The sequence below is a fragment of the Amblyomma maculatum genome, chromosome 2 (genome assembly GCF_055883805.1).
Source record: "Amblyomma maculatum isolate TAMU_Amacu chromosome 2, ASM5588380v1, whole genome shotgun sequence".
In the NCBI taxonomy this organism is placed as follows: domain Eukaryota; kingdom Metazoa; phylum Arthropoda; class Arachnida; order Ixodida; family Ixodidae; genus Amblyomma; species Amblyomma maculatum.
In genome coordinates, this window is record NC_139345.1 from 222,947,206 (window position 1) to 223,091,384 (window position 144,179).

At 47.7% G+C, this 144,179-nt stretch overlaps 1 protein-coding gene across 1 annotated transcript; it reads left to right on the top strand.

Moving 5' to 3' along the window:
- The first annotated feature begins 8,672 nt into the window (after positions 1–8,672).
- Positions 8,673–117,700, top strand: LOC146201351 (uncharacterized). Its single transcript, XM_084595789.1, has 4 exons — positions 8,673–8,831; positions 38,701–38,939; positions 116,339–116,505; positions 117,549–117,700. Exons 1-4 carry the CDS (start codon positions 8,792–8,794, stop codon positions 117,637–117,639), a joined length of 537 nt encoding a protein of 178 aa, XP_084451915.1. The 5' UTR covers positions 8,673–8,791; the 3' UTR covers positions 117,640–117,700.
- The last annotated feature ends 26,479 nt before the right edge of the window (positions 117,701–144,179 follow it).

Sequence of the window (144,179 nt, forward strand, 5' to 3'; positions counted from 1 at the left end):
ATAATAATAATAATAATAATAATAATAATAATAATAATGTTTATTGCCACTTTGTAGATGATACAATATGGTTCAGGCTCGTCAAAGCCAACAAGAGTCTTGAGGGACTGGGCCCTGCAGTTACGGCCAAGACTACAAAAAAAGGCAATAGATATAGCAACGCTTCTAGTTACACCCAAGCGAGAGCAAAAAAAAAAAGGTGGAAAAAAACAGGTTAACAGCATGAGTATTGAAAAATTCAACTCTAAACACAGAGTAGACGTCAATATAAAAAATGAATTAGCCAATATATTTTTAAGCCTAATTTCACTCTGACAAAAGAATACAAAGATCAACAGAGGGCTTTCAGATGCATATTTAGGTTACGCATAGAACTGGGGAATACTGCGCTACTTGATAGACAGAGACAAGTGAAAGACGACCCACGAATGCAGTATTCCCCAGTATGATCAACCAACTGGCCCCCGTGTTTGCATTGTACGCATAGAAATTACCGCAAAAATTTCCTCCGGTAACTCAATAAAGATTTCGGTACATAAGCACAGCGCCTTGCTTTCCCGTATCTAGGTGCACTCCGTGGTATATAATAATGTAATGTTTTCCTTAACTTCCGTTCAGGAGTATTAATAATTAAAAAGTCAGAATTCCAAAAATGCCGGTGAACAAGTGTGCACAACAAGAGAATGAATTGACGGAAGGCCTAGGAACTGAAAGACGTCCGTGCCGGATGGTATGTGACAATTGTACGCAATGCTCTTCAACATGTTTTTTTAATATACTATCAATACGACAATGCCAGCGTGAAGGACATGGCCCAAATGTAGTTATGCCGTATCTGAGAACACTGTACGCGAGTGCATGAATTATAGTTTTTTTTTACTGACATCGGCGCCAAAGACTTCATATTGAAGAGTAACCATGTAACTTTCTGTAGCTTAGCACTCAGATATGCCAAATGGTCATGCCAAGGTAAGCTGCTGTCAAAAACAACACTGAGATATTTTATCGAGTTAAGATATTCTATTGGCTTACAACAACAGAGGAGGGAATCATGATCATGCAAGCTTGTCTATAAGTCGTGTCTTTAAAGGATGTCTGAAACATATTGTTACTGAGCGGTATTCGCTGGCCGTGCTGACGAAAAAGAAGTGTGACTGACTCCCAGAAGAAGACGCAGACGAGGGCTGTGCTGTGCTAGTGCTGTGCTGGGATCATCCTCAGTGGTATAGACAACTGTAGTACTGTGAATATCTCCCGTAACATCTCTTGGTGGAGGTGAATCTTTCGATCCCCATCACAAGCTGGATCTCCGCAGCGGCCGACGAATCGTTACCACCACTATGACTACTGACGCCGCTACATCTGCTGCCGCCGCACCTGCTGTCGTCATGGCCCATCCCCGTGACCCCGGAACCTTCTGTGGGACCGACGACGTTGATGTCGACGACTGGCTGGCCCTGTACGAACGAGTCAGCAAGCACAACAGGTGGGATCCCACACTTATGCTCGCTAATATCATCTTTTACCTGACTGGGACAGCGCGGGTGTGATTTGAGACCTATGAAGAGGACCTCACATCGTGGGACATCTGTAAGCAGAAACTCCACGACCTCTTCGGAAAGCCCATTGGCCGCCACCTTGCCGCCAAAAAGGCGCTCGCTTCTCGCGCGCAAACGTCTACTGAGTCTTACATCACTTATATACAGGACGTCCTATCCCTGTGCCGCAAAGTCGACCACGCCATGCCAGAGGAGGATAAAGTCGGCCACATAGTAAAAGGCATTGCCGATGATGCTTTCAACCTCCTTTTATGTAGGGATTGTTCCACCGTGGACTCTGTACTACAAGTGTGCCGACGTTTCGAACAAGCTAAACAGAGGCGCATATCTCATCGTTTCGACCGGCTACCGAACACGGCTGCCAACTCTTCCTGTGTCGATCTTCCGCCTCCTCGACCGCCAACTAATGACACTACTTTGACCCGCATCGTCCGCCAAGAGCTCGAGGCAATGACTCCTGCAGCTTCACTCTCGCATACCCCCGACAACACCTTGGCTACAATATCCCTCATTCAGGCTGTTGTTCGCCAAGAGGTGGCCAATATGGGTCTCCCTTCTACCTGCCGCACCGACACCGTGGATTCAGGACCTGCCCCTCCAGTGATTGCAGCTGCCTCACCCACCGCCGGTTTCTTGCCCCGATATCGGTACCGCAATCCGAATGAATGGCGTACCCATGACAATCGTCCCATCTGCTTTACTTGCTCCCGCGTTGGCCACATTTCCCGTCACTGCCGCAGCCGTTGGTATACGCCATCTCGTCAATTCACCTACGTCGACCGCCGCGGAGACTATGCCCCTCGCTACAACCCACCTCGCCCCGACCAGACCACTGTTGACCCCGTTGTCCCTGCTCGTGCTGCCAACCGTTCACCATCCCCGCAGACCCGACGCTCCCGTTCTCCTCTTCCTCGCCGCCGTTTGTCCCCGTCCTATTCCAGCCACATACCGGAAAACTAGCCAATGCAGCTCCCGGAGGTGACGCTGCATTTGTGACCCGGACTGAAAAACCTCTGCTGACCCCTGCCCTACAAAATAATCTCATCGACGTCCTTGTGGATGGTGTTCCCGTTTCTGCTCTCATTGATACCGGCGCCCAACTGTCCGTTCTCAGCTCCTCATTTCGCCGTCGCCTCAAAAAAGTTCTTACTCCAGCCGTCTCACCCACAGTTCGCGTCGCCAATGGAAGCCCTGCCGCCGTGGTTGGCATGTGCACAGCACGAGTTACCATTGGTGGTCGTCATGCTCCAGTGTGGTTCACCGTCCTCCAAGAATGCCCCCACGACGTTATCCTTGGCATTGACTTTTTAACAGCCCACTCTGCCCTCATTGACTGCTCTACCGGCCTACTTCGCTTGGACCTTCCGCTCTGCTCTGAAGACCCCTCCTGCTCACCCCGCCTTCGATCAGCACAGTTCTGCCGCCTTCCTCCTGAAGCTGCCGTCTACATCCCTATGTCACCATTCCCACCCGTCCCAGACGGCGACTATCTCGCGTGTCCCATTACTGATGTCATCTTGCAGCGGCACGTCACCCTTCCTCATCTGATTGTGCTTATCTCCCAGAACCGTGCCACTCTCCCGGTCTTTAACTTCAGCTTATCAACTCAAGTTCTGCCCGAGGGAATTTCACTAGCAGAGCTGTCGCCGATGACCGATTGTGCCATTTCAGCTCTGACTACAGATAATCCAAATGCCGTCCCTACAACCCCTCCCTCGTCCTCGTCCTCTACATCGCGCCCTGATCCTGTTAAAAGCATGATTGCAGCTGATCTCCAGCCTGAATTCGCCGCAGAGTTAAAACAGCTTTTGCTCACCTACAGTGACCTTTTTGACTTCGGTACCCGCCCATTGGGTCAAACCACAGTTGTCAGTCACCGCATTGACACCGGTGACGCCAGTCCTATTCACAGGCGGCCCTATCGTGTTTCGCTTGCCGAGCGACGCGTCATCCAAACAGAGGTCGACAAAATGTTGGCGAACGACATAATTGAGCCTTCCAGTAGCCCCTGGGCATCCCCTGTTGTGTTGGTCAAAAAGAAAGATAACAGTTGGAGATTCTGCGTTGACTATCGTCATTTAAATAAGATAACCAGAAAAGATGTGTATCCGCTTCCGCGTATTGACGACGCTCTTGATACTTTGCACGGAGCCAGCTACTTTTCGTCCATCGACCTTCGTTCCGGCTACTGGCAGATCTCTGTCGACGAGAGAGACCGTGAAAAAACAGCGTTCATCACCCCTGACGGCCTTTATCAATTCAAAGTCATGCCTTTTGGCCTTTGCAATGCCCCAGCAACCTTCGAACGCATGATGGACTCTTTGCTCCGAGGCTTCAAGTGGACCACTTGTTTGTGTTATCTTGACGATGTAATAGTTTTCTCGTCTACATTTGAAAGCCATCTCCGTCGCCTTTCTACAATCCTAGCGCTTTTTCGCCGCGCGGGACTGCAACTAAACTCCAAAAAGTGCAGCTTTGGTCACCGACAAATCAAAGTCCTTGGTCACTTGGTTAATGCTGCCGGCGTTCAGCCTGACCCCGACAAGATTCGTGCCGTCAAAAATTTTCCCACTCCACGTTCATCCAGCGATGTTCGAAGCTTTATTGGCCTATGTTCGTATTTCCGACGATTCGTCCCGAATTTCGCCGCGCTAGCTCGTCCTCTCATCAATCTCCTAAAGAAAGACGTTTCATTCTCCTGGGGACCTGAACAAGTTGCAGCTTTCTCGGAACTTATTGCTGCTCTAACAACTCCACCCGTCTTGGCCCATTTCAACCCATCTGCCAATACTGAACTCCGCACCGACGCAAGTGGCCATGGCATTGGAGCTATACTTGCCCAGCGACAACACGGCCGCACAAGGGTGATTGCGTATGCCAGCCGCCTCTTATCTACGTCCGAACAAAATTACTCTATCACAGAGCGAGAGTGCCTGGCACTTGTTTGGGCTATTACAAAATTCCGGCCTTATTTGTTTGGCCGGCATTTTACTGTTATAACAGACCATCATGCCTTGTGTTGGCTTTCCTCCCTCAAAGATCCTACAGGCCGTTTGGGGCGCTGGGCGCTTCGATTACAAGAGTATACATTTTCCGTCGTGTACAAGTCCGGCCGGCTTCACCAAGATGCAGACTGCTTGTCTCGTCATCCCGTCGACTCCCCAAGTCCTACCGACTCTGACGATGACGCATGTGTCTTGTCTGTGTCGGCCTTTTCTAACATTGCCGACGAACAACACTTGGATCCTTTGCTCCATTCCATTATCCTCCGTCTGACCTGCGGCCGACCTGACCCATCTCTTGCCTTATAAGTACTTCACGAGAACACCCTATACCGACGCAATATGCGACCAGACGGCGCAGACCTTTTGCTCGTCGTTCCTCAACATCTGCGTTCCACCATCCTTGACCAGTTTCATGATGCTCCAACGGCTGGCCACCTGGGTGTCTCTCGCACATACGACAGCCTGCGCCGACGCTTCTACTGGCCAGGGCTCTACCGCTCCGTCCAGCAATACATTGCCGCATGTGAATTGTGTCAGCGTCGAAAGAAGCCCACAATTTTGCCTTCGGGCCATTTGCAGCCGATCCCCATACCCACTGACCCGTTTTCCCGTGTAGGTGTTGATCTTCTTGGGCCCTTTCCAGTTTCCGCCTCAGGGAACAAATGGATCGCCGTCGCCACCGATTATGCCACGCGGTATGCTATTACCAGAGCCATCCCGACCAGCTGCGCCACAGACGTCGCTGACTTCCTCCTAGAAAACGTGATTCTACATCATGGTGCACCTCGTGAACTACTAACTGACCGTGGCCGTTGCTTTCTGTCGCGAGTGGTTGACGAAATTCTCCGTTCGTGCTCCGTCCGCCACAAATTCACCACAGCCTATCACCCCCAGACCAACGGCCTCACGGAACGCCTAAACCGTACCCTCACAGACATGCTGTCCATGTATGTGTCTGACGACCACCGGGATTGGGACGTTCATCTACCCTTTGTGACATTTGCCTACAATTCATCTGTCCATTCTACCGCTGGATACTGCCCGTTACTGCCCTTCGACACCTCACTACCCGCGGCAGACACCACCAGTGCTTACGCCAGTGATGCCGTAGCCCGCGCTCATGATGCCCGCCGGATAGCTCACGCCAGGCTCTCTGCATCCCAAGACTCTCAAAAGTTTCGGTACGACAGTCGCCACAGTGATGTCCACTACACTCCTGGATCACTCGTATTGCTGTGGCTCCCGTGCCGTCGAGTGGGCTTATGTGAAAAACTTTTGCCCCGTTACACAGGCCCTTACCGAGTTGTGCGCCCCGTGACAGACGTCACATACGAAGTTGAATCTGTGCCTCCGAAATCGTCGTCCAGAGCGCCATCCTCTGAAATAGTGCATGTGTCCCGCCTGAAGCCCTATCATGCACGTTCTGTTTCACAAACTTAGAACGCTTCGGGACTGTGCTTTTCCCGAGGGGGGTAGTGTTACTGAGCGGTACTCGCTGGCCGTGCTGACGAAAAAGAAGTGTGACTGACTCCCAGAAGAAGACGCAGACGAGGGCTGTGCTGTGCTAGTGCTGTGCTGGGATCATCCTCAGTGGTGTAGACAACTGTAGTACTGTGAATATCTCCCGTAACAATATTATTTTCATTTTGTTTATGTTCACCAAGATTCCATTATCGGAAAACCATTTCATGACAAAATTGATGTTTTCCTGCAACACATTCACCGCCGTCTCGTAGTTTATATGCTTCATGAGCAGAACTGTGTCATCAGCGTACTGAAAAATCAAGCACTTGGATGTTACTGAGCTCAGATCATTTGGTTTGGTTTGGTAAAACTTTATTTCCCACAGTAGCGGTCCTGGAGGACACTCGGCTAGGCGCCAGGTGTAGAGGGCAGCTCCCACGTCGGCACAGAGAGCCCGAAGCTCTCCGCCGCCGCGCGGGCCTCCTGGACAGCCCGAAGCTGATCATGTAGGGAAGCACTTTTTAAAACTTTGTCCCAACGTTCCTTGTTCTTGGCGTAGGCGTCGCTCGGTGCACAACCACACAGCATATGGTTCAAGTCTACACGATCACTGCACCGTTCACACACATGTTGTCCGTCGTAGTCTGGGTCGATGTGCTTCATGCGCCAGGGGTTGGGGTACGATTTCGTTTGGAGCAAGCGTAACGTGACTGATTGGCTGCGGGTTAATTTCTTATCCGGGAGGGGAAATGCTCGTCTGCCTAGATAAATGTGCTTAGTGAGCTCGTTGTACGTGAATAATTGATCTCTGTACTCGATATGTGGAGTAGCAGGGGAAACCGGAGGGACGCGGTCGATGAGTCCTCGCGCCGCGTCGTGTGCGATCTCATTGAGATTCTGCAGGTCGCCCCCTAAGTTGCCCATGTGTGCCGGGAACCATACGATGGAGTGATCGGTGATGTTACTTCCGCCTAAGATCCGTAGCGTCGTCTTGTCTATCCCGCCCTTGGCGAAAGCTCGAGTGGCTGCTCTAGAGTCGCTGTATACAGTTGTGAAGTCTGAGTCTTTTAGAGTTAGTGCTATCGCTGCTTGTTCAGCTACCTCTGGCTTCTTGGTGTAAAGTGTGAGTGAGTTGCGCGTACGCCCGTGTCCGTCGACTACTGCTACCGAGTAGGCATGCTTTCCCGGTATGTACGCTGCATCCACGAAAGCTGTCTGGTCGGGGAACTGTGCCGCGTCCGCAGCGAGGGCTTTGGCGCGAGCGAGCCTTCTTCCTTGATTGTGGATCGGGTGAACGTTTCTTGGGAAGGGGGACACTTTGATTGCTTCTCGCACGACTTTAGGTAACTGCAGGACGTTGTCCTTTTCTACTATGGTGTTCAGGCCGAGCTTAACGAGAATCTCTCTGTCCGATTTGGTGCTTGATAGGCGTGCAATCTGTGCCGTGTGCTGTGCCTCGATGATTTCGGCAATAGTATTGTGCACTCCTAGCTGTAAGAGTAGTTCAGTGGAGGCACTATCGGGGAGCCCCAACGCTGTCTTGAAAGCTCGGCGTATGTGTACTTCAAGCCTTCTCTGATGTTCCTTTTTCCAGTTGAGCATTGCAGCCACGTATGTGATGTGACAGAGTACAAAAGCATGGACCATTTGAATAGCGTTGTCCTCGCTCAGTCTCCTGTGCCTATTCATGATGCGCCGAAACATCCGGATCGCGTTTGCAATCTTGATCGGGATGCTGTCAAGCATCGCCCAGTTGGACCCGTTGCTTTGGATGATTAATTCTAGAATTCGTATTTTATCGACCGTGGGTATGAGATTTCCATCCCTGTCGTGTATCTCTATGCATGGTGTGTGGTGTCGGCGCCAGTCGTTGGAGGGGCGCCCTGGTCTTGAAGGGTGGTAGATGAGTAGCTCGGATTTTCTAGAAGAGCAGCGAAGTCCCATTGGGGCAAAATGGGCCTCGGTAACCGTGATGGCTTCTTGCATGCGCGCTTCGAATTCCGCATCGCTGCCACCAGTGGATCCCTGTGGTACACCCGCTTTTACAGGGAGCTTTCCACTGTGCTCCATTTGGCTGTTAATTCTGACCACTTGTGAACGTCCGCATAAGAAATTCTTTAGAACAGCATAAAAAGGACCTCAAAAACCCAGGTACAGTTTTTCTAATAAAATAGTATGATTAACCGTATCAAAGGCTTTCTTAACGTCTAGGAAAAGAGCACAGCTAAACGTGTTTTCATCGAAAGCAGCGTACAACTCATCAGCCAATTCCTCAAGCAATAATGTAGTACCTCTTTCCTTAATGAACCCATATTGACGATTTGAAATGACATCGAATTTGTCTAAGAAGGAAGTCATACATACAAATAGGAATTTCTCTAGTATCTGCGATAAAATCGGCAGGATAGAAATTGATCTGTAGTTCTCGATAGCATTCTTTTTTCCTCCCTTGAACAGCAGTTTTACGATAGCAGTTTTCAAATCTTCAGGTTGTGGGGCTCCGCAGCACCTTTAGGTGTTTTAAATCGCGCGCGCGTCTTTCTATTTGTATTGTGTTTGCACGGGCAGCGCGAGTGCGCATGAGCAAGCAGATAATCTTGGGGGGCGTGATGTTAGCGGCGACAGACGAGGGTAGATAAGCGCGTCGGAAGCGAGGCGCGTGGCTTTTTTGCCCCGGCGGAGAAGCCGGCGCGGGGCAACCGGCGAGCGTCATGGGCCAGCAGGGTGTGCATGGACGACTGAAAGAAGATCGCCGACACGAAGATGGAAGCAGTGCCTGCAGGAACAGCCTCGGCGTATTCCTGTGAGTTGCTGTCCCGCGAGGAGCAATCTTGCCCCATTGCTCGTTTTATTCGCTCCGCAGTGTGTTTTGTTTCGCCGCGGTAAGGCCCTGACATTCTTCCCGCTTTCCGTTGGTGTTCTATTGTCGCGCGCATGAACAGCCTGTTCTCAGCGCGGTAGCGCCTTATGTTTCTTTGTTTCGCTTTTTTTTTTTTGTTTATCCGGAATAAACCGGTGTTTAAGAGACTGAATTTGTCACTCGTCGGGCGAGACTATGGCTCGCGGACCCGTTTTTTGAAGGCGAGGCCGTCATCTGGCGCCCAACTGGGGGCAAACCAAAGCTCGAGCAAAAATCACGTTGGGCGCCAGATGAAGGCCTCGCCTTCAAAAAACGGGTCCGCGAGCCATGGTCAGCGTTTTCCAAAAATCCGTTAATAAAAAAAAAGCAGTATGTCCGAAAGAGCGTGAAAATTCCGCTGTATCAGTGCAGCCGATATACCATCTATTCCGGCGGGCTTGTTTTGTAGGAAGCTAAACGCTAGCCCGGCAAGATCCTCCTCAGATAGCCTTGGAAGATACGCGGAAGCTGGTGAATTTTTTAGTGTACAAATAAGGCTTTGCCGTGTTGCTGCCATTTCGGCCGCTAGCGTAAAATACTTATTGAAATCGTCACCTTTAGACACAGGTTCGTCTACCAAAACGTCCGAACAAGACAGGTTCCCATCGTTTCCCCGAAGGTGTTCAATCAGAGACCACATTTTTGCAGGATTTTTATAGGATCGTTGGAACTTCTGCTGAAAGTACTGCCGTCGTGTGGATCGAATAAGTGTTACAACCCTGTTCCTGACGGTTCTGTATTCAGAACGAAGGTCATTGTTATTAGGAGCACGTTTAGAGCATTTCCAAAGCCAATCTCGATTTGCGATTGCCCGCATGATTTCAGAGTTTACCCAGTTGTGATTCCGCCTTTTTTTACGCACTAATTTCCGAGTACACGTTTCCTTTAGCTGGTCAAGTTTATTACACAACTTTGTGTAAACTAACTGCACCGGTTCGCCTTCAGTTAAGACTGCCCAGCAAAAGGACCCTATCAGCTTATTCAATCTTCTTTCATCTGTAATTGTGACCCAAACAAATTTGTAGTGTTCTTTATTTCCTTTAGCCCTTGCTAGCCAAAACAACATCCTGTTGACCTTTGTCAAATTTTCATTCCGGATTCATTCATTCCGGATCAGAAAGGCTCTAGAGCTTGTCCCTCGCTGCGAACCAGCGTTCACGAATAGCAACAGAAGAGAATTGCACCAAGATAGAAGGCGATGATTTCTTGCTTGGGAGACTGAGGACAGCCACCACTTCCCCATTACCAGGCTTTTGCAGTTCTAGTTTCTCGGCCAGCTCGTCAAGGAACTTAATCAGATTTTCACCTCTCTCCATTTCCAAGCCATGAATTTCCATGTTAGCGTTCCTGCTATGCTGCTCAGAGTCGTTAATCCCTTTCTGCAGTCGCTGAATCAGATTCCTGAGCGAGCACCTTTTCCTGCAGTTGGCATATTTCTTCATTACGAGCCGAGGCTTCTTCCTTATCAGCTCTGAGTTGTTCGGCCACTGCGTCATACGTGGCAGAAAGGAAGCTTACCGATTCTTCCACATCATGAACCGTTGTACAAAGCTTAGTGAATTCTGCTTTTAGCAGAAGCAAAGAATCAACTTTTGCATGAAGCTCTGGCATGCATTCGACATTTCGTTTAATGTATTTAATCTCTGTCATAAGTGCTGCAAGTAAGTCAGAGCTGTCCGCTGATTGTGTCAGCTGCTGCGAATTTGAGGCACTGCGTTTTTTGCTAGTACGGCAGGTTTTGCACACCCAAACGTCTCTTTTTTTGCGGGCCCATCGTACTGAACGTATTTGGAGTGATACCTGAGCAGTTCTATCCCAAATGATACATGCATCTCATGAAACGGCCGTCATCCGGCGATGTATTCTGACACTCCTCGCTCTCAACGCAGCAAAGTTCAGAAATAACGCTCAGTAGTCAGTGGCATGAAAAAAGAAATTAACAAAGGAACCGAAAAACACTACCTCTTAAAAACACATGGGTGTCAGCGTTCGTTAGGCGGTGGGTGCGCTCACCGGACGAAGCAGTTGCAGTTACCGAAGTCCCGCCGCAGCACCGATACCGCTGCCAACTTGTGCAAGCTCCCTACTGAATGAAGCCAGCTAATAATAATAATAATAATAATAATAATAATAATAATAATAATAATAATAATAATAATAATAATAATAATAATAATAATAATAATAATAATAATAATAATAATAATAAATTTATTGCAACAACACATTGGGATACATACAGACTCGGGCCTGTCAAAGCCAAGAGGAGGCTTGCAGGACTAGGCCCGGCAAAGTCGGAAGCGGAAAGTAAAGGCAATAAAATATCAGGGTAAGTACACACACACACACACACACACACACACACACACACACACACACACACACACACACACACACACACACACACACACGCGCGCGCACGCGCGCACTGAAATACAGATACTAAGGAAGACAGTGTATAAAAGAGGAAAAAAAATAAAAAATACAAAATTGGGACTTGCAAGTTTCCTGCGTCATTTACAATTAAAATTTCACAGATTTGAGCATTTGTTTTACGGTGGCTTTAGAAGTAGCGGACAACACCTGATCAGGAAGCATATTGAATATTGTTGGGACATAAACACATCGTCTTGCTTTGCCGTGTCTGGTTGCGTATCTGGTAACCGTGTAGTGTTGACCGTGTAGTGTTCTGGCAGAAACTGCTGTCGTCTTGAAAGCAGAATTCCAAAAGTGCCGAATAATAACAGTTTGCTTATATAAACTTTCAAAGGACGGAAGACCAAGAAAATTAAACAAGTTTACTTGAGGGGGAAAGGACTGTTCACAGGCGGTACTTTTCAACATGTATTTTAGAAGAGCGTCTACCCGATCATGCCACCTTTGCGAAGAGTGTGCAAACACTGTGATGCCATATCTTAAAACACTGTATGCAAGTGCATGCATGATTGTCTCTTTTACCGATAAAGGAAGGAAAGATTTAACTGTAAACAGTAACCATGCCGTTCTACGTAATCTGGCACAAGCGTAAGCCATGTGGCTATGCCATGAGAGGTCGCTATCAAAGTAAATCCCTAGATATTTTATACAATCAACATTTTCAACTGGAGTACAATGCAGTCTTTATTATTATGGGAGTGCAAAAAAAAAACGATTCACTCAGAACAGTTGTCTTCAATAGGTTTCTAAAACAGACCAATTTTGTTTTTTGTTGGTTTACCAAAAGACCATTCATGAAAAATAAGTTCATTGCGATACAGATATTTCCTTGCAGTAATTAGCAACAGCACTTTTGTAGAAAATATAACCGTATCGTCGGCGTGCTGAAAGACCAAGGCATTTGTTACTGCTGACGCGAAGTCATTGATAAATAAATTGAAAAGCAATGGTGATAGGATAGACCCTTGAGGAACCCCAGCCACCATGCATCTGACGGCTGCTAACGGCTGTGGTGGAATCAAGGCCTACTACTTGAGAGCGATCTTCTAAATAACTTCTCAATAGGTCATGAAATGGTCCCCTAAATCCAAGCACGTATAATTTTTGCAACAAAATTTTATGATTTACTGTGTCAAATGCCTTGGCGATATCTAGAAACAAGCCACATGCAAATCGATTGTGATCAAAAGTTGTATACAATTCATCTGCAAATTCTTCGAGAAGTGAAAGCGTTCCACGACCTTCCATGAAACCGAACTCTCGGTCAGATAGAATAGAAAATTTTTTCACCAATGATGTCATGCACTCTAGAATAAATTTTTCTAAACTGGGACAGTACTGGCAAAACGGATTATTGGTCAATAATTCTCAAGGTTCCTTCTCATGCCGCCTTTGTGTATTGGTCTCACAATCGCTGTTTTTAACATGTTGGGTATTGCGGCAGTCTCTAAGAATAAAAATAAGGATATTCTCAAGATTTGCATAATTTCTCTGAAGTAGAGACGCTGCAATGCCATCAAGACCAGGTGGTCTGTTACGTTTGAAGCTAAAGAATATGCGCGCCAGGTCCGACAGTTTCGGTAGAAAGGCGGATATGGAACGTGTCAACGAACACCTATCTTGTGGCAAGGATGAATTGGGCTGAGATACACACGCGAAGTGCTTGTTGAACAACTCAGCTGTTTGTTGGGGAGTACCTGAAACAATGTCACTAACAGATGATTGATTTCTATTAACGCCCCTTAAATTGCTAATCAGTGACCAGGCTTTGGCGGGGTTTCTGGCAGCTAGTTTAAATTGCTCACGGTAATACTGCCGTTTAGCGGAACGAATAAGCGCAACAGCTCTATTTCTTGTGGCTCTGTAGTCGATGCGCAGTTTACGATTTTTAGGGGCGCGTTTACACCGCTTCCAAAACCAATCCCTGTACAAATTTGCCTTCATAATTCCTGCGTTAAACCAGCTATGATTAAGTCTTTGGTTTTTGCGGATGACCCGCTTCGAAGCTTGTTCAATCATTTTTAATTGTTGGCCTAATAAAGAATAAACTAAATCGGGGGGATTAGACCTACATAATGCTGACCAGTCAAAGTTCCAAATTAGATTGCCTAATTTGCGTTGATCGACTATAGTCACGCTCAAGTTATTTAGAGCGGCGTTTGAAGGTGACGGCCCCAGAGTCTTGCCATTAGTACGGTCAAGGAATCGGCAAACAATAAGTAATGATCGGCTGGACATTGAGTAATGACCGCTTGGTGCACGTATGTCTGTGATCTAGACAAGACTGCACTAACCTACCGCCAAGCACTTCCTCGCGAGATGGTGCGATGATAAGATTGTCTATGCCGCAAGCTGAAAGAATGGCTTGCTTCCGCCATGGAATGGCTAGGTAATCTACCGCAACCGTTTTTGTGGGACATAATGTATCAATGTCCATGTCACCTGCTATGCAAAATTGATCTATTGTACTATTCTGCTGTAAGATCTTTTCCAATTCCAGTAGGAAACGGCTGATAGTGTTTGATGGTGGTCGGTAAATTGCCAGCAACGATAAGGACGTTAGCTTGGAGCAAAGTTCCAACGCTAGGAATTCTGCATGTGCAAATGATATATCTATCCTATATACATCAAACATGTCTCGGGCAAAAACAGCAATTCCACCTCCTCTGCGTGACGAGCGAGTTACGAACGTTGGTCGATAAGAGTAAACAAATCTAGGCAAGAATCTGGAACATTGATTTCTGGTAGCACAAATGTATCTAGAACACCAATGGCCCCTTCTGCGATTGTTCTGAACTCGTCCCATAATTTACGCAAACTACGGATATTCACATCAATCAGAGTAAATTCTGTGTCGGAGTTCGGCCCAAAGCTCTTTTTGAACGATTCAAAATCCGGAAACTGAGGGTAACTGATGGAGCGCTATTCATTTTATTTGTAATAAGTCTGATTCACACGTCACACGTATAAGAGGAGCCTTTTCCTCTTTCCTGGCAAAGATTTTGCCTCCTCTAACCCAAACAAATTTAAACTGCTTTTGTTTTCCTGCCTTCCTGGCCTTCCAGAACAAGTAACGGTTCATTTTTGTTAAGTTGTCACTGAAATAAATATTTGGCAGCAATTCTGCTTTATGCAGTTCTCGGAGCTTGCTTCGAGCGCTAAACCACCTCTCTCTAGGTGCTAAGCTAGAGAAGCGTACCAAGATGATAGGAATGCTGCCTTCCGTGGCAGGAAGGCGATTACTGCGACAATTTTGTCAGTTGAACAGTTTTTCCGCCACGTTCTGTAACTTGTCAAGTAGATTTTCATACGGGGTGCCTGGCATTTCATATATCTCAAGATTAGCTTTTCGGCTGTATTGCTCTGCATCATTTTGTTCTTTGAGCATACTGTGCACTCTGTTCGTCTACAATCTCCTGCAAGGCCTGCATTCCTTTTCCCGAGCGCATTCTGATTCCTGGCTGGCTAGTTTTCAACTGCTCTTTCAATGTGTCGTATTCTTTCGATAAGAAAGCCACCGATTCTTCCAGGTCTCCTACAGTTTTCGCAGGTTAAGGATTTCTTCTTTTAGGAGTAGCAAAAAGTCTACCTTAACCACTAGTGCTGGCAGCGCTTCAACATTTCTTTTTATTTCTTTAATCTCATCTTTCAAGAATGATAATGCTTCCGCGCTTTCGTTCGCGCCTTCAGTATCAAGCTGCGATTAATTACCACCGCGCTTTTTTGCAGTCCTGCAAGTTTTACATATCCATGCATGGCGTTTGGACTGGCCCATTGTGGTAAAAGTATTGGGTGCTATTCCCGAGTAGCCCTGCCCTAGGTGATATGAGCGCTAGCAATCAGAACACGTCATTATACGCCCATCTGTTGGTAGGTCTTTTTGACAGGCTATGCAATTATTCGTCATGTCACGGCAAATTAGAACAAGTGAGCAGTCGGCGGCAAAATGAGAAAAAAAAAGAAATGACAAAAGTGAACTGACGAACTACCTGTGAAATGTACAAGGAATCAGTGATGTGCCCAGCGCATCGCCGCCGACTGCAGAAGAGTCCGGGAAGGCGGTTCCTTTTATCTTGAAACGCTGATTCAGTGTTGCTTGAGGTGGTCTGGGCTGAATCCTCAATAGAGAGTTTACAGAAGTAAGTCTGGCAACCATGAGCGGCACGCTGATCCCGCCCTGGCAGCCATATTTTGATTGCTCCATCCGTTCACTTTGGTCGTAGCTTTGGTTCCCTTCGTGTCCGTCCGTCAGCACGCGCCGTCTGTCCGCGCTTTTCACGTTGTAACCTAGTGTGCTGTGCTTGGACCTCTCTTCTGTCCCTGGCGGTGTCTGTTAGCGACGCCAAGAAGCGTATTTTGACAGCCGAGGCGTAGCGGGGCCCACCGGCCGCGCTGCCGAGCGCAGTTACAAACTCCTCGACGAGTCGTGCATGGGCGCCTCGTCGATCCGCTGCGCGGATCGACGAGGCTCGCAAAGTCAGACAGGCCGGAAATCCGGACTCGCCATGGGACTGCAGTGATCTCTGAGAAGTGAACTTCATCAGTGACAGTGAACCTTTACGTCTTTCGACACGCTGGCTTAAAGCGTTTCGCACTTGAAACAAGGCTTTTCTGAGTTCTCGCGTGTGCAGGACACGACTCGTTTTCAGTTTTGAACCCCGTGAAACACGGTACCTCGAACCACCTTTGCAGGCTGAAGTGTTCGAAACTATTTTGCCCCAGAAGGAGCGCAGCGGGGTTTGCGGAGCCTCTTCCAAGCGCACACTCCTGTGAGAGCCGGGCGCCAGGCCGGGGGACGCTTGTACCCATTTTTACCGGTGGGTGTCCGGCGGCGGGTTTCGAACGAACCACCTCCCGCAGCCGAGACGGACGCCCTAACCACTAGGCCACGACTGCGGTACTGTACCCTATCCAGGTACAGTATCCATAGTTTTGTAATGTGCAGAAGTTTTATTTTTTTTTGTCTGTGTGCCTTTGCTATTTACTTGAACGACTATGAGAGCCAATCGCGAGTTTGTTTGCATGGTTTGTGCATCACCGTCGCTCAGCCCACTGGTAGATACTTGTTGGTGCAATGAGCGAGGATGCAATTTACTTTGAGATGAAAGAAGCGCGTGTAATTTGACGTAAGTTGGAATGAAGCTTAGCACTTTCTTGCCTATGCCATCGACGCAGTAGTTGGCACGGGTCTCGGAATTATTCGAGGGCTGCGTAAAAAAAAAAAAGAAAGAAAAGGTGTCATGGTAATTTCTGCTTCCAGTGAGTGAAGATTGATTGGTGTGCGATAGGCGATGATGAGTTAATAAATATTTTGTAATTAATTGATCAATTGAGGAAAAAAGCAACGAAAGAAAGTAAAAATGGAAAATTGAGGGTTTAAAGGTGTCAAAATGCTCAGAATGAAAAACCAGTAACTGGTGATGCTAAGGAAGAAAATTTAGATTGTGTAATTATTTGAAATAATTGGAGAATGTGTTCAAAGGTGTCAAATTGCTCAGAATGGAAAGGCGATTGTTGCTGACCCTGAGTATTGGTGTATAAAAATATAAAACATAAAATAAAATAACAATAAAGAAACAAATCATAGTGTAAGAAAGAAGATGATACAGCGCCGACACTAACGACGATCAAGACGCCGATCAGCTGGCGCGCGCACTGAGAGCTCGGACTGTCTTGTTCGAACGAGATTGTGCTTCGCTCTACAATCGTCTTGTGTCACCGGTCGCCGTCTCCAGTCCTTCGAATAACCCCCAATAAACCCCTCTTCGATAGAAATATAAAATAAACAAAAGCTAAAAATTTAAAACGTGAAGAAAGAAAACATCGTGTGTGTGTGTGTGTGTGTGTGTGTGTGTGTGTGTGTGTGTGTGTGTGTGTGTGTGTGTGTGTGTGTGTGTGTGTGTGTGTGTGTGTGTGTGTGTGTGTGTGTGTGTGTGTGTGTGTGTGTGTGTGTGTGTGTGTGTGTGTGTGTGTGTGTGTGTGTGTGTGTGTGTGTGTGTGTGTGTGTGTGTGTGTGTGTGTGTGTGTGTGTGTGTGTGTGTGTGTGTGTGTGTGTGTGTGTGTGTGTGTGTGTGTGTGTGTGTGTGTGTGTGTGTGTGTGTGTGTGTGTGTGTGTGTGTGTGAGAGAGACGCTATCGCGTCTTACCCTTAACGGCGGAGCTTAAGTGTACCCCTAATTTTTTATAACAGTATTATATAATATAAATCTGACTTTATGAAGACAGTCAGTGGCACCAAGCACAGACACTTTGCGGTAATATGAGTTGACTTTTCAAATTTCTTTTCGTTTCAGCCGAGGTCCTCAGAGTTCCTCGAAGCTTCCCTTGACAGCGCTTTCATAGGAGGCTTCAAATGTCTGACAGAGGGAATAAACAAGAAATAAGCATATTTACAAAATCAACTGATTTCAGTTGGCTGTCAATTATCGAACCATCGAGTGACTCGACAAAACACACAAAAGTGAAGCGCACGCTTCGTTATTTTATCGGCCGCGCTGGCAGGTATGAAGGCACAGAATGCTAACCTGAGCTGCGCGCTTTGGACGCGGACCAGACTTCGCATGCATTATTACGTGATTACATCTTTCGAAACGGGCAGGACGTGAACATATTTCAACAATAACCTTTTCCTGCTTTACTAGTCGCCGCGGGTTTGGCAGCCGCTTTTGCAGCGTGAAACACTCACCTCGTGCGCACTAGACAGCTCTCTGCACCAAGCAATACAATTTCGTACTACTGTGAAAAGTAATTTCGGTAATCATGCCCTTGTCGTAAATCAAATACACAATGGTAAATGCAACCTACGTACAAAAGGTTTCAAAGAACGTATTTGAACTATAGCGTTCGTTATACATGCCTTGCTCCTTCTCCTCTGTTCTCCATCGAAGCATAAGCTTATCCTTCAAGTTAACAAGGCTCCATAGCACGCAAAACAACCTTGCTGTTTTAGGTGATAGTACATTCTGTGAGCTAGCTCCCAGTCAGAGGGACGTGCAATAATGCTTTACATTATGCAAGGGATGCAAGTGCAAGCCGATTAGGATTGCAAACGAGCGGTCGCATATACACGCGTGTATACCTTGTTTCCGTGCGCGGCTACGACGGTGCGCTTGCTGCAGAAGGGTACGCATATTGGCATCATTCCGAATAGCGCTTGAGGCTAGAAGCGACTGCTGTGATGTTAAAAAATGAAACAATCGCTTGTTATCATTCCAATGCACCTTGCGGTGCAAGCACGGGTTCCACGAAGGAGCACGTTGACAGCGTACTAGATAGGAGGCGTGGGCGGAGTGAACAAAACATGGCCGCTACGCACAGTTTCTGTCTCTTTCACTAGATGGCGCTAACTTTTGTAAAGCCTTTAAATTCGTAAATATATAATGGTATCCATCCGAAAGTTGGTGCATGCGCAGTCGCTGTTCCTGAGGCTCTGGGGTTTAGAGATGCCAGTGGCCGGGTGAATAAACCGGCGGTGGAAGCTAGCAAAGATTGGTGGCTTAAAAGCAGAGAAGTGACATAATGTTAGTAATGTAGAAACAAAAATTTAATAAATAGATGAAGGTATAGTTAACCAATCTAAAACAATAATTAAGATAAAGGGAGAAAAATGAGCATGATAGCTACTGCTACCACCCCGTTTCAAAGGGGACGCTCCTATATTCCATCCATCCATGATTCATCATCTTCTATTGGCGACAGCTAGTAGCTTGTATTCCTGGGAATCTTACACTGTCCGTAGAGGTGGATGTAGCAGGCTGAGTCTATTCAGGTCATGGCAATAATCAATCTTTAATCAAGCAATCAATCAATCAATCTTTATTTATTGAGCGCAGGACAAACCATGTGGTCTTCGTGCTGCAGCAAAAAAGAAATGACAATGCACACACAAGTTTTACACACACACAGATAGAACACAAAGGAAGAAACAAATAACACATCAGATGAAACTGAGACGAAAAGTGTCACGGAAAGAAAGAAATTAATGAGTATCTTATATACAGAGTCAGAGAATTGCAGAGCACATCACCAAAAAAAAAAGCAATAGATAGATAGAAAAAAGCATATAACTGACATTGATTATAGTAAATAGAAATATACATACAATAAACAATCATTCCCGGCACAACAAGTGCTTGGTACTTAAAACACCAGCTAGAAATACATGGGAATACATTTAAAATATAAAATTGAACGCGGGACAGTAAGATTCGAAAATAAAGTTTAAAGTTAAAATATAAATAAGAAACGGACAAAAAGCAGTACAAGCTACTTTAAACAACACTGAACAGGAGAAAAAGCAAAACGTGAAGTAAATTAAATACAATACTTATGCTAGAAAGGAAAAGTTATATGTGATAAATACAGTTCAGAGTACAAATCTACGAACGTCCAATATAAATGAAGAGAGCGAGTTTTGGAAGATGTCAAGGTGAAGAAAAAAAGAGTTAAACAACATCTGCATTCGGTCCAGAGGGGAATGGGAATGAAGAAACGGAGAAACTTGAAACGGTCTGAATTCCCTCATGCTCTTCCGCGGAACGCGCAGGAGAATGTACTCTAAGAGCTTGAGCAACTCTAGAAGTTGAGCAAGAAAAGCGAAATCAACATATCCGTAAAAAAATTTTGCTGTACTCTGTCAACCTTGTTCCAGTTCGATTTACAAGTGTAACTCCAAACAACCGACGCGTACTCCAAAAGCCACAAGCATATGTGCAGGGTTATCAGGTACGCGTGCTTATGTATAGCATAAGCTTGACTGTTTACACGTGCCGCATTCTTGCGTATCATGATCTGTAATCAGTGCGGTTCTGTTATAAAACCAAGCACACCTATCAATAAAGGGGCAGTCCTTTGGCCTCCAGCCGCCGGCTACGTTCCGTTATTACAGTGGCGACGAGGATGGGATAGTTGCTGCACGATGGCAGCCAGGCCACCCGAGTTCGACGACACGACTAGTAGCTGGGGCACTTACCGTGTTCGTATGGAGGCCTTTTTTGAGGGCCACAGCATCACAGATCCAGGAAAACAGCGTGCGCTTCTGGTGTCGGCACTGAGTGACAACGTGGTGCGCGTGCTTCAAGGCCAGTGCCAGACGGAATCGGTGAACAGTCTGAGCTACGAGGCCGTCGTACAGCTCCTGGACAATCACTTTGATCCCCAAGCCAATGAGATAGCAGCTAGCTACGCTTTCTGTATGCGGAACCAAGCGGACGGCGAAAGGGTACGGGACTACATCACCGACCTGAGGCGTCTCGCCAAGGATTGCAGTTTTGATAAGTTTTTGGATCGCATGTTGCGGGATCGGATTGTCTGCGGAATCCGTGACGAACAAGCTCGACGGCATATGTTATCGCAAAAGAAGCTGAGCCTGGCAGAGGCAGAAGCTTTTGCTCTAGCCGCGGAAACCGCCGAGGCGAATGTCCGGGTGATGCAAGAAAGGAGCTTTAATGACAACGAGGCGGCTGCCAACGTCGTACGGAAGCACAGCCGGTATCCGCAGAAATCCGGACGCAAGCAAGGATCCACGACCGAGTCCTCGCAATGCGGGAGATGTGGCTCGAACCATGCTTCAGAAGTGTGTAGACACAAGAAAGCGACGTGTCACAAGTGCGGCAGGAAAGGACACCTAGCACGGATGTGCTCCAGTGGTCGCGCTAACCCTTCAGGAACATACGCGGTGAAGGAGGCAGACGGCAGCGACGGCAGTGAAGAAGATATGCTCTACGCTTTGGTGGCTCACAGCTACAGTACTAACGAGGCCGTACGGCCATTCGAAAGGGATTTCATCTGGGAAGGTCGGAACCTGCGCATGCTCGTGCATACAGGGTCTACTGTCAGCGTCATTCCAAGGAAGGTATTCGAGAACCACCGCGACTTTTGGCCGACACTGGAGAAGACTGCACTGCGCCTATCGTGCTTCCTGGGGCCGCTTCCGGTCCTTGGCCGAGTGGCCATGAAAGTCGAATGCGGTAAAACGCAAGTTGACAGCTCGCTCTTGGTTGTGGATTGCGACGGGCCTTTGTTGTGCGGCCGGAACACCATCCAAGCCTTCCAGAATGCGGGCATGGCACTACTGGAAGAATGTGCGCCGCAGAAAGTACATCTGGTTCAGGGTGACGCAGCGACAGTCGAACTTTCGGCGGAATTTCCGGAAATTTTCGAGGATAGTTTGGGTCGTTGTAAGGGGCCGCCCGTGAAACTACACAACAAAGAGGCCGCGGTACCACGCTTTCTCAAGGCTCGACCAGTGCCCTACGCGCTTCGGGAAAAGGTATCGGCAGAAATTGACCGCATGGTACAGGAAGGAGTGCTTTCACCAGTGAGAGTTTCCGAGTGGGCTACGCCTGTCGTGCCCGTAGTAAAACGGAACGGTGAAATTAGACTCTGCGGTGACTTCAAACTAACCGTGAATCAGGCGACATATTTGGAACAGTACCCATTACCAAAAATCGAGGACATCTTCGCATCTCTGTACGGAGGGGAGGTGTTCACCACTCTGGATTTACGGCACGCATATAATCAACTTCCACTGGACGACGAGGCACGAAAAATGGCCGTGTTAAACACCCACAAAGGGTTGTTTGCATACAACCGCCTCGCTTTCGGCATCGCATCGGCTCCAGCTTTGTTCCAGCGTCGCCTCGAGTCCGTTCTACAAGGCATCCCTCGCGTCAAGGTGTACTTAGATGACATCATCATTGCCGAAAAACAGAACGACAACTCAACTCTTCGGCAAGTCTTCGGGCGGCTGCGCGATAATGGGCTCAAGCTGAACCGTGACAAATGCAGGTTCCGCGAGAAGGAAGTTTCGTTCTTGGGCCACAAGATTGATGCAACTGGACTACACCCCCCTGAGAATATGGAAGCCGTCACAGCCGCACCCAGACCGGAGACGGTGAGCCAGCTTAAATCCTTCTTGGGATTGATCACATATTACGCCAAGTTTTTGCCCAACCTTGCCACTACGCTGGTTCCCCTCTATAGGCTGTTGACTAAAGGAGCGCGATGGCAATGGGGATGCGAGCATGAGGAAGCATTCAGCAAAGCAGGCTATGGCAAAAGCACAGCTTCTCGTACACTACGACCCCGAAAAGCCGTTGCGGCTTGAATGCGACGCTTCGCCAGTGGGGGTCGGCGCTGTGTTGTCACACCGAATTGGAAACCGGGACTATCCCATATCGTTCCGTTCAAGAGCACTGACACCTGCGGAGCGGAATTATTCGCAACTGGAGAAAGAAGCGCTGGCTTTGGTTTTCGGCGTTACCAAGTTTCGAGATTATTTGTTGGCGAAACATTTTACTCTGGTGACGGATCACAAGCCACTGACAGGTCTGTTCCACCCGGAAAAGCCGATTCCGCAAATGGCAGCAGGAAGAATTCAGCGGTGGGCGTTGTTACTGGCGGCTTACCATTATGATCTGGAGTATCGGCCAGGACAGCTAAATGCTAACGCAGACGCTCTCAGTCGCCTTCCACTGCCGTGCATGGAAGACCGAGGAGGGCAAGAACCCATGGAATACAGAGAGCCTCAATTCCACCGCCCTTTCCGCTCAACAGCTAGTGGACCTAAGCGGCTCGGACGATACGCTTCATCAGATCAGGTGGTGGATCGCACATGGCTGGCCACGGTATTTATCAGCAGCACAGCAACACCTGATGCCATACTTTTCTCGCCGCAACGAGCTCGCGGCCAGTCACGACCTGATTTACTGGGGTCATCGAGTAGTGTTGCCGGAGGCGGCGCGACAAAGCATGCTAAAGGAACTGCACGACAGTCACCCCGGTATCAGTGCCATGAAGCGCACGGCTCGGGCGTTGTTTTGGTACCCTGGGTTAGATAGGGACATCGAAGTGTTGGTTCGAAGTTGCCCGCAATGTATACAATGCTGGCCCATGCCGGCTGCGGAAGTTCCCAGTCCCTGGCCGGTGAGCAACAAGCCCTGGTACAGGGTTCATATGGACTTTGCGGGCCCCATCAAGGGCTACCAAATTTTTGTGCTGGTTGATGCTGAGACAAAGTGGATTGAAGCCATACCTTTGAAAACGACCCCAGCGGAGGTCACCGTTCAAGTACTTCGAGGTATTTTCGCACGCTTTGGCTTGCCATTCTGTGTGGTATCGGATAATGGACCACAATTTTCTAGCTCCGCCATGTCCAGTTTCTTGCAGGAAAACCAAGTGAAACACATAAGAACCGCCCCATACCATCCCCAGTCAAATGGGTTGGCGGAACGGGCCGTGCGAACAATAAAGGAAGGTCTTCGGAAGAATCCAACAGGTACACTGCAAGAACGACTAATCAAGTTTTTCGTTATAGAACGACACCTTTGGAAGGAGGAAAATCGCCAGCGGAACGGCTGTTGGCCTTCCGTCCCCGAACCCGGCTGACAGCTTCTATCACGGATACCAATGTGATAAGACATGACGGTTCGAGCGAAGCGGTTCCAGCAGCAGCAGAAGTACCGACCCGGTTTCAACCTGGCAGGCATGTATGGTCGCGCCAGTTTCAGTCTGCCCGGAGATGGATGCCGGCAACCGTAGTGTCCACGACGGGAGCACGCATGGTGACACTGGAAACACCTGAGGGACAGCAACGACGCCACGTAGACCAACTCCGGCCACGACTAGTCACAGGTTCATCACCTAACAAGCAGAGCCATGACCGGACCAACGATGGAGCTCAGCGTAGTTCCGGGAAGGCAGAAAACTCGCCAAGGTACGGAGGCACCGGAAGTCAGCTCTCAAGCCGAAGACCAACAACCACCACGTCGTTCGACTCGCCTGCGGAAGCCCCCAGATCGTCTTACGTACTCCAGCTTAGGGGGAGGGGATGCAGTGTTATCAGGTACGCGTGCTGATGTATAGCATAAGCTTGACTGTTTACACGTGCCGCATTCTTGCGCATCATGATCTGTAATCAGTGCGGTTCTGTTATAAAACCAAGCACACCTATCAATAAAGGGGCAGTCCTTTGGCCTCCAGCCGCCGGCTACGTTCCATTATTTCAATATGGACAGGTACAGCTTTAGTAATGGATGTGGACTACGGAACTCTCTCGAAAGTCTGCAGACGAATCCGAGTGTCCGCATAGCCCGCTGAGCAATGCGTTTAGTATGAGAGGAGAAGTTGAGGGTGCGGTCAAAAAGTACACCAAGGTCATTAATTTCATCAACGCTGTCCAACAGCACAGAATTCACAGAATAATGGGAGAGAAAGCTGTGCGTTTTACGAGTAAATGAGACAACCCTAGTTTTGGAAGAATTGAGGGTAAGTCGATTATTCGCCCACCAATCAGAAAAAGCAGATATGTCCGATTGCAACAACATGCAATCTTGAAAAGAATGTATGACCTTGAATATTTTTATATCATCAGCATAAAGAAGAAACGACGAGTTATTGATGACGGAGGAAACGTCATTAATAAAAACAGAAATAAGAAGCGGGCCTAATACAAAACCTTGAGGAACTCCGCTGGTTGCAGGATAAACGAAGGAAATCGGTCCATTGACACTTACAAAGCAGGAGCGATCAAGGAGATAGTTGCGTAGGAGGGCTACGATAGAGCCAAAATAGAAGCCTGGGCGAGTTGGTATGTATACATTCAGAAATGAAATCTGCCAAAATAGAAGCCTGGGCGAGTTGGTATGTATACATTCACTTACATTTCGTTTCGTTCTCTCGTCCCTGTCCTTTTGCGCTGTTTTAGAATGTCTACGATAGAGGCTTAGACACCAGAGAGGTGAAGCTTTTCAAGTAGTAATGAGTGAGTAACAACGTCGAAAGCTTTTCATTTCATTTCATTTATTGAAGCCTTAAAGGCCCGAGGGCATTACATAAGGCGGGGGCAACAACAATGTACGACAGCATACCAACACCAGTTCAAGAAATAAAACTAAGAAAGAAAACGAAAGAAATCACAGTACACAGTGTCAACCTGACCTCTCTGAAGGACTGCTGCAGAGGGTCATAAACGTGACTAGGTTGGTTTAAGTAGAGCGACCCGATATGAACCCATGTTGATTCGGTATGATGACATGTTTGAGATTGAAGGAAAGTATATTATGCAAAGCTAATTCGAAAAGCTTAGAGGTGGCACATAGAAGAGAAATCGGACGATAATTAGAAACATGAGATTTGTTTCCTAACTTGAAGACAGGGAACACGCGTGCTATTTTCCACACACGAGGAAAATCAGCATTTTTCAAACAGTTATTAAATATAGTAGTCATTAGTGGTAAAAAAATACACCTGAAGGCTTTTATTATTGCGGCTGGAATACCATGAGGTCCAGAAGACAAAGATTGTCTCAGCCGCTTAAGACTCGCGGTTATTAACTTCTCGTCAAAGAGAAATGAATTATAAGGTGCACCAGATGGGAGGCATACGGAATCGCAGTGTGGAGGTTTGTATACGGAGGAAAAATATTGGGCAAAACTGTCGGCAACATCCCAAATTTCCGACCCATGAGAGTCAACTAAGCTGATACTGAAATCCGATTTAATGGAACGCTTGCGAACGTACCGCCAGAACTGACTAGGACGATTAGTAGCACTCCTCTTTAAAGACTCAAAATAAGAGTCATGGTCCCGCTTGTATAAGCGTTTGCAAAGACAACGCAAGCGGCGAAACTCAACCGTCCAATTGTGAAACCCGGGGTGTTTCGCTTTACTATGGGCCCGTTCTTTAAGCTTTAACGCCGTTCTCAGTTCTCTGGAAAACCAGAAAGGAAACTTCCTACGAGTAGGAGTATGCAGAGGTGTGTACTGATGCATACCATCAAGAACATATTTCAGTGAAGCGACTCACTTGTCCGTCGGCATCACTAATGTCATTTAAAAGGGACCAGTTGACAGAAGAGCAGAAATTGAAGAGACCGACATAGTAACCACGTGCATACGCAAAACAGGGTGAATTCCCCGCCCGATCTGAATTAGTAGAGGGTGAGGCAGAGACAGAAATAGTCACAAGAAGTGGAGGGTGAAATTGGTCACAGCGAGTAAGTGGAATGTCGGAACTTGAGACTCAAACACTTTCTAAATTTGATAGACAGATATCGAAAATATTACGACAGCAGTTTTCAATCAGATTGGGTTGCTGCAAAGTGAATGTAGCAAGTAGCATGCTACATTTACTTAATATATAATGATTATTGTGAGAACAAGTAAATGAGTTCCAGATGATACCTGGAGTATCAAAATCGCCTAAAATGAGAAGTTTGTGTTTGCTATGACGATTGTTAGAACTGATGCTTGGGCGAGTTGGTATGCCATGACGAGTTATAATATGTTCAACTGAGAGCAGAACATCATCATAGACTCGAGGAGGAAGACTCAGAGGAATGTAGAAAGCTCCAAGTAAATTTTTTCATGTCGATTTAAAGTGAGCTCAAGCCAGACACATTCAACAACAGTTTCCAGATCGTAACGTCGAACACACTCCAGAGAACCGTCATAGCAATGAGCACTCCCCTCCTCTTTGTTTGGGTCCTGTTTCAGGGCGGTCGCTTCTAAAAACAGAGTAATTATTAGGAAAGAAATCACTGGAAGGGATATCGCTTGACAGCCAGGTTTCGGTAACTACAACAGCAGTGTAACAACTGGCCAAAACGCTAGAAAAGAATTCAGATCCCTTAGTCCGAAGACCTCGGGCGTTTTGATAACAGATGTCCAAATTAGGAGCCACTGCAATTTAGCGTTAGCTCGGAGGAATGCAGCATGTAGTCGTGAAGTTCCCACGAAAGTCCTTGTAAATTCAGCCCATCGGCCACATGGAACGCTCGACAAGTTTACTGTAGGATTCTTCATCAACTTCAATATGGAAGGACGAGTAGGAGTTGTACCTTGTTTTCAGCTGCCGGCTGGAAATGGGGGGTAATATTCACTGATTTTAGATGGTTGATAAGGTCTACCGATGTTGTTTCGGGACTGAGCTTAGAGACGAAAATAGTCTTTGGACGCGTCTTTTGGTAATTGGCAACGTTCAGGACAGATGAGCTCGATGCGCCAGTGATGGCTCGACTTCGGTGCTTCTTCATCGCACTATGTGGGTTAACCGCACGGGGAGGAGCAGAGGCAGAAGATGAACAGGTAATATCGCCGGGAGTCATCCCTCGGTGAAGAGCGGCGGAGTAGTCCACAGACGGGTGCTCCTCACGGGTAGGATTGCCCACGGAAACGACGAGAGGACGCTCGACGAGAGGACGCTCACACTGCGAAGCAGCGCGCCGCACAAGCTCCTGGCGTAGGCCGCGAACATCGGCACGTAAAGAGGCAATGACCTCGGCTTGTTGTACGAAAGCCCGCGAGTTCTCCCCACGAAGGCGCTCGTTCTCCTCCCGTAGCTGGGCAACCTCATCGCTCAGAAAAGAATCCCTCAAGCGCGTCGAGGAGGAGAGCCCGTAGCGAGGCAAACTCACCGCCATGTTCGCCGGTCGCGGTTGAAGGGGGAAAACCGGTCGGGTGGCTGGACAGGAGCGGGGCGATGGGAGAAAGGAACGTAGCTGCCGGCGCACCACCGTCGCTAAGCCTAGCACCGTCAGACGACGACGACGCACAAAAATTGCACACGAAAGGCCGAGAGCCGGACTTGAAGAGTTGCAGCTCATCATCTGCCTAAGTGACGCACTTGGTGTGAACACGTTTCGCACAGTCGGCACAGCGTAAAAACTGCTGCTGGTTTTGTGGTAATTAAGAATTAAAAACATCCCATGATGCAACATAAAGGGGAACAGATCCCCCCAGGAAAGATATTGGTAGCTTATTTTAATGTTGCAAACAAGTTTAATTCCCTCAGTGCTGAGGTAACTGAAGCAACGAGTACGGCAGGCTTTAAATGCGGTCTTATTCATTTCCGCTATATGTCGCCAGGTAACGCTGCTCAGAGGACCCAACTAGGGTGCCTCGATACCCGCTACATCGAGGCACCCTAGACAGAACGGAATCACGCCCTACTGAGTGTGAATCAGTACGGATTTGTCAGTGGGTCAGGAACACAGGTGCTATTGGAAAATCGATTTACGGCACCAGAGCCTGGAGAACAATGAGGTGGCATTTGGGCTTTTTTTGGACGTAAAAAACTTTCAACTCAGTAAATTATCAAATTTTAAACTCCAAACTGTACTCATATGGATTTAGGGGTCCTTTTTTTGTCACTAATTAAAAACTATCTTCAAAATCGCTCACAAGTAGTCGTGTTTGGGCCTATCTGCAGTGACGCGATAAGTTCGTTGTGCGGTGGCCCGCAAGGGTCTATTTTATCTCTTTTGTTGTTCAACTTGTACGTGAAAGATATATGTGACCACGTGAAAGCATCCACCGTATTCCTTTACGCTGATGACAATTTACTAGTATCAAACAACCCTGAGTTTTCATGCGCCCTGGCTAACCTTCAGGAGGACGCTATTAAAGTTAGTGATTTGTTTGCCTCAAACTTAATACAAATAAATAGCACCAAATCCAGAGTTTTCTGTTTTCGTAACCTGCACAAAAATGACCAAGTGTAGGTTCCATATATTTACACCCCTCATATTTCTCTTTGTGTTCCTGTCAACCTGACATGGTAGACTCAGTTGACCCACATTTGTAAAAAACTTTCAAGTGTTGCATGTTTGTTCTTTAATTTGAAAACAATGATGCCTTTTTCTATTAGAAAATTAATCACTCAGACTCTATCGTATGGTGTTTTAAGATACGGTATGTGTTGTCTTTTTTAACTGCTCTTTCACATGGAATGCCGAGTTAGTAGGATTCTGAAAAACATCGCTACAAGCGTCCTTTACATGCCACAGGAGAATTTGCCCAGCAGTGTCTATAGAACAGCTGGTTTGCCCTCTTTTGACAATCTTTTTAAACAAATTTAGTACTGAAATATTTTTGGAGTAGTGCATACGGGCACATAAACACAAAACCGGTACCGTTGAGACATGTTCCTCGTTATCTTAGACCGAGAGTGCGCACTCACTACGGTAAAGCAACAAGACGCTATTATGTTCCAGCTAACTTTAATGAGCTACCGGACGATATATTTTCTTTGACCACCCGCAAAACACTGAGAGTTGCTGTTCAAGCGTTAGAGAACCCTTAATATGTATTGACGTTATCAGTGCAGTTTTGATAATATTGTTACGTGGCGGCAAGCGATGACAACAGAGAACAGAGAGAACATGCTCGATGGTTGCGAGATGACGTTTAATGAATCTGTGTGCGGGCCTAGCGCTCCTGCCCTCTTCTTCCTCATTCGTCCGTAACATGACACGGGGCCACCGAGCCATCGTCCCGCTCGTAGACGAGGAAGTTTACCGATGATGATTCCATGGCATGATGATGGGCGTGTCTGGATGCTTGAAGAAGAAGAGGAAGAAGGAAGAATAGAACGGCTTGCCGGTATGTTGTCTGATGTGTGGGTGATCCGCTTCCCCTGGAGCTGTCAACCATCCGTCACCAGAGTCCATGGAGCTTGGACGGGGGTTGCGTGTCCATCGGTTCCTTCGTCTCGGTTCTGGTGTGTCTTCAGGTCCGGGCTGGGGGCTGGGCGGCGGTAGTTATTGACGACGGAACAGTCCTAAAGATATTTAGATATTTGGACGACTTTTTAGTGAGACGTGATGTTGGCTAGTCGGTTCATGGTTATAACAAAACAGAACTGCGCGAAGGAAACGGGACAAGAAGGCACGAATACCCACACACAAAGCGATAACCTTTGTGATAACCTTTATAAGCATTCTGCTTTCGCTAAATAAAGTCAATTGGAAGTCTGCGCTTTGTGTGTGTGTATTCGTGCCTTCTTGTCCCGTTTCCTCCGCGCAGTTCAGTTTTGTTATGACTTTTTAGTAATTTTGAATAGACACGACACAGGTGGTTATCAAGAAGTCGCTATTGAAAATTTAAAAGAGGTTCCGGCAACATGGCAAAGGCCTATCTTTACGCGCTAGTTGCCGAAACAAAGTAGCCTTCGGTTTCTAGACCTCAACATCAAGTTCGGAGACAGGTGTTTTTGACGATGCGGCGGTGTGCGCGCGGGTTTCTTTTCGCCTTTCATGCCCTTGACGCAGACATTCCTGTTGTCCCTTCATTTTTGTTTTCCACGCTTATTGTTGGTCATATGCTATAACTCCATACGTGGTTGTTTCTATCGTTTTTGAAGGTTTCGGTCTTTTTCATGGTTTCGAATTTTATGCCTTTGACGCCGACTTTGCTCTAATTGCACATCTTGGTTCACTTTTTTTCCACCTTTCCTGTTGGTCATCATGTATCATTCCTCATTCGGTTGATAATTATTTTTTCAGATTTTGATGGTTTTGACTGAGTCAGGCTTTGCTGGGTCAGGCTTGCTATAGCGAAGGGGAAAAAATTGTCTGATCTTTTTCTCCCTGATGACCTCGCTATTTATTGATTAGATGATTGTTATCGTCTTTCTTCTTTTGTTGATCTGATGTATTGCGTCAGCTGTTGCTCCTCGAGCATGCGATAGATGTGTGATTTGCATGTGAGATACTGCCTGGTTGGCTACGAAAAGACAGGTTTGAGGCGAAATAAAATTCAGTTGCGCCAGTACTGTCGTTTGTGTGCCTTCTTTGTCGTCGTCCGTCGCGCCGTATTATTTTTTATTCGGAATGTACCAACTAGCCCAAACAAGAGTTCTGCCTTGTGGAGAAGTGGGATTGTGATAAATTAGCACAACTCATATGTACAAAAAATTTATAAGCAAAAGAGTCAAAATGGTTGGAAAGGTAGGAGGACTGGTGGAATAGTGAAATTAAGCAGGTAATCGAGCGCAGACGGCTGGCTTCCAGGTAATGTAGAGGAGCTAAAAAACGCAGCTATCTCAAGACGAAATAGAGAAAGGGAATCCTTCCTATCTGCAAAAGAAACTGAATGTGCAGGATACTGCTGTAGAGTAAAGTAAAACTGCACACTGATAGCTGGATGACCGAAGTGAGCGACTCAACCAAAAAGGGCGGCAAAGAAGTTCTGGGGCCATATAAGCTGTCTGGGTGAGGGAAACCATAGGGAGCAGGGACAAATTTAGGACGCCGAAGAAAAATGATGATGACGCCACAGGATATAATAAAACAGTCACTGCCGAATCATTTAGGCACGATTAGGTTGCAATCTCTCCGAATGAGGAAACAGTATTAGACAGCATAAAGAATGGCAGCTTACAATGGACAAATCTTAACTGGATGAAGGCGGATTCCGATATTCCTGTGTGTACAGCCATGTGGATGGACGAAATTCTAATCAACCTAATTAATAAGCTTGGTGCAAAAAGCAAGGGCCGTTGTTCAAAGGCATTGAAAACAGTCATAACAAATAAAGAAATTCCGGACAGCTGGCGACTGAGAAAGATAAATTTGATCTGTAAAAAAAAGGAGAAAAAAACTACATTAAATTATTTAGACTAATCACAATAACTTCAGTTACGTACAGGGTGGCGATTCAGGAAGCGAAACCAAACATGCAGGCATGGATAGAAAGTAATAATGTTCTGGGCGAACTGCAGAACGGGTTCAGGAGTGGTAAGCGCCTAGATTATAGCATTTTCGTAATACCCAATGCATAGAAACAGCCAGGGCGGAAAACAGACCGCCTTTCTGGACAAAAAGCCGACAGCCTAAACAAGGAACATCTGTACAACGCACTCAAACTTGAAGGCATCGGTAAAGAAGTAATTTATTTACTAAAGGAAATATAAAGTGTCGAGGTATGCAAAAGACTGAGGCAAGGATGCCCGCTGTCATCCCTGCTCATGATGCATATGAAGAATATTAAAAAAACGTCGGCAAGAAAGCAACCTCGCTTTTAATCTCTCGTATAAGCTAAGTGCAACGAACGTACAACAAACGCTTCCATGAATAATGAATGCGGACGACATTGTTTTATTAGCCAATAACCAAGAATTGCAAGCATTGGTTAATATATTGAATGCGAAGGAGATGTAGTCGGCATTACCTTCAGTGCACCTAAGTCAGGTCTGATGGTATTCAACGATTTCAGTGATAAAAAGCTAACAGAACAAAAGTGAGATAACAAGATCGGCACTATGATAAACGAAGTACAGGTATACAAGGAAAAGCGTGAACAGGCCACCAAGGCGAAGAGTCAAAGAGATAATGAAGCACAGGGGTAGAACAGATATGAAACACTTAAAGCTATTTGGATAGGAATACTGGTACCACGGCGTACCTTCGTGAATGCGGTTTTGCGCTTAGGGGCAGAAGTGCAGTTGAGATTACAAATAAATCAAAGATTTGTGGGAGGATTAGCACTTGAGCCCAAGGCAAACTACAAACGAAGCACTAAAGGAGACATGAACTGGGCTTTTTTCGAGGCACGAAAGGCTCAGAGCTCTATATTGTGCAAAAAGGCCGCAGGAAAATTGACGACAAGAGGTGAGAAACTAAAGTATTTATATACTTCCGAAAGGGAAATGACTCACAGAGGCGGAAAGGATCGCAAAACTAACCAGTAAGAATGTAGAAGGCAAGACGAAGAATTAAAGAACATTAACCGAAGCAGGGGTGCAACGGTGGCGTAGCGGTAGAACATCCGCCTCGCATGCAAGAGGACCGGGGCTCTAATAATAAAAAAAAAATATCCGCGTGCCGATGGAATTGCATAAACAGGTTTCGGGTGCGACCTGATGCCAGTGAACACCTCCGGCAACGCACTCCCTCACCAGAACAGGAGTTGGCCACCCTGGTGCAGTAATGGGCCGCAACCTCCTATGATAAGCTCCATAAAACCCCGGCCCTCAGTCACCAGCGGCTGCGGAACAACTGACCACGGCGGCGGTCAGACCTGTGACGCAGCAGGGGGTGCTAAGAAAACCTGGCTCCGCTGGACAGGCCGCCATTGGAAACTGACCCTTGCAACGTTTAATGCTAGAACCCTAGCTAGTGAAGCTAGTTTAGCAGTGCTGTTAGAGGAACTAGAGGGCATGAAATGGGATGTCATAGGGCTTAGTGAGGTTAGGAGGTCGAATGAGGCATATACTGTACTGAAGGATGGGCATGTACTGTGTTATCGAGGTTTACCAGAGAGGCGACAACTAGGAGTAGGTTTCCTGGTCAATAAGTACATAGCGGGTAATATCGATGAATTCTATAGTATTAATGAGAGGGTTGCAGGCATCGTAATTAGGCTTAATAAGCGGTATAAACTGAAGGTTGTACAGGCCTATGCACCTACATTTAGTCATGATGACCAGGCAGTTGAAAGCTTCTATGAAGATGTAGAATCGGCAATGCGAAATGTAAAGATGCAGTATACTGTACTAATGGGCGACTTCAATGCAAAGGTATACGGAAAAAGCAGGCAGGAGACCAGGCAGTAGGTGACTATGGCATCGGTTCTAGGAATAACAGGGGGGAGTTACTAGTTGAGTTTGCAGAGCGCAATAACTTAAGAATTAGGAATACCTTCTTTAGCAAACGGAAGAACCGGAAATGAACATGGAAAAGTCCTAATGGGGAGACTAAAATTGAAATTGATTTCATACTGTGTTCGACCCCCGCCATTATGCAAGATGTAGCGGTAATCGGGAAAGTGCGATGCAGTGACAACAGGATGGTGAGGTCCCGAATTAGCCTAAATCTGAAGAAGGAACGCAACAGATTAGTAAGAAAGAAACCCATCAACCAATTAGCGGTGAAGGGGAGGGCAGAAGAGTTCAAGATCTCGCTACAGAATAGGTTTTCAGCTCTAACTGAGGATGGCGACATTACCCTAGAGGCAATGAACAATAATTTCAGAGATATCATTACTGAGTGCGCTGTAGACGTAGGCGGTAGAATAGGTAGAGTGGATACCGGTAAGCTGTCTAAGGATGCGAAAGATTTGATTAAGAAGCGCTAGAGTATGAAAGCTTCCAATCCAACAGACAAGATAGAATTGGCCGAGATATCAAAGCTTATCAATAAGCGCAAGGTGGCCAATATAAGAAAGTATAACATGGAGAAAATTGAGCATGCTGTAAAGAACGGTTGATGCCTTAAAGCGGTGAAAAAGAAATTAGAAATTGAAAGAAAAACCACATGTATGCGATAAGTGATAAGGCGGGCAACGTCATCACGAATATGGACAAGATAGTCAAAGTAGCCGAGGAGTTCTATACAGATCTCTACAGTAGCCAAAGTAGTCAGGACCGTAATGAGAATGGCGGTAGGGAAAAACGAAGGATGAGGTCAACAAAGCATTAAAAACTAGGAAAAGGGGGAAATCAGCTGGAGAGGATCAGATAACTACAGATTTGTTAAATAACGAAGGGGATATCGTGTTAGAAAGACTGGCCCCCTGTATACGCAGTGCCTGGGGTCCTCGACGGTACCGGAATCATGGAAGAATGCAAACATTATCCTCATTGATAAGAAAGGGGACTCTAAGGACCTTAAATATTACAGACCAATCAGCCTACTGTCTATTACGTATAAGGTATTTACTAAGGTAATCGCTAATAGAATCAGGACAACCTTAGACTGCAATCAAGCAAGGGATCAAGCAGGTTTTCGGAAACGATACTCTACTATCGATCATATCCATACCATCAATCAGGTGATAGAACAATGCTCGGAATATAACCAGCCCTTATACATAGCTTTCATTGATAACGAAAAAGCATTTTACTCAGTTGAAACCTCGGTGGTGATGCAGGCATTACGAAATCAGGGGGTAGATGAGCCGTACGAGAAAGTGCTGTAAGATATCTATAGTGGCTGCACAGCAACCATAGTTCTGCATAAAGAAAGTAACAAAATTCCCATAATGAAAGGTGTTAGGCAAAGAGACACAATCTCCTCATTACTATTCACAGCTTGCTTAGAGGAAGTGTTCAGAGACTTGGAATGGGAGAAGTTAGGGATAGGGGTAGATGGAGAATACCTCCGTAATCTGCGATTTGCTGATGACATTGCCTTGCTAAGCAACTCGGGAGATGACCTGCAGATAATAATTGAAGACCTAGACAGGAAACGTAGAAAGGCAGGCTTGAAAATCAATTTGAAGAAGACTAAGTACTCGAAGTAGTAGGCGAATATGTCTACTTAGGACAGGTAGTAACCGCAGATCCGGACCATGAAAAGGAAATAACAAGAAGAATAAGATTGGGATGGAGCGCATTTGGCAAGCACTCACAGATTATGACTAGCAGCATACCGGTATCGCTAAACAGGTAAGTGTACAACAGTTGCATCTTACCTCTACTCACCTATGGGGCTAAAACGTGGAGGCTAACCAAGGGAGTTCTACTTAAGTTGAGGACAACCCAAGAGGGCTATGGAACGAAAAATGGTAGGGGTAACATTAAGAGATAGAAAGCGTGCAGAGTGGGTAAGAGAAATAACTCAAGTTTCTGACATTCTAGTAGAAATTAAGAAGACGAAATGGGCATGGGCAGGACATGTAGCGCGAAGAGAGGATAACCGATGGTCGCTTAGGGTAACAAACTGGATGACCAGGGACGGAAAGCGTAGCAGGGGGCGGCAGAAAGTTAGGTGGACGGATGAGGTTAAGAAATTCGCAGGGGTCAAGTGGATGCAGCTAGCACAGAACCGGGTTAAGTGGAGAAATATGGGAGAGGCCTTCGCCCTTCAGTGGGTTTAGTCAGGCATGATGATGATGATGATGATGGTGATGGTGATGATGATGATGATGATGATGATGATGAATACATTTTATACCGCCCTGCATCATCAGACATGCTTTTTCTCATAGGAGACTGGAATGTTAAGGCGGGGAGTGAAGAAATATCCTGAATTACAGGCAAGTTCGGTCTTGGTGAGCCAAGTGAAGCTGGCAGAGTCTAGTAGAGTTTTGTCAAAAAACAACCTGACCATAGCGAATACTCGTTTTCAACAGCACACGAGGCGCCTGTACACATGGACTTCACCGGCTGGTCTGTACAGGAATCAGATTGATTATATCCTTTGCCGGCAGAGATGGAGAAGCGCTATACAAGCCGCAAAAACAAGGCCTGGGGCTGATTGTGGCACCGATCATCAGCTTCTTGTTGCCAAATTTAATCTTCGATTGCAGAAAAGGAAGAAAACTAGAAGGCCTTCCAGGTATGATTTGGATCAAATTCCATCAGAATATGCTGTGGAAGTAACGAATCGATTTCAAGAATTAGATCTAGAAGACAGAGAGCCTGAAGAGATGTGGACTGGTGTTCGTGATATAATACAAGAAGTTGCTACTAAGGTAGTTCCAAAGCAAAAGAGATGCAAGAAAGCAAACTGTTTATGTTAAGAGGCTTTGCAAATAACTGAGGAACGGTGATGACAAATGTTCTGGGGGAAAGAGAAAGATACAAGGTTCTCAATACGTATTTTCAGAAAATAGCAAGGAGAGATAAGAATATGCTTCCTGAACATACAGTGCCAAGCAGTTGAGGACAACAGCCAATTGAGGAACACAAGAGCTCTGTATAAGAATCTCAAAGCTATCAAAGGAAGCTTCTGTGCTAAGCTGGGCGTGATAAAGGACAAACAAGGAAGGGACCTCACTGAAGCCTCAGAGATAAAGAAGAGGTGGCAGGAATACACAGAACTGCACAAGAAGGACCCGGATGTGCAATCCCAACACAGGACGGTTGTGATTACTGATCTCGAGCCGGGCATCCTGAAGAGTGAAGTTGAATGGACCTTAGCCAGCCTTGCAAATAACAAAGCTAGCGGAATTGATGGCATTCCAGCTGAGCTGCACCAAAACCTCAGCTATGACACTGCTAACGTTCTGTATACATTATGTCAGCAAATTGGGACAACCCTGCAGTGGCCACAGGATTGCAGAAGGTCAGTTTTTATCCCCATTCCAAAGAAATAGTGCCAAAGATTGTTCCAACTACCGCGCGATCGCGCTTATTTCGCATGCAAGCAAGGTGATGTTGAAAATCCTCCAAGGTAGACTGCAGCAGTATGCGGTTCGGGAGCTTCCGGACGTGCAAGCTGGGTTTCGCAAGGGCAGAGGAACTAGAGACCAAATTGCCAACCTTCGCTGGATCATGGAAAAAGCAAGAGAGTTCCAGAAACCCATCTACTTCTGCTTTATTGATTATCGGAAGCATTTGACTGCGTAGATCACAGCAGATTGTGGCAAGCTCTCCAAAAGATTGGAGTTCCAATTCACCCCATCTGTCTCCTCAGGAACCTGCATGAAGGGCAAGAGGCCACAGTCAGAACTGGGCATGGTCTTACTGATTGGTTTCCGATTGAGAAAGGAGTGAAGCAAGGCTGCATACTGTCGCCCTGCCTATTTAACCTATATGCAGAGTGCATCATGAGGAAGGCCGGTCTGGAGGAGTCTTCAGCTGGAGTGAAGATTGCTGGAAAACGTATCAACAACCATAGATATGCGGATGATACCACTTTAATGGCAGAAAGTGAAGTGGAACTCAAGAGACTTCTGATGCGCGTGCAAGAAGAGAGTGAGAAGTTTGGACTTAAACTGAACATTAAAAAGACAAAGATAATGGCGTCTTGCCCTATCAAGTTCTGGAGTATCAAGGGACAAGAAGTGGAAGCTGTGACAAATTTTCTCTTCTTGGGAGTCCAAGATTACCCCGGAAGGAGACTGCAGCCATGAAATTAGGAGACGCCTGCTTCTGGGAAAGAGACCCATGGCTAGCCTCGACCGCCTAGTAAAGACCGCCAATCAAGATCCGTATAACTCGTGCTACGGTCTTTCCAGTTGTGATGTATGGATGCGTAAGTTGGACTGTGAAGAAGGCTGACTGCCGAAGGATTGACGCGTTTGAATTGTGGTGCTGGCAGAGACTCTTGATAGTTCCTTGGACAGCCAGAAGATCAAATCAGTCGATATTGTCGACAATAAACCCTGACTGCTCATTGGAGTGTCAAATTCTAAAGTTAAAGCTCAGCTACTTCGGTCATCTGAGGAGTCGCTGGAGAAAGATTTGATGTTGGGAAAGGTTGAGGGTCACCGGAGAAGAGGTAGGCAGCGAACGCGATGGTTAGATGGCATCCTCGACGCGCTGCAGATGAATTTGTGATGTTAGAAAGAAAGTGAGAGATCGGAAAGCATGGCGTGATATGGTCCATAGGGTCACGAAGAGTCGGACACGACTGAACGACTGAACTGAACTTATAGAAAGGAAGGTGAGAGTAAGGTAAGAGAGCAGAGTGTATTCCTAACAAACGGGGTACTGATATGAATCGGGCGTGTAACTCTGAAGGAGAGCTAACCGACGATAGTATTTAGGGTAACTCACTGGATTCCGAGGGGAGGCAGGGGGATGAGATTGCGAGATTTCGGTGGCTGTAATTGATAAAGGAAATTGGGAGAGGGATACCTTTGTCGGTATTTATGAAGGCGGGCGTTTCGCAGCTGTGTCTTCTGAGGTGGCCGGCTCACCCTGGGCAACTTCCTCAGCGATGTTCCCCGAGGCGGTGGCTGCCGAGCCCGAGGCGCGCGTCTTCTCCAGCCTGCTGCGCGTGTTCGAGGCGGCCGAGTGGGACAAGGTCTTCGTCAAGATGGCGCGCGTTGTTGTCAACTACTTCACCGACATGGCCTTCAAGGTGCTCTTCGGATCCACCGGCAGTCGGCGAGTGGACGCTGACAATCAGGTGAGCGAGCCCCACAATGACCTAGGGTGACTTCCCGTTTCCCTCCTGCCAATAGAACTTGCCCTGTCTGCGTCATTTTAGGAACAAATACGGCCGGCGCTGGAGTCCGGGAAGCGATCAGTGCCGGGTAAAGCTTCACGGACAATCAGCGTGATTAATGTGAAGGGCAGTGCGTCAGCATGCAAGCTCCGATTTCGCGAGCTCTTGAAGTTGAAGAATTAATCTGAACGCACTATGACAGTTTATCTGTAAGTCACTTCTTCCGTATTAATAGTAATATTGCTTATGTAAAGTAGCTTATACAAATGCAGGGCTGCCGTAGCTGTAGATGGCTTGAGTGGCAGCATCCAGCAGCAGCTAACAGACCTGAAATACACCATCGCACACAGAGGCACAACAGAAATGGGAAAACATTATTAGTTCCTGAAGTGAAAAAAAAAGCGACATGCCACCAGGAAAGGTTTCAATTTATTACGAGTGTTATTACGTGGTTTCTTTAGTTATATGGTTTTAGACTTCTAGCACAGAATACGTCCGAAAGCACTTGCCATGTTTGGTACGGCACGATGGGCAGTTAAGCCTGGTTAGATGGGAAAAAAACGTTAAGCTGTGTTGCTAAGCCATGCTATAGACTCGCATAGATAACCTAGTTCACAGAGTAGGAGACGACACTATGGTGTCGAGGGTATATTGGAGGGAAGCGCGCCAGATGGCCACCGGTGGCGGTGGGGGAAAAGGCCTGTGTGTACCAGGCAACCTTGTCTATTTATTTCTTTCTTTCTTTCTTTCTTTCTTTCTTTCTTTCTTTCTTTCTTTCTTTCTTTCTTTCTTTCTTTCTTTCTTTCTTTCTTTCTTGCACACTGTCTAAGAGGGCATCGAGGTTAAAGGTGACAGAGAACCTGAGAAGGGCGCTGACCCCCTTAAAGAATTTACGCAGGAAAAACTGCCGACGTTGTAGAATGTTCTGCCCAGCAGTAAATGAGTGGTGTCAACCTATAAAAGGTGACGTAATCATGTGTTCGAAATAATAATTAGGCGAATACGATAATTAGATAATAATTCTAGGCAAAACACACAAACTCGTGTCCGCAGCAGTTGGGAGTAATTGAGAAGTCGTAGAGGTTAATTAGCGCTGTCAATTGATAGAGGGTGACGTAATGTGTGCGGAAATGTTTAGACCAATAAGTGAATTAGGTAAATAATTAGAGGCAGAAAATGAAACAGTAAGGCGAAAATGGTCTCATTAGCAAATGCCTTGGCGCCACATTTGAATGTATCAAATACTAAAACAGTTAATTAAATATATAAATTAAGGTGACGTCAAGGATGTGACGTCAGGCAACCTCAAGTCGGGCCAAAAAAGGGCATACGAAGGGATTGGAGCGCAATTTTAAAGTTCCAAAAAGAAAGTACGTAATTAGCGCTGTCAATTAGGGTGACGACAAGGATGTGACATCATGCAACCGGAAGTAGAGTCGGAAAAGGGCATAGGAAGGGATTGAAGTGCAATATTAAAGTACCAAAGAGTAAAATGAATAAACAAGAAGCGAATTAACGTGGCGCAGATGATATAACGTCACGCCAAATGAAGTAGAGCCGATGAAGGGAAAATGAAGCACTACTACCACCTCAAGCCGTTATTTTGAAAAGGAAGGGATTAGCGCGAAATTTGCAAAGTCGCGTCCGCAGCAGTTGTGAGTAATTGAGAAGTCGTAGAAGTTAATGAGTGGTGTCAATCGATAGAGGGTGATGTAAAGTGGGCGAAAAAATAATTAAGCCAATAGGTTAATCAGGTAATTCATTCAGTTCAGTTCAGTCGTTCAGTAGTGTCCGACTCTTCGGAACCCATATCCGGACCATATCACGCAACGCTTTCCGGTCTCTCACAATCTTCTTAACATCACATAACTTCATCTGCAGTGCCTCGAGGATGCCATCTAACCACCGAGTTCGCTGCCTAACCCTTCTCCGGTGACCCTCAACCTTTCCCAACATCAAATCTTTCTCCAGCGACTCCTCTCTTCTCATCAGATGACCAAAGTAGCTGAGTTTAACTTTAGAATTTTACCCTCCGATGAGCAGTCAGGGCTTATGGTCGACAATATCGACTGATTTAATCTTCTGGCAGTAAAAGGAACTCTCCGCCAGCACCACAATTCAAACGCGTCAATTCTTCAATGGTCAGCCTTCTTCACAGTCCAACTTTCGCATCAATACATCCCAACTGGAAAGACCAAAGCACGTGTTATACGGATCTTGGTTGGCAGTCTAATGTCTCTGCTCTTTACTAGGCGGTCAAGCTAGCCATGGCTCTTTCCCAGAAGCAGGCGTCTCTTAATTTCATGGCTACAGTCTCCTTCCGGGCTAATCTTGGACTCCCAAGAAGAGAAACTATCACAGCTTCCACTTCTTGCCCTTTGATGCTCCAAGATTTAATAGGGCAAGATGCCATGATCTTTGTCTTTTTAATGTTCAGTTTAAGCCCAAACTTCTCACTTTCTTCTTTCACGCACATCAGAAGTCTTTTGAGTTCCACTTCACTTTTTGCCATTAAAGTGGTATCATCCGCATATCTAAGGTTGTTGATACGTTTTCCAGCAATCTTCACTCCAGCTGAAGACTCGTCCAGGCTGGCCTTCATCATGATGCACTCAGCATGTAGTTTAAATAGGCAGGGCGACAGTATGCAGCCTTGTCTCACTCCTTTCTCAATCGGAAACCAATGAATAAGACCATGCCCAGTTCTGACTGTGACCTCTTGCCCTTCATACAAGTTCCTGAGGAGACAGATAATGTGAATTGGACCTCCTATCTCTAGGAGAGCTTGCCACAATATGCTGTGATCTACGCAGTCAAACGCATTCGCATAATCAATAAAGCAGAAGTAGATAGGTTTCTGAAACTCTCTTGCTTTTTCCATGATCCAGCAAAGGTTGGCAATCTGGTCTCTAGTTCCTCTGTCTTTGCGAAATCCAACTTGCACGTCCGGAGGCTCCCGATCCACATACTGCTGCAGCCTACCTTGGAGGATTTTCGACATCACCTTGCTAGCATGCGAAATAAGGGTGATCGTGCGGTAGTTAGAACAATCTTTGGCTCTGCCTTTCTTTGGAAAGGGGATGTAAACTGACCTCCTCCAATCCTGTGGCCACTGCAGGGTTGTCCAAATTTGATGACATAATGTATACAGAACGTTACCAGCGTCATGGTTGAGGCTTTGAAGCATGCAATCAAGGAATGCCATCAATTCCGCTAGCTTTGTTCTTAGCAAGGCTGGCTAAGGCCCATTCAACTTTACTCTTCAGGATGCCCGGCTCGAGATCAGTAATCACATCCGGGTCCTTCTTGTACAGGTCTTCTGTGTATTCCTGCCACCTCTTCTTTATCTCTGAGGCTTCAGTGAGGTCCCTGCCTCGTTTGTCCTTTATCACGCCCAGCTTACCACAGAAGCTACCTTTTATATCTTTGATTGCCTTATACAGAGCTCTTGCGTTCCTCAATTGGCTGTTGTCCTCAACTGCTTGGCACGTTATGTTCAGGACGGCATTCTTATCTCTCCTTGCTATTTTCTGAAAATCCGCATTGAGTACCTTGTATCTTTCTCTTTCCCCCATAACTTTTGCCATCCTCGTTTCCTCAGCTCTTCAGATAACCAGTTGGCTTTCTCGCATTTCTTTTGCTTTGGAGCTACCTTAGCAGCAACTTCGTGTATTATATCACGAACACCAGTCCACATCTCTTCAGGCGCTCTGTCTTCTAGATCTAATTCTTGAAATCGATTCCTCACTTCCACAGCATATTCTGACGGAATTTGATCCAGGTCATACCTGAAAGGCCTTCTAGTTTTCTCCGCTTTCCTCAATCGAAGCCTAAATATGGCAACAAAAAGCTGATGATCGGTGCCACAATCGGCCCCAGGCCTTGCTTTTTGTGTTTCTATATCGCTTCTCCATCTCTGCCCGTAAAGAATATAATCAGTCTAATTCCTGTACAGACCGTCCGATAAAGTGCATGTGTACAGGCGCCTCTCGTGCTGTTGAAAATCAGTATTCGCTTTGGTGAGGTTGTTTTCTTGACAAAACTCTACTAGCCTCTGCCCAGCTTCATTTGGCTCACCAAAACCGAACTTGCCTGTAATTCCGGATATTTCTTCACTCCCCACTTTAGCATTCCAGTATCCAATGAGAAAAAGGACGTCTGATGATGGAGTGCGGTCTAAAAGGTATTGCAGGTCAGCATAAAATCTGTCAACGTCAGCGTCTTCCGCAGTAGTGGTTGGTGCATCAACTTGAAAAACTTTTATGTTGAAAGGGTGACCTTGGATCCGAAGCGAAATCATTTAGTCGTTTTTGGGATTGTACCCTAGCACTGCTTTGCCCATTCTTCTGCCAACTATGAGAGCGACCCCATTCCTTCTCCTGGATTCGTGCCCACAATAAAAGACATAATGGTCCTTGGAATTTAATTCTCCCATTCCGGTCCACTTGTGCTCGCTGATGCCCAAGATATCAATGTTCAATCTGTCCATTTCTCTCTTGACGACATCCAGTTTACCTTGCGTCATAGATCTTAAATTCCATGTTGCTATGTGATATATCTCCTTGCAACATCGGACTTTCCAGTCGCTTCCCGACACGTCCACAACTGAGCGTCCTTTTGGCTTTAGCCCAGCCGCTTCATTCGTCCTGGAGGTACTAGGAATCGCCCTTTGTTCATCCCCAGTAACATGTGGGACGCCTTCCAACCTGGGGGGCTCATCTTCCGGCGCCCTGTCATTAATGCTATTGTGACTATCCATATGGTTTTCTTGGCAGGAAATACTGGATTGGGTTGCCATTACCTTCCCCAGTGAATCACATTTTGTCAGAACTCTCTGCCGTGACCTGTCTACCTTGGGTGGCCCTACACAGCAGAGCTCACGACTTCATCGAATTTCGCAAGCCCCTCCGCCACCACAAGGCAGTGATCCATGAAGGGGAATTAATTAGAGGCAAGAAATGAAAACGTAAAGGCGAACGTAGTCTTATTAGCGAATGGCTTAGCGCCACATTTGAATGCATCAAGTATAAAAGAGGAATTAAATCAGTCAATTAGGGTGATATTAAAGATCTGCCGTCACACAACCTGAAGTCAAGCCAAAAAAGGCCATAGGAAGGGATTGGCGCACAATTTGAAAGTACCAGCGACTAAAGTAGTTAACTAAGGCAGTCAATTAGGGTTACTTCAAGGATGTGACATCACGCAAACGGAAGCAGAGCGAAAAAAAGGCTTAGGAAGGGATTGGAGCGCAATTGAATGTACCGAAGTACCGAAGACTAAAATGAGTAAACAAGAAGTGAAATAATGTGACGTCACGCAACCGGAAGTAGAGCCGAAAAGGGCATAGGAGGTATTGGCGCGCAATTTGAATGTAGCAAAGACTAAAATGAATAAACAAGAAATGAATTAATGTAACGCAGAGGATGTGATGTCAGGAAACTAAGTAGAGCCGAAAAGGGCATAGGAAGGAATTGGCGCGCAATTTAAACCTACCAAAGTGTAAAATGGGTAAACAAGACGATAATTAACTAACTATAGAAGCAACCAGAAGTAATCAACAACAGCATCCGTACTTTCGCATTACCCCAGTGCAGATTCTGCACTGCTCTTTAGTGTTCACTGCTGCGTATAGACCAACACCGTGTTTACAAACAAAGGGGGCGCTCGCGGCACCGCAGCCGACTGGGGGTGAAAAATAGGGTTAGCATCCATAGGAATACATGGAATCGAAATATTCCAAAGCAGTTTTCTCATTTCACAGGGCACCTGTGATGTTGTTATTCGGTACAAAGCAACTATGAATATCCTAGAACCGATCTTCAAAATATTAAATCTCATTACCGAGGCGAAGTATTTTTAAAATACCGCGAAACATGTTGGGGTGCGAGTTGGGAGGTTGACCCGTAGAAATACATGACAACACAACTTACCGGAACATTTTTCTCATTTCGCAGAGCATCAGAAGTGGTGGCCGGTCGTTAAACGTTGACCAGCGCTTTGAAGAAGTGCGTGATAAAGTATGGTGCGTCATTACGGAGGCAGTCTACTTGTAAAACTCCACGAATAACCTGTCTTATGAATCCAGACACCGCCAAAAGGCAAGCTGGGTGTAGCGAATCGCGCAGTTTTGCTTACAGTCTGATATGCTGCCGCTTAGGGTAAATAAGCTTGATAATACTGTCGTTCCAGTGATACGTGCTAGACAGAATTACATTTAAAAAGCAGTTGTCAAGCGCCATACGACAATATGAGCCGAATGAGATTCGCGCATTGCAGCAGACGACAGCGTAGCTGGTGCTGGAGCTCCGGAGCGTCTGCTAGCGACAGCGGGTGGTGCGCGGTCAGTTTATCGTACTGTGAGCAGTCCCGCAAGTCGTCAGACTTGCATCACTTGCGAGAGAATGTCTTGTGTCATGCAACATGACGTCGGGGCATGTCGGGGCGTCGTACAAGACATTAACCAAAAAAATGAGAAGGGTTCAACGCTGCTGAACCGAGCAAAATGTTGCGGTAAGTTGTGTTTACATGTATTGCTATGGGTCGCCCTCTCAACTCGCACCCCGATAAGTTTCGCGGGGTTTTAAAAATACTTCGCCTCGGTAATGAGATTTCACACTTCCACGATCTATTCCAGGGCGTTCATGGTTGCTCTGTACCGAATAACGATATCACAGATGACCCGTGAAATCAGAAAACGGCTTTAGAACATTTCGCTTCCATGTATTCCTATGGGCGCTAAACCTATTTTTCACCCCCAGTCGGACCACGCTGGCGTTAGAAGAGCTATAGTGCCTAGAATATACTGGCTAGTGTGCTGAGCGCGCGCCCCGCGCTATGCGAGAGGGTGGCTCCTTCCGTGATGCCTGCCCGCTACTGTCAATAGAGGGCGCTGCTCGTCGGGAGGGTGCCACAGTCGCAGCTGCGCTGGCTGCGCAGACTGGTCGCCGCTTGTTTTGACGTGTGTTGCAGCTTTCCAGGTGCTTCTTCAGTGACTGTTTTGTAGCTTTGCTACTTTTGTGCGTGTCTTGTGGCTTCTCTGTCAGTGGGCGTGAAGTTTCGAGAATTGTTTCGGAAGTTCGCGAAACAAATGCCAGTGGCGCAGGACGATGTCAAAAGCAAAGCGGCAGTGCGAGGAAACGAAGTGTTTTGTGCCGCTTTGTCGGAGTGGTTACAAGTCTAGTAAAGAGCGTGTCTCGATGTTTACTGCTCCAACCGACCCTGTGCGGCTCGCGGATTGGGAAAGGAAAATCAAGAGAGGGGACAGAAAGTTGACGCCGTTAGCTGTGGTGTGCGAAAAACACTTTGAAGACATCTGCATCGAGCGCTCGTTCAAGGTAACAGTCAACGGTGTTGTTAATGAGATTCTCCGAGAGAAACCCCGTCTAAAGCCCGATGCTGTCCCGACTGTTTTTGAGAACTACACTCCACACATTGTGCTCAAGACGGCGCGAAAAAGGAAGGAAAGAAACATATGCGAGCAGCAACCAGCTCGTAAACGCCATAAGCGGGACGCAGGGACTGGACCCGGCGATTCGGGCTCGGAAATCAACGAGGGCTCCTGTTTTCTCGAAGCTGGCTTTCAAGACTGCAACGACTCCTCCGGCTCCAGTGAAGCGAGCATTGTGGGTGAACAGAGTGGCAGCCAGGCTACACTGCAGACACCTAACCACCACGGAGGCCGTCATCCGTTTGAGGACATTCTCATTCCGGCTACATGGATGCGGATACCTTCCGTGGATGACAGCCTAGCTTATGCTTGCTGCGAAGCACAAGCAAATAATTTTTCAAATTTGTTCATGGTAAGAGTGGTCAGCTTTGGAAAGCCTTCAGCTGATCAAGGCCCGGTCGTGGCCACTGTTTATTTGAGAGGCCGAGAGGATGGCAAGAAAGCTGTCAGGACACGGAATGAGGCGGAATCTGATTGGAGATGTAATATGAAATACCTGTGTGGTGGCTGCGGTATGAAGCCTACCTCAACAAAGTATGCTTCATACCGGGAAATGTATTTTGCCGAGAGGTGCCTCCTCACAACTGAGTCCAGAGGAGAATCTTGCGCGCAATGCAAATATCAACGCAAGCTTGCCCAATACCAAATGCGCAGAACAAAGAAAAAAAGTGCGTGCAATGAAAAGAAAAAGTCTAAGAACATCATTCGCAATTTGGCCAGAACAAGGCTTACCAGTGCACAGGCACAAATTTCCCAAATGAAAGAACGAAACGAAGCACTAAGTGAACGGGAATTTGAGAAAAGAATCCAGGCACTCCCATCGCAAGCAGCAGCTGGCTGTGAAGAACTGTTTTCTTGCTGCTAATGATAATGGCGGGCTCATTTACCCAAGTCAAGCCTTATCAAGTGCTGTAAAGCTCATGGAAGATAGCTTTACATCATTTTTCAGCAAGAAGAAGTTGCATATGGAAAGCTTACTTGAGTTGGCCAGCCTTTTACATTCCCTAACGTTTCCAACTCTTGGGTGCCCCGAGCATCAGAAGCAGACACTGTCAGGTGTGCTAAAGTTTTATGTTCTGTTGAGATTTAGATTCTTTGGCAAGGGACTTAACAAGGAACGAGACGGACAGCGAGAGCGACTGAAACTGTTGAAGTTGCGCCACTGCAATTGAACGCACTTTTCGTAGCTTCTGTTCACCAAAAAGCATTGCCTTCCACTCGCATTGTCACCTTTGATTAAACATGCTGCCTTCGTTCTATTAAACTGAATCTGTGTTTCGTGACTTGTATTCTTTGAGTTTGAATTCCTCCAAACGCGAAAGCTCTCATGTGCGTTTACCGGGTTAGCGTGTGGCTCATGTACCGATTGAGCTTTCAAGTTTGAGCAATCTGCACAAAGCAATTCGATATTAACATTAGCATGTTAAAACGTTACATCAATCCTAAGCTCCTGAAAGAGCTCTAAAACAAAGTATTAAACGTGAGCCAAAGCAACGCGCAGCTCCCTTACGAACTCTCAGCAGCGCGGCGCAATGTGCGCGAGAAACCGGCTCGCACCCTCTCGCACCACAGCGCCCCTATGCGGCCGCCGCCGGCAGGCATCAAATCTGGTGCCACCGCGCCGCCCGCGCTCAGCACACTAGTCAGTATATTCTAGGTACTATAGAAGAGCCACTGCATCGTGCTTACGTCACAGATCGGTTTTGGTATTTAGTGACTGTAGTCGTGGATTAAATGTGATCTTTACGTTCCGCGGTTGAGAGTAACCCGATCTAGCCGTAGTTCTCGACAAGGAGGTTGTGGTGGTTGTCTCACACAATGCAACGCAGTTTATCGCACCTACGTTTTGGTGGAACGCAGGCTACTCTTCATCCTTTTAGCGAAAGAAGCCATGAATTTCTCAGAGCGTTGTGAAGTATTATATGGAGATCGACGAGTTTCAGCATTGTTTATTTCTTTAGACGTCGGGCTTGTAAGAATAACAAACGTAGCCGTACGTGAAAGTATTGGGTCGAACAGCTTGCTTCTCGCTGGTTGTTTGGAGATATCGTATGTGGGGTTCAACATCTCAAAGCGACTCGGGCTACGGACGCCGCCATTGTAGAAAGCTCCGAATAGTTAAGACCCCCTGAGGATCTTCAACGTGCACTGACATCGCAAGAACACAGGCGCCCTCTCGGCCGTACCGGAAACGGCTTGGCATAATCCCGTTATTGAGCCAGTGTTTATACTGTTGCATCGAAATGTTAAATGCTTCCTAACCGGCGCATTATTTCTAATGTTCGTTCGTGCTCAGCAAATTATTTCCAGTCAAGTTTTCAGAAGCATAAATGAGCAAGTAAAAAAGAAAGTGGCATTTTGCTCGCACTTTATATAACAGTAACATGGAGATGACTGACGTCCGTATTTCTTTGCAGAGAACCTTGTTTATAACCACCCAAATAACATGGAAGAGCGCAGAGAAAAAAATTAAAGAGCACTGCCGAATCTGCATTGGAGCAATGCGAAAGCACGGACGCTGCTGTTGGTTGCTTCTAGCTGCTTAATTCATTTCTTGCTTACCCATTTTATTCTTCGGTACTTTCAAATTGCGCACCAATTCCTTCCTATGCCCTTTTTCGGCTCTACTTCCGGTTGCGTGACGTGAAAGCAGTAAAAAAGAAGTTCGGCATAGGCAGAAATGAGATGTATGCACAGAGGGACAACACGGACAATATGATTACTAACATGGAGAAAATAAGCAAAGTAGCCGAGTTCTATGCGGACCTCTACAGTAGCCATAGTAGTCAGAACTAGAATGAAATTGGCTGTAATAAAAAGCGATAAGACGTTCCGCCAGTTACGTAGGTCGAGGTTGAGAAAGCCTAGAAGCTACGAAAAGAGGAAAATCACCAGGGGAGGACGGAGAGGATATCGTGCGAGAAAAACTGGCCACCCAGTAAACGCAATGCCTGATGGCATCGAAAGTACCGCAATAATGGAACAACGCTAACATTATCTTAATTCTTAAGAAAGGGGGCGATAAGGACTTGAGAAATTTTAGACCAATCAGCTTACTATCAGTTACGTCAATAGGATCAGAACAACCTTAGACCTTAATCAAAGGATGAAGCAGGATTTCGGAAAGGGTACTCCTACCATTGCGCCTTGTTTGTGCCTGTGTGTTTCCTTACGTCCCGTCTTTTTAGCGCAGTTTTACTCGTTCAATTAATATGAACCAACTAGCCCTTCAGAGTGTATTACTTGAAGGCCTCGCCTTCAAAAAACGGGTCCGCGAGCCATGGTCTCGCCCGACGAGTGACAAATCCAGTCTCTTAAAAACACCGGTTTATTCCGGATAAACAAAAAAGCAAAACAGAGAAACATAAGACGCTACTGCGCTAAGAACAGGCTGTTCACGCGCGCGACAATAGAACACCAACGAAAAGCGGGAAGAATGGCAGGGCCTTACCGCGGTGAAACAAAACACACTGCGAAGCGAATAAAACGAGCAATGGGGCCAAAGCGCTAACGGCGACACAAGAAAGATTGCTCCTCGCGGCACAGCAACTCACAGAAATACGCCTAGGCTGTTCCTGCAGGCACTGCTTCCATCTTCGCGTCGGCGATCTTTCGGTCGTCCGTGCACACCCTGCTGGCCCATGACGCTCGCCGGTTGCCCCCGCGCCGGCCTTTCCGCTGGGCGAAAAAAGCCCCGCGCCTCGCTTCTGCACGCGCTTATCTACCCTCGTCTGTCGCCGCTAACATCACGCCCCCCAAGATTATCTGCTTGCTCATGCGCACTCGCGCTGCCCGTGCAAACACAATACAAATAGAAAGACGCGCGCGCGGTTTAAAACACCTAAAGGGGCTGCGGAGCCCCACACTCCCCCCCTCCCAAGACGGGACACCTCCCGATGTTTCTAAGAACGAAACAAAGAAGGGCACTGGGAGGAGTACAAAAACAATGCTGGTTCTGACGAGCTGCCCGCTTGAAGGAATCCGCTGGACTGGTGGCACTCATCAGACGATGGTCCAGGTGGTTCACATCTGGTAGACCCGAGTGCCGTTACGTACTTTCTGGCCGCTCGTAGTACTTTCTCAGGTCGGCGACGTTGACTGGTCCGATCTCCCGGCCACCCTGCACATGACGAAGCATGTAAGCCAGTCGCGACAGGCGCTTTATTACTACAAAAGGACCAGTCCATCGAGGAGCGAGAGAGGCGGCAAATCCTTTTGTGGCATCACTTAGCGGGTGCGAGCGGCGGAGTACTTTATCCCCAACGTCGAACTGCAAAGGACGTCTGCACTTGTTGTACTGGCCGCAGTGCTCCAGGCGGGCGAGGTCCAAGTTCTCCCTGGCCTCCTTTAGAGTTCCAGCGAGACGACTGGAGAGATCCTGGGTGAACCTGGAATAACTGCGAGCCTGTAAATCAGAGTCATGGGTAAGGGCATGTTCAATGGGAAATCGAAGCTCACGGCCAAGAAGAATAGCTGCCGGCGTAAACCAAGTCGACCGGTTTACTGTGGTTTTTGTGGCGAAAGCCATCTCCTGCACTCGGAAAGCCCAGTCTTTGTGACGTTCCGTGAAAGCCACGAGCATGTTTTTCAGGTTTCTGTTGACCTGCTCTCTGATGTTTTCCTGAGGATGGTAGGGCGTAGTCTTTCTGTGCTGCACGCCAAGAGCTTCGCAGGTGTCAGCAAATACCCTGCCCGTGAAATACGTCGCATTATCAGTGATTAGCTGCGCCAGGAAGCCGAACCGAGTGAATGAGTCTAGGAGTTTATCCCAGACTACTTTTGAGTCCAGTTTACGCAGCGGGTGTAATTCAACCCACTTAAAAAAATGATCAGTCACCACTAGCAAGCAGCGATTTCCTTTCACAGATCTAGGATAAGAGCCCATTACGTCGCAGGCAACAATCTCCCACGGGTAACGGCTCTCCACAGGTTGCAAGAAGCCCGGTGGTTTACCTCCCCTTGCCTTCGCTGCCTGGCATGTAAGACAAGTACGGACGTATGCCACGACATCCTTTCTCATGCGGGGCCAAGTCACGATGCGACCTAACTTTTCATATATTTTCTTGTCATCGCTGTGGCCTGCAAGGCATGTGTCGTGAAAATACTCTAAAAAGAGCTAGCGGAGGCTCTTTGGTACGATAACACGAAATGGGGACTCACCACCATCTGTGTCGGCAGCGGGTATATACCTCAGGAGAAGTCCATCCTCTGCTTCCAGGTAGCAGTCATAGCTGCCGGTAGGCGCTGTGCTTCCTACAGGGTTGGCGCTGTCCAGGCCCTTTCGTATTTGGATGCACTGAGGATCGCTTAGCTGAGCTTGGAGCAGCTGTTGACGGGAAACCAGCGTTCCCCAGGCATCAGCGGCTTCTGCGATCACCAGGACTTGCGGTGCTTGCTCGCCATCTGCAGGTAACGGAGCTCGGGACAGGGCGTCGGCTGCCTTGTTGAAGGTGCCTTTCTTGTACTCCACCCTGTAATTATATTTCTGAAGAGCGAGCGCCCAGCGGGCTAGACGGCCGGCTGGGTTTTGCAGCTTTGACAACCAAGACAGTGCCTGATGATCGGTCTGAATTGTAAACTCAGCCCCATCCAAATACATGTCAAACTTTTTTAGCGCAAATACAATTGCCAAGCACTCTTTCTCTGTTACCTTGTAGTTTCGTTCCGGCGATGAGAGAGTGCGACTTGCAAATGCCAAGGGGCAAAGCTTCCCTTCGTGATCCTGAAGTAAAACAGCACCTATTCCATAATCACTCGCATCAGTCTGCACTGTAAAGAGCCGGTTTAGGTCCGGGAGCCGCAGACGAGCAGTATCGGCGATAGCTGTTGACAGCGCCCGAAACGATTCCTGCTCCGTGTCTGTCCAGGACCAACGGGCGCCTTTTCGGAGAAGCTGATGAAGGGGTCTTGCCAGGTCCGCACAGTTTGGAATAAAGTGGCGGTAGAAACTGACCATGCCCAAGAATCGCTGCAGGCTCTTGACGTTTGTTGGTGATGGCAGCTGCAACATGGCCTGCAGTTTCTCCTCGTCAGGCCGGACTGTGCCCTGTTCAACAATGAAACCAAGCAGGTTGATTCTGCGTGAAACCAACTGCACTTTGCGGGGATTAATGGTGATGTCTGCGTCCTTCATTCGTTGCAGAACAGTGGTTAAATGGATCAGATGCTCATCTAGGCTTTCTGAAAACACCACGACGTCGTTCATGTATGCCATTGCATAGTTGAATTTCGTGTCTCCGAACACTATATCTATCACGCGCTGAAAGGTAGCAGGCGAATTGCATAAACCGAAAGGCAGTCGAACAAACTCGAATAAGCCCCGATGGCAAGTGAATGCAGTTTTTTCAATGTCACTCTGGTGAATCGGTATCTGCAGAAAACCCCTGCTACAGTCTAGAGTAGTGAAGAATTTTGCTGATCCAAGCGTATACATAACAGAGTCGACTGACGGAAAAGGGTACGAATCTCTGACTGTTACAGCGTTTAGCCGCTGATAGTCGACACATAAGCGTCCTGTGCCGTCTTTCTTAGGCGCAAGAGCAACGGGAAAAGCACAAGGGCTCTTTGAGGGTCTTATTGCCCCGGTACCCACCATTTCATCCAGAGTGGCATCCAGGAGTCCTCGCTTGTGGACGCTCAACGGCCTGGGGTTGAAACGAATCAGGCGGGAGCTGCCGGTGTCAATCCTGTGCGTCAGCACGTTAGCTTTCCCAGGAGCCTCCGTGAACATGGTAGCGAAGGGCTCAAGTGTCGCCTGAATTCTGGATCTTTCCATTTGTGACCCTGTGAAAGACTGCAGGACAGTGAGAACACCACTTTCTGCCACTCCGACTGAGGGGGGATTTGCGACCAGAAGATTTGAGTGACGCTCTGTTATCTTTGTAATGAACTTGAGTGGTTCTGCATTAATGCCGTATCGGCAGCTGCCTGAATGTAGGTCGACAAGGATTCCTGCCTTCGAGATGAAGTTACGGCCCAAAATTACCGGACAAGAGAGTCCGCGAAGATGCAGAAAGCGCTGCCTTATTTTGGGACCATTCAGGGTAACTGTCAGACGTGCCGCAGAGGTTACCGAGGCTATCTGTGGCGATGCCATCTGAAGCTGTGTGGTCACGTCTCGTAACTGGAAATGCCTTGCATCGCATGCTCGCTTGACCTCATCGCCAAAAACAGAAACAGTGGAACCTGTGTCCAGTAGAGCGGGCACCTGCATCCCCGCTATTTTGACAGCCACCAACGGTGCATTATCAGGGCGGGCATCCTGGAGGCGGAAAGTGGACGGCAAATCGCTTACCGTTTAGTCCTTGATGTCCTGGGGTCGTGATTCACGTTCCAATGGGCCGCCAGTCACCTCTGGTGCCGGGGCTGTCTGGGCCAGAGGAGACGACTTCTTTCCTCGTCCCTTACGTCGCTTCGGCTGACATCTGCAACAGCCCCATACCCTGGCCGCCGGGTGATGAGATGACCAAAACACCAGGCTCTATGTTGGCCAGGCTCCTTCGCCCGCATTGTAGCAGGCAGCAGCCAGAAGAGGCCCGGTCCGGCCTGCCACCCCTTGTTCTCGGCCAGTCACCAGAGGATGTCCGGTCTGGCCTGCCACCCCTTGCTCAGTCACCGGAGGAGGCCCGGTCCGGCCTGCCACCCCTTGCTCAGTCACCGGAGGAGGCCCGGTCCGGCCTTCCACCCCTTGCTCTCGGTCGGTCACCGGAGGAGGCCTGGTCCGGCCTGCCACCCCTTGCTTTCGGTCAGTCATCGGAGGAGCCCGGTCCGGCCTGCCACCCCTTCCTCTCGGCCAGTCACCGGAGGGGGCCCGGTCCGGCCTGCTACCCCTTGCTCTCGGCCAGTCACCGGAGGAGGCCCTGTCCGACCTGCCACTCCCTGCAGTCGGTCAGTCAGCGGAGGAGGCCCGGTCCAGCCTGCCATCCCCTGCAGTCGGTCAGTCACTGGAGGAGGCCCGGTCCGGCCTGCCACCCCCTGCAGTCGGCCAGTCACTGGAGGAGGCCCGGTCCGGCCTGCCACCCTGCAGTCGGCCAGTCACTGGAGGAGGCCCAGTCCGGCCTGCCACCCCCTGCAGTCGGTCAGGCAGCGGAGGAGGCCCAGTCCGGCCTGCCACCCCCTGCAGACGGCCAGTCACCGGAGGAGGCGCACCAGGGATTGCGACCTCGTGGAAGTCGCCTGCCCCCATACGGCAGCTGGGGGTTATCACGCTGCGGGCTGCCAATGATCCGAGCCATGCACAGGACGGCTCGAGGCAGGTCTTCGCTGGGGGAGGTGGCTTGTAGTTGAGCTCCGCCAGAAAAGATGCCTCGATGCAAGAGGCCTCCCTGGCCATGTCCTCGAAGTCCATGAACTGGCGGCGCCGGATGTATGGCTGGTACCTCGGATGGCACCGATGTATGGCATGAACCACCTTCTCTGGTTCCGGAGCTCCAGGATCTGCCCGCTCGTGCAGCTCTTGAAAACTGCGCAAAAACTCGAGCAAACCCTCGTGTTCGCCTTGCGTCCTGGCACCAAGCTCATCCTTGATGCGTATGCCGTAGTCAGGCGGCAAAAACTCTTCCCGAAAACGCTGTACAAAGTCTGTTTTGTTGTGAATGGCCGCTGTCTACGCCTCCTGGTTGCTGCGGAACCTGCTAAAGCTACAGGAATCACACGTGTGACCAGAGCACTGTCCGAAATTGCCATTGCCATCTGATAGTCATCAAGATCATAACGAAAATCGCAAACAGATTTCTTGTCGGCGTATCCTTCAAACCTCGGCACGGGCAAATTTAGCTGCAGATTGTTATCGTGATACAAGGGAGTGGGCGTTAACGAAACTGGCTCGCTTCCCATCCCTTCTCTAAATCGGGCCTTTGACGCAAGTAGCTGGGACAGTAGGCCAATAATTCCGCTTTGAAAATCCGACGGTTCACTTTTCTGGTCTCCTAATTGCTCTTGCATAGAACCCGCATGGTTGGGGGGTAGAAATGCATCTTTCAACTGGGCGCTTGCGCCAGGTAAGTTGAGATTATCCGCCATAGCTACGCATTGAAACGTGGAATGTTCTCACTAAGGTTGCGACACTCGCGGGGCAAACCAAAGCTCGAGCAAAAATCACGTCGGGCGCCAGATGAAGGCCTCGCCTTCAAAAAACGGGTCCGCGAGCCATGGTCTCGCCCGACGAGAGACAAATCCAGTCTCTTAAAAACACCGGTTTATTCCGATTAAACAAAAAAAGCAAAACAGAGAAACATAAGACGCTACTGCGCTAAGAACAGGCTGTTCACGCGCGCGACAATAGAACACCAACGGAAAGAGGGAAGAATGGCAGGGCCTTACCGCGGCGAAACAAAACACACTGCGGAGCGAATAAAACGAGCAATGGGGCCAAAGCGCTAACGGCGACACAAGAAAGATTGCTCCTCGCGGCACAGCAACTCACAGAAATACGCCTAGGCTGTTCCTGCAGGCACTGCTTCCATCTTCGCGTCGGCGATCTTCTTTCGGTCGTCCGTGCACACCCTGCTGGCCCATGACGCTCGCCGGTTGCCCCCGCGCCGGCCTTTACGCCGGGCGAAAAAAGCCCCGCACCTCGCTTCTGCATGCGCTTATCTACCCTCGTGTGTCGCCACTAACATCACGCCCCCCAAGATTATCTGCTTGCTCATGCGCACTCGCGCTGCCCGTGCAAACACAATGCAAATAGAAAGACGCGCGCGTGGATTAAAACACCTAAAGGGGCTGCGGAGCCCCACATACTCTACCATCGATCGCATCCACACTATAAACTAGGTGATAGAAAGTTACCAGCCTCTATACATAGCATTCATTGGCTGCGAGAAAGCCTTTAATTCGATCGAAATCTCAGCGGTCATGCGGGCATTGCGAGGTCAGGGTGTAGGTGAGCAATATGTGAAAATACTGGACCATAGTTATACTGGCTGCGCTGCAACCAAAGTTCTGCATAAGGAAAGTTATACAATTTCAATTAAGAAAGGTGTTGGGCAAGGAGATACGATCTCCCCAGTGCAATTTTCAGCTTGCTTAGAGAGTATAAAAAGGCATGGAATGGGAACAGTTAGGACTCAGGATCTATGGAGTATATCTGAGTAATTGGAGCTGATGGCATTGCCTTCTTAACTGGCTCATGGGACTAAACCCAAAGAATGATAAATGATCTCAGACAGGAGAAACAGAAATGTAAGCCTAAAGATTAATATGCAGAAGGCTAAGGTAAAGCTGAACTGCCTGGGAAAGGTACAGCAGTTTAAAATAGGTAGCGAAATGCTGCATGTGGTTAGCGAATATGTCTACTTAGGACAGGTAGTGACCGCCGATCCGTACAACGAAAGGGAAATAACTGAGAGAATAAGGTTGGGATAGAGCGCAATTGGAAGGTACTCAAACATTATGTCTAGCAACGTACCAGTGCCACTCAGGAAGAAAGTGTATAGTAGTTGGATTCTACCGGTACTGACCTATGGGGCTGAAACATGCAGGTGAACGAAAAGGGGTCTACATAAGTTGAGGACAACGCAGAGGGCCATGGAACGGAAAATGATAGGCGTATCGTTAAGAGATAGGAAGCGTACAGAGTGGGTTAGAGAAATAACTCAAGTTACTGAAATGCTAGTCGAAATTAAGAAGAAATGGGCATGGTCAGGACATGTAGTGAGAAGAAAGGATAACCGATGCTCTCTAAGAGTAACCAATTGTATTCCAAGAGAAGGTAAGCGTAGCAGGGGCGCCATAAAATTAGGTGGGTTGATGAGATTATGAAATTCGGAGGGGTCAAGTGCAAGTAGTTGATGCAGGGCTTGTTGGTTCATTCTACAAAATTTTGACGGCGCAAAAGGCACACACACGAAATGACAGAAAAAAACGGACCGTAAGAAAGGTTGGCAGTTGGCACACTTTCTGTTTCTTTCTGTCGTTTCCTGTGTGTGTGTGCCTTTTGCGCCTTTGATGTTTTGTCAAGTGGAAGCCGTTAGCTCAGGACCGGGTTAGTTGGAAGAAAATGGGAGAGGTCTTCGCCTTGCAGTAGATATAGTCTTGCTGATGATGATAACTGCAGAAAATGTAGTATTTAAGAATTGAAGAAGCATTTTGTTTTTATGCTTCGCATGTTCGTAAGTATGGCGGAAAATTGTTTATTATTTCACTTGAATTTCTGATTAAAAGGATGGCAGCCATAATACTGGCACACATTTTTATTAAACATGTTTCTGAAGTGCTTCTAACAGATGCGATGCGCCACTCTTCTGGGGTTATCTTTCCAAAGTCAGCAATTTTAGCAATCCTGACAGCCTCAGAGCTTTCATCTTTTCTGGCAAGGATGTTTCCTCCAGCGCACCCCACGTACTTCCATGGTGCACATTTTTCTTGGCAATTGCATCTCCCAGACGTCTCTTTTCGTAGTGCTCAAGTGCTCATTTACATACAGCGGACAAGATTCTCCTTCGTAGTCAAGATCTTCGGTAGTTGTCCGCTGTGTTTTTGTTTTCCATTTTTGCAGCGCAGCATTTTGCTTGGTACGCTGCACGAATCGAACCACTAGTTGTTTTCTCTTCTGAGTTGTATACATGGAAGCGGTGACAGATATCGGCGTCAGTGTCAGCGACTGGCTCGCCCAAGGACACAAACTTTTTGACGACATCCATGGCATCCCATTGTGTAGGGACGCCTTTGATTCCTAGGTTTTTAGAGCTCCTGATGTTGCTCCAGTTCTTCGACATTCTTGCTTAATCTGCGGTTCAAACCTGTGAGTTCTTGGTTTCTTGCCAGAAACCCTTGAACCTCATTTCGCAGTTCATTCAGCTGTTTCCTGATATGTCGTACACCATCGCATGCATCGCTGCAAAATTTCACGCTTTCTTTCAAAGCCCTGAGGTGAGCGTGGAGCTCTCGCTTGAAATCATAGGTGTTACCGCTATTATCTTCAGAGTATGCATGCGTCAGATAACTGGAACGATGGCCGAGACTAAAGAGGAGGTAGCTGTCTTTTCTGCACGAGTGGGCCATTTCAAAGAATTGTTCCCTGTGCATGGCAGCTGAACGGAGGCTGTAGCTGGCAGTCGTTCTTCTTAAGTAGGCTGGTGTGGAAGAGCTGTCACTGTCCACAGTATCCATGCGTCAGATAACCACTGGAACGATCGCGCAGATTGATGAAGAGGTGGCCGTCTTTTCTGCACGAGTGGGCCATTTGAAAGAATTGATCCGTTGTAGAGACTAGTATAACAGGAAAGACCAGGTCATTGTTCCCTCTGCACTGCAGCTGAACGGAGGCTGTAGCTGGCAGTAGTTCTTCTTAAGAAGGCTATGGTGGAAACGTTGTCATGTCCAGAGTATGTATGCGTGAGATAACCACTGGAACGATCGCCGAGATTGATGAAGAGGCAGGTGTCTTTTCTGTACGAGTAGGCCATTTGAAAGAATTGATCCGTTGCAGAGACTGTAGTATAAAATGAAAGACTAGGTCATTGTTCCCTGTGCATGGCAGCTGAACGGAGGCTGTAGCTGGCAGTCGCTCTTCTTAAGTAGGCTGGGATGGAAGAGCTGTCACTGTCCAGAGTATCCATGCGTCAGATAACCACTGGAACGATCGCCGAGATTGATGAAGAGGTAGCCGTCTTTTCTGCACGAGTGGGCCATTTGAAAGAATTGATTCGTTGCAGAGACTAGTATAACAGGAAAAACAAGGTCATTGTTCCCTCTGCACTGCAGCTGAACGGAGGCTGTAGCTGGCAGTCGTTCTTCTTAAGTAGGCTGGGGTGGAAACGTTGTCATTTCCAGAGAATGTATGCGTAAGATAACCACTGGAACGATCGCCGAGATTGATGAAGAGGCAGGTGTCTTTTCTGCACGAGTGGGCCTTTTGAAAGAATTGATCCATTGCAGAGACTGAAGTATAAAATGAAAGACTAGGTAATTGTTCCCTGTGCATGGCAGCTGAACGGAGGTTGTAGCTGGCAGTCGTTCTTCTTAAGTAGGCTGGGGTGGAAACGTTGTCATCTCCAGAGTATGTATGCGTAAGATAACCACTGGAGCGATCGCCGAGATTGATGAAGAGGCAGGTGTCTTTTCTGCACGAGTGGGCCTTTTGAAAGAATTGATCCATTGCAGAGACTGTAGTATAAAATGAAAGACTAGGTCATTGTTCTCTGTGCATGGCAGCTGAACGGAGGCTGTAGCTGGCAGTCGTTCTTCTTAAGTAGGCTGGGGTGGAAACGTTGTCATCTCCAGAGTATGTATGCGTAAGATAACCACTGGAGCGATCGCCGAGATTGATGAAGAGGCAGGCGTCTTTTCTGCACGAGTGGGCCTTTTGAAAGAATTGATCCATTGCAGAGACTGAAGTCTAATATGAAAGACTAGGTCATTGTTCCCTGTGCATGGCAGCTGAACGGAGGCTGTAGCTGGCAGTCGTTCTTCTTAAGTAGGCTGGGGTGGAAACGTTGTCATCTCCAGAGTATGTATGCGTAAGATAACCACTGGAGCGATCGCCGAGATTGATGAAGAGGCAGGCGTCTTTTCTGCACGAGTGGGCCTTATGAAAGAATTGATCCATTGCAGAGACTGTAGTATAAAATGAAAGACTAGGTCATTGTTCCCTGTGCATGGCAGCTGAACGAAGGCTGTAGCTGGCAGTCGTTCTTCTTAAGTAGGCTGGGGTGGAAATGTTGTCATCTCCAGAGTATGTATGCGTAAGATAACCACTGGAACGATCACCGAGATTGATGACGAGGCAGGCGTCTTTTCTGCACGAGTGGGCCTTTTGAAAGAATTGATCCATTGCAGAGACTGTAGTATAAAATGAAAGACTAGGTCATTGTTCCCTGTGCATGGCAGCTGAACGGAGGCTGTAGCTGGCAGTCGTTCTTCTTAAGTAGGCTGGGGTGGAAACGTTGTCATCTCCAGAGTATGTATGCGTAAGATAGATAACCACTGGAACGATCGCCGAGATTGATGAAGAGGCAGGTGTCTTTTCCGCACGAGTGGGCCTTTTGAAAGAATTGATCCATTGCAGAGACTGTAGTATAAAATGAAAGACTAGGTTATTGTTCCCTGTGCATGGCAGCTGAACGGAGGCTGTAGCTGGCAGTCGTTCTTCTTAAGTAGGCTGGGGTGGAAACGTTGTCATCTCCAGAGTATGTATGCGTAAGATAACCACTGGAACGATCGCCGAGATTGATGAAGAGGCAGCCGTCTTTTCTGCAAGAGTGGGCCTTTTGAAAGAATTGATCCATTGCAGAGACTGTAGTATAAAATGAAAGACTAGGTCATTGTTCCCTGTGCATGGCAGCTGAACGGAGGCTGTAGCTGGCAGTCGTTCTTCTTAAGTAGGCTGGGATGGAAATGCTGTCACTGTCCAGAGTATCCATGCGTCAGATAACCACTGGAACGATCGCCGAGATTGATGAAGAGGCAGGTGTCTTTTCTGCACGAGTGGGCCTTTTGAAAGAATTGATCCATTGCAGAGACTGTAGTATAAAATGAAAGACTAGGTCATTGTTCCCTGTGCATGGCAGCTGAACGGAGGCTGTAGCTGGCAGTCGTTCTTCTTAAGTAGGCTGGGGTGGAAACGTTGTCATCTCCAGAGTATGTATGCGTAAGATAACCACTGGAACGATCGCCGAGATTGATGAAGAGGCAGGCGTCTTTTCTGCACGAGTGGGCCTTTTGAAAGAATTGATCCATTGCAGAGACTGTAGTATAAAATGAAAGGCTAGGTCATTGTTCCCTGTGCATGGCAGCTGAACGGAGGCTGTAACTCGCAGTCGTTCTTCTTAAGTAGGCTGGGGTGGAAACGTTGTCATCTCCAGAGTTTGTATGCGTAAGATAACCACTGGAACGATCGCCGAGATTGATGAAGAGGCAGGTGTCTTTTCTGCACGAGTGGGCCATTTGAAAGAATTGATCCATTGCAGAGACTAGTATAAAATGAAAGACTAGGTCATTGTTCCCTGTGCATGGCAGCTGAACGGAGGCTGTAGCTAGCAGTCGTTCTTCTTAAGTAGGCTGGGGTGGAAACGTCATCTCCAGAGTATGTATGCGTAAGATAACCACTGGAACGATCGCCGAGATTGATGAAGAGGCAGGTGTCTTTTCTGCACGAGTGGGCCTTTTGAAAGAATTGATCCATCGCAGAGACTGTAGTATAAAATGAAAGACTAGGTCATTGTTCGATGTGCATGGCAGCTGAACGGAGGCTGTAGCTGGCAGTCGTTCTTCTTAAGTAGGCTGGGGTGGAAACGTTGTCATCTCCAGAGTTTGTATGCGTAAGATAACCACTGGAACGATCGCCTTGATTGATGAAGAGGCAGGCGTCTTTTCTGCAGGAGTGGGCCTTTTGAAAGAATTGATCCATTGCAGAGACTGTAGTATAAAATGAAAGACTAGGTCATTGTTCCCTGTGCATGGCAGCTGAACGGAGGCTGTAGCTGGCAGTCGTTCTTCTTACGTAGGCTGGGGTGGAAACGTTGTCATCTCCAGAGTATGTATGCGTAAGATAACCACTGGAACGATCGCCGAGATTGATGAAGAGGCAGGCGTCTTTTCTGCACGAGTGGGCCTTTTGAAAGAATTGATCCATTGCAGAGACTGAAGTATAAAATGAAAGACTAGGTCATTGTTCCCTGTGCATGGCAGCTGAACGGAGGCTGTAGCTGGCAGTCGTTCTTCTTAAGTAGGCTGGGGTGGAAACGTTGTCATCTCCAGAGTATGTATGCGTAAGATAACCACTGGAACGATCGCCGAGATTGATGAAGAGGCAGGCGTCTTTTCTGCACGAGTGGGCCTTTTGAAAGAATTGATCCATTGCAGAGACTGTAGTATAAAATGAAAGACTAGGTCATTGTTCCCTGTGCATGGCAGCTGAACGGAGGCTGTAGCTGGCAGTCGTTCTTCTTAAGTAGGCTGGGGTGGAAACGTTGTCATCTCCAGAGTATGTATGCGTAAGATAACCACTGGAGCGATCGCTGAGATTGATGAAGAGGCAGGCGTCTTTTCTGCACGAGTGGGCCTTTTGAAAGAATTGATCCATTGCAGAGACTGTAGTATAAAATGAAAGACTAGGTCATTGTTCCCTGTGCATGGCAGCTGAACGGAGGCTGTACCTGGCAGTCGTTCTTCTTAAGTAGGCTGGGGTGGAAACGTTGTCATCTCCAGAGTATGTATGCGTAAGATAACCACTGGAACGATCGCCGAGATTGATGAAGAGGCAGGCGTCTTTTCTGCACGAGTGCGCCTTTTGAAAGAATTGATCCATTGCAGAGACTGTAGTATAAAATGAAAGACTAGGTCATTGTTCCCTGTGCATGGCAGCTGAACGAAGGCTGTAGCTGGCAGTCGTTCTTCTTAAGTAGGCTGGGGTGGAAATGTTGTCATCTCCAGAGTATGTATGCGTAAGATAACCACTGGAACGATCGCCGAGATTGATGACGGGGCAGGCGTCTTTTCTGCACGAGTGGGCCTTTTGAAAGAATTGATCCATTGCAGAGACTAGTATAAAATGAAAGACTAGGTCACTGTTCCCTGTGCATGGCAGCTGAACGGAGGCTGTAGCTGGCAGTCGTTCTTCTTAAGTAGGCTGGGGTGGAAACGTTGTCATCTCCAGAGTATGTATGCGTAAGATAACCACTGGAACGATCTCCGAGATTGATGAAGAGGCAGCCGTCTTTTCTGCAAGAGTGGGCCTTTTGAAAGAAATGATCCATTGCAGAGACTGTAGTAAAAAATGAAAGACTAGGTCATTGTTCCCTCTGCATGGCAGCTGAACGGAGGCTGTAGCTGGCAGTCGTTCTTCTTAAGTGGGCTGGGGTGGAAACGTTGTCATCTCCAGAGTATGTATGCGTAAGATAACCACTGGAACGATCGCCGAGATTGATGAAGAGGCAGGCATCTTTTCTGCACGAGTCGGCCTTTTGAAAGAATTGATCCATTGCAGAGACTGTAGTATAAAATGAAAGACTAGGTCATTGTTCCCTGTGCATGGCAGCTGAACGAAGGCTGTAGCTGGCAGTCGTTCTTCTTAAGTAGGCTGGGGTGGAAATGTTGTCATCTCCAGAGTATGTATGCGTAAGATAACCACTGGAGCGATCGCCGAGATTGATGAAGAGGCAGGCGCCTTTTCTGCACGAGTGGGCCTTTTGAAAGAATTGATCCATTCCAGAGACTGTAGTATAAAATGAAAGACTAGGTCATTGTTCCCTGTGCATGGCAGCTGAACGGAGGCTGTAGCTGGCAGTCGTTCTTCTTAAGTAGGCTGGGGTGGAAACGTTGTCATCTCCAGAGTATGTATGCGTAAGATAACCACTGGAACGATCGCCGAGATTGATGAAGAGGCAGGCGTCTTTTCTGCACGAGTGGGCCTTTTGAAAGAATTGATCCATTGCAGAGACTGTAGTATAAAATGAAAGACTAGGTCATTGTTCCCTGTGCATGGCAGCTGAACGAAGGCTGTAGCTGGCAGTCGTTCTTCTTAAGTAGGCTGGGATGGAAATGTTGTCATCTCCAGAGTATGTATGCGTGAGATAACCACTGGAACGATCGCCGAGATTGATGAAGAGGCAGGCGTCTTTTCTGCACGAGTGGGCCTTTTGAAAGAATTGATCCATTGCAGAGACTGTAATATAAAATGAAAGACTAGGTCATTGTTCCCTGTGCATGGCAGCTGAACGGAGGCTGTAGCTGCCAGTCGTTCTTCTTAAGTAGGCTGGGGTGGAAACGTTGTCATCTCCAGAGTATGTATGCGTAAGATAACCACTGGAACGATCGCCGAGATTGATGAAGAGGCAGGCGTCTTTTCTGCACGAGTGGGCCTTTTGAAAGAATTGATCCATTGCAGAGACTGTAGTATAAAATGAAAGACTAGGTCATTGTTCCCTGTGCATGGCAGCTGAACGGAGGCTGTAGCTGGCAGTCGTTCTTCTTAAGTAGTCTGGGGTGGAAATGTTGTCATCTCCAGAGTATGTATGCGTAAGATAACCACTGGAGCGATCGCCGAGATTGATGAAGAGGCAGGCGCCTTTTCTGCACGAGTGGGCCTTTTGAAAGAATTGATCCATTCCAGAGACTGTAGTATAAAATGAAAGACTAGGTCATTGTTCCCTGTGCATGGCAGCTGAACGGAGGCTGTAGCTGGCAGTCGTTCTTCTTAAGTAGGCTGGGGTGGAAACGTTGTCATCTCCAGAGTATGTATGCGTAAGATAACCACTGGAACGATCGCCGAGATTGATGAAGAGGCAGGTGTCTTTTCTGCACGAGTGGGCCTTTTGAAAGAATTGATCCATTGCAGAGACTGCAGTATAAAATGAGACTAGGTTATTGTTCCCTGTGCATGGCAGCTGAACGGAGGCTGTAGCTGGCAGTCGTTCTTCTTAAGTAGGCTGGGGTGGAAACGTTGTCATCTCCAGAGTATGTATGCGTAAGATAACCACTGGAACGATCGCCGAGATTGATGAAGAGGCAGCCGTCTTTTCTGCAAGAGTGGGCCTTTTGAAAGAATTGATTCATTGCAGAGACTGTAGTATAAAATGAAAGACTAGGTCATTGTTCCCTGTGCATGGCAGCTGAACGGAGGCTGTAGCTGGCAGTCGTTCTTCTTAAGTAGGCTGGGATGGAAATGCTGTCACTGTCCAGAGTATCCATGCGTCAGATAACCACTGGAACGATCGCCGAGATTGATAAAGAGGCAGGTGTCTTTTCTGCACGAGTGGGCCTTTTGAAAGAATTGATCCATTACAGAGACTGTAGTATAAAATGAAAGACTAGGTCATTGTTCCCTGTGCATGGCAGCTGAACGGAGGCTGTAGCTGGCAGTCGTTCTTCTTAAGTAGGCTGGGGTGGAAACGTTGTCATCTCCAGAGTATGTATGCGTAAGATAACCACTGGAACGATCGCCGAGATTGATGAAGAGGCAGGCGTCTTTTCTGCACGAGTGGGCCTTTTGAAAGAATTGATCCATTGCAGAGACTGTAGTATAAAATGAAAGACTAGGTCATTGTTCCCTGTGCATGGCAGCTGAACGGAGGCTGTAGCTGGCAGTCGTTCTTCTTAAGTAGGCTGGGGTGGAAACGTTGTCATCTCCAGAGTATGTATGCGTAAGATAACCACTGGAACGATCGCCGAGATTGATGAAGAGGCAGGCGTCTTTTCTGCACGAGTGGGCCTTTTGAAAGAATTGATCCATTGCAGAGACTGTAGTATAAAATGAAAGACTAGGTCATTGTTCCCTGTGCATGGCAGCTGAACGGAGGCTGTAACTGGCAGTCGTTCTTCTTAAGTAGGCTGGGGTGGAAACGTTGTCATCTCCAGAGTTTGTATTAGTAAGATAACCACTGGAACGATCGCCGAGATTGATGAAGAGGCAGGTGTCTTTTCTGCACGAGTGGGCCTTTTGAAAGAATTGATCCATTGCAGAGACTAGTATAAAATGAAAGACTAGGTCATTGTTCCCTGTGCATGGCAGCTGAACGGAGGCTGTAGCTGGCAGTCGTTCTTCTTAAGTAGGCTGGGGTGGAAACGTTGTCATCTCCAGAGTATGTATGCGTAAGATAACCACTGGAACGATCGCCGAGATTGATGAAGAGGCAGGCGTCTTTTCTGCGCGAGTGGGCCTTTTGAAAGAATTGATCCATTGCAGAGACTGTAGTATCAAATGAAAGGCTAGGTCATTGTTCCCTGTGCATGGCAGCTGAACGGAGGCTGTAACTGGCAGTCGTTCTTCTTAAGTAGGCTGGGGTGGAAACGTTGTCATCTCCAGAGTATGTATGCGTAAGATAACCACTGGAACGATCGCCGAGATAGATGAAGAGGCAGGTGTCTTTTCCGCACGAGTGGGCCTTTTGAAAGAATTGATCCATTGCAGAGACTGTAGTATAAAATGAAAGACTAGGTTATTGTTCCCTGTGCATGGCAGCTGAACGGAGGCTGTAGCTGGCAGTCGTTCTTCTTAAGTAGGCTGGGGTGGAAACGTTGTCATCTCCAGAGTATGTATGCGTAAGATAACCACTGGAACGATCGCCGAGATTGATGAAGAGGCAGCCGTCTTTTCTGCAAGAGTGGGCCTTTTGAAAGAATTGATCCATTGCAGAGACTGTAGTATAAAATGAAAGACTAGGTCATTGTTCCCTGTGCATGGCAGCTGAACGGAGGCTGTAGCTGGCAGTCGTTCTTCTTAAGTAGGCTGGGATGGAAATGCTGTCACTGTCCAGAGTATCCATGCGTCAGATAACCACTGGAACGATCGCCGAGATTGATGAAGAGGCAGGTGTCTTTTCTGCACGAGTGGGCCTTTTGAAAGAATTGATCCATTGCAGAGACTGTAGTATAAAATGAAAGACTAGGTCATTGTTCCCTGTGCATGGCAGCTGAACGGAGGCTGTAGCTGGCAGTCGTTCTTCTTAAGTAGGCTGGGGTGGAAACGTTGTCATCTCCAGAGTATGTATGCGTAAGATAACCACTGGAACGATCGCCGAGATTGATGAAGAGGCAGGCGTCTTTTCTGCACGAGTGGGCCTTTTGAAAGAATTGATCCTTTGCAGAGACTGTAGTATAAAATGAAAGACTAGGTCATTGTTCCCTGTGCATGGCAGCTGAACGGAGGCTGTAACTCGCAGTCGTTCTTCTTAAGTAGGCTGGGGTGGAAACGTTGTCATCTCCAGAGTTTGTATGCGTAAGATAACCACTGGAACGATCGCCGAGATTGATGAAGAGGCAGGTGTCTTTTCTGCACGAGTGGGCCATTTGAAAGAATTGATCCATTGCAGAGACTAGTATAAAATGAAAGACTAGGTCATTGTTCCCTGTGCATGGCAGCTGAACGGAGGCTGTAGCTGGCAGTCGTTCTTCTTAAGTAGGCTGGGGTGGAAACGTTGTCATCTCCAGAGTATGTATGCGTAAGATAACCACTGGAACGATCGCCGAGATTGATGAAGAGGCAGGTGTCTTTTCTGCACGAGTGGGCCTTTTGAAAGAATTGATCCATTGCAGAGACTGTAGTATAAAATGAAAGACTAGGTCATTGTTCGATGTGCATGGCAGCTGAACGGAGGCTGTAGCTGGCAGTCGTTCTTCTTAAGTAGGCTGGGGTGGAAACGTTGTCATCTCCAGAGTATGTATGCGTAAGATAACCACTGGAACGATCGCCGAGATAGATGAAGAGGCAGGTGTCTTTTCCGCACGAGTGGGCCTTTTGAAAGAATTGATCCATTGCAGAGACTGTAGTATAAAATGAAAGACTAGGTTATTGTTCCCTGTGCATGGCAGCTGAACGGAGGCTGTAGCTGGCAGTCGTTCTTCTTAAGTAGGCTGGGGTGGAAACGTTGTCATCTCCAGAGTATGTATGCGTAAGATAACCACTGGAACGATCGCCGAGATTGATGAAGAGGCAGCCGTCTTTTCTGCAAGAGTGGGCCTTTTGAAAGAATTGATCCATTGCAGAGACTGTAGTATAAAATGAAAGACTAGGTCATTGTTCCCTGTGCATGGCAGCTGAACGGAGGCTGTAGCTGGCAGTCGTTCTTCTTAAGTAGGCTGGGATGGAAATGCTGTCACTGTCCAGAGTATCCATGCGTCAGATAACCACTGGAACGATCGCCGAGATTGATGAAGAGGCAGGTGTCTTTTCTGCACGAGTGGGCCTTTTGAAAGAATTGATCCATTGCAGAGACTGTAGTATAAAATGAAAGACTAGGTCATTGTTCCCTGTGCATGGCAGCTGAACGGAGGCTGTAGCTGGCAGTCGTTCTTCTTAAGTAGGCTGGGGTGGAAACGTTGTCATCTCCAGAGTATGTATGCGTAAGATAACCACTGGAACGATCGCCGAGATTGATGAAGAGGCAGGCGTCTTTTCTGCACGAGTGGGCCTTTTGAAAGAATTGATCCATTGCAGAGACTGTAGTATAAAATGAAAGACTAGGTCATTGTTCCCTGTGCATGGCAGCTGAACGGAGGCTGTAACTCGCAGTCGTTCTTCTTAAGTAGGCTGGGGTGGAAACGTTGTCATCTCCAGAGTTTGTATGCGTAAGATAACCACTGGAACGATCGCCGAGATTGATGAAGAGGCAGGTGTCTTTTCTGCACGAGTGGGCCATTTGAAAGAATTGATCCATTGCAGAGACTAGTATAAAATGAAAGACTAGGTCATTGTTCCCTGTGCATGGCAGCTGAACGGAGGCTGTAGCTGGCAGTCGTTCTTCTTAAGTAGGCTGGGGTGGAAACGTTGTCATCTCCAGAGTATGTATGCGTAAGATAACCACTGGAACGATCGCCGAGATTGATGAAGAGGCAGGTGTCTTTTCTGCACGAGTGGGCCTTTTGAAAGAATTGATCCATTGCAGAGACTGTAGTATAAAATGAAAGACTAGGTCATTGTTCGATGTGCATGGCTGCTGAACGGAGGCTGTAGCTGGCAGTCGTTCTTCTTAAGTAGGCTGGGGTGGAAACGTTGTCATCTCCAGAGTTTGTATGCGTAAGATAACCACTGGAACGATCGCCTTGATTGATGAAGAGGCAGGCGTCTTTTCTGCACGAGTGGGCCTTCTGAAAGAATTGATCCATTGCAGAGACTGTAGTATAAAATGAAAGACTAGGTCATTGTTCCCTGTGCATGGCAGCTGAACGGAGGCTGTAGCTGGCAGTCGTTCTTCTTAAGTAGGCTGGGGTGGAAACGTTGTCATCTCCAGAGTATGTATGCGTAAGATAACCACTGGAACGATCGCCGAGATTGATGAAGAGGCAGGCGTCTTTTCTGCACGAGTGGGCCTTTTGAAAGAATTGATCCATTGCAGAGACTGAAGTATAAAATGAAAGACTAGGTCATTGTTCCCTGTGCATGGCAGCTGAACGGAGGCTGTAGCTGGCAGTCGTTCTTCTTAAGTAGGCTGGGGTGGAAACGTTGTCATCTCCAGAGTATGTATGCGTAAGATAACCACTGGAACGATCGCCGAGATTGATGAAGAGGCAGGCGTCTTTTCTGCACGAGTGGGCCTTTTGAAAGAATTGATCCATTGCAGAGACTGTAGTATAAAATGAAAGACTAGGTCATTGTTCCCTGTGCATGGCAGCTGAACGGAGGCTGTAGCTGGCAGTCGTTCTTCTTAAGTAGGCTGGGGTGGAAACGTTGTCATCTCCAGAGTATGTATGCGTAAGATAACCACTGGAGCGATCGCTGAGATTGATGAAGAGGCAGGCGTCTTTTCTGCACGAGTGGGCCTTTTGAAAGAATTGATCCATTGCAGAGACTGTAGTATAAAATGAAAGACTAGGTCATTGTTCCCTGTGCATGGCAGCTGAACGGAGGCTGTACCTGGCAGTCGTTCTTCTTAAGTAGGCTGGGGTGGAAACGTTGTCATCTCCAGAGTATGTATGCGTAAGATAACCACTGGAACGATCGCCGAGATTGATGAAGAGGCAGGCGTCTTTTCTGCACGAGTGCGCCTTTTGAAAGAATTGATCCATTGCAGAGACTGTAGTATAAAATGAAAGACTAGGTCATTGTTCCCTGTGCATGGCAGCTGAACGGAGGCTGTAGCTGGCAGTCGTTCTTCTTAAGTAGGCTGGGGTGGAAACGTTGTCATCTCCAGAGTATGTATGCGTAAGATAACCACTGGAACGATCGAAGAGATTGATGAAGAGGCAGGCGTCTTTTCTGCACGAGTGGGCCATTTGAAAAAATTGATCCATTGCAGAGACTGTAGTATAAAATGAAAGACTAGGTCATTGTTCCCTGTGCATGGCAGCTGAACGAAGGCTGTAGCTGGCAGTCGTTCTTCTTAAGTAGGCTGGGGTGGAAATGTTGTCATCTCCAGAGTATGTATGCGTAAGATAACCACTGGAACGATCGCCGAGATTGATGACGGGGCAGGCGTCTTTTCTGCACGAGTGGGCCTTTTGAAAGAATTGATCCATTGCAGAGACTAGTATAAAATGAAAGACTAGGTCATTGTTCCCTGTGCATGGCAGCTGAACGGAGGCTGTAGCTGGCAGTCGTTCTTCTTAAGTAGGCTGGGGTGGAAACGTTGTCATCTCCAGAGTATGTATGCGTAAGATAACCACTGGAACGATCTCCGAGATTGATGAAGAGGCAGCCGTCTTTTCTGCAAGAGTGGGCCTTTTGAAAGAAATGATCCATTGCAGAGACTGTAGTATAAAATGAAAGACTAGGTCATTGTTCCCTCTGCATGGCAGCTGAACGGAGGCTGTAGCTGGCAGTCGTTCTTCTTAAGTAGGCTGGGGTGGAAACGTTGTCATCTCCAGAGTATGTATGCGTAAGATAACCACTGGAACGATCGCCGAGATTGATGAAGAGGCAGGCATCTTTTCTGCACGAGTGGGCCTTTTGAAAGAATTGATCCATTGCAGAGACTGTAGTATAAAATGAAAGACTAGGTCATTGTTCCCTGTGCATGGCAGCTGAAGGAAGGCTGTAGCTGGCAGTCGTTCTTCTTAAGTAGGCTGGGGTGGAAATGTTGTCATCTCCAGAGTATGTATGCGTAAGATAACCACTGGAGCGATCGCCGAGATTGATGAAGAGGCAGGCGCCTTTTCTGCACGAGTGGGCCTTTTGAAAGAATTGATCCATTCCAGAGACTGTAGTATAAAATGAAAGACTAGGTCATTGTTCCCTGTGCATGGCAGCTGAACGGAGGCTGTAGCTGGCAGTCGTTCTTCTTAAGTAGGCTGGGGTGGAAACGTTGTCATCTCCAGAGTATGTATGCGTAAGATAACCACTGGAACGATCGCCGAGATTGATGAAGAGGCAGGCGTCTTTTCTGCACGAGTGGGCCTTTTGAAAGAATTGATCCATTGCAGAGACTGTAGTATAAAATGAAAGACTAGGTCATTGTTCCCTGTGCATGGCAGCTGAACGAAGGCTGTAGCTGGCAGTCGTTCTTCTTAAGTAGGCTGGGATGGAAATGTTGTCATCTCCAGAGTATGTATGCGTAAGATAACCACTGGAACGATCGCCGAGATTGATGAAGAGGCAGGCGTCTTTTCTGCACGAGTGGGCCTTTTGAAAGAATTGATCCATTGCAGAGACTGTAGTATAAAATGAAAGACTAGGTCATTGTTCCCTGTGCATGGCAGCTGAACGGAGGCTGTAGCTGCCAGTCGTTCTTCTTAAGTAGGCTGGGGTGGAAACGTTGTCATCTCCAGAGTATGTATGCGTAAGATAACCACTGGAACGATCGCCGAGATTGATGAAGAGGCAGGCGTCTTTTCTGCACGAGTGGGCCTTTTGAAAGAATTGATCCATTGCAGAGACTGTAGTATAAAATGAAAGACTAGGTCATTGTTCCCTGTGCATGGCAGCTGAACGAAGGCTGTAGCTGGCAGTCGTTCTTCTTAAGTAGGCTGGGGTGGAAATGTTGTCATCTCCAGAGTATGTATGCGTAAGATAACCACTGGAGCGATCGCCGAGATTGATGAAGAGGCAGGCGCCTTTTCTGCACGAGTGGGCCTTTTGAAAGAATTGATCCATTCCAGAGACTAGTATAAAATGAAAGACTAGGTCATTGTTCCCTGTGCATGGCAGCTGAACGGAGGCTGTAGCTGGCAGTCGTTCTTCTTAAGTAGGCTGGGGTGGAAACGTTGTCATCTCCAGAGTATGTATGCGTAAGATAACCACTGGAACGATCGCCGAGATTGATGAAGAGGCAGGTGTCTTTTCTGCACGAGTGGGCCTTTTGAAAGAATTGATCCATTGCAGAGACTGCAGTATAAAATGAAAGACTAGGTTATTGTTCCCTGTGCATGGCAGCTGAACGGAGGCTGTAGCTGGCAGTCGTTCTTCTTAAGTAGGCTGGGGTGGAAACGTTGTCATCTCCAGAGTATGTATGCGTAAGATAACCACTGGAACGATCGCCGAGATTGATGAAGAGGCAGCCGTCTTTTCTGCAAGAGTGGGCCTTTTGAAAGAATTGATTCATTGCAGAGACTGTAGTATAAAATGAAAGACTAGGTCATTGTTCCCTGTGCATGGCAGCTGAACGGAGGCTGTAGCTGGCAGTCGTTCTTCTTAAGTAGGCTGGGATGGAAATGCTGTCACTGTCCAGAGTATCCATGCGTCAGATAACCACTGGAACGATCGCCGAGATTGATAAAGAGGCAGGTGTCTTTTCTGCACGAGTGGGCCTTTTGAAAGAATTGATCCATTACAGAGACTGTAGTATAAAATGAAAGACTAGGTCATTGTTCCCTGTGCATGGCAGCTGAACGGAGGCTGTAGCTGGCAGTCGTTCTTCTTAAGTAGGCTGGGGTGGAAACGTTGTCATCTCCAGAGTATGTATGCGTAAGATAACCACTGGAACGATCGCCGAGATTGATGAAGAGGCAGGCGTCTTTTCTGCACGAGTGGGCCTTTTGAAAGAATTGATCCATTGCAGAGACTGTAGTATAAAATGAAAGACTAGGTCATTGTTCCCTGTGCATGGCAGCTGAACGGAGGCTGTAGCTGGCAGTCGTTCTTCTTAAGTAGGCTGGGGTGGAAACGTTGTCATCTCCAGAGTATGTATGCGTAAGATAACCACTGGAACGATCGCCGAGATTGATGAAGAGGCAGGCGTCTTTTCTGCACGAGTGGGCCTTTTTAAAGAATTGATCCATTGCAGAGACTGTAGTATAAAATGAAAGACTAGGTCATTGTTCCCTGTGCATGGCAGCTGAACGGAGGCTGTAACTGGCAGTCGTTCTTCTTAAGTAGGCTGGGGTGGAAACGTTGTCATCTCCAGAGTTTGTATGCGTAAGATAACCACTGGAACGATCGCCGAGATTGATGAAGAGGCAGGTGTCTTTTCTGCACGAGTGGGCCTTTTGAAAGAATTGATCCATTGCAGAGACTAGTATAAAATGAAAGACTAGGTCATTGTTCCCTGTGCATGGCAGCTGAACGGAGGCTGTAGCTGGCAGTCGTTCTTCTTAAGTAGGCTGGGGTGGAAACGTTGTCATCTCCAGAGTATGTATGCGTAAGATAACCACTGGAACGATCGCCGAGATTGATGAAGAGGCAGGCGTCTTTTCTGCACGAGTGGGCCTTTTGAAAGAATTGATCCATTGCAGAGACTGTAGTATAAAATGAAAGACTAGGTCATTGTTCCCTGTGCATGGCAGCTGAACGAAGGCTGTAGCTGGCAGTCGTTCTTCTTAAGTAGGCTGGGATGGAAATGTTGTCATCTCCAGAGTATGTATGCGTAAGATAACCACTGGAACGATCGCCGAGATTGATGAAGAGGCAGGCGTCTTTTCTGCACGAGTGGGCCTTTTGAAAGAATTGATCCATTGCAGAGACTGTAGTATAAAATGAAAGACTAGGTCATTGTTCCCTGTGCATGGCAGCTGAACGGAGGCTGTAGCTGCCAGTCGTTCTTCTTAAGTAGGCTGGGGTGGAAACGTTGTCATCTCCAGAGTATGTATGCGTAAGATAACCACTGGAACGATCGCCGAGATTGATGAAGAGGCAGGCGTCTTTTCTGCACGAGTGGGCCTTTTGAAAGAATTGATCCATTGCAGAGACTGTAGTATAAAATGAAAGACTAGGTCATTGTTCCCTGTGCATGGCAGCTGAACGAAGGCTGTAGCTGGCAGTCGTTCTTCTTAAGTAGGCTGGGGTGGAAATGTTGTCATCTCCAGAGTATGTATGCGTAAGATAACCACTGGAGCGATCGCCGAGATTGATGAAGAGGCAGGCGCCTTTTCTGCACGAGTGGGCCTTTTGAAAGAATTGATCCATTCCAGAGACTGTAGTATAAAATGAAAGACTAGGTCATTGTTCCCTGTGCATGGCAGCTGAACGGAGGCTGTAGCTGGCAGTCGTTCTTCTTAAGTAGGCTGGGGTGGAAACGTTGTCATCTCCAGAGTATGTATGCGTAAGATAACCACTGGAACGATCGCCGAGATTGATGAAGAGGCAGGTGTCTTTTCTGCACGAGTGGGCCTTTTGAAAGATTTGATCCATTGCAGAGACTGCAGTATAAAATGAAAGACTAGGTTATTGTTCCCTGTGCATGGCAGCTGAACGGAGGCTGTAGCTGGCAGTCGTTCTTCTTAAGTAGGCTGGGGTGGAAACGTTGTCATCTCCAGAGTATGTATGCGTCAGATAACCACTGGAACGATCGCCGAGATTGATGAAGAGGCAGCCGTCTTTTCTGCAAGAGTGGGCCTTTTGAAAGAATTGATTCATTGCAGAGACTGTAGTATAAAATGAAAGACTAGGTCATTGTTCCCTGTGCATGGCAGCTGAACGGAGGCTGTAGCTGGCAGTCGTTCTTCTTAAGTAGGCTGGGGTGGAAACGTTGTCATCTCCAGAGTATGTATGCGTAAGATAACCACTGGAACGATCGCCGAGATTGATGAAGAGGCAGGCGTCTTTTCTGCACGAGTGGGCCTTTTGAAAGAATTGATCCATTGCAGAGACTGTAGTATAAAATGAAAGACTAGGTCATTGTTCCCTGTGCATGGCAGCTGAACGGAGGCTGTAGCTGGCAGTCGTTCTTCTTAAGTAGGCTGGGGTGGAAACGTTGTCATCTCCAGAGTATGTATGCGTAAGATAACCACTGGAACGATCGCCGAGATTGATGAAGAGGCAGGCGTCTTTTGTGCACGAGTGGGCCTTTTTAAAGAATTGATCCATTGCAGAGACTGTAGTATAAAATGAAAGACTAGGTCATTGTTCCCTGTGCATGGCAGCTGAACGGAGGCTGTAACTGGCAGTCGTTCTTCTTAAGTAGGCTGGGGTGGAAACGTTGTCATCTCCAGAGTTTGTATGCGTAAGATAACCACTGGAACGATCGCCGAGATTGATGAAGAGGCAGGTGTCTTTTCTGCACGAGTGGGCCTTTTGAAAGAATTGATCCATTGCAGAGACTAGTATAAAATGAAAGACTAGGTCATTGTTCCCTGTGCATGGCAGCTGAACGGAGGCTGTAGCTGGCAGTCGTTCTTCTTAAGTAGGCTGGGGTGGAAACGTTGTCATCTCCAGAGTATGTATGCGTAAGATAACCACTGGAACGATCGCCGAGATTGATGAAGAGGCAGGCGTCTTTTCTGCACGAGTGGGCCTTTTGAAAGAATTGATCCATTGCAGAGACTGTAGTGTAAAATGAAAGGCTAGGTCATTGTTCCCTGTGCATGGCAGCTGAACGGAGGCTGTAACTGGCAGTCGTTCTTCTTAAGTAGGCTGGGGTGGAAACGTTGTCATCTCCAGAGTTTGTATGCGTAAGATAACCACTGGAACGATCGCCGAGATTGATGAAGAGGCAGGTGTCTTTTCTGCACGAGTGGGCCTTTTGAAAGAATTGATCCATTGCAGAGACTGTAGTATAAAATGAAAGACTAGGTCATTGTTCCCTGTGCATGGCAGCTGAACGGAGGCTGTAGCTGGCAATCGTTCTTCTTAAGTAGGCTGGGGTGGAAACGTTGTCATCTCCAGAGTTTGTATGCGTAAGATAACCACTGGAACGATCGCCTTGATTGATGAAGAGGCAGGCGTCTTTTCTGCACGAGATGGCCTTTTGAAAGAATTGATCCATTGCAGAGACTGTAGTATAAAATGAAAGACTAGGTCATTTTTCCCTGTGCATGGCAGCTGAACGGAGGCTGTAACTGGCAGTCGTTCTTCTTAAGTAGGCTGGGGTGGAATTGTTGTCATCTCCAGAGTTTGTATGCGTAAGATAACCACTGGAACGATCGCCGAGATTGATGAAGAGGCAGGTGTCTTTTCTGCACGAGTGGGCCTTTTGAAAGAATTGATCCATTGCAGAGACTATAGTATAAAATGAAAGACTAGGTCATTGTTCCCTGTGCATGGCAGCTGAACGAAGGCTGTAGCTGGCAGTCGTTCTTCTTGAGTAGGCTGGGGTGGAAACGTTGTCATCTCCAGAGTATGTATGCGTAAGATAACCACTGGAACGATCGCCGAGATTGATGAAGAGGCAGGCGTCTTTTCTGCACGAGTGGGCCTTTTGAAAGAATTGATCCATTGCAGAGACTGTAGTATAAAATGAAAGACTAGGTCATTGTTCCCTGTGCATGGCAGCTGAACGGAGGCTGTAACTGGCAGTCGTTCTTCTTAAGTAGGCTGGGGTGGAAACGTTGTCATCTCCAGAGTTTGTATGCGTAAGATAACCACTGGAACGATCGCCGAGATTGATGAAGAGGCAGGTGTCTTTTCTGCACGAGTGGGCCTTTTGAAAGAATTGATCCATTGCAGAGACTAGTATAAAATTAAACACTAGGTCATTGTTCCCTGTGCATGGCAGCTGAACGGAGGCTGTAGCTGGCAGTCGTTCTTCTTAAGTAGGCTGGGGTGGAAACGTTGCCATCTCCAGAGTTTGTATGCGTAAGATAACCACTGGAACGATCGCCGAGATTGATGAAGAGGCAGGTGTCTTTTCTGCACGAGTGGGCCTTTTGAAAGAATTGATTCATTGCAGAGACTAGTATAAAATGAAAGACTAGGTCATTGTTCCCTGTGCATGGCAGCTGAACGGAGGCTGTAGCTGGCAGTCGTTCTTCTTAAGTAGGCTGGGGTGGAAACGTTGTCATCTCCAGAGTTTGTATGCGTAAGATAACCACTGGAACGATCGCCGAGATTGATGAAGAGGCAGGTGTCTTTTCTGCATGAGTGGGCCTTTTGAAAGAATTGATCCATTGCAGAGACTAGTATAAAATGAAAGACTAGGTCATTGTTCCCTGTGCATGGCAGCTGAACGGAGGCTGTAGCTGGCAGTCGTTCTTCTTAAGTAGGCTGGGGTGGAAACGTTGTCATCTCCAGAGTATGTATGCGTAAGATAACCACTGGAACGATCGCCGAGATTGATGAAGAGGCAGGCGTCTTTTCTGCACGAGTGGGCCTTTTGAAAGAATTGATCCATTGCAGAGACTGTAGTATAAAATGAAAGGCTAGGTCATTGTTCCCTGTGCATGGCAGCTGAACGGAGGCTGTAACTGGCAGTCGTTCTTCTTAAGTAGGCTGGGGTGGAAACGTTGTCATCTCCAGAGTTTGTATGCGTAAGATAACCACTGGAACGATCGCCGAGATTGATGAAGAGGCAGGTGTCTTTTCTGCACGAGTGGGCCTTTTGAAAGAATTGATCCATTGCAGAGACTGTAGTATAAAATGAAAGACTAGGTCATTGTTCCCTGTGCATGGCAGCTGAACGGAGGCTGTAGCTGGCAATGGTTCTTCATAAGTAGGCTGGGGTGGAAACGTTGTCATCTCCAGAGTTTGTATGCGTAAGATAACCACTGGAACGATCGCCTTGATTGATGAAGAGGCAGACGTCTTTTCTGCACGAGATGGCCTTTTGAAAGAATTGATCCATTGCAGAGACTGTAGTATAAAATGAAAGACTAGGTCATTGTTCCCTGTGCATGGCAGCTGAACGGAGGCTGTAACTGGCAGTCGTTCTTCTTAAGTAGGCTGGGGTGGAAACGTTGTCATCTCCAGAGTTTGTATGCGTAAGATAACCACTGGAACGATCGCCGAGATTGATGAAGAGGCAGGTGTCTTTTCTGCACGAGTGGGCCTTTTGAAAGAATTGATCCATTGCAGAGACTGTAGTATAAAATGAAAGACTAGGTCATTGTTCCCTGTGCATGGCAGCTGAACGAAGGCTGTAGCTGGCAGTCGTTCTTCTTGAGTAGGCTGGGGTGGAAACGTTGTCATCTCCAGAGTATGTATGCGTAAGATAACCACTGAAACGATCGCCGAGATTGATGAAGAGGCAGGCGTCTTTTCTGCACGAGTGGGCCTTTTGAAAGAATTGATCCATTGCAGAGACTGTAGTATAAATGAAAAACTAGGTCATTGTTCCCTGTGCATGGCAGCTGAACGGAGGCTGTAACTGGCAGTCGTTCTTCTTAAGTAGGCTGGGGTGGAAACGTTGTCATCTCCAGAGTTTGTATGCGTAAGATAACCACTGGAACGATCGCCGAGATTGATGAAGAGGCAGGTGTCTTTTCTGCACGAGTGGGCCTTTTGAAAGAATTGATCCATTGCAGAGACTGTAGTATAAAATGAAAGACTAGGTCATTGTTCCCTGTGCATGGCAGCTGAACGGAGGCTGTAGCTGGCAGTCGTTCTTCTTAAGTAGGCTGGGGTGGAAACGTTGTCATCTCCAGAGTATGTATGCGTAAGATAACCACTGGAACGATCGCCGAGATTGATGAAGAGGCAGGCGTCTTTTCTGCACGAGTGGGCCTTTTGAAAGAATTGATCCATTGCAGAGACTGTAGTATAAAATGAGACTAGGTCGTTGTTCCCTGTGCATGGCAGCTGAACGGAGGCTGTAGCTGGCAGTCGTTCTTCTTAAGTAGGCTGGGGTGGAAACATTGTCATCTCCAGAGAATGTATGCGTAACATAACCACTGGAACGATCGCCGAGATTGATGAAGAGGCAGGCGTCTTTTCTGCACGAGTGGGCCTTTTGAAAGAATTGATCCATTGCAGAGACTGTAGTATAAAATGAAAGACTAGGTCATTGTTCCCTGTGCACTGCAGCTGAACGGAGGCTGTAGCTGGCAGTCGTTGTTCTTAAGTTGGCTGGGGTGGAAGAGTTGTCATGCTTAGAGTATGCATGCGTCAGATAACCACTGGGAAGATCGCCGAGATTGATGAAGAGGTAGCTGTCTCTTCTGCACGAGTGGGCCATTTGAAAGAATTGATCCGTTGCAGAGACTCTAGTATAACAGGAAAAGACTAGGCCCTTGTTCCCTATGCACTGCTGCCGAACTAAGGCTGTAGCTGACCGTCGTCCTTCTTAAGTAGGCTGGCGTGGTACCGCTATCATGTCCAGAGTATGCATGTGTCTGATAACCACTGGAACGAGGCCGAGACTGATGGAGCTGCCTTTTCCGCACGAGTTGGCGATTTGAAGGGATTAATCCGTAGTAGAGACTGTAGTATACCAGGAAAAAGAGTAGGTCCTTGTTCCTTGTGCACTGCTGCTGAACTCAAGCTGTAGCAGGCAGTCCTGCATATTAAGTAGGCTGTGGCGTATCCGCTATCAATGTACACAGTATGCATGCGTCTGATATCCACGTGAACGAGGCCGAGACTGATGAATAGGTAGCTACCTTTTCTGCACGAGTTGGCCATTTCAAGGAATTGATCCGTGGCAGAGACCTAGTATAACAGGATAAAAGACTAAGTCCTTGTTGCCTATGCACTGCTGTTGAACTGAGGTTGAGGCTGGCAGTCGTCCTCCTTAAGTAAGCTGGCGTGGTACCGCTATCACGTCGAGAGTATGCATGTGTCTGATAACCACAGTTAACTCTTCAACCGAGACTGTTGAAGAGTTAACTGCCGTGTTTACACGAGTTGGCCATTTGAAGGAATTGATCCGAGGTCGAGAATAGTATAGAGGAAAATAGGACTAGGTCCTTGTTCCTTATGCACTCCTGCCGAGCTCAGGCTGCAGATGGCAGTCATCCTTCCTAAGTAGCCTAGGGTGGTACCGCTATCATGTCCAGAGTATGCATGCCTCTGATAACCCCTGGAATGATGCCCGAGACTGATGGAGAGCTAGCTGCCTTTTAGTTATTCAATATTCATTTATTTATACGATACTGTCAATCCCGTCAGGGATCGTGACAGGGAGGGAATTTGAATCTACAGAGGCACAAAAATAGCAAAGGTAATCAATCGAAGTGATATCGTTAAGGTTTATTTACAAGTGGTTCTGCCCCTTAGCCTGATGTGCTAACCAAGATGTAGTGAGCTTCCTCTACTTCCACTTCTATTCCGGAGAGCCTCTTTTTGCACTTCCTTGTTCTCTTCTGTTCGTATGCCTGACATTTCCCCCTTCGCAGACGAAGCCCCTGGGCTGTCAGTCAGAGTCCCGAGCGAGAGTGGCAGCGCTTCATTCTTGCGACATGAACTACCTGTGTTTTCCGAGAGGGGCGACCATGGGAACGTTGGCGAGACACGACGTAGTTCAACTCATTGATGCGTTTGAGCACAATAAATGGGCCTGTGTAGTGCGACAACAGCTTCTGGGACAAACCACGCTTGCGGAGAGGTGTCCAGAGCCACACTAAGTCGCCGGGAAGGTAGGAGACATCCTGATGCCGACGATCGTAGCGTTGCTTATAGCGGTCCTGCGAGGCCAGAGTGCGTAATCGGGCGACCCGACGAGCCTCTTCAGCGCGGCAGAGGGTGCTCGAAACACGGCTCGGTGTCGAGAGAGAACGGCAAAATGGTGTCAAGGAAAAGAGGAGGAAAAATGGACTATAGGAAGTTGTCTCATGCTTTGAGGTGTTATAGGCGTAAGTAATGAAAGGAAGCACGTCATCCCAGTTCTTGTGCCGCGAGTCAACATACATCGCAAGCATGTTCGTCAGTGTCCGGTTCGTACGTTCAACGAGGCCATTTGTCTGGGGATGGTACGGCGTAGAGTGACGCAACTGGCAAGTACAATAGCGCAGAAGCTGCTCCACAACATCTGCCGTAAACTGGCGGCCTCGGTCACTGATAATTACACGAGGAGACCCATGACGGAGGACGACAGTGCGGAGAAGAAAGAACGAGACGTCAGCGGCGGTGGCGGTAGGGATGGTGGCAGTTTCACAGTAACGCGTGAGATGATCAACGCACACGATGACCCAGCGATTGCCTTTGGACGAGCGGGGAAACGGGCCTATGAAGTCAACATCCACTTGCTCATATGGTGTGGTCGGTGGTGTCACCGGATGCATGTGGCCCGGCGGAGAAGTCGTGGGGAGCTTGAACCGCTGGCACTGCACGCAGGAGTTCACGTAACGCTGAGTCGTTCGACGCATATTTGGCCAGTAGAAACGTTCCTTAATGCGCGTAAGTGTCCTGGCAAACCCCAAGTGCCCAGCTGTAACGTCATCGTGCATAGATTCTAGAACAGAGGAGTAGAGGCTAGCCGGAACGACTAGCAGAAAGCGTGCACCGCCAGACGAGTAATTTTTTCGATACAGCAAACCATCGCGAATGCAGAAAGGGTTCGCAGATGCCGGACACGAGCTTTTTCAAAAAGTGATACCAAGTCTTGATCTTTTCGTTGTTCTCGCTGGAAAGTGGCAAGATCCGGAAATTGTACGGAAACGGCGGTAAGATAGTCGTCAAAGTTGTCATCGCAGAGGGTAGTTGCGAGAGGCAGTCAGCGTCAGCGTGTTGGCGGCCACTTTTGTACGACACTGTAAAGTTGAACTCCTGAAGGCGTAATGTCCAGCGGGCCAACCGACCGCAGGGGTCGCGTAGATTCACCAGCCAGCGAAGTGAATGATGATCGGCGATGACTGTAAAGGAACGTCCATAAAGGTACGAGCGAAACCGCTGTACGCCAAAAACGACGGCAAGGCACTCTTGCTCCGTCACGGTATAGTTGCGTTCAGACTCGCTAAGGGTGCGCCTTGCATATGCGACAACGTGTTGGTTTCCGTCATGCCGTTGTATGAGCACAGCACCCACGCCGATGCCACTTGCGTCAGTGTGGAGTTCAGTGGGAGCTGTCGGGCTGAAATGACGCAGTATGGGCCGCGAGCTAAGAAGAAACTTGAGCTGGCGAAACGCAGAATCACATTCAGGAGTCCATTTGAAAGGAATATCTTTCTGCAGGAGGCATGTGAGGGGGTAAGCTACGTCAGCAAACTTAGGGATGAAGCGTCGAAAGTAAGAGCAAAGTCCCAGGAAGCTCCTGAGTTCTTTCACAGACTTGGGCTCTTTGACGCAGCTGACAGCTTCAATATTCTGTGGGTCAGGCCTAACACCATCTTTATCAACCAAATGCCCAAGCACAACGATCTGGCGTTCACCGAAGCGGCACTTCTTAGAGTTCAGCACGAGACCCGCTTTCTCCATGCAGTTAAGGACCACAGCTAAACGGCTGTTATGCTCGGCGAAGGTCCTCCCGAAAATCACAACGTCATCTAGGTAACACATGCAAATTTGCCACTTCAGTCCACGCAAAAGAGTGTCCATAAATCTTTCAAAGGTAGCCGGAGCGTTGCATAGGCCGAAAGGCATCACGTTAAATTCATATAACCCATCGGGTGTCACGAGTGCCGTCTTCTCCTTGTCTTTCGGATGCATCGGTATCTGCCAGTATCCGGATCGTAAATCAACAGATGAAAAGTAGGCAGCTGAATGGAGGCAGTCAATGGCATCATCAACACGCGGGAGCGGGTAAACATCCTTCTTGGTGACAGTATTGAGGCGGCGATAGTCGACACAAAATCGCCAGGTGCCATCTTTCTTTTTCACGAGAATCACAGGGGCGGCCCATGGGCTAGATGATTCCTGAATGATTCCTTTTTGCATCATATCACGGACCTGTTCATCAATTATCTTACGTTCTGAAGGTGAAACACGGTATGGTGTCTGTCTAATCGGGTGTGCAGATCCAGTGTCGATCATGTGATGGGTGCGGGAAGGCGGAATCGGTGGTGGCTGATCTAGAGCAAAGTCGAACACGTCCGCATGTTTCATAAGAACCTCCATCAATATTCGGCGGTCGTTGGTGGGTAGCGATTCATTTATCATAGACTGAAACTGGGAATCAGCATGATCAAGACGTCTAGTTGAACGAGCAACGCCGTCACTGAACGCGGCGATGTGCATAGAAAGGCGTTCTTCAAAGTCGGCGAGTTTCAAACCACGCGGCAATACGGCAGATTCATTGGTATGGTTGACAGTCCAAAGCGAGGCACGGCCCTCGTTCACTCGAACAACGCTGCGGGGCACCAACACACTCTTTTTGGCACCGGAAAGGGAAGCGGGTTCCACCAGAGCGTCGAAGGCATTGAGAACCGCACCCGAAGACACAACTGGGACGAAGATGGCGGACATCGCCGGAACGACGGTATCCTCGAAGACAGAAAACACTTCACTTGGATCGCCCGCGGCGATTCTTCTATAAGGGCCGATCGAAGGCTGGGGCTTATTGATATCTCGCCACTGGTGAAGTCGAGAGTTGCGCCACACTGCTGTAAAAAGTCAACTCCTAGAATAACGTCGTGCGTAGAGCGAGGGAGCACCGTAAATTCAGTTCTAAACTCGTGTCCAGCCATCGCTACATTTACATAACAAATACCAAGCGGAAGCAACGATTCTCCCCCTACACCTCGAAATATGACAGTTCTATCCCAGCCAAACATAATTTTGCGGCCGAGACGGTTCTTAAAATCTAAGCTCATCACGGAAACTGTAGCACCCATATCCACTAAGGCCATAACACAAACACCATCCACTAACACTTCCAAGCGGTTCTTCAGCATAACGACCGGTAGAGGAATTGGCAATATCGATGACCTGGGACCAGATCCCGCGACGGCTCCGTTCGGGAACTGGTTCCTTTCGCCGCTCCTAATTGGTTGCTGCGTCACGTCCGGCGCGACCCCCAAAACTTCCGGAGGCGGCTCCGCGTTTTTCGCTTACGTCACGGGGCGGGGCCACCGCTCCGAAAGGAACCTTTTTGCCGGCCGGCGCAGGAACCGCGACGAGTTGATCTGCTTCGAGATGGAACCGCTCTGCGCTCGCTGTGGCGCCTCATGGCCGTAGTCGAGCGACGGCGCGCGCCGCGCAGCTGCTTGAGTACGGCCGTGGTATCCTTTTCTTTGTGTGTGTGTGTGTGTGTGTGTGTGTGTGTGTGTGTGTGTGTGTGTGTGTGTGTGTGTGTGTGTGTGTGTGTGTGTGTGTGTGTGTGTGTGTGTGTGTGTGTGTGTGTGTGTGTGTGTGTGTGTGTGTGTGTGTGTGTGTGTGTGTGTGTGTGTGTGTGTGTGTGTGTGTGTGTGTGTGTGTGTGTGTGTGTGTGTGTGTGTGTGTGTGTGTGTGTGTGTGTGTGTGTGTGTGTGTGTGTGTGTGTGTGTGTGTGTGTGTGTGTGTGTGTGTGTGTGTGTGTGTGTGTGTGTGTGTGTGTGTGTGTGTGTGTGTGTGTGTGTGTGTGTGTGTGTGTGTGTGTGTGTGTGTGTGTGTGTGTGTGTGTGTGTGTGTGTGTGTGTGTGTGTGTGTGTGTGTGTGTGTGTGTGTGTGTGTGTGTGTGTGTGTGTGTGTGTGTGTGTGTGTGTGTGTGTGTGTGTGTGTGTGTGTGTGTGTGTGTGTGTGTGTGTGTGTGTGTGTGTGTGTGTGTGTGTGTGTGTGTGTGTGTGTGTGTGTGTGTGTGTGTGTGTGTTTGTGTGTTTTGGGCAGCGCTTTGCGGGTTTAGTAAACTGACGCAGTAAAAAAAAAGAAAAACATGTCTCAGGAGGTTTTGCGGGCAACACTGCGTGCCGACCGCGAAGCGAAGTGGGGACGAAGGGGTATGCCGGGCTGCCGTCAGAAGCAAAGGTGCTCTACGCGCTTCGATCGCTACTTTGCGATCGGCAGCTCTCGGTCAACAGCAGTGCGACCATTTGAATCCGGCAGTCGTAGAGACAAATAATTCGCGTTCGTAAGTGCGGGCTGAGTTTTCCCTCCTTCTACATCAGCGGAAGGGGAGTATACGGTGGCTGACTGGATCGAGTGCGGTAGGATTCCATGTGTCATCGGCTGCGTCCTACATTGACAGCTATTCACGGAAAGGTCGCGCATACTCACGACGCTTGAGCGGCCGATAAGGCTACGGACGCTAGCCCGCTACATAGGCAGGCGCGGACGCGCCGGCGCGGTGCCGGTATCAAGCATCTCGTTCGTACTCGCAACGGCGGCAGCAACTCCTCCGTCATAGAGCTAGCGTGATTCGGACTGCATATTACGGGCGTTGTAGTCCTCGTTCTTAGGACATTTGCCACTCTGTGCGAAAGGCAGAACTTACAAAAATTTCACAGCGAGCGAGGAAGCAGACGACGCCGCCGTGCGCGCGGCACCATCTAGCGGCGAAGAAAGGTACTCATGAGCCAAGACAATTGCATGGCAGTTTTTTTTTTTTCGAAGAGTTTGCCACAAGGCATAAGTTGAGAAAGGGGTAATGGGATGCAGGAGATAGAAAGTTAAAAGAAGGAGTGCAGTCTAGTTGTGCTTATGAATTCGAGAAGGTTGGCAGTATAGCGATTGTCCATTGTCCATTTCTCATAATCACTATCGCGATTCCACCGCGTTGCATGGCAGTTGTTAACAGGATGCTTCTAAGAATATTTCAGTCTATTATTCACTAGTTTGCATTACTATGGAATTATTAGATTTATTTCGTGCTAAACACCACTTTGGTACAAGTATTTGGTAGCAGAAAAACCACATGCTCGTGGTGGACACGCCTACGATCTGGCGCCATCGCTGATTGGCCGCTCTCTTTCGCGTCCTCGCCGTGAGGTGGCGCCCGCTGCCTTGCTGGCGCCCGGAGCTGTTCATGCTTTATATGATAAACCTGGAACGGAGGATACAAGACAGTAACCTAGGTTTTAACCTGTCGTATAGATTAGGTGGATGGATGGATGGATGGATGGATGGATGGATGGATGGATGGATGGATGGATGGATGGATGGATGGATGGATGGATGGATGGATGGATGGATGGATGGATGGATGGATGGATGGATGGATGGATGGATGGATGGATGGATGGATGGATGGATGGATGGATGGATGTTGCGGCCTTCCCCTTTGTAACAGGTGGATATTACATTATAACAATATCCTGGCCTGGGTCACTTTCACCTACTGCACACTAACACTTACAGGTACATAGATAGATTAACATTTTCATATACTATTTTGGTCGCACTATCTTCCACCACTCTCTCAAGCGGCACTTGGTCTTGGCCACCTCTTTGAATTGTCTTGCGCAATCAGAAGCGTCGCGTATACTGAAGCCAAGTGCATGTGGGAGTGTAGTGCCCTCTGTCGGCGCTGGTGTGAGGCCCGCACAGTCGAGAACCAAGTGGTCGATAGTCTCCTCACTCACTGCGCACACTCTGCACACCGTACTTCGCACACCAGCATCGTAGCGCTGGCGATAGATCTGAGTTCGGAGGGCTCCGGCTCGTGCCTCGAAGAGGAGGCTGCTAGAGATGTCGTTGTCATAGAGGGGTTCCGCACAAATCTCTTGTTTGTGTTCTCTGTAGAGCTTAAGTGTGAACTTTCCCTCCATGGCCTTCCTCCAGCGCTCAGTTTCCACCTTTCGCACCTGAGTCTCAACAGCTCTCGCCCACTTTCGCTCCGTCTCCTCTTGTACGGGCTGAGAATAGAAACCGTACTTCCTGTGAAGTTGGTGCAGTCGCTTCGTCCATCTGGTGCGGATCCCATTACGGTGGACGTAATCGAACACTTGTCGCGCTAATTGGTGTGGATGCATGAGTCTCAGCCTGCCGTCATACGACGCCTTGCTTCGCGCTTCTCGAGCCTCAAAACTAGACCAACCAAGGTCGCCTTGAATTGCCTCATTTGCAACGTTCCCATGGCAGCCCGGAGCCAGCCTTCCAACAGTGCGTTGACTGCGTTCCAGCCATTCGCGGGTAGGTGCTGTAGAGCATACCACCGCATTGGCAAAGGTCAGGGCAGGGACGTGAACCGCCTTCCACAGATCCCGCACCATAAGAAAACGGTTAAAGCCCCACAAGCATCTCCTGCGAAGGATGTTGCCAGGCCGCTGGGATGATCTTCTTAAATGTAACTCATGCCCAGCAGTATAGTCAGATTCAATCCCGAATGTCACTCCGAGGTGAGGTAGCGGAACTCTGTAGCTTGAGGAAGCGGCACACCTTTTGGCAACATCAAGGGACAGGAGGGCTCCGGCCCAGAAAAGGCAAGTACGGCCGACTTTTGGCATTGAACTGCAACCCAAGAGGTGCCAGTGCTTCAGCACAATCGGTGATGAAGGCTTGCAGGTCTTCCGCGTCCCCTGCCAGCAGCACAATGTCGTCAGCAAACACCAACGCTGGCAACACTTGTCGTTTCCTGATGCCTTCGTTCATCCGCTCCACTATGAAGACAACACCCGACGCCAGTAGCCGCCGCTCAACACTCGCCGTATATAGCATATATAACAAGGGTGACAGTGGGCAGCCCTGTTTCAGACCCCTACCCACTACCACCTCGCCCGACCAGATGCCATTGAGGGTGGCTTTCACCGTGTTGTTGGCATAGAGACGTCGGAGCATCTCTGTCCAGGGTTTGGGCATTCCAATTGTATCCAGATGTTGCAGCAGTTGTTCCTGGGGGACGCTGTCATAAGCCTTCGCTACGTCCAGGAAACAGCTCACCAGCCCTCTTGCCTCTTTACGCGCGATCTCTACGAATTGGCTTAAGACATACAGATTGTCTTCTAGGCGGCGGCCACGTCGGAACCCATTCTGCAACTCGGTTAAGTGGTTGCCCTCTTCCGCCCACCCGGTCATCCAAGCCTTCGGGACTTGCGCGAAGACCCTGTACAGCACGCTGGTGATAGTGAGAGGCCGATAGTCGCGCAAGAGACCGGCATCACCGCCCTTTTTTGGCAGCAGGATCACTCTGCCACGGCGCCAGTCTTCTGGAATAGGGCTGCCTGCCAGTATATCTGTGAAGATACCGGCAAGCTGTGCCCGCGCCTCATTGCCCAGGCTTTTCACTAGCCCCGCAGGGATGCCATCTAGCCCTTGAGCTGTGCGCGCGCTAATCCGGGCGATTGCTCTATCGATGGCTCCCAACGACACTGACCAGGTTTCTTCTTCCCTATTACTCCTCCCTGGCTGCTCACAAGTTGGAGAACTCATGCAAGGCTCCTCAAGTGCTGGTGGTGCCGCGTATAACTTGCGTATATGCTCGGTCAATGCATGCTGAAGATCAGCCGTCTTTGCCCCACTTGACTCGTCTCTGATTTCTGCCTGTGCCGGCCTGCCATCCTGTCGTGCCACATACATCCAGAATTTGGACGCTGCTCCCTTCCCAGCGCTCTTGATGTCCTGGAGCGTCTTATGGTTGGCTTCGGCTATTTTCCGCTGCGTAATGGCCTGCATTTCCCGCTTTCGAAGCAAATATTGTTGCCAACTTCCCTGAACACCTTCGCTGTCAGCATTCCTAACCGCCCGACGGTGTTGTCGGTTGGCAAGACGACGGGCACACAGCGCTGCTCTAACCTAAGGCGGTAGAGCAGCGCCTCCCCGGTTTGATGTATGCGGACGATATTGTGCTGCTAGCTGAGAGTCTGGAAGAATTGCAAACTCTAGTTAAGTATTGCGGAGACGAAGGGGACGCTATAGGCTTCAGTTTCAGCGCAGTTAAGTCGGGTCTGATGATTTTCAACGGCTCAACTGATCAGGGTCTTAAAATACAAGGCCTTGAAATACCTAGAGTAGCAGAATATAAATATTTGGGGGTATGGGTAAACGAAGGATTGGCATACATTGGAAAGCATGAGCAATCACTTAAGGCCAAAGGGCGAAGGAATTCCGGGACAATGAAGCATAAGGCATTGTGGGGATACAATAGGTATGAGGTATTGAGGGGTATTTGGAAAGGAATTATGGTGCCCGGACTTACTTTCGGAAATGCGGTTTTGTGCCTAAAATCAGAGGTACAGTCGACATTAGAAACAAATCAGAGATCCGTTGGACGATTAGCACTAGTTGCCCATGGCAAAACTACAAATGAGGCGGTACAGGGAGATATGGGCTGGGCATCTTTCGAAGTACGGGAAGCTCAGAGTAAAATATTATATGAGGAACGCGTGAGGAAATTGGACAGTAACAGATGGGCAGCTAAGGTATTTAAATACCTGTACCTAAAAAGCGTTGACTCACAATGGAGGAAAAGAACTAGGAAACTAACTAGTAAGTATGCTAGTAACAAGGACGGAGAAATAAAGAGCATTAAGCAACAGGTGAAAAACACAGAAGGTAAAAATTGGATAAATTCGATGGAAAAAAACACAGAGTGTGGAATTTTACCGAAAGTGAAAAATGCAGATCAGGAAGGAAGATTTCTTTGATAACTCAAGAGGCAGTGCCCTACTTTTTGAAGCTCGATCAGGGTGCCTTAGAACACGAAGCTACAAAAAGAAGTTTAACAATGGAGATGACGCATGTGCTATATGTGGAAACTCCAGTGAAACAATTGACCATATTATACTCGAATGCAATGGTATCCATCCGGAAGTTGATGCAGGCGCAACCACTGTTCCTGAAGCTCTGGGGTTTAGAGATAACATTGGCCGGGTGAATAAACCGGCGGTGGAAACTAGCAAAAAACGGCTGGAAGATTGGTGGCTTAAAAGCAGAGAAGTGACATAATGTTAGTAATGTAGGAGCAAAATTTAATAAATAGAATGATGCTTTAGTTAACCATTCTAAATCAATAATTAAGATATATGGAGAAAAATGAGCATGATAGCTACTGCTACCACCCCGTTTCAAAGGGGACGCTCCTATATTCCATCCATCCACATGAAATTGACGTCATGTCGAAAAAGAACGGTTCCCGAAAGGAACCTCCGCTGGATACGGCCCCTGGCGACCGCACCTCCATCGGCCGCACACGCTAGTTTCCCGGTGGCGGAGAAGAACGGCGGGGAGAAGGCGATTGTGGGGAGCGGCAGGCAGGAGGAGTCAGGCTGCGATCAGAAACTGGTGAGTCGTTGCGTGGTGGTACGTAGCGGTAGGAGCCCGAAGGAGGGGTATAGGTCGGGTAACGGACTTCTGGACTCACGGTAGAACGGCGATTCCACCATTGGCGCTGGTAGCGTGGTGGCGGGTTCCGGCGGCGGCAGAATCTGGATATGTGGCCAAGCATACCACAGCGGTAACAGACGGGTGGTTCACGAGTACGGTCCAAATAATAGTCCTCGGTAACAGGATCGAAGCGATCAGCAAAGTCCAGCCGCTGGGGTTGTTGCGGAGGAGGTGGCGCCCTGTAGTGGGTATGAGCTGGGGGAGCAGGGCCATATGAGTCGTTTTGGTGGTCACGGACGGGAGGAGGAGCGGTAGAACGCCAAGAAGAGCGCTGGATGGGAGCTGCCTGCAGGGAGCAGCTATCACAGGGGATTGCACTGCGGTTCACATCTTGATGGCGGGAGAGCTCATCACGGAAAATTTGGCGAATCATGTCGGCCAAATGCGGAGGCTCATGTGAATGCTCGTGAGAATCCACGCTTGCAACAGTGGTCACGTTAGGCAGACGGCCGAATTTCGGGGTTATGCGACGCAGCTTTAAAGTTTCGAACGTACGACAGTGCTTGATCACGGCCGTGGGAGAAAGTTTTCTTTAGTAATTGAAAAGTTATATACGTCCACCGCGATGCCCTTTAAGAGGTGGCCAACTCTGTCTTCATCAGACATGCTCGGATTCACCGTTTTGCAGAGTTTTAGGACCTCTTCTATGTACATTGTGCATGTTTCACCAGGCCCTTGGGCTCGCTGGAATAAAGTCTGCTCAGCGCATTTCCGTTTTGCCGTGGTATCCCCGAAACAATTTCGAATCTCCTCTTCAAAACACTCCCAGCTCGTTAAGGACGCTTCATGGTTCTCAAACCATGAAAGGGCTGTGGAGTCCAAGAAAAAAACAACATTTGCCAGCATTACAGTGGCATCCCAGCGATTGTACTTGCTCACCCGCTGGTAATTGGTGAGCCAGTCGTCCACGTCTTCGCCAGCCTTGCCAGAAAAGGTCCGCGGCTCACGGTAATGCTGCCATGCGGGTGCCGCTGGACCTGGCTGCCGTGCATCGCCGTCTTGAATCATTGTGGGTGTCAAAGGGGGGAGCCCAGCGAGTCGTCGGCTATCGTGGTGACCTTTCAGCACCTTCCACCACACTGTTAAGGTTTAGTTACAAAGTAGTTCTGCCCCTTAGCCTGATGTGCTATCCAAGATGTAGTGAGCTTCCTCTACTTCCACTTCTATTCCGGAGAGCCTCTTTTTGCACTTCCTTGTTCTCTTCTGTTCGCATGCCTGACAATATAATTATATGACAAGAAATTATACATCAAAAATATGTTTAGCAATTAAACCAGAATGAGGAGCATGTTACAAGATTTTACCGAAAAAATACTACCACAAGTGACGCACAAACGGAAGGAATAAATTCGTAATGACATAAGAACTCAATAACTACTGAGATGTAATTAGTTGATTTTTCACACATGCGCTGAAAGCATTTAATGATGGATTACTAACAACGCATGTGTTTAAGGTGTTTCATTCGCGTGTAGCACGAGGCAATTATGAATATTTGAAAGTGTCAGTAAGGAATGAAAACTCCTTTAGAGTGTGCACGTAAGTATATAAGTGTTTGTCGAGTTTGTGATTTTAATATGTATCTTGGAGTGTAGTCTTTTTATTGATTGTGTATGAGTTGGTATATGGTTTTAAGGCGCGCTGGTTTTGCTCTGTTTTGAAGGGTTAGTAGTCCTGGGTGTTTGAGTAGTTCTGTTGGTGAGTCTGTCCACCTGTGTTTATTAAATATGCATCTGACTGCCTTCCTCTGCACTGCTTCTATTTGTTTAATAAGCTTGTTAGTGAAAGGAAACCAAACAACATTGGCATATTCTGTAACTGGCCGGACAAATGCCGGACATGCAAGGAGCTCTTTTTTTCTGATGGTGCTAGTTTGAGGTATCTGTTAATGAAAAATGACTGTTTTAAGACGGTTGATGTGACATTTTTAACATTAGAATGCCATCTGAAATCAGAGGTCAGTGTTATATGTGTTATTTATATTCGGACCCCGTAGCAAGAGGATTGTTGTTTAATGTGTACGGAAAAATTTGTTTGCTGTATCTTTCTGGTTACGGATAAAGTAACTGATTTTTTAACATTAATAGTCATCTGCCATTCTTCACACCGCTAGGTCACTGTTGTGAAAGCGTTATTTAAAATTATATGGTCATTGACATATATGGTCATTGACATATTTAATTTCCTGGTAAAGTACACAGTCATCAGCAAAAAGTTTAATATTGAGAGAAATATTAGTAGGTAAGTCGTTTATGAAAATTAAAAATAATACTTGGGCTAGACCACTTCCTGGTCGTACACCGGATGTTACACTGGCTGTCTCGGACTTAACGTTCTTAATTTCGACGTATTGAGTACGGACAGGCATAGTCAACAATCCAATCTGCTATAGGGCTAGCTCCAAATGTTGCATTAGTTTTCGTAATAAGTTTAGAATGTAATATGCTGTCTAAAGCTTTAGAAAAGTATAAGACAATGAGATCGATTTGTCTCTGCTGATCAATACGGGAGGATATGTCATGTCACGGCAGAGAGTTCTGACAAAATGTGATTCACTGGAGAAGGTAATGGCAACCCACTCCAGTATTTCCTGCCAAGAAATCCCTATGGCCAGTAGAGACATTACAATACCAATCAAGATCCGTATAACTCGTGCTATGGTCTTTCCAGTTGTGATGTATGGATGCGAGAGTTGGACTGTGAAGAAGGCTGACCGCCGAAGAATTGACGCGTTTGAATTGTGGTGCTGGGTGCTCTTGAGAGTTCCTTGGACGGCCAGAAGATCAAATCAGTCGGTATTGTTAACCATAAACCCTGACTGCGCATTGGAGGGTCAAATTCTAAAGTTAAAGCTCAGCTACTTCGGTCATCTGATAAGAGAGGAGTCGCTAGAGAAAGATTTGATGTTGGGAAAGGTTGAGGGTCACCGGAGAAGGGGTAGGCAGCGAACGCGATGGTTAAATGGCATCCTCGATGCGCTGCATATGAAGTTATGTGATGTTAGGAAGATAGTGCGAGGCCGGAAAGTGTGGCGTGATATGGTCCATAGGATCACGAAGAGTCGGACACGACTGAACGACTGAACTGAACTGAACGAAAGTTCGATTAGTTGTATGACTGTAGAAACTCCTTACCGAAAGCCGTACTGAAAAGGTGTTAAAAAGTTATTTTCTTTTAAGTAGGTTGCTATGTGCTTTAAAATAATGTGCCCCAGTAACTTGCATACTGTGCTCGTTAGGGATATTGGTGTGAAATTTGAGGGATCAGATTTGCTTCCTTTTTTTGTGTATAGGTGTCACTTTACCTATTTTCCATTCTTTAGGAAGGCTGTGCGATGAAAAGGACTTATTAAAAAGTATCACACAATTTTGCTACCCATTCGGCATATCTACGCAAGAAAATGTTAGATTTCATCAGGTCCTGAGCCTTTCTTTGTGTCCAAATTTAGTAAGAGGTTTAAGACTCCTGCTTCTGTTATAGTAAATTGTTCTAGATAATTTCCTGAGCAAAACCTAGTATGAGGAGTACTTCTGTTGTCTGTAGTGAAAATATAAGTAAAGTAGTTATTCAGCATGGTTGCAATATTTCGGTCTTCCTCTGGACAAGCTTAGCTTTCATTTCGTGATTTAGGGTTCAAGTGGCGCCAGAACTTTTGTGGAGCATCCTTTAGGAAACCAGTTAGCGTATTACAAAAGTAAAATGTTTTAGCTGTCTATCTTGGTCCTCGAATCAGTGATGACCAATGTTAATTTTTCAATTGTTCTTGGTGTGTCAGCCGTGGAACATTTCGCTTGGCATGAACTACTTTTCAGGTTATCCATGGATTACGTTTACCTATTCTTTTAGTCTTGATAGGCACGTAATTATTAACGCAATATGACGTAAAGTTCTTGAATCTCTGCCACAATATATTTCTGCACGAGTGGGACATTTGATGGAATTGATCCGTGACTGGCATAACAGAAAATAGACTAGGTCCTTGTTCCCTGTGCACTGCCGCCGAACTGAGCTTGGAGGTGGCAGTCGTCCTTTTTAAGCAGGCTGATGTGGTCATGTCCAAAGTACGCATTCGTCAGATAACCACTGGAACGGTGGCAGAGATTGATGAAGATTTTCTGCTTGAGCGGGCCATTTGACGGAATTAGTAAAGTTCAGATTCTCTGTGTTCTTCTTGAGGTGTTTCGCCACTATTCATGGGGCTCGTTGATTTGGCGGGCGACGTGTAGTTCTCACACACACTGAGACGAAGGAAGATGAACTTGCAGTAACAAGACGAAGATTAACTTTATATAACAAGAACACGAAGAACAGGAAACTTATTTACAAAAGATAAAAAGGCGGCAGCACTTTACAAAAGAGACTGGGCGGAAACTAAGCGCAGCTCCACGAGCTGGTACGTTAACTGCAACATGAGCGCATAGCTCCCTTCATGAGTACATATAAGCTGGGGACTGCCGCTGCCGCTATTGTAGCTTCGTCGATCAAACCAGCGACAGCTGCGCGGCGGGCGCTCAAATACCCGGCACCGAATCTTCGAGATGCGGAGGAGGAGCGGAAACAGCATAGCTTTGACAACTATGCTTCCCTGCCGCGGCTCGCTATAAAGACCTGGAATCTACTAGAAGCCATGTCGGTCAACACGCGAGGCCTTCTCAATGACGCGGAGTGATGAGGACCAGGTCCGCACGCGTGACCCAGCGTGCCTTTTCGCCCTTGTCGATGAGGGTGAGGAGGCGCAGCACGATGGTAGGGATTTCGCAATCGGCCGCGCCTCAGTCGAGACGCCGCTAGATATTTCCTTCTGCCCCGCTTCTTCTGGCGTGTGCACCTACACATCAGAAAACGAACTACCGCTGCCTTACAGAATGGATTCGTGGGAGAGACTGGGGTATAATAGGAAGAAGACTAGGTCCTTGTTCCCTGTGCACTGCAGCTGAACGGAGGCTGTAGCTGGCAGTCGTTCTTCTTACGTAGGCTGGGGTGGTGCCGCTGTCATGTCCAGAGTACGCATACGTCAGATAACCACTGGAACGATGGCCGACAATGATGAAGAGGCTGTGCTGTCTGGCTGCACGAGTAGGCAATTTGAATTAGTTGATCCGTGACAGAGACTGCAGTATAACAGGAAAAAGGTTATTTCACTGCAGCCGAACTGAAGCTGTAGCTGGAAGTCGTCCTTCTGGAGTTACCTGGGGTGGTGCAGCGTTCATGTTCAGAGTATGCATGCGTCAGATAACCACTGCAAGAATGACCGAAATTGATGAAGAGATGGCTGCACGAGTGGGCTGTTTGAAGGAACTGATTCTTGGCAAAGCCTGCGGTATAACAGGAAAAATATTATGTCCTTGATCCCTTTCACTTCCGCCGAACTGAGGCCATAGCTGGCAGTCGTCCTTCTGATGTTGGCTGGGGGGGGGGGGGGGGGGGGCTTTGATGAAGAGGTAGCTGTCCTTACAGCATGAGTGGGCCATTTGAAGGAGTTGATCCTAGGCAGAGACAACAGTATAACTGGAAAAAGATCAGGTACTTGTTTCCTATTCCCTGCATCCGAACTGTGGCTGTAGCTGGGAGTCGTCCTGTTAAGTTGGCTGGGGTGGTAGCGCTGTCATGTCCAGAGTATGCATGTGTCAGATAACCACTGGAATCTGGGGCGAGATTGATAAAGAGGTAGCTGTCTTGACTGCACGAGAGGGCCCTTTCAAGGAACTGATTCTTGGCAGAGCCTGCTGTATAACAGGAAAACAAATATGTCCTTGATCCCTTTCACTTCCGCCGAACAGAGGCCATAGCTGGCAGTCGTCCTTCCGAAGTTGGCGGGGGTGGTGCCGCTTTACTGAAGAGGTAGCTGTGTTTTCTGCACGAGTGGGCCATTTGAAGGAATTGATCCACGGCAGAGGCAGCACTATAACAGGAAAAATATTAGGTACTTGTTTGCTATCTCCTGCCGCCGAACTGTGGCTGTAGGTGGGAGTCGTCCTCTTAAGTAGGCTGGGGTGGTAGCGCTGTCATCTCCAGAGTATGCATGTGTCAGATAACCACTGGAATCAGGGGCGAGATTGATGAAGAGGTAGCTGTCTTGACTGCACGAGAGGGCCCTTTCAAGGAACTGATTCTTGGCATAGCCTGCTGTATAACAGGAAAACAAATATGTCCTTGATCCCTTTCACTTCCGCCGAACTGAGGCCATAGCTGGCAGTCGTCCTTCCGAAGTTGGCGGGGGTGGTGCCGCTTTAATGAAGAGGTAGCTGTGTTTTCTGCACGAGTGGGCCATTTGAAGGAATTGATCCATGGCAGAGACAGCACTATAACAGGAAAATATTAGGTACTTGTTTCCTATCTCCTGCCGCAAAACTGTGGCTGTAGGTGGGAGTCGTCCTCTTAAGTAGGCTGGGGTGGTAGCGCTGTCATGTCCAGAGCATGCATGTGTCAGATAACCACTGGAATCAGGGGCGAGATTGATGAAGAGGTAGCTGTCTTGACTGCACGAGAGGGCCCTTTGAAGGAACTGATTCTTGGCATAGCCTGCTGTATAACAGGAAAACAAATATGTCCTTGATCCCTTTCACTTCCGCCGAACAGAGGCCATAGCTGGCAGTCGTCCTTCCGAAGTTGGCGGGGGTGGTGCCGCTTTAATGAAGAGGTAGCTGTGTTTTCTGCACGAGTGGGCCATTTGAAGGAATTGATCCATGGCAGAGACAGCACTATAACAGGAAAATATTAGGTACTTGTTTCCTATCTCCTGCCGCAAAACTGTGGCTGTAGGTGGGAGTCGTCCTCTTAAGTAGGCTGGGGTGGTAGCGCTGTCATCTCCAGAGTATGCATGTGTCAGATAACCACTGGAATCAGGGGCGAGATTGATGAAGAGGTAGCTGTCTTGACTGCACGAGAGGGCCCTTTGAAGGAACTGATTCTTGGCAGAGCCTGCGGTATAACCGGAAAAAAAATATGTCCTTGATCCCTTTCACTTCCGCCGAACTGAGGCCATAGCTGGCAGTCGTCCTTCCGAAGTTGGCGGGGGTCGTGCCGCTTTAATGAAGAGGTAGCTGTGTTTTCTGCACGAGTGGGCCATTTGAAGGAATTGATCCATGGCAGAGACAGCACTATAACAGGAAAAATATTAGGTACTTGTTTCCTATCTCCTGCCGCCGAACTGTGGCTGTAGGTGGGAGTCGTCCTCTTAAGTAGGCTGGGGGTGGTAGCGCTGTCATGTCCAGAGTATGCATGTGTCAGATAACCACTGGAATCAGGGGCGAGATTGATGAAGAGGTAGCTGTCTTGACTGCACGAGAGGGCCCTTTGAAGGAACTGATTCTTGGCATAGCCTGCTGTATAACAGGAAAACAAATATGTCCTTGATCCCTTTCACTTCCGCCGAACTGAGGCCATAGCTGGCAGTCGTCCTTCCGAAGTTGGCGGGGGTGGTGCCGCTTTAATGAAGAGGTAGCTGTGTTTTCTGCACGAGTGGGCCATTTGAAGGAATTGATCCATGGCAGAGACAGCACTATAACAGGAAAATATTAGGTACTTGTTTGCTATCTCCTGCCGCAAAACTGTGGCTGTAGGTGGGAGTCGTCCTCTTAAGTAGGCTGGGGTGGTAGCGCTGTCATCTCCAGAGTATGCATGTGTCAGATAACCACTGGAATCAGGGGCGAGATTGATGAAGAGGTAGCTGTCTTGACTGCACGAGAGGGCCCTTTCAAAGAACTGATTCTTGGCATAGCCTGCTGTATAACAGGAAAACAAATATGTCCTTGATCCCTTTCACTTCCGCCGAACAGAGGCCATAGCTGGCAGTCGTCCTTCCGAAGTTGGCGGGGGTGGTGCCGCTTTAATGAAGAGGTAGCTGTGTTTTCTGCACGAGTGGGCCATTTGAAGGAATTGATCCATGGCAGAGACAGCACTATAACAGGAAAATATTAGGTACTTGTTTCCTATCTCCTGCCGCAAAACTGTGGCTGTAGGTGGGAGTCGTCCTCTTAAGTAGGCTGGGGTGGTAGCGCTGTCATCTCCAGAGTATGCATGTGTCAGATAACCACTGGAATCAGGGGCGAGATTGATGAAGAGGTAGCTGTCTTGACTGCACGAGAGGGCCCTTTCAAGGAACTGATTCTTGGCATAGCCTGCTGTATAACAGGAAAACAAATATGTCCTTGATCCCTTTCACTTCCGCCGAACTGAGGCCATAGCTGGCAGTCGTCCTTCCGAAGTTGGCGGGGGTCGTGCCGCTTTAATGAAGAGGTAGCTGTGTTTTCTGCACGAGTGGGCCATTTGAAGGAATTGATCCATGGCAGAGACAGCACTATAACAGGAAAAATATTAGGTACTTGTTTGCTATCTCCTGCCGCCGAACTGTGGCTGTAGGTGGGAGTCGTCCTCTTAAGTAGGCTGGGGTGGTAGCGCTGTCATCTCCAGAGTATGCATGTGTCAGATAACCACTGGAATCAGGGGCGAGATTGATGAAGAGGTAGCTGTCTTGACTGCACGAGAGGGCCCTTTCAAGGAACTGATTCTTGGCATAGCCTGCTGTATAACAGGAAAACAAATATGTCCTTGATCCCTTTCACTTCCGCCGAACTGAGGCCATAGCTGGCAGTCGTCCTTCCGAAGTTGGCGGGGGTGGTGCCGCTTTAATGAAGAGGTAGCTGTGTTTTCTGCACGAGTGGGCCATTTGAAGGAATTGATCCATGGCAGAGACAGCACTATAACAGGAAAATATTAGGTACTTGTTTGCTATCTCCTGCCGCAAAACTGTGGCTGTAGGTGGGAGTCGTCCTCTTAAGTAGGCTGGGGTGGTAGCGCTGTCATCTCCAGAGTATGCATGTGTCAGATAACCACTGGAATCAGGGGCGAGATTGATGAAGAGGTAGCTGTCTTGACTGCACGAGAGGGCCCTTTGAAGGAACTGATTCTTGGCAGAGCCTGCGGTATAACCGGAAAAAAAATATGTCCTTGATCCCTTTCACTTCCGCCGAACTGAGGCCATAGCTGGCAGTCGTCCTTCCGAAGTTGGCGGGGGTCGTGCCGCTTTAATGAAGAGGTAGCTGTGTTTTCTGCACGAGTGGGCCATTTGAAGGAATTGATCCATGGCAGAGACAGCACTATAACAGGAAAAATATTAGGTACTTGTTTGCTATCTCCTGCCGCCGAACTGTGGCTGTAGGTGGGAGTCGTCCTCTTAAGTAGGCTGGGGTGGTAGCGCTGTCATCTCCAGAGTATGCATGTGTCAGATAACCACTGGAATCAGGGGCGAGATTGATGAAGAGGTAGCTGTCTTGACTGCACGAGAGGGCCCTTTCAAGGAACTGATTCTTGGCATAGCCTGCTGTATAACAGGAAAACAAATATGTCCTTGATCCCTTTCACTTCCGCCGAACAGAGGCCATAGCTGGCAGTCGTCCTTCCGAAGTTGGCGGGGGTGGTGCCGCTTTAATGAAGAGGTAGCTGTGTTTTCTGCACGAGTGGGCCATTTGAAGGAATTGATCCATGGCAGAGACAGCACTATAACAGGAAAATATTAGGTACTTGTTTCCTATCTCCTGCCGCAAAACTGTGGCTGTAGGTGGGAGTCGTCCTCTTAAGTAGGCTGGGGTGGTAGCGCTGTCATGTCCAGAGTATGCATGTGTCAGATAACCACTGGAATCAGGGGCGAGATTGATGAAGAGGTAGCTGTCTTGACTGCACGAGAGGGCCCTTTGAAGGAACTGATTCTTGGCAGAGCCTGCGGTATAACCGGAAAAAAAATATGTCCTTGATCCCTTTCACTTCCGCCGAACTGAGGCCATAGCTGGCAGTCGTCCTTCCGAAGTTGGCGGGGGTCGTGCCGCTTTAATGAAGAGGTAGCTGTGTTTTCTGCACGAGTGGGCCATTTGAAGGAATTGATCCATGGCAGAGACAGCACTATAACAGGAAAAATATTAGGTACTTGTTTCCTATCTCCTGCCGCCGAACTGTGGCTGTAGGTGGGAGTCGTCCTCTTAAGTAGGCTGCGGTGGTAGCGCTGTCATGTCCAGAGTATGCATGTGTCAGATAACCACTGGAATCAGAGGCGAGATTGCTGAAGAGGTAGCTGTCTTGACTGCCCGGGAGGGCCCGTTGAAGGAGTTGATCCGCGGCAGATACTGCAGTATAGCAAGAAAAAGTTGTGTCCTTGGTATTTTTCACTGCCACCGAAATGAGGCCATAGCTGGCAGCCGTCCTTCCGAAGTTGGCGGGGGTGGTGCCGTTTGATGAAGAGGTAGCTGTGTTTTCTGCAGGAGTGGGCCATTTGAAGGAATTGATCCCTGGCAGAGACAGCACTATAACAGGAAAAATTTTAGGTACTTGTTTCTTATCTCCTGCCGCCGAACTGTACGTAGCTGTATTGATCAGCTCCCTTTGAAGGAGCTGATCCGCGGCAGATACTGCAGTATAGCAAAAAAAAGTTGTGTCCTTGGTATTTTACACTGCCGCCGAAATGAGGCCATAGCTGGCAGTCGTCCTTCCGAGGTTAGCGGGGGTGGTGCCGCTTGATGACGAGGTAGCTGTGTTTTCTGCACGAGTGGGCCATTTGAAGGAATTGATCCATGGCAGAGACAGCATTATAACAGGAAAAATATTAGGTACTTGCTTCCTATTTCCTGCCGCCGAACTGTGGCTGTAGGTGGGAGTCGTCCTCTTAAGTAGGCTGGGGTGGTAGCGCTGTCATGTCCGGAGTATGCATGCGTGAGATAACCATTGGAATCAGGGGCAAGATTGATGAAGAGGTAGCTGTATTGACTGCACGAGAGGGCCCTTTGAAGGAGTTGATCCGCGGCAGATTTTATTACAAGTTCCTGCAGCGCCCGAAGGCATTATTGCAGGGGGAGAGATGACAAGTAATCTTGCTGGTATTTTTGTCCTTGGTATTTTTCACTGCCACCGAAATGAGGCCATAGCTGGCAGTCGTCCTTCAAAAGTTGGCGGGGGTGGTGCCGCTTGATGAAGAGGTAGCTGTGTTTTCTGCACGAGTGGGCCATTTCAAGGAATTGATCCATGGCAGAGACAGCACTATAACAGGAAAAATATTAGGCACTTGTTTTCTATCTCCTGCCGCCGAACTATGGCTGTAGGTGGGAGTCGTCCTCTTAAGTAGGCTGGGGTGGTAGCGCTGTCATGTCCAGAGTATGCATGTTTCAGATAACCACTGGAATCAGGGGCGAGATTGATGAAGAGGTAGCTGTATTGACTGCACGAGAGGGCCCTTTGAAGGAGTTGATCCGCGGCAGATTTTATTACAAGTTCCTGCAGCGCCCGAAGGCATTATTGCAGGGGGAGAGATGACAAGTAATCTTGCTGGTATTTTTGTCCTTGGTATTTTTCACTGCCACCGAAATGAGGCCATAGCTGGCAGTCGTCCTTCAAAAGTTGGCGGGGGTGGTGCCGCTTGATGAAGAGGTAGCTGTGTTTTCTGCACGAGTGGGCCATTTCAAGGAATTGATCCATGGCAGAGACAGCACTATAACAGGAAAAATATTAGGCACTTGTTTTCTATCTCCTGCCGCCGAACTATGGCTGTAGGTGGGAGTCGTCCTCTTAAGTAGGCTGGGGTGGTAGCGCTGTCATGTCCAGAGTATGCATGTTTCAGATAACCACTGGAATCAGGGGCGAGATTGATGAAGAGGTAGCTGTCTTGACTGCACGAGAGGGCCCTTTGAAGGAGTTGATCCGCGGCAGATACTGCAGTATAGCAAGAAAAAGTTGTGTCCTTGGTATTTTTCACTGCCACCGAAATGAGGCCATAGTTGGCAGTCGTCCTTCCGAAGTTGGCGGGGGTGGTGCCGCTTGATGAAGAGGTAGCTGTGTTTTCTGCACGAGTGGGCCATTTCAAGGAATTGATCCATAGCAGAGACAGCACTATAACAGGAAAAATATTAGGTACTTGTTTCCTATCTCCTGCCGCCGAACTGTGGCTGTAGGTGGGAGTCGTCCTCTTAAGTAGGCTGGGGTGGTAGCGCTGTCATGTCCAGAGTATGCATGTGTCAGATAACCACTGGAATGAGGGGCGAGATTGATGAAGAGGTCTTTACTGCTCGAGTGGGCCCTTTGAGAGTGTTGATCCGTGTCACAGACTGCGGTATAACAGGAAAAACATTAGGTTCTTGTTCCCTATCCACTTCCGCCGAACTTCATGGAGATATATAGCGGTACGAGTAAAGTTTGGCAAGTGTGTGATCAAGAAAGAAAAAACAGCAGGTGTGCCAAGCGGAAGGAGGCGAAGCGTGCACAGCCGCGCGGCGCACGAGCCAAGAAAGATCTTCACTCCGCCCGATGTCAGTGCACGTTAAAGCGCTAACCGCATGAGGCGACAATTCGCGGCGACATGCCGCGCGACGCCGTCGCGCGACGGACTGAGGGCCGCCAAAGCATTGCCGCTCGTCGCCGTCGCTCGGTTTCTCGGTTTTTAGAAAATTTCGCGTGTCGCCCGGAAGCAGCTCGCGAGGCAGCCAATCGCAGAGGGCTTTAGGATGCTCAACTTCCGTTCTGGCTTTCTTTTTATTGCGTGTGAAGTTAGTTTTCCTAGTCCGGTTTGGGCGAAGAACCTGGTGCCTTCACGCGCTCACTTCGTCTGATCCGTGTATATATATGAGTGCATCGAGATAATTCAGTAAACTCTTGGAAGGGTAATAAAAGACAGAAAAAGGTTAGCGTGGCTTGATATTGTTAATTTCCGAAAGGAGCAGGAGAAAGTCGCTGCTTGCAATGCAAGTCGGCATCGCAGTGTATAGTAACGCACCGCTGCCCTGTGACCCTTTAAAATACGATGCGTTACAAGAAATTTCATCAGTGTTTTATCATACTTCATGCTGTTTAGTGTTGAAAATGGGATATAGCGTGATTGCATTCCCCTTGACCGAATGACGAGGCGGCGGTAACAGAGCAACGCTGAAAACGCGCTTCTGTCGCTGAGCGCCGCCGCTCCGTGCGGTATGCATCAGCGACAATGACAGGCGTTGGCGGCGGCGTCGCGCGACGGATCGCTAGGGGTTGTCGCCTCATGCGGTTACCGCTTAAAGAACCCCAGGTGGTCGAAATTTCCGGAGTCCTCCACTACGACGTCTCTCATAGCCTGAGTCGCTTTGGGACGTTAAACCCCACCAACCAAACCAACCTATGTTCGAGGATTCAAAGCGGAACTCGCCGGGCTAGATAGCTTCAAAATGTTGCCTTATGATTATCATTTGTGTAAGGTGCTTGATGTAACTTCTCATTTTGCATCTATACCAAGTTTCAGGCTGAGTGCGATACAAATTCAATCCGATGACTTTATACGCTTTATGAAAAAGTCTATCTTGAAGACAATGACCTGCTTCCGGAAACGATGTTCGGCTTCCGGCCTAGGCTGTCTACACTGAACGTCCTACTGAAGCTTAAGAAAACTTTCGTAGACAGAATAACGGCAAGAAATGAAAGCATCCGACTGGCCATAAATATTGTGAAAGAAGGCCAGGTCGAGACGCCAAAGTCGTGACGGCAAGGCAAGGTACGCCTTGTCAGCGTTTTAATCTGATGGAGAACCCAGGCGCGTGCTGGAGCCGGCGCCGCGGGACGATGACGATGGTATGTACAAAAGAAAGAAGAAGATTATGGTATGTACAAATGAAAGAAGATCCGTGGAAGGCTCACACAATCATCCCGGGGGGTCGGAAGCGGCCAGCCTGGCCGCTCCTAACCAACCGATGCACCGCGGTGGACAAACGGCTTCAAACGGGAGACATGAACAATTTCAGTTCCACGGTGGCGTCGATCGGCTGGGGGATCAACAGGTGTGACTTGGTAGTTCACGGGGGAAGTTTGGTTTATGATCTTGTAGGGACCAAGATAGCGACGCTGAAATTTATCACTAAGGCCCGGGGCGCGCAGTGGTGTGTAAAGCAGGGCTTCGTCACCGGGACGAAAAGAGACCGCACGATGCGTAGAATCGTAGCGACTCTTGCGGTCTTCCTGGCGCGCTTCTGTGTTGAGGCGGGCAATATGACGGCATCTGGCCACACGGGATAAGAACTGGGCTGGTACTGATGAGGAGTAGTCGGGCGTAGAGAAGAAGAAAGTGTCGAGCATTGTAGTGGGAGGACGGCCAAAAACGAGGAAAAACGGAGAGTAACCGGTAGTCCGCTGTACTGCTGTATTGTAGGCGAATGTGACGAATGGTAGAATAGTGTCCCAATTTCGGTGATCTGGTGTGATGTACATGGATATCATATCGGATAAAGTGCGATGAAATCGCTCAGTAAGACCGTTAGTCTGGGGATGGTAGCTTGAGGTTGTCTTATGAAGAGTGGATGACGCATGAAGAACTTCGGCAACGACTGTCGATAAGAAGGCCGTCCCGCGGTCACTTAGAAGCACCCGAGGAGCGCCATGACGCAGGAAAATTGATCGCAAAAAAAAAATTAGCTACCTCTTCGGCAGAACCAGTCGGTACAGGGGCTGTTTCAGCGTAGCGTGTAAGGTGGTCAACGGCTGTTATAATCCAATGGTGACCCCCATCGGAGAGAGGTAGGGGACCATATAAGTCGATGCCGACTACGTCGAATGGCGTGGCGGGACATGGAAGAGGCTGTAAGAGGCCAGCGGGCGAAGAAGTAGGGCGCTTGCGGCGTTGGCACAGATGGCAGGAAGCGACGTATTTAGCTACGGTAGAAGATAGGCCAGGCCAAAAGAATCGTCTTTTCACGCGGTCATATGTTTTGTCAAAACCAAGGTGACCTGCAGTAGCGTCATCGTGGAAAGCCGCCAGTATACGTGGGCGAAGCGCACGCGGCACGACAGGGAGCCAACGAGTTCCATCAGGGCAATACACGTAGCGGCGTAGTATGCCATCTTCGAGTTTGAAATTGCGAAGCTGTCGGCGAAGCCTAGCATTGGGCGGGTTCGAAGCGCCGTTAAGGCGGTCGATGATGGGCCGACAGTAGGCATCAGCTAATTGCTGCGAGCGGAGTGCGTGTTTGTGCTCAGAATCGTCAAAAGAAACTGTTGTGATATGCGTCGGGGGAAGAGATGGTCGGCTGTGGTCAGAGGTTGAAATTCGTTGCGAAGAAAAACAGCAGGCTGATTCCGTAAGTGGGCAGCGAGAAAGAGCGTCGGCGTCTTGGTGTTGGCGACCCGATTTATAAACGACGTCAAAATTATATTCTTGCAGGCGTAGAATCCAGCGGCCAAGTCGGCCTGTTAAATTTTTCAGTGAAGAAAACCAGCAAAAGAGCATGGTGATCGCTCACAACTGTGAAGTGCCGACCATAGAGGTAGGGGCGAAACTTTTGAACAGCCCAGACGACGGCAAGACATTCCTGCTCGGTAATGGTGTAGTTTTTCTCAACTGGAGTCAAGGTCCGACTGGCAAAGGCAATCACTTTCTGACGCGATGCTGCATCACGCTGCAGAAGAACAGCGCCAAGACCGTGACCACTGGCATCAGTGTGCAGGATGGTAGGAGCTCTGTCGCTGAAGTGGCCAAGGACGGGATCTGATGTGAGGGCGTGCTTTAGGTCGGTAAAAGCAGTGTTGCACTGTTCAGTCCACACGAAAGAGCTGCGCGCTTTAAGTAGTTCATGAAGTGGCGCAGCAATAGTTGCAAAATGCCTTATGAAACGCCGGAAATACGCAAATCTGCAGTCCGTTGCGGACGAGGAAAGTTCAAGACCGCGCTGATTTTATCTGGGTCTGGACGAATGCCTTCACTGCTAACCAGATGTCCCAATATTTTAATTTCCTTTTGTGCGAAGTGGCACTTCATGGTGTTGAGCTGAAGGCCCGCTGACGAAATGCACGTCAGGACTTCATTCAGGCGCTTGAGATGGTCGTTAAAAGTTGCCGAAAAGATAACAATGTCGTCCAAGTAACATAAACAGGTTCTCCATTTTAGGCCACGAAGTACCGTATCAATCATTCTTTCAAATGTCGCTGGTGCGTTACACAGGCCAAAGGGCATAACATTAAACTCGTAAAGTCCATCGGGAGTTGCGAAAGCGGTTTTCTCTTTGTCGCCTTCATGCATTGGTATTTGCCAATAACCTGAGCGGAGATCCAAGGTAGATAAATATTCGGCGCCTTGGAGAGAGTCAAGGGCGTCCTCTATTCGCGGCATCGGGTAGACATCTTTACGGGTAATTTTGTTTAGTGCGCGATAATCAACACAAAATTGTACCGATCCGTCCTTTTTTTTAACTAAAACTACTGGGGAAGACCATGGGCTTGTTGATGGACGAATAATATCGCGACGGAGCATGTCATTCACATTTTCTTCGATTACTTTTCGTTCCGAGAGAGAAACCCGATAAGGTCGTCGGCGTACGATCGAGTTACCTTCAGTAATGATGCGGTGGTGTGCGACACTAGTCCGTCCCAGTGGAGGGGAAGTGGCATCGAAAATGGCTTGATGGGCTTGAAGCAATTTCAGCAATTCTTTGCGTTGGTGCGGCGTGAGGTCCGGACTGATTGTCTTCGACAGCATCGGAAGAGAGACGTGCGATGAATCACGTTGCTGAGGTAGCGGGGCGGTGAGCATCATAATGGACTTAGGGTGAGCATCCACTATGCATGGCAGGGAAGTTCCTTCAGTCAGGACGATGGATTCACGGGATGTGTTCGTGGCAGCTACTATCGCTGAGCCGCTGCGGAATCGTACAAGACTTGATGGGAAGGCGATTCCACGTGCAAGATGACGATGAGATGGTGCGATAAGTACATCCCCGTCAGTGATGTGTTCCGAAACAACGGTAACAAGTTTTTCGCACTGTGGAGGCAATACTGTGTCAACTGCGGCAATGAGGGAATGACGTCCTTCAGACATGTCAGATGAAAAATCACTGTCTGTCATATGAACGACACGGTCGCCACAAGAAATTAACGCTGACGCGGTCAACAAAAAATCCCAACCAAAAATCATCTGATGCGCACACGGTGAAAGCACAGCAAACTGCACATGGTGGCGGACGCCGTCTAGAACAATTCGAACTGTACACTTTGCTGAAGGATGTAGAGGGACGTCATTTGCTCCACGAAGTTCAGGTCCATCATATGGTGTCGTTACTTTCCGCAAACGGTGGCATAAATCAGCGCGAATAACAGAAATTGCAGCCCCTGTGTCAATCAAAGCTTCGACCGGTAATCCTTCAGCTAAAACGGAAATCATATTGTACGGGAGATGAGGAGGACTTTTGGTAAGTTCGCAGAGTGCAGTTTCACCTCCGGAAACTGCATCGCTTAGTTTTCCGAATGACGGACAGGAACAGTTGTTGCTGGTCGAAGTGGAGAAACAGAGCAGCGGTATGGGGAAACGGACCGGCGTCGGGAAACATGGGCGCCACTTGGTTCAGACGAGGATACCGGTGGTGGAGAGGATCGACGAGGTGAGCTGTGAATAGATCGTCGCTGATAATATGCGGGTACGTCATTTTCGAAGGCGTCGTAACCACGCCGCTCGTTCTGAATGCGTCGACGACAGAAGCGGGAAATATGTCCTCTGATTCCACAGTAGTAGCACACTGGGCGAGAAGGGCGCCAAGGTGCGTAATAGGGCGGCGTAGGCTGCGCCGTCGTCACGGCATTGATGTGGTTGTAGGGTGGTGCTTGTCGTGGGGGGGGGGGGGACCAAAAGGAGGAGGGGATGCAGCAACGTGAGCATAAGTCGGCGCTGTACGAGGTGCAGGAGGGTCAGGTGCGACAGGGGGGGTAATAGTTGCCAATTCTTCTTTAATGATGGTGCGGAGGCTGGCGTCATTAGAAGAAGAGTGATCACACCCGTGCCGGCAGAAAGGGCTCAAGGCTTGGAGCTCTTCGCGGATTATCGCTCGAATTAGGGTTCGTAGATCGAAGTCAGTAGAGGGGGGGCCAGTAGAGAAGTCTGGCTGCAATCGGGAGGACTTCAGCTGTTCGAGTCGTTGACAGGTCGTAATAATGGAATCAACACTTGATGGATTCTGGGCGAGTAGGGTGTTATAAGCCACAGAATTGATTCCTTTCATGACATGGTGCACGCGTTCAGGTTCAGGCATAGTGGGGCTAATACGCCGGCAGAGTGCAAGTATGGCCTCTATGTAAGAGGCATACGACTCATCGGGACCTTGACGACGGGAAGCGAGCTTGTTCCTCGCGATCTCAGTCCGAACTGCGGGGTCGGCGAAGTATTGGCGGAACTGCTGTTTGAAGGTGGGCCAGTTAGTGGTGTGGGGCTCGCGGTTGATAAACCAATTCCTGGCGACCTCAATCAGGTAGAAGGAAACGTTGAGGAATTTTAAAGCGTCATCCCACCGGTTGTAGGCACTGCAGCGTTCATATAACGCTGCAGTGCAGGCGACCGGAACGTAGCTCCAGCGAAAGGCAGGGCACAAGGCAGTAAGGGCATCAAATTTCACCTCCACCACGTGTGAAAGAAGGCCAGGTCGAGACGCCAAAGTCGTGACGGCAAGGCAAGGTACGCCGTGTCAGCGTTTTAATCTGATGGAGAACCCAGGCGCGTGCTGTAGCCGGCGCCGCGGGACGATGACGATGGTATGTACAAAAGAAAGAAGATGATTATGGTATGTACAAATGAAAGAAGATCCGTGGAAGGCTCACAATATCAAGGGTGGAATTGGCAATATTAGCCACGAAGCGATACTCAGGGAACTCTGAGCAACAAATTGGTGAAGAAAAACCTTCGAGTATGTCAAGGCGGTCCTAATGGACAGAGCGGCCACCATAAAAATTAATAACATATGGTCAGAAATAAGCAAAACTTCCAAAAAAGGCACACCACAAACATCACTTGTATCTCCAAAATTGTGTAACATTCCCATTGTAGGGACAGCGAGAAGACGAAGGAACATACAACACATAGAACATGAAATCTACGCAGACGATGTAACAGTATGTACGCAGATGGGGCCTACCGGGGAAAAAGAACGGTTACAACTTGTTTAGAAAGAACTTGAGGATTTCGCCAGTTCTAGCGAAACACAGTGCAGACCGGAGAACTCACAATCCATAACATTACCGTTGAAAAGGAATGCTTTAGCGCGACACAAGTAGGGAGCGGACGAGGACAGAACACAAGCCACGAAAGAGCGATCACATGGAGTCAGTGTATATAAAAACTGTTTCGTCTGCTAATAAAATCAGTTCAGAGTAGCGTTGAAAAACATTCGAGGACACTTTGGTGGCTAAGGTGATGAAAGGCGAAAGCCTGAGTGCTGCATTCCGCTAGGCGACTGTTGCGCATGTAGCAGCAAGCGACTACTCTCAAATTCAGCGAGTACATTTATTCAGTGAATTCTGCTTGGCAGCGACGAGATAGCGCTCCTTGTATCTTCGCAGTTATTCGGCGTTTACTGTTGTGTGGTTGATTTTACCGGTTGAGCAGTATTAATTAGCAAATATTATTTATCTAATCATTATTGAGTAAATAAATAAGTAAAATAAAAAGGAAATAAATAAAGACATAAGTATTTTAATAAATATTTACTAATTAATGACGTATGGCCATATAACCCACTCATTCGCGCGTACTGTGGTGGTGCTCTGTGATTGGTCGAGACCTCCATGACGTCATCCCGTCTCGACCAATCAGAGCCGCCGCAAAAGCGTGAAACTTTTGCTGACGACAACAATGAGGCAATAAAGGCTTTCACCTGAAGAAAGCACTGTTTCGTGTCTTGTGTTCTGTACTTGTCTGTTTCCCACTTGTTTAGCGCTAGAACATTCCTTTTCAGCGATGAACCAGCTCACCCAGCAGAACGCTTTATCGAACATAAGATTACACTCTCCCAAGTACACACAAGTGGGCATCAACATAATCCTGAACGGAAAACCGCTTCGTGAGACGGATAAAACGAAAGTACTAGACCTGGTGACTGCAAGGAGGCAAGCGCGATCATACGATAAAATCCCTTACCCTGTGACCATTCATATCTCCAGAATGATAAGCAGAATAACAAACAAAAGAAGAGGGATCAAGGAAAAAGACGCCATACGAATAGTGACAGCGCTCATTATCCCTCGCCTCACCTACAGTCTTCCATATCCTAAAACAACCAAGACGAAAAGGAACCAGATCAACGCGCTAATCAGGAAGGCATACAAACTGGCTCTGGGATTGCCACCATACACCTCTAACAGCAAGTTCGACGATCTGGGAATGCATTGTATCTTCGAAGAACATAGCGAAGCTACGCTCGACTCCCAGGTAAAAAGACCTAAACAGACCAAGACGGGCTGTGCTCTCCTTACAAAACTCGAATATCCCCTTACAGACGACAATAGCGCACAAATCACAAGCATCGCACCAGAAATCAGGGACACTTTCATGATCAGACCGCTGCCCAGGAATATGGACCCAGATAATTATGACGGAAGAAGGAGGGACAGAGCCAAAACCCTTGATAAACAGCTGAATAGAAAACATTTTGTGATGTACGTCGACGCAGGGAGGTACAAAGGCAGAGAGGCGACCACAGCCGCGGTCACTGACTGTCGAGGCAAGCTCATATACGGAACGACTATACAAACCAAATGCATTCGGTCGGCGAAAGAGGTGGCAGTAGCCCTAGCAATCTCGGAAGAAAACCGAAGACAGCAGAGTTACTGGATAGTCTCGGACTCACAAGCCGCCTGTCGAGTCTTCCCAAAACAACAGGATTAGTCGCATAGCAAACAACTTTCTAGTCGGTCGGTCGAAAGGAACAGACCCAGATGGACGATTGTTTGGGTCCCCAATGGAGCGTAACACTAGAGTAAATGCAGTCGTCCGAAGTTTCACTGGGCGGCAGAGCTATCAGTAGAGCCTTTCACAACACCAAGAACATACGGGGAGACAACACGAGCGTGTAGTGAGAGGCGTAGAAAGTGCGCACTCCCACATGACACACTAAGCAGAGAGCCCACAAACACATATCCAAACAGAGCCCTGTACCATGTGGCCAACTCAATGCCAGAGCGAATGTGTCTGGTGCGGAGACTCTGCTACGCTATAAGTCCAGCCCACTTATAACAGCTTCAGATATAACGAACGCTCGCTTAGTACGAACGAGAGCGGTGCTACCGTCAAAATATATATTGGGGCAATAGCACAGTGTCTCACATAGAACGAACTGTTGTGGCCTCAGCACTCGGTTAGAGCGAACGCGAAGCTGTTGGGCCCCCGTAGTTGACCGAGCCGGCGGTGTTTTGCGCGGTTTCGCTCGACTGCGGACCCGCGGCAGGCGAATTTCGCGCACTTTCTGTTCCCCTGACACGACGCGAACACAGAGCGCACAAAGCGTCCCCCGGCGCTACTTTTCGGGTAAAATAAAGTAAAAAAAAAGAAAAAGCGCGCGTTGAAAAATGAAAACGAAAAAGCGCGCGCGGTGACGAGAGAAAATAGGCGCCGCCCGCGTCACTGTGATGCATCCACGTGATCTGCGTCGGCCAATCCGGAAAGTCAGCCGCCTGCTCTACCGGCTCAAACCGGTTCTCCATTTGTTGCTCCGTTGCCACCCCGCGCTGACGACATTGCGCCGTCGATTCTTTCTGTGCGATGGCACTGCGTTGACATCGTTGCCGCATCCGTGCCTTTCCTAGATCGGGGAGTTGAAGGCTGCCTCGACGCGCGAGCCCAAGGGCTTGACTTGCGCCTGGTGCGATGGAGGACCTCTTCAGTTGCTAAAAGGAAAGCTGTCGACATCGCAACGAAGATGGCCATTGTTAATGAACTTGCTCATGGTGCAAAAAACTGCGAATAGGTCTAGAAGTACGGACTGTCGAAATCGACCATTTCAACCATTGCTAAGGGCAAGGAAAAGATTCTTGGTGCTACCGTGAACCCAACGACTAGATAGCGCCTTCGGAAGGCGACCTACGCGGACGTTGAGGACGCACTGCTGAAGTGGTTCGCTGACGCCCGGTCTCGCAACGTTTCGATCAGTGGACCGCTGATGCTCTCCAAGGCTAAAGACTTCGCCTTCCTTTTGGACTTTCCCGATTTCAGCCAAGGCAATGGATAGCTCCACCGGTTTAAGGCTCGCCACGGAATTGTTTTCAAGGCAGTCGTCGGTGAGGCCGCGTCTGTGAATAACGAGGACGTCGATGCGTGGCTTTCCGACAACCTCCCAACAATCACGAGCTATGCTCCACGGGACGTTTACAATGCCGACGAGACTGCATTGTTTTATCAGATGTTGCCATCTAAAACGCATGCCTTGAAAGGAGACAAGTGCGCAGGAGGGAAGAATAGCAAGTTGCGCATAACCGTTCGTCTGTGTGTCAATATGGACGGCAGTGACCGGCGGCTGCCTTTTGTCATTGGCAAGTCACGTAAGCCGCGATGCTTTGGAAGCTACGTGCCCGTAAGCTACAGGAACAATACAAAAGCCTGGATGAGTCATGACTTATTTGCCGAGTGGCTTGTCGAGTTCTACCGCGACATGGCACGAAAAAAAACGGGAAGGCCTTGCTCGTGCTGGATAACTGTGCGGCGCACCATGTGCAGCCTTCCTTGAGTGCGGTGACAGTGCTCTTCTTGCTTCCCAATGCAACCTGCAAAATTCAGCCGCTGGATATGGGCATCATTCATGCCTTCAAGGTGCGCTACCGGAGGCGCGTCATCCAACGCTTGTTGATCGCGATTGATGCTACCATGCCAGTTCGCATCAGCTTGCTTGCTGCCGTGGTGATGTTGAAAGCAGCGTAGATGGAACTCACCGCGGAGTGCATAGTAAATTGCTTCCGCAAGGCGGGTTTTATGGTCCGAGGCACCGAGGACGCCATAGATCACCCACCGGAAGGCCGGTCGCACGAGGACTTGTGGGAACGCGTCGTTGACACGCCGCTGGCCGGACCTGACGTTGCCTGGGACGATTTCGTTTCTGCTGATGACGACGCAGACATTGCGGAGCCATGCACTGACGAAGCTATTGTGCGTGAAGTGCGAGCCCTTCCTGACTGCCCAGAGACCGACGAGGACGATGACGAGGATGCTGCTCTACTGCCGGTTGCTGTGAACGCTTCAACCGCGATCGGTTACATCGCGTCGCTTAGGGAACTCGTGTGCAGCTGAGGCCTTGGCGATGAACATATTACCGCGCTGGAAAAATTCGAAACGGCAGTGATGCGATCACCTTTGACGAAGCAGACAGGCATCACGGACGTTTTTCAAAAATAAAGTTAACTTTCGTCTCGCTTGCTCTTTTTCCCGTATTATAGGTGGTCCACTTACTACGAACTTTGGATACAGCGAACAAAGGCCGCGTGACGATCAAGTTCGTTATAAGTGGGCTGGACTGTACCACACAACATGGGGATGCAGGCCTAGCCCCATAATGACTAAAATAGATAGCCCCAGTCCAGCCGACTCGGAAGCGCAGCATCAGCTCATGCTCGTGCAGCGAACCAGAGCCACTTCTGAGGACTCCAACGACCAATGCTCTTCCCTAACCCTCCCAAGTAAAATTTGTTAATGAATCAATTTAATAACTGTGGGTGTCTTCCTTCCACAGAAACCAACTTAACAAAAACAAAAATCGCCGATTGAAAATGCGGTGTTAAGCTCACTACCGCGGCTATACTTTTAAGGCGAAGCTCAAGCGTCGCTTTTTGTTGCAGATTCGCGCGGGGATCATTAACCAGAACAAGGAAGCACGTGAAGGGACCTGTGTGTTGTGATAGTTTTCATTTTTTAATTCAATTTATTTTACCTTTTCTTTTATTTTCCTCTACCCCTCCAATCATATTCTTTTTTTTATTTACATGTAAGCATACTTCAAAAACAAACTTTCTTTGCTGTCCAATTCTTGGCCGATCCTCCTTTGTGGGTATGTGCCATATGGTATTTGGACAACAACAACGCCTGAGCTCCATGTCGCTATTCCGACAGCCCAGGGGACAGCCGGGGATTAAACTCAGACACAGGCGGCCTGGTGTTTGCCTTGCTGCTTCTATAACCTTGTTTTCTGCTTTATCGGAGACTGGTTCACAAAAGCCAAAGGCAGGCCAACTCGTGCTCTGGTGAGTGTGTTCAATTTCGAATTCTCTATTGCTGACGCGTTAATAAAGGCTGTCATATTTTTGGTATGATGAATAAACAGCGCTACAGACTAGGACGAAGAACAAGAAGCAAACAGGACGGGCGCTGACTCGCAACTGAAGCTCAATGAAAAAACACAGTGTAAATATCTAAGCCAAGCCGCACTAATCCACGCATTAAACAAAAAACCAAGTCATGATGACCCAGCACTCATACCACGTTCAAGAAACCCAACCTCATCATCTGTTAAAGTGATTGACGGTTCACTAACACATGTTTCACCTAATCGCATAATATGCCTGGCCTCAATGATTTCTCGGTTAATCAGTGCCGGATGGCCATCCAAAATACCTGTCTGTGTTAGAAAAGGATGGCAGCCATTCTTTTCTAACACAGATAGGTACGACTCCACTATCTAGAGTTTCCTACTATGTGCTGGGAAGGTTATATTCACCAATAAGGGCAATTTTCTTCGATCCATGGACCTATGACGCTGCATATACTGCGTCAGGGTGTTCAGAATATCTGCGCCAGCATCAGGCGGCGTGTGTAGCGTACCTAAAAAGGTTGGTTTTATCAACTGTTATCGTGCACGAAAGCGCTTCAATACGGTCGAAATCAGGTCAAAAGTTGTACCCTAACGCCTCCACCAAGTGTAGATCTGTCTTTTCTTATGACAACATAACCCGGCGAGAATATATGATCATTTGGGAATGTGTGAAGACAACGAAGTTTCCGTGATGGTGACAACAGCATAACTGTATTCAAGGATGCATGATTCTTAATCAGCAGATTTGTTTAAAATGCATTTATATTAGCTACGATTAAAGGTTTCTGCCTCTCAGATTGTAGCGCTCTTTCCTATGACTCGCGGACTATTCTTTTATACCTACTTTGTCATTTTTGCCGTCATGACAAGCGAAAATTTCATCATTATCCTTTATCTTGTCGTGTAGTAGTATGACTATTTCTTCGTTATCTTTATTGGGCTCGCAGTTGTCCCACAACTTTTTTCCTATGTTTCGTGCCCTCAACGAGCAGTTTTCACTAATCGTTTTTGCATCAGCAGCTCGCACACAATCAGGAAAAAATAGGAGATAGGACAGATCGTTGCTGCTTCTATTTTTTCCGGATTGTGTACGCGCTGGTGATACAAATGGATCCTAGCCAACTTGACCCGGCAGTTCGTGTTACTTCACTGATCGATGTCGTGAAACCTTTTAGTTTTGAGCATTTTTTTCTCTATTTTGGCTTTATCTCTGTAGTTTTGCAACTTGAAGAATACAGGCCTTATTTTTTCTTCCTTCTTAGCACCCAGACGATGTATTTTTTCCATACCTGAGGTAGTTACGCCAAGCTTTCTATTTATTAGATTGCACACCACTTTCTTTTCAATGTCTTCTGTTGTTACTTTTTCATTATCGTCTAGGACATTTACAATTGAGGTTCAATGTACACTTCTGTTCTCAGGGTCGTCTACTTTACGTGCCATATCGCACATAGAGTGTTCCATATTCGGCAATCTTCTATTATGGATACCTTTTTTCAAGTTCTGTAAACGCATCAAGCTTAGCGTTAATAGTATCCTTTTGCTTTTATTACAGAGTGAATTCAAGTCAGTGGCCACTTTCCCAATTTCAGCTAACACATCTTCCATGCTGGGTTGGGATCCACGTCGCCTGCAAGCAACAAGAAACGTTTCAAGCACTCTAAAAAGTTATTCAACACTGTGAAATTCTGCGACGGGCACGGCATAGGTGATCACTGTGATAACATTGCTCGAAGTGTTTGCTTACCTGAAGCTCAAAGGACAAAAGGATTCATGATCCTCGTGCTCGAGGCCCAATGACCGAATTGGGCGCGTGTCGTCGATATCATTGCGTATGCAGGCGCATCGCCGAGCTTTCTAAGAACTAGATGTGTTAGCAGATCAGGCTCGAGGCGCTGGAAATCCCAAGTCGCGGCAGTCAAGGCTCGGTTCACCAGCGGAGGGCAAAGTGATATAGAATGAGCCCGTTATCGCCAGATGCATCGGTCCGTGCTGTCAGCTGGCAGGCAGATAGGGTCTGAGTTGGTAGTGTGCGCCTGTGTTGTGTTTCTTCTCATGTGATTGTGCTTGTTGCGCCACATTTCTGGATAAATTAATATAGAGCCCTTTGCTGCGGCGTCTCTCGCAGCCAGAGCTGATTAAGGAGATTTCACGTCTCTTTATTTCAAAGGGACGGTAGATGAACGCGCCCATTCCTAGCTGGCACGATGTACAATGCATTCGATTTTCGCAACAACGCGGAAGCGACGTCGCTCTAAATACGTCGTAGTTGCTCCATCAGTTTCACATATTGACTCGTGTATCGCAGTTTGTGCTGCGCAGTGGTGGGCGGCTGCAACGGCGGGACGTGGCCCAGCTGGTGCTGGAGCGGCAGCAGCAGGTGAGCCGACTGCCTCCCGACTGCCAGCGCCGCATCGCCTGCCGCGTGGGACAGCACTTTGGCCACAGCCTCACAACCCTGGCGCCCATGCTCAGGTGAATCAACTAAAGCGGAAAAGAAATTCAAATACACTGGTCATTCACTTTTACCAGCGACAGGAACAAGAAGAGACGAAAGGAGACTAACAACTCAAAGTTTATTAAAACATTAACAGTAAGTGGCCATTACAAACAAGCGCGTACGTTTTTCTTTTTCAACCCCTAAAACAAAAAAGGATGGCGGTCCTGAAATTCATATTAGGCATAAAAATTGCAACGAGAGGGGCAGAAAAAAAATGCGTGCCGTGATGTGGAGCTGCTGGCAGCTTTCATATGAACAAAAATGTGTTTTTATGTGGTCCCCCGCAGTCTGCACGATGATTAGATAAGCCATGTTCCCTTTCGTGTCCCTCGTATGTTTAGGAAGAGAATGCAAGAATTACCACGGTTTTATGCCTCCAAGCGCAATAGCAATCGCCCAGATTTCTCCCGATCATGGCTGATGCATATTCACATCTGGCAGAGAAAGACGGAAAGAGTGTTCGGTAACGACTGTCGCAGATGCTGCTGCACGTTGAAAGGGATGGTGCATACGAAAGGAATCTACATAGCACCTCACAAGTTGTGCATTAGATTCGTAGGGCACCACATTTTCTTACTACTTTTTTTATTTGGGTATACTGTACATGTGTGTGTGCTTGTCTTGGTGTCTGCATTTTAGTGCGAGTCATTCTTGTGTTTTCAGAAGCGTTGCGTTTCTCGACCTTGTAGGCAATTTTATTTTTGTTTCAGCTTTAATTTTCCCACTCTACTTGAGTGGAAGGTGCCAGAACTCCGTCAGGCGACACCCTGCATGACCTATATCAGTCTCTATCAACAACGATCATATGTAAAATTTTGAATTTTTTATAGAGGGTCGTTAGATTCTGAACCACATAATGACATTTATAAGAGCTATAGAAATCTGTTAGGGCCAAAGTGGCTCTCATAAATAGAAAAGAGGGGCCTGGAAGGTAACAAGAAGGTAGTACTCTGAAAAAATATTTCCTCTACTGTAATTGATACCCACTTCGTACAAAACGTATTTTTGTTGACTGCAGGAGCGTGGATCGCTCCCTGGTGGAAGCGGCGCTGCACGGCATCAGCCACAGTGACTGCGACATAGCCTATCCCGACTGCCAGCTGGCCTGACTGAGGACTTCTATTTATTAACCTCACAATCCGCTTTGGAAAATAAACGCTGCCCGTTTCTCTGCCAAAGATTGCTAACGGGACTTATTTCAACATCCCAGAGGGCGTTTCTCTAACGCATTATATTTATCCCGGTGGAGCAGCTCCGCCAACATGACGGCCCAAAATGACAAGCCTCAGCCCTCTGTCCAGAACATTGACACAAGCACGATTTGCGAAAATGTTCAGCTCAATGCGTTTGCATCTGAGTCCTGTAACGTCGGTTCAGCAAAGTGGAAGTTTGGTGCATAAGGCCAGGTTGTTTTTTTACCACGTCCTTGTCACAAAGCGAGTTTCCAGAGCCTCCCCCTTCTCGTGCTTCCAGGAGCACCGTTGCAGGGCTCAGAAGCAAATCCATTAGCCCGTATATTTTTGACAGCGACTGCGCACCAACAACACGTGGTCTTAGCTTCCAGAAAATTCACCATTTATCTTGCTTTCGAGAGTAGATGCATGCACTGCGAGTAAGGCGCAAATAAGACAACTAAGTCAGAGCGAGACAACCCGCTCGCCTTATTCCCTTAAACAGCTCGGATGTAATTTTTGGTTCTCCGCCCTTTACGGCAACTGCTTTCTTGGTCAAAGCCCCTCACAGCAAGTTTAATAAGGGTAGGCGGCATGGAGTGTACGACGCTGCAACTGCTTCACCGTCGGCGCACATGGTTATTAAAGCAGCGGGAAGAGGAGTCTGTGTAGATTTATCTTCTGCTCCCTCCCACGAGGTCGGGAAGAGGGCTTCGAATAAAGTCCTGTGAGATGTTATTTTGAATATTATTCGCAGGATTATTTATCAGATACGGCTGATTACCTTTTGCTGAAATAGGAGTGGTTATGTCGAAAGACCAAACACTACTGACGTTCACTTAAGAGGAAAAATGAACATTGTTCATGTAAAAGAGAAAAATAAATTGAAGAAATCAAGCTACGAAACGCATTGTATTTCGCTTAATGGCAAACAGCGCAAAAAATGTCCACCGAAAGCAGAGATCATTTCTTCTATGATTGCTCTGCTTCCTCTGCTTTCGACCTATGTTTCGAGCGCTATTCGCTCTATATCCCTAACTTGCCCATTTCCTCTTCTTGGGACATCAGGAAGTGTTTTATGATGGCGAAGAGAAAGTATGCATGCGCAAGCAAACACCCATCGGAAGGGTGAAAATAGCAGCGAATTGACGCGAACTTTTCATGGCTACACTTAGTGCTGACAAGCGTTGTTATTTAATCCACTCTACTGTGGTTTGGGAAAAGAAGAAAGGCGTTTCTGCTCCGTCACGAATGAATCTGTTTAGTATGCCTGGCTGCGCTGAACTAGTACATGAAAGCGTCGGGATCAGATTTCTGTCCTACAGCTGTTTATGTATTTTGGGGCATCATAATAAGGAAGAAGCTGAAGAATGAGAAAGAGGAAGCCATGCATAACTACTTATTAGAATCACAACGTCTACCTTGCAAATATGCTTTCAATTTGTTAAGCTGTAAATACAAGTCTTAGCGTTCTTCTACTGCATGCTTTATGAAATCTGCTTTTTATTTTGGTATTTCATATTTTACTTTCCTTCTCTATTCCTTAGCAATGATTTCTTTTTTTTTTACGATGTAATTATACATTTCAAAAACAATTATATCTGCACCCCAATTCTTGGGCGATCCCCCTGTGTGGGTATGTGCCATCAAATGAGAGGAGAACAACACCCACAAGCTGCGTGTCTTGGGGGCTTTTAGCACGCAGACTACAGTTATGGTGGAGCTTGCTCAGACGGATCCCCGTAGTCTGCCTACTCGCTGGTTTCATATGGCTCAAGACGGTGACGATGGGCACCTTTGGTGGAAAATGTGACCAACTATGAACGGGTGAGCCATATAATCGCTGGGATTAGACCGTGCAACTTTCAAACGTAGTGTTCTTCTTGGAAGGCGCATATTTTGTTTGCCAATAACGAGGACTATCTTAGCAACCACAGAAAAAATCAAGGAGGGCTTTGGCGACGTATCCGTGAAAAAGAAACGCGCAGACCAAACGTTGCTGCAGTGAGCCCAGATACCTTGCGAGGCATGCACCACATACATGGAGGACAATTTCAAGTTGTGTAAAATTGTTAACACACGGATATCAGAGAAAGATAGAGTGGGACACTTGCTCAAAGGGATCGCCGAAGAAGTAAACACGTTCCTTGTTAGCAAAGATAATTAGAATTTCACTGCTGACGTCATCCCACTTCTGAAAGCTTGAAGCTGCGTCGCATCAGCCCTAAGTTTGGGCAACTGGCCAACGTTTGATCCGTCGCGAGCGTTGATGCAAGTGCTCCGGAGTCGATGGCAGATTTGATACCCCGGATCGTTCGAGAACAACTGCTGCGCAACAAAGAAAATATAACGGCTTATGTTGAATTCTAATGGCACATCTGAATCAAGTTCTTCTGCTCTGTTTTGGGCATTCTGCCATTGGAATACCAATGGCAGAATGGTAGAGAGAGCTGTCTGTTCCAATGGCAGATTGGGATCAGGTTTGAATCCCGGATCGCTCCGTGGAGCAACGATAGTTGCTCCGCCGAAGTCGGGGGATTCGGCCGGAAGCGCATATGCCGTGTCTCATGTTTCCGCTCCCTGGCGCATTCTCGCTTCCTCGTCGCTGCACGGTGGTCCGAGCAGCTGTGGACGACTGCTGCGCCGACCTCCAATTTTCACTGCGAAATCCTCGCGGTGAAAAATCCTGCGTGCATCGCAATCGAGCAAGGAGTAGCACCGGCGTCAGGCCTATCGCAGAGGCCAGCCGTTGCAACGACGCTCTATTGACAATCAGTGCTACCGGTCGCAAAAGAAGCTGCTACTGTATAAAATGGAATAACTTATCAGTCGTTATGTTTTCTTTTGTGTTAACCTTAAAAAGCACGTCACGCGAGCTATATGCATGATTCCCAACGTTGTTTCTGTGCACTTCGGCAGCAGCAAGACGACGAAACCCAGCTGCAGTCAGCCATGACAACGTCTCTTGGAAGAAGGCAGCAGAGCAGGTAACAACACAAAACATAAGAAGCACACACACACACACACAACGTCGACTTTCTAAAGCGTACATTTTTTTGCTTTCAGATTTTGTAAATGGTTCCGCATCCCGACCGACGCAAGAACAAGTTTCTAAGCATTCTTTACGTTATTTGTATTATAGCGTGCGAGTCTCTGAGTTACTGCAGGTAGGAAAAACTCGTTCAATTCGCTTGAGATGCCATCGCGCTGCGTTAAACACCGGCAGCTTTTTCAAGCGGTACCTCTGCCGCTTCAAAGACATGTTAGTTTTGATCCAAGATTTCATTATGCTTTATCAGAAACGTAAAGATTCACTCCATTAGATACGTTTGCCAGCAGCTGCAAAAATGTGCTCGCAACAGAGCGAAGGCGGCCATTGCAGAAGGCGGAGCCACGGGAACCAGTGTGCGCGCTGATTGGGTTACGTCGACATGGGAGCATGCTCCCGCGGGAGCGAACGCATTCCAATGGCAAATGTGGAGGAAGGGATCTACGCCGGAGCGATACGCTCCGTTTGTGATCCGGCCAAGCGCTCGCAATCCGCCATTGGAATTCAACATTAATCTCTTCCCAGCAGCGGATGGAACGAAAAAACATGTTATGCAGCGCTGCATAAAAAGCCTGGGCATAGGAAGAAATGCACAGGACTCTGATTTCCACTTATTTTATTGAAGCACACGCATCGCATACTTGTGCGCAATGAGTGAACGAGAGCGCATGCATGTAAGAAATTTCCTGCACAATTGTGCTCTCGTTCACTCATTGTGTGAAAATGTAGGATACGTCTGCTTCAATAAAATAAGTTGGATTCAGCGCCCATCCTGTGTATTTCTTCCTATGTCCGTGTCTTTTAGGTGGCGCTGAATAACTTGCTACGAAACCATGCTTCACCAACTAGACCAGCAACGTGTTTTGTTATGGGACCATCTACACAGGTTGTCAGCAACTCAGTGCCGAGAACAAGTTTGCACCCTATTTTACTCTGACCGGTATGGCGCCCGCTGTGACATGACTGGATGCATATCCGGTACTATTTTCGACGAGGTCCCAACACTTCTGATCGTCTCATACGAAAATTTGCCCTCCGACTTTGAATACCCACCGCCGGGCCCAAATGCGAAATGCCTAGCCTGCCTCCGACCTCAGCCTGACGCCGCCGACACAAAGTCAGCGACGCTCGCCATCTCCTATGCACCGTTCTTCCCCTTTTGGAAATTACGCGGCCGATGGAGGTGAGGTCGGCGGAAAATCAGCATTTATGTTAAGGAGCAAACTTCAAGTATCCGCACCAGGGCATTTATTGACTCTGGAGCAACAGTCTCTGTTGAGTTTAAAATTCAAGAATCGTTTGGCACGTAATGTTCAGCGTGAATCAAGCTGTGGTATTCCGTGGTGTTGGTGGTGAATCATCGGTGCCTCTGGGTGTGTGCTGCGCGATTGTGATTGGTGGCCAAGCGTTTCTAACTGAATTCACAGTATTGCCTCGTTTCATATATGAAATAATTCTAGGTGTAGATTTTTTTGCAACAGTGTTGTGGTGCAATGTTAAACTGTCGTAGTGGAGATATTTCATTGAATACTATAGTTGATGTCAAGTCTTGCAGAAGCCTCATGGCTCGATTTGGAAACAATTTCTGTGTCTGAAGATGGAGTTGCACTTGTAAGTCAACCAAGTTGTTTCACCTACAAATCTGTGCGAAGATTTCGATGCCCTAGTGGAACCTACATCACCTACCTGTGCAAAGAAGAGTAAGAGTGTCCTGGTGTCGCGTTGCATATTTCCAGTGGCCAGAGGCCACACATTGCGGTGGACTCTAAGCCATTTAGATGAGCCAGCCGTGTTACCTCGTGGCATGAAACTCGCTAATTTCGAGGAAGTTGTGTAGATTTCCGTGGCCTGAGGTAATGACTTTGCGCTTGAAGCGAAACACACACCCTTTTGCACTCTCGAATCCAGGCAATGATAAACACAACTTTGGCAACAAAGGAGCGCCGAATTTCGATTGACCTGCTTTCCAAGCATTTTTTTCCTTTTCGCCAGTGATCATCCGCCACCGTTCCAACTTGTCGCTTCCATCATTCGATTGATACTAGACCCTCTCGTCCGAACAGACAGAAGCCCTACCATGTGTCAGCTTATTGACGAACAAAATCACGACATGCTCCAACATGGGGTCATCTAGGAGTCTTGAAGTGCTTGGGCGGCTCCAGGTATCCAGGAATAAAGACAGCACATATCATTCTGTGTGGGCTATTGTCGGATTAATGCCGCAACCAAAAAGGTTGTGCATCCGCTTCCGCGTATTGACGATGCAATCGACTGTATTCACTCAGCGTCATACTTCTCCTTGGTAGACTTGAGATAAGGGTGCTGGAAGATAAAGATGCACCCGTGCGACCAAGAAAACACACTCGACGGTCTTTATGACGGTCTAATGCCTTTCGATTGTGCAATGTACATGCCACTTTGGCGAACGCCAGACAATTGTGCTCGGTTGATAAAGATGGTGTTTCTTTTTAATAACGTTGCTTTTTGCCTCAGGGCATAATGAAATATGTAAAAAATAAAGGGGGTAATAAATGAAAGAAAAAAGTTAGCTGTTCTAATAAAGTTCGAGACAGAGCGATGATAACGACCTTGAGTCCATGCAATGCATGAAGATGGGTTGTTCGGCGAAAGGCCCACGACCGTCAGGTGCTGAATTCTCGTCGGCATCAGTGCCTGTCAAACCCACAACAAGTGGTGAATATCTGTCTCATGATCTGGTAACTTGCAGACAGGACGTCCTGGACGTTGATATAAATATCGATATTGCGGCCATGTTCGTGTCACCGCAGGTGTAAGGGCAACCCCGACCCGGATCTTCCGTAGCGAAACCTCCTTAATGCGGGTAAGACCGCTGGGGAGGGTTACCGCACACGGTGGGACAAGAGCACGTGTGCGGCGCCGGAGGTGCTCCTTTCTTTTGAGAAGCAGAGTGGCATCATCCATAGTGAGGACGCGTGTCATTGATGAAGGTAGAGTAGCCTGGCGAGTTGCAGAATCTGCAGAGGTTTGCGAACTGAGTAGGTCAATTCGAATGGTTTGCGAAATTCGAGCCGCCAGACGATGTATATTCTGGCAGATTTCTGGGCTGCGACTGACGCGTCGGAGCAGACGTATTGCTTGTAGGGCGTGGGTACGGATGACAATTTTGGCTTTGGTAGTAAGGTCGTGACAGAGAGAGAGCCACGAGCCTCTTGGACAGCAACCAGCTCTACACAGAAAGAAGGAGGAGCTGCGAATTGATATCTGGATGTGCTATTAAGCGCCGGCTTACAAGGACAATGAATTGCAGTTGTCGTTTCACATCCGTCAATGCTAGCATCTACATATGTAATTATTGAGCCTTGGGGCAGTTTGGTATCTTGCTCTGCGATACTTTCACGAAGGGATGATGCCGCATAAGTTGCCGTTGGTCTATGAAGGTCAGTACGTTTGTTTTCGCTCAGCTGAACAAAATTCCATGGGGAAAGAATTGGCGATGTTGGCGGCAATATAGTGTGCGATGTAGCATAGGCCCGGAGTGCTCGTGGTGAGTGCAAAAGGGTCGCCTTAAGGCTACGAGCATCACGGCGCACTAATTCATCTAATGTGTTGAGCTGAGCGTTCTCTTGTACTGCCACGACCGGTGTGATGCGGGGGAGACAAGTAATGGTTCTCATAGCCTCTCTATTTACTGCTTCTAGACGATCCCATTGAGCTCTTATAAAGTGCTGAAACTGTGCTTGATAAATGACGCGTGGCTGCAGAACCGCTGTCACCAAATGCCGTGCGACGTGGGAGCGAGCGCCACCGGATTTATGGGCAATGCGTCTTACTAGGGTCAAGGTCTGCATCGCCTGCTTTTTAGCCTGAGAAAGCCAAGCAGTTCCCTTTCCCGACTGATGAATCGATAATCCCAAAATTTTCAATGTCTCACTTTCGTGAAAGAGAGACATTGAATATGGTGTTCGGCCGGATCCTCAGAATACTGTGGCTGTAACCAAATTTAGTTTGGTAGAACTTCTTGTTGGGCTAGTTGGTGCATGGCTTTGTGGTTAAGGATGAGTTGCGCACACATAAAAGATAAACACAGGAAGAGAACGATGGAGCAGGAAAGAGCGCTCTTTACTTCTGCATCGTTCTTTTCCTGTATTTCTTTTATATGTGTGCAACTTGTCCTCCACAACAAAACCAACTTTACAGCGCGGAAATCAGCGAAGGAGCTTTTTAGAACTATTTTCCCATTTTCGACGTTTTTTACCCAGATTTCCTGAAATCACCAATTGCACAAAGATGCATGCTTCAATTGGACTGCTGGCGGTGATTCTACCTTCCGCCATCTCAAATTTCTTCTGACTTCGGGACCTTTTCTACCGCACTTCACATCGACGCTAGCGGCGTGAGACTCGGCGCTGTGGTCATCCAGCGCCCTGGCCGCCATCAGTATGTGATATCTTATGCTAGTCATTCGTTGAGCAAGTCGGAATGTTACTACACCATTACGTTAGGAAACGTAACTACACCGAACATAACTACACCGTTACGGTGCAACGATTTCATTCCTAGCTCTAATAGAAATAATTGTACCATCATCATCGATCATCATTTGCTCTGTTGGATTGTAAACCTCTGTGACCATGCCGCTGGCTTGTTCGATGGGCTTTGGGTTGCAATAAATTAACTTCACTGTTGCACACAAAAGCGGCCGTCAACACTACAACGCTCTCTTACGAGTGACGCGTCCGTCAATTGGTAGCGATAGTGACAATTTCGATAACTGACTGACGCCTTTCTCAGCAACGTTTCCAGATCCCCAACTGTTCCGGATAGAACAATGCAACAATGAAGCTTTGGCGCCGCTCTTCGCTGCCGCTCATACTGCAAACGTTGCGCGTTTCTGCCTTCTTGCCGGCCTACTTTACGAGAATTTGAACCCCGGTGGTGCGCGCTTTCTAATTTTTGTTCTCAAAATGATGCGCGATGATTCTAGGTCAGGTGAATTGGGTGTCACCCGGACTCTTCACCGCACGCAGGAACGACTTTACTGGCAAAAAAAAAAAAAAATTGAGGGGTTCAACGCTGCTGAACCGGATGCGGAGTGAAAGCTTTCGGTGCGGGCAACTCGCTGTTGTCGTTCGTCTCTACCAGGGTGGTAACAACCCAGTTGTTGTTGTCACCAGCGGGTTATTGTTTTCTTTTTTCTTCTTTTTTTCTTCTCTTTTCTTCTTTTTCTTCTTGGCTCAAGGTCATTCGTGGAGTAGACGCCACGGTGGAGATGCGACCACGCTGAAGAGGCGAAGCGGCTGGCGTAGTATCGCTTTCGGAATAAAATGCGCCAAACCATTCTGCGCTATGTAGCCAGTTGTGTCAAGTGCCAGCGGTACAAGCTCCCTACTTCCCGTCCATTAGGACCCTTGCACCTTATTACACCTCCGACCACACCCTTTGAGCAGGAGGGCATCGACCTCTTGGGTCCTTTTTCTGCGGTAACTGGAGGATAGTGGTATGTGTTGACCATCTCACTCGATATTCAGAAACATCCGCCATAGCCTCTGTCACTGCTTCCAAAGTGTCCCCATTCCTTCTACGATTTGATGTCCTGCAACATGGCCCTCCTCGAGTTTTGATCAGTGATGGTGGGCACCAATTTACAGCTGACGTTATTGAAGAACTCCTTCGTGCTTGCGATTACAGCGTCTTCTTTATGCTGCTTCAAAACTAAAGGGCACTGGTATGCCAACAAGTGAAGGCTACTCTCAACAGGTTCGTCGGTCTACAAGTACACTTATCGCTTTTGCGCGAGAACAAAACTCCGAAGCTAAATTTAAATTGATGTACAACAAGATAACTTGACGGCAAGACGTATATTTACGATCGTGCAACCGATTCCGTTAGGAAGAATACGCAATAGCAAATAAAAGGTGGGCTTAGAAAACACTTATCAGAACGCCTATTCATCGTTGTTATCAACTCTAGGAGCCTGAAAAATAAGGCAGATGAATTTGCGAGCCTTTCGCGCATTTCTCAACGTGATATTGTGATCGGGACTAAATCCTGGTTAGAGCCTGGCATATCGGATTGTTCCCATCGGAATATTTAGCTTATCGAAAAGACCGTAATCGGCAGGGAGTGTTCATCCTTGTGCATAACAGAATGCGAAGTGCGCCGGTACATTACGATGACGTCTCTGTAGGAGCCTTGTGGTGGGATCGTTTTACAAGCCACCGTTGTCAGCAAGCATAGAGTCATTTCGTAGCCTTTCACAATCACTGTCAGCATTGTAATCGGAAACCATTCTACTGGGATGCGACTTTAACATGCCTGAAATAGAGGCTTTACAAAAGTTAGCACCATCTAGTGAAAGAAACAGAAACTGTGCGCGGCGGCCATGTTTTGCTCAGTCCGCCCGCGCCTCCCATCGAGTACGCTGTCAACGTGCGCCTTCGTAGAACCCGTGCATGCACCGAAAGGTGCATTGGAATGCTCACAAGCGATTGTTTCATTGTTTAACATCCCAGCAGTCGCTGGTAGCTCCAAGCTCTATTCGGAATGATGCCAGCATGTTGTTGCGTGCCCTTCTGCAGCCAGCGCACCGTCATAGACGCGCACGGAATCAAGGTATAGGCGTGTATGCGACCGTTCATTTGCAGTCCTAATCGGCTTTACAAGAGTCACTTGCACCATGTAAAGCATTACTGCACGTCCCTCTGACTTGGAGCTAGCTCAAAGAATGTGCTATCACCTAAAACAGCAAGATTAATTGTTTAGCGCACTATGGAGCCTTGTGAACTTGAAGGATAAACTTATGCTGTGATGGAGGACACGGGAGAAGGAGCAATGCATGTGTAACGAATGCTATTGTGCAAATACGTTCTTTGAAACATTTTGTACGTAGGTTACAATTACCATTGTGTATTTGATTTAAGACCACGGGCCGAAACCGAAACTACTTTTTACAGTCGTACGAAATGGTAGTGATTGGTGCAGAGAGCAATACGGTTGTCTAGCGCGCCCGAGGTTCGTGTTTCACGCTGCAAAAGCAAGCGGCTGCCAAACCCGCGGCGTCTAGAAAAGCAGGAAAAGATGACATCCCACTAGTGTGTTGTAATATGCTCACGTACAGCCCGTTTCGACCGGTCCACGTCCAGAGCGTGCAGCTCGGGTTTTATACCTGCCAGCGCGGCCGATAAAATAACGAAGCGTGCGCTTCACTTTTGTGTTTTTCCGAGTCACCCGATGGTTCGCTAATTCACAGCTACCTGAAATTCACTGGAATTTTTGAATATGTCGATTTCTTGTTTATTCCCTCTGTAAGAAAGCAAACGTTTGAAGCCGTAATCTCATATGAAAGCGCTGACATTGGAAGCTTCGAGGAACTCGGAGGAGGAAGAACTCGGCTGAAACGAAAATAAATTTGAAAAGTCAACTCACATTACTGCGAAGTGTTTGTGCCTTGTGCAACTGGCTGTGTTCATAAAATCAGATCATATCGTTATAGAAAAATTAGGGGGTCACTTAAGCTCCGCCGTTAAAGGTATAACGCGATAGTGTCTCTCTCTCATACACACACGCGCACGATTTTTTATTCGCGTGTATATTTTAGCTCTTTTATTTATTTATTTTATTTACCAAATACTGCAGGCCCTAGGGAGTTAAAGTAGAAAGAGAGAAAGAGGAGCTGTAGTGGAGGGCTACAGAGTAATTACGACCACCTGGGGATCTTTAACGTGCGCTGACATCGCACAGCACACGGGCGCCTATTCGTTTCGCCTTCATCGAAACGCAGCCGCCGCGGTCGGGTTCGAACCCGGGTACTCCGGCACAGTGGTCGGGCGTCTTACCACTGCACTACCCCGGCGGGGCATTCCGACATGTCTTCTTTGCGTTCTGTGTCTTTTTCTTCTGAGTATTATGCACGGCATGTTCCGCAAATAATGCACTTCTTGACCAATTGGTTTCACTGCAAAATTCAAAACCTTAGGAATCCCGCCGGGGTTGTGCAGTGGTAAGACGCCTGATTACTGTGCCGGAGTACCCGGGTTCGAACCCGACCACGGCGGCTGCGTTTCGATGGAGGCGAAACGAAGAGGCGTCCGCGTGCTGTGCGATGTCAGTGCACGTTAACCTACCTGGGCCCTAGCAGGAGGGGCGAAAAGAATACAATGCAGTGAAATATGAATTCATTAAAAGTAACATACTACACACAAGTGTAGTATGTTATAGGTTGTTATGTATGTTATATTTTTATGTTATGTATGTTATGTTATATTTCTATCATTTCTTTCTTTATTTTTATTTTATTTGACGTTTTATATTTTTATACACCAATACGCATGCGTCAGCAACAATCGGCTTTCCATTCTGAGCAATTTGACACTTTTTAACACATTCTTCAATTATTTCAATTAATCAATTACACATTCTAAATTTTCTTCCTTAGCATCATCAAGCACTGGTTTTTCATTCTGACACCTTTAAACCCTTACTTTCCAATTTTTCTTTTTTTTTCGTTTCTTTATTTCATCAATTGATCAATTGATTACAAAGATTTTATTAACTCGTCATCGCCTATCGCACACCAATCAATATTCAATCACTGGAAGCACAAATTACCATGGCACTATTCTTTTTTTTTTACGCAGCCCCCCTATTATTTCCGAGACTAATGCCAACTACTGCGTCGACGGCATGGGAAGGAAAGTGCTAAGCGCCAGTCCAACTTACGTCAAATTACGCATGATCCTTTCATCATAAAATAAAATGCATCCTCGCTCATTTCACCAACCAAGTATCTTCCAGTGGGATGAGCGACGGTGATTGCGCAAACCAAGCAAACTCGCAATGATCTCTCATAGGCATTTAAGTAAACAGCAAAGGCGCACAGACAAAAAAATTACATTACAGAACTCTGGATACTGTACCTGGATAGGGATGACGCTGCGGATTGCCGAGGGGGGGGGGGGGGGGGCATGCACGACTCGTAGAGTAATTTGTAACTGCGCTCGGCAGCGCAGCCGGTGGGCCCCGCCACGTCTCGGCTGCCAAAATACGCTTCTAGGTGTCTCTAACAGAAAGCGCCAGGGACCGAACAGAGGTCCAAGCACAGCACACTAGGTTAAAACGTGATAAAAGCGCGAGCAGAACGGCGAGCGCTGACGGACGGACACGAAGCAAACGGATGGAGCGAACAAAATATGGCGGCCAGCGCGGGATCAGGGTGCCGCTCATGGTTGCCAGACGTACTTTTGTAAACCCTCTATTGTATGGCGTGACCGCTGTCCTGTGGCAACAAGCGGGTCTGGCCTCCAGTCTGCCTTCTGAGAGCTGGTACGGAACAATGAACTTGTTCAGTTTGTTATTTTCCCAACACGTTATGGGGCTCAGCTGGAGGGAGTACATTAGACTTGTTGTTTAGTAACAGTGAAGATGTGGTGGAATCAGTTATGGCAGCGCCAGGAATAAGTGATTATGAGGTCGTATGTGCAACAATAGTATGCAAACAGTTAGAAATCGTCAAGATCTGCCTTAGACAGATTTTCATATATGAACAGGGTAATTATGAGTCCATAAATGAGGAGTTGGAATTATTCCTGCCTGTATTTCTAGAACGTAGCAGTCAGTGCAATGTCGAAACATTATGCGATATGTTCAGAGACAAACTGCTCTCTTTGGTCGCTAAATATATTCCCTCTAGGGTCCTATCATCTAGGCATTGAACAGATAAATCGTGGATTAAGAAGGAGCTTCGTCTATCAATTAGAAAGAGAGCAGGGGTGTACAAGGCTTTCAAGAAAACTTAAACCAGAACTTGTATGATAGGCTTAGAACTCTAACTAAAAACTTGAAGCAGGAATTAGGAGCTGCAAAACGAACATAGTTATCGTCCCTAGCGGATAAATAAAGATCTAACCCAAAGGAATTATGGCGATACGTCAAAAGTAACAAAAGAGACAACGTTGGTGTTCCTGCTCTCAGGCACGAAGGGAAATTAATAACAGATGATACTGAAAAGGCTGATTACCTCAATGAATATTTTCATTCTGTTTTCACAGCATACCATCATACACCACTACCTCAAATGGAGGACATTGTTGTGAATGAAGCTGGAGTGAGGGCGCTCTTGAACAATCTAAACCCGCATTCAGCTCACGGTCCAGACGGCGTGTCAAATCACGTCTTTGTAGAGCTGCGCCCGCAGTATTGCACCTTTTTTGGTTGATTTATTTAGCAAGTCATTAAATTCTCTACAACTACCTAGTGAATGAAAAATGGCAAATTAACTCCTATTTTCAAGGGTGGCTCTCGTGATTTGGTAACCAATTATAGACCGGTATCTTTGACATCTGTTTGTTCTAAAACGTTGGAAATTGTTGTATATTCGGGACTTATTAAGCTCCTTGATGACCATGGTTTTTTTCATCCCGACCCAGCATGGATTTCGCTCGGGATTATTCAGTAGCACACAACTTGTAGAATTCATCCATGACGTTGTTTATGGTTTTAACAATAGTACACAGATAGGTGCTATTTTTATTGATTTCTGAAAGGCGTTTGACGTAGTCCCGCATACCTTACTTCTACACAAACTTTCTTCCTCATTCACTTTACGGCTGGGTGAAAGATTACATTTACGAAAGGCAGCAAAAAGTGGCTCTAAATGGTGTGACGTCGCAAATGGTTGAAGATTTGTCAGGCGTGAGGCCGCTTTTTTAGGAAACGTAGCGCAAAGAAGACAAGGACAAAAAAAGAAGGATACACACCTTTTTTTTGTCCTTGTCTTCTTTGCGCTTCGTTTCCTAAAATGCGAATGCACCAACTCGCCCAATTCAGCATTCTTGTGCCAGAGTTCTACCAACGAGAAATGCTCCGTGCGCTCGAAGGACTAGATGGTGTGAGTTGTGTACAAGATGACATCATTGTCTCAGGGAAGAAGTAACAGAAGTAACATTCTTAAGACACGTCGTAAACTCAACAGGAGTCAGCGCCGACCCGGAAAAGGTCAGGGCCATAGTCCAACTCGACCCACCATGGGATGTGTCAGAAGTCAGGTCTTTGTTGGGCTCTGCAAACCACCTAGCGAAATTTCTTCCAGAGCTAGCAGGCTTTAAGAAGCCTCTCAGAGACTCTCCACCAAGACGCCGACTGGCACTGGGGCCCAGCTCAGCAGCAGAGTTCTGACAAACTCAAGCAAGCTTTAAGCAGAACGCCGATTCTAACTCACTACGATGCTCAGTCGCCTCACACAGTGTCTGTGGATGCTTCCTCATACGTTCTTGGGGCTGTACTTCTACAGCAGTCGCACGAAAAGCTCCTACCTGCGGCATATGCATCACGCTCTCTTACGGATACAGAACAAAGATAAGCCCAAATCGAAAAGGAGGCACTAGCAATCACATGGGCTTGCGAACATTTCCGCAAATACCTGCTGGGATCAACCTTTCACGTGGAAACGGACCACAAGCCGTTAATACCGCTTCTGACGACTAAACGACTTGACGAGCTGAGTCCACGCCTTCAACGTTTCAGGATGCGCCTTTTGGAGTACGACTACACCATGTCCCACACTCCCGGCAAAAAGCTGTACACAGCTGACCTTCTGTCCCGGAAGCTACCTGGGAAACCAGCAGACAAAGAAAGAACTCTCGAGAGTGCAGTGCGCGAGTTTGAAGAATTAGCACTTGAACAGCTCCCTGCTTCAAGCCAAATGCTGGACAGAATCACGGCAAGCATCCAGTCAGACGAAACACTTTCCAGGGTGGCTACCTTCTGCACTACATCATGGCCAACTGTGCATGGGCTGTCATCTGACCTGAAAAGGTACGTCGAGGTGGCAAGTGAGATTTCGCTCGTTGATGGTCTGCTATTCAAAGGCGACAGAATAATCATCCCGCCAAACATCAGAGTAGAGGTTCTGGAAAACCTCCATGCAGGCCACTTAGGCACAACGAGGTGCCGAGCGAGGGCAAGAGAATGCATATGGTGGCCAGGCATAGGCAAGCACATTGAAGACTAGGTGGAAAAGTGTCCAACTTGCAGAGAGCACAAAAAGCCAGAAACAGAACCCCTGCTTCAAACCCCATTGCCAGCACACCCTTGGGACACAGTCGGCATGGATCTCTTCATGCTGGAGGGGAAAGAGTATGTTGTAGTAGTAGACTACTACTCCCGATTTTTCGAGCTAGAACAGCTGCCGAGGACAGCTACAAAAAACAGAGCCCTAGTCTTGGAGCTAATGATTGCACGGTACGGTGTTCCACGGATAATACGCACAGACAACGGGCCGCAGTTCACTTCCACAGAGTTCAAAGAACTAGTGCATCACTGGGGAGCCTCACACACAACCTCAAGCCCTTACTACCCGCTGAGCAACAGTATGGCTGAGAGGGCTGTGCAGACAGCAAAGTAGCTTTTGAGGAAGTCTTCCAACATACACGAAGCGCTGCTTGCCTACAGGGCCACACCCAGCGTGGAAGGGTTTTCACCAGGAGAACTCTTAATGGGTCGTCGTCTGAACACCACATTACCAACCACTTTGAAGCTGCTAGCCCCGAAGTGGGATGACAGCGAATTCAGACAAAATAATGAAGCCTACAGAGCTCGTGCAAAACGATCATACGACACCCGGCACAAGGTACACACAGCGCTGTGTGTGTCTCGTCCTCCCTTTTAGTCCGTGTTTAGCTTGCGCTGTTCCCCCATGCGATGAACCAACTAGCCCGCAACGTTTTGTTCAAGCGGTACATAGATGGCGAGGACGGCTGTCTGGGCCAGCTGGTTCGGATGCATGGCAGTGGTCGAAGTCAAAAGCAAACCAGTCAGACTACCCAGCGCCGTCGTTGCGGCCGCTGTGCACAAGAAACTTAATGCAAAAAAAAACCATGCTTGCTGATAAGCTACAGAGAAGAGCGTGCAGCGTCGGGGCAGAGACTTCTCACCCCCTCCCCCCGTCCCCCGCATGGGTTACCGTTCTCAGATGGGAAGGGGACATGACACCCGAACATGCCGTGCTGGCCGTGCCCCTGTTGCCCCACGGGCCAGCGCTCGCACTGCTGAAGGGTAGGCAACGCAAGCGCCAAGCTGGGCCGCAAAACAACTCCCCCATTCTAACCCGCGCCCCCCGTCGCGCTGTGTCTCAGCCGTGTGGGAGGATGAAGCTCCGCCCCTAGAGGAGAGAACTAAGAGATCGAGGAGGGCTTCAAGGTGGTCAGCCACGTGGTGTTCGCTTCGAGAACTAAACAGCCATGATCGGGAATCCTGGCCTCGGCCAGCATTACTAGTCACCCACCTTTTGTGAAATATTTTTTTTACGCTGTTCAGATGAGCATCCTTGTTAACGATGGTCTCGGGCATTCTCGATGCTATCATTTTCACATCTTCCTCACCTAGAAGAATGAAGAAAATGACAAGCCTTGAGCAGGCAAAAACATTAGGGAGGCACCTAATCTCCACCTCTGTGATGCACCAGTGTTAATGGCTCTTGTCTGCAGATCCCACTGTGGATTCCCATTCATTTACATGCCCTTTGCTACAAACTTAATCACTAATTCCTTGATTCATGTCTCTGTTATCTCACACATGCTCATTAGCATACGGTAGTAGGCTGCCCTGTTATGTGATGGACAACCTGGCGCAGACCTCTGTAAGCATCGCGTTTGGTACAAACATGTCTCTATGGCTTAGGAGTAACCTTTCTTACTCGTGGCTGAAACATCCCAGAACATATTTCAAAATATAACTTTGTAAGATCGAGTTCATAGCTCCTGCCATGTCGTATGGCCTCGTGACAGTTGGCTCGTGGTACTTTTGGCTTGTGCACAGGGTCTGTCTGTTAATCATGGTGGCTAATATGCATGAAAAGAAATTTTTGCGCAAACATTGGTGGCAAATGGTCAAGTGCTGCACTGCAGATTCTGAAATGTACACCTATATGCATGCAAGTGCGGTTCATCACATAGCATAATCAAGAGTTCTGTCGGTACCTGCAGTTACATGGCACTCAATGCCCATTAAAGGACCACCTCAGACAATGGTTGTTGTTACCACAAGACCTGTTCTAACAGCATGCTGGCACAATTCCACTGAGCGATGGACATATATATATATATATATATATATATATATATATATATATATATATATATATATATATATATATATATATATATATATATATATAATATATATATATATATATATATATATTCAAACAGGATGTCACACAACTTTCCCGATTATCTATTTTATTTTAACAGTTTCGGACGGTGGACCGTCCTTCTTCAAGGTAGAAATGTGTCTCATTTCTACCTTGAAGGACAGTCCACCGTCCGAAACTGTTGGAATAAAATAGATAATCGGGAAAGTTGTGTGACATCCTGTTTGAATTTAACTCTGGCCCATTAGTAACAAGCAATCCATGTCTATATATATATATATATATATATATATATATATATATATATATATATATATATATATATATGCATACCTTAGCTCATGATTATGGGTCTCGTTTATTTCTATGAATTCCAAGGTATTCCTGTCGTCAGAAGCCCTTCAATTTATGAAAGCGGGACAGCTGTCTTGAAAGGTTATGAAAAAAATTACCAGGTTCTACCTTACCACAACGCTAAATTACAGAGGGTGAAATTGCTGCATGAAGATACCAAGAAGCTTGTACAAAGAAAATTGAGAGTGAAATGGCAGGATTTTTTAAACATTGAAATAAACAACAAACTAATTTTGTCAAACCTGTCATCAAGGAATGAAAATCATGCAGTCATCAAAAACACATCATGGAGTACATTTTAGGTCATCTTCACAAAAGACGTACCCACACCTGACACACAGCTTCGTACTTATGAAAGATGACAAACCAATATGCAAGGAGTGTGGATATGAACTAACAATAAATCATATCTTACATGTGTGCCAGACTCGAGGAAGTAAGAGGAAAACATTTTTTACAATTTAGCAGTACCCCTTTCCAGCCCAGCATGATCCTAGGATAGACTGCACTAGTCCAAACTCCCTGCATTTTTGGTTTTCTAAAATGAAGCGATGTTTCTGGACAAACCACATCCTAAAGAACACTAGTCATTACACACAAAATAAATACACATTAAACCTTTTTCTTGGTGCATGGCAGCATTAGTCGCTTATGCACCATAAAAATCAACACAACGCGTATAAGCTTTCGGTCTAGTGATTCGGGCCTAATGTCTCAGCGATCGGAAAGCGACCTTTTCCAAATGCTAGCATAAATTTAAAAACTGTGAAGGCGATTCAACAAATCTCTAAAGACGTGCGGGTGTTTGGTTTCGACTGGCGTACTCAAGTGTTTTATCAGCGTCCACCTGCTTTGTTTGTTGGAAAGCCTGTAGTGAAAGTGTTAAAGAAAAGACATTTTTTGAACAGTGCGTTTCTGAAGGCGTTGCTTTACATTACGGCGCTCGCAAAAAGCAGCTGAATGTCAAACGCCACCTAGGTAAGCTTTCTAGCAAGACAGCGGTGTAGCGTGAAAAATCGCTCCGCCGGACCAGCGCTGACCGCGGACTTGAAAGGCGAACTGTTCGAACTTTTAGCTACTGACCACAACTGAAACGCTGAGTTGTGCATGGTCAAGGCAGAATTTTCGCACTGAGCACTGGTAGCTATCGATTTCGCGCCCAGTAAGTTGAAAATCCGTCCTCTCTTCGATCATTGATACGTCCACAGTGGAGCATTTGCGCATCAGGGTAGGCCAGCCGTGAGAACACAGATGAGCGGTTGTAGCAACGATCGCTTGCATGACACTCTCTGCACAATTCCAAAAATCAGCATCTGCAACGAAATGTGCAGCGAACATTTGCTACCGCGTACTGAAGTCCGGCGACGCATGCATATCTCCCGCGCTCGTTTCAAAGCTGCGGCCGTTCAGTCGGGTCACGCTAACCTCGAGCATGCGGGCGTTTAAACTACATGTACGCAAACTTCAACGGCGAGAAAAATATGCAAGCTGAGTACTTGTCTAGACCTCTCCTAAATACCAAAAAAACATTGCTGTTTGTCGGGAAGTGGATCATTCGCGCTTCCGGCTTTCTAGCTGTGCACTCATGTACTGTGGTGAAGCGGGTCTTCGCCTTGACGAGTCGACGTGCAGCTCGCCGCTGTAGCAGCGTAGGCCTCTAGTAGATTCGGCATGTCTTTTTCCACGGCTCTGAGGTAGAATTTAAAGGAAGGATTTAACTAGAAACATCCTGTTGCGAATCTGCAGGGTCGCAGCGGAGCACCAGAGCAAGATGACCAGCGTGGCAGGCTTCTCATTCTGAACAGCTCGTGCCGTGCTTGCGCTCCGAGCACGCGCTGTACATCTTTAGTTTCCTCTAACACGGGCTGGTAGCGCTGATCTCAGCGCCTCCGCTTTATAGCGTCGGCGGGCGCTATAATCCTATTTCTGTCTGCATGTGAGGAACGAGCATAATGGCATTTGACATACAGGACGCGTATACACACTTCGTAGGGCCGAATGTTCTGCACGGCGAGCTGTGTGTGTTGTGCCGGCGCTCGATCTTCGGAGGTCGATGCAGGATCTAAGACAGCGTAAATTCTAGGAGTAGCTCGCTTACATTACGGGCGGATCAAGGTGATAGTTTAGTGCGAAGCGAAAACTTGTGAACGTGCGCGTGTCTCGGTGCCAGCTGGTGCAGGAGGTCGCATCGCCTGCAGCTATATGCGTGACTAGCGATGCTTGCCGTACACAATCCTGAGTGAAGAGTGTGATGTATGTTAGAATGGGCAAACGCTTCGTAGCATCTCATCCAGAGTCGCGGCTAGCTGGATTATAGCGCAGCAAGCGTAATGAGGACATACGCGTTCGACGTGCATATAGCCATGAGCCTTGAGTGGGTCCCATGTGACCTACTCAGTTCTTAAGCATCTGCAGATTCTGCAACCAGCCAGGCGACTCTACCTTCATCATTGACACGCTTCCTCACTATGGATGATGCCACTCTGCTTCTCACAAGAAAGGAGCACCTCCGGCACCACACACGTGCTTTTGTCCCACCGTGTACCCTCCCCAGAGGTCTTACCCGCACTAAGGAGGTTTCGCTACGGAAGATCCGGTTCGGGGTTGCCCTCACACCTGCGGTGACATGAACATGGCCGCAATATCGATATTTATATCAACGTCCAGGATGTCCTAGTCTGCAAGTCACCATATCACGAGGCAGATATTCACCACTTGTTGTGGGTTTGCCCGGCACTGAAGCCGAGGAGAATTCGGCACCTGACGGCAGTGGGCCTTTCGCCGAACAACCCATCTTCATGCATTGCATGGACTCAAGGTCCTTATCATCGCTCTTTCTTGAACTTTATTAGAACAGCTAACCTTTTTTCTTTCATTTATTACCCCCTTTATTTTTTACCTATCCCATTATGCCCTGAGGCAAAAAACAACTTTATTAAAAAAACGTCAGATTAAGGTTCAAACAAAGGCGAAAACAATATTCTATCAACCGACAGGCTGTATGGCAAAAGGAATTCTCGCGAATTTCTTGTTAGATGAGGAGTCGAAGTAGCAGAGCTGATCGGTAGTAGCGGACGTACAAGAGGAGAAACTATGAGTTGATCGCGGGCTCGGTGAAAAACAAGAGGCTTTCCTAGAGCGGCCGCGAGAGAGGCCCGGACGACTGATTATTCCCAGAGCGCACTGTCACGGGAATGCTGTGGTCTGCCTTTTAACGCAGTAGCATTAAGGAGCTCGTGTCGCAGAAAAGCCGGTGTCGTCGGCGTCGGCGGCGTTGGCCGTGAGCGATAAATCCCGGCATGCACTTCATAAATAAAAAGCAACTTCCAAGATGGGCTGGGTGGGAATCGAACCAGGGTCTCCGGAGTGTGAGACGGAGACGCTACCACTCAGCCACAAGCTTTTCTTTTCTTTATTGCCTGTTTTGAGTTCACATACGCGCGAAGTTGTCTTGTCATTCAGAATGTTGCATGCGCGTTTTTCAATCGAATACTTGAGCAAAGTGTGTAAGAAGAAGCTGTAGAAAGATCTTCTGGATGTGACGATACCGTTGCCGATTTACCGTGCACCACACCATAGAGGCCCCGGACAGGATATCTTAAAGCGTGTGAAAAAGATGCCAGTTAGGCCTTCAGTTAAAACGTTCTTCTTTAAGCTACATTCCAACACATTACCTGTTAAAACCTGGTTACATGAAAGAGGCTTATTCGTTCCCTGGACAACAGACTGTCTCCTTTGCAAAATACCAGAGACAATCGAGCACGTCTTTCTGGATTGCTGGGACCCAGTCTTTCACTGGGATGTTCTCCAGAGAACACTAAAGAAAGACCTTCCGTTAGATCCGTATGGCATACGGTTCCTTCCAGTCGAGAGTGAGGGTATTCCTTTGGATTTAGTCATGGTCTTGGGCCTCCACAGCCTGGGGAAAACAAGGATGCAAGTGCAACATGCAGATGTCAACACGCGTTCTGTACGCGAGAACTTTATCGAGAGTGTGCTGCTCCTTACAGAAACGTACCGGGTGCTTTCTGATCCACCTGACTGGATCAGTGTGCTCGATGCACTCAGCCACGAGTTCGATGCTTGAAAGCGGTACAAAAGCGCTTCTAGTGAATGCGGTGTTGCCTTAGAAACATCATCACATCACATCACATCACTTTAATACCTTAAAGACCCTCATTAGAGGGTATTACATAAGGGGTGGGGCGCACAGAAATGAAAAACAGAATTGGTAACATATATGAGTAAGTAAGTTATAAAAATACAAGATTTTCACTGCGCAAGTACACGTGTGATTTGTTCAAGAAATAAAGATGGACATGTGATAGCAGCAAGTTCTCGGGGAAGGCTGTTCCTGTCGTTGGCAGTCCGGGGGAAGAATGATGAAGAAAATGTAGTGGTGCGGGCGCGATGTCGGGACACTTGCTGCTGATGACCGATGCGGAGGGAGATACGTGGTGGGGGTGCGCAGATGTAAGGTTCCTGTCGTAGCTCGGAGTAAAAAAACTTGTGAAACAAACATAAACTAGCAATGTAGCGACGATGAGCAAGGGTAGATAGGTTGGACTGTGATTTTAAGGATGATATGCTGATATCAAAAGAATACGTTGAATGAATGAATCTAGTTGCTCGGTTTTGAACTGCTTCAATTGAATTACGCAGATATGCTTGTTTCGGAGACCAGATGGGAGATGCATATTCTAATTTTGATCTAACTAGTGATTTGTATGCGAGGAGCTTGACATGCTGAGGTGCAGAGCGTAGGTGACGCTTTAAAAATCCTAGTGTTCTGTTAGCGGATGATATGATGTTTGAGATATGCGTATTCCACGTAAGATCCTGACAAAGATGAACACCAAGGTATTTGTATGATTGGATAAGGTCGAGAGGAACGTTAGATATGCTGTAACTGAACAGGAGGGGGTAATGGCGACGATGAAACGACATATATTTACATTTACTTGTGTTAAGTGTCATTAGCCATTCATTACACCAGTCTTTCCCACGAGTTAAATTATTTTGAAGGGATTGTTGTTCAAAAGTGTTAGCGACTGTTCTGTAAATAACACAATCGTCAGCAAACATCCGAATATGGCAATCTAAGTTCTCAGGAAGGTCGTTAATATAAATTAGAAACAAAAGTGGCCCAAGGACGGATCCTTGGGGCACGCCCGAGGAGACTGGTAGGAGGTTAGACATTTGATTATTGACGATGACTGATTGGAAGCGGTGAGTTCAGAATTCTTTTATCCATGCTAGTATATCGGGATGCAAGTTTAGGCGAGAAAGTTTCAAAAATAAGTGGTTATGAGGTACCTTATCAAATGCCTTGGCGAAGTCGAGGAAAATAGCGTCAGTTTGGAGGTTAGCATCAAGGTTAGCATGTAAGTCATGAATGAAAAGTGTTAGTTGACTTTCACAGGAGTATCCTTTGCGAAATCCGTGCTGCAAAGAATGAAAAAAATTATTTGAATCCAGAAAGTTCATCGTTAAAGAGTAAATAACGTGTTCCATAAGTTTACATGGTATGCTGGTGAGTGATATGGGCCGATAATTAAGTGGTGAATCTTTGTTACCCGACTTGTGGACCGGAACGACCTTCCCCACTTTCCAGTCAGGGGGTATGACACCTGTAGAGAGAGACTGCGAGAAAAGCAAGCATAAAATCTTAGCAGAAGTATGATTAACATTTTTTAGAACCTTTGTGTTAATTTCGTCAAAGCCGGCGGATGATGACAATTTTAGTTTATCAATAAGACATGATATGCCCGCTTCTGAGAAAGTAACGGCAGGCATTGAAGTTCTTTGGTCATTTGCTGTCGTGAGGGGAGGCGGTTCTTGTTCTTTAGTGAATGCAGATACGAAAGCAGAATTAAAGATGTTAGCACACTCATCATCGGAAACAGCGCGTCCGGAATCATCAGTGAGGGTAACAGTGCGTATAGATTGCGGGTTTAAAAGCTGCCAGAATTTAGTTGGATTATCTTTTAGTATGTTGGGCAGGTCAATATGATAAAATGAGCGTTTGGCGTTTTTTACTGCAACCAGGTATGTCCTTTCAGCGGTGTAATATTTTTCCCATGCGCAGTCCTGTCCAGTCTGGTTGGCCCTGCGGAACAAACGTTTCTTTTTGTTTTCTAATCTCCCCAGAGCCTTGGTGAACCATGGTTTCTGTTTATTCGCGCGGAAGCTGCATTTGGGAACATATTCGTTCATTTTATCGGTAAACATCAACCAATTTTCGTGGATTGTTTGTTCTTGGAAAGAGCGCTGAAAAGTTGGGAAAAAAGCTTCCAGTTCCCTATTTATGGCTTCGTAGTTTCCTTTGTTATAAAGGGTGATTGTTTTTTTGGAAGTTTCTTTTGTTGTTAGAGTGAAGGAGAAGGACGCATGGATAACTTTGTGATCGCTAATTTCCCGAAGATAAGTAATGGAATTGAGGCTGTCAGGGTGGCTAGAAAGTACAAGGTCAAGAATGTTAGCGGTATCTCCTGCGATGCGTGTAGGCTGGATTACTAATTGAGTTAGATTAAAATTTAAGCACACATCCATGAATTCCCGTGATTCATCCTGTCTAAAAATAGGCTGATGAGGGTTATTCCAATCAATACCAGGATAGTTGAAATCTCCAAAAAGTAAAACGTGTGCATTAGGGTGTTTTGTTGTAAGTTTGTTCAGGATGTTGTGCAGCTTTCGAGGAAATTCGGGCTTACTGGGGGGGGGGGGGGGGTCTATAGCAAACACCAATTAGGATAGATACTGGTGTGGCGCGACAAAGCAGCCATAATATTTCGAGGTCCGATTTTATGTGAATGTGGGAACACTGTAGTTGATTGCTGGTAGCGATAAGAACGCCTCCTCCTCGGGGGCCTTTGCGATCAGCTCGGAAAAGGTTGAAATTTGGTAAGTTGTACAGAACTTCAGTGTCGCTCACGTTATCGGTCAGCCAAGTCTCTGTCGGTACAAGCAGGTTACTGCCCGTTGAAGAAACAAGGCTGGATACATTATCGCACTTAGAGAGCAGACTGCGTATGTTAGTATAGATAACCGAAAACGAAATATTCTGTCGAGGGGAGTTATGGCGAGGATTAGATAAGTGTTGACGGTGCTGCAAGCGCTATGCTATTTCTTTAACAGTTTCAGTAGCATCATCAAAAGTGTAGCGTTTCTTGCCGAGAAATAGGGTCTTGTACCGCAAAGAAAACGGTCCGGTTTCTGCTCTTGCAAATGCGACAAGATGTTTGCGGGCTTTTTGAACAGAGCGGGTAAAATCTTCTCCAATACTATAGTCCGTGTCTTTCAGCATACGGCCTTTGGAAAGAATGGTTTCTTTTGTTTTAAAAGAGGCTAATTTTTTTATAATAGGACGTTGACGGTCCTTGTTATGGCGTCCCAAGCGATGAGCACGCTCTATCTGACTGGGCTCCAAGGTAAATTCTAAGACATCTTGACAATGCTTAATTAGTATTTCTTCAGATTCTGTGAATGACTCGCGGGGATTGGTGTCTGGAAGGCCATAGAATATCAAGTTGTTGCGGCGTGACCTGTTCTCTGTATCGTCTATTCGAGCCTCAAGGTTGGTAACAAGAGCAGCAGTCTCAGCGGCAACGGCTTGGGCGGATTCTATGCCAAGTTTTAGAGTAGGAATGTCCTGAAAGAGGCATTCCAGGTCTGCTAGGCGCTTACTCAGATCGGAAATGGTTTGGTCGACAGAACGCATCTGATCTTTGAGTTCCTGTACATCAGCGAGTATTTGGCTTTGACCGGCTGACAATTTCTTAAGTTCAGCAAGAACACTATCAAGTTTGTCCGGACTAGGGTTCGTTTCAATATCGCCGGACAAAAGAAGAAGAGATTTTACAACACAAAAGCATTCACCAGCCATAGAAATGCAGCACTGCAGGCTCGGCAGCTGTACCAGGCAACGGTCACTACATTTTTTAGAAAAAAGGCAGTATGAAGAACTAACCTGCGTAGCGAAAATCAGTGGATGAGGAGGCTGCATCGTGGCACAGCTACCGAGCCCACAGAGCGCGGGCGGAAGGCGGTGCTCTTTATACGTTGACAGGGTCGATGATGTCGCTGTCGCTTGCGCTTGCCATCCGGCGTCGATGGTCCAGGAAGGGAGCGCTGTTTTCACCGATGCATCAGCGCTGCTCAAAACGAAGGGTCCGTTGATCTCGACGCAGAACGGCTGTCCCGGGTCTCGTAGAACGAGCCACGAAGTGTCGAAGATGGCTGGTAAGATACAGGCAAAGGCAGGCGCGAGCACCTGCGTAGCGAAAATCAGTGGATGAGGAGGCTGCATCATGGCACAGCTACCGTGCCGTAGAACGTTATACTGCGGTGTATATCGGTAATTATGAGCGTGTTACTTACAGAAGTCGCAGTTACACGAGTAGCGAAGTACGTTTCCGCTACATTTCTTCTGCGCTCTGCGCACATGCAGAGCCATCTTGCGGCAAACATAGAAGAACCCCTCCTCGCAATGTGCGGCGCTGCCCCGACACGTGGCGCGCCACTCGCCCCTGACGTTTCGCCGTGCACCCTCACGGGTTTTAGAATCAAGCATCTTTCCTTTCTTTAGATCACTATCTTCGCTCACCCGCTTCTCCCCTTCGGGCCGAGCGGGTACCGGTGCGAGGATGCCCCAATACCCTTGTGTTTAACAAGTTTTCTCGCTCTCTCCCCTTCCAACATCCAGCGTGCGTCACTCGAACAGTGGTGTTTAGGCGACGCGGCTCCTCTTTCCTCTCAAAGCGCGATTGCTAGGTGCAGCGTCTGATGCCGGACGCCTCTGACGTGATCGCTGCGCCGTAGCGCTTCTGCTGGGAAAGCGTCCCCTGCGATGTGTAACTGACCGACATACTCAGTGCGTGTGAACGCTAAAAGAACACGGGAGCAAGAAACGTTGTAGTGTGCACAACACAGTGCGATAATGTAGAT

Excerpts from the sequence above, each read along its gene's own strand:
- LOC146201351 (XM_084595789.1), top strand. The coding sequence starts at position 8,792 with ATGGAAGCAGTGCCTGCAGGAACAGCCTCGGCGTATTCCT. Across the intron at positions 8,832-38,700 it reads AACAGCCTCGGCGTATTCCT|CTGTGTCTTCTGAGGTGGCC; the intron begins GTGAGTTGCTGT and ends GGCGTTTCGCAG. Across the intron at positions 116,506-117,548 it reads ACCCTGGCGCCCATGCTCAG|GAGCGTGGATCGCTCCCTGG; the intron begins GTGAATCAACTA and ends TGTTGACTGCAG.